This window comes from Camellia sinensis, chromosome 5, assembly GCF_055761805.1.
Source record: "Camellia sinensis isolate YWXY chromosome 5, ASM5576180v1, whole genome shotgun sequence".
Taxonomy (NCBI): Eukaryota; Viridiplantae; Streptophyta; class Magnoliopsida; order Ericales; family Theaceae; genus Camellia; species Camellia sinensis.
Window position 1 is genome coordinate 120,583,075 of NC_138965.1, and position 121,896 is coordinate 120,704,970.

General features: G+C 36.5%; 5 protein-coding genes, 1 long non-coding RNA gene and 2 other non-coding genes across 18 annotated transcripts; 1 reads left to right on the forward strand and 7 right to left on the reverse strand.

Annotated features, from left to right (window-relative positions):
• Positions 1-11,559: 11,559 nt before the first annotated feature.
• Positions 11,560-12,169, reverse strand: LOC145791653 (uncharacterized). Its single transcript, XM_082872043.1, has 2 exons — positions 11,612-12,169; positions 11,560-11,565 (listed from the first exon to the last, which is right to left on the reverse strand). Exons 1-2 carry the CDS (start codon positions 12,167-12,169, stop codon positions 11,560-11,562), a joined length of 564 nt encoding a protein of 187 aa, XP_082728169.1.
• Positions 12,170-14,398: 2,229 nt separating this feature from the next.
• LOC114280594 (small nucleolar RNA snoR114) lies at positions 14,399-14,490 on the reverse strand. The gene has a single exon (XR_003635622.2). It is a non-coding gene; the product is annotated as a small nucleolar RNA snoR114 (small nucleolar RNA).
• A 7-nt stretch (positions 14,491-14,497) lies between these two features.
• Positions 14,498-14,568, reverse strand: TRNAG-GCC (transfer RNA glycine (anticodon GCC)). Its single transcript has one exon. It is a non-coding gene; the product is annotated as a tRNA-Gly (tRNA).
• Positions 14,569-42,857: 28,289 nt separating this feature from the next.
• Positions 42,858-61,112, forward strand: LOC145790197 (uncharacterized). The gene is made up of 3 exons (XR_014328860.1): positions 42,858-43,230; positions 60,365-60,469; positions 60,720-61,112. It is a non-coding gene; the product is annotated as an uncharacterized LOC145790197 (long non-coding RNA).
• On the reverse strand, positions 44,346-48,492 carry LOC114257904 (KH domain-containing protein At4g18375-like). 11 transcript variants are annotated; one of them, XR_014330073.1, is made up of 6 exons: positions 48,302-48,492; positions 47,489-48,086; positions 46,700-46,908; positions 46,126-46,277; positions 44,782-44,841; positions 44,346-44,655 (listed from the first exon to the last, which is right to left on the reverse strand). XR_014330073.1 is itself a non-coding variant. In XM_082869674.1 (5 exons), exons 2-5 carry the CDS (start codon positions 47,705-47,707, stop codon positions 44,640-44,642), a joined length of 372 nt encoding a protein of 123 aa, XP_082725800.1. In that variant the 5' UTR covers positions 47,708-48,119; positions 48,302-48,492; the 3' UTR covers positions 44,346-44,639. The 11 variants fall into 11 exon arrangements, 1 of the variants encoding a protein (XP_082725800.1); XR_014330074.1 differs by lacking the exon at positions 47,489-48,086 and adding an exon at positions 48,087-48,119; XR_014330075.1 differs by lacking the exon at positions 47,489-48,086 and adding an exon at positions 48,087-48,161 and having other exon boundaries at positions 46,828-46,908.
• A 7,912-nt stretch (positions 61,113-69,024) lies between the features above and the next one.
• LOC114274093 (protein FAR-RED IMPAIRED RESPONSE 1-like) lies at positions 69,025-69,501 on the reverse strand. Its single transcript, XM_028215961.2, has one exon. The coding sequence runs from the start codon at positions 69,499-69,501 to the stop codon at positions 69,025-69,027; it is 477 nt and encodes a 158-aa protein (XP_028071762.2).
• Positions 69,502-106,963: 37,462 nt separating this feature from the next.
• Positions 106,964-109,963, reverse strand: LOC145791654 (BON1-associated protein 2-like). Its single transcript, XM_082872044.1, has 2 exons — positions 109,442-109,963; positions 106,964-107,149 (listed from the first exon to the last, which is right to left on the reverse strand). The coding sequence occupies exons 1-2, from the start codon at positions 109,961-109,963 to the stop codon at positions 106,964-106,966; spliced, it is 708 nt and encodes a 235-aa protein (XP_082728170.1).
• Positions 109,964-116,358: 6,395 nt separating this feature from the next.
• Positions 116,359-116,793, reverse strand: LOC145791655 (uncharacterized). The gene has a single exon (XM_082872045.1). It carries the CDS (start codon positions 116,791-116,793, stop codon positions 116,359-116,361), a length of 435 nt encoding a protein of 144 aa, XP_082728171.1.
• Positions 116,794-121,896: the final 5,103 nt, after the last annotated feature.

Sequence of the window (121,896 nt, forward strand, 5' to 3'; positions counted from 1 at the left end):
TTTGGCCAATGGCAAGAAAACAAGGCCGATGGCACCATGCCTTGGCCGATGGGTCGTAGGGATGGCCAACAAGCCACCCTCTTCCCTCAGAAGCAAAAACACAAGTCATTGGTCCACAACCAAGTACAAAACAGACAAGTAGAGAGATCCTAAGGCAAGGCGCGCAGCCGAGACCTTCGGAAACTCAAAACGAACACGAGCATGGATGATCATCGAGTGTTCAGACGATGATGTCCAAGTCTTGAGGATGGTCGAAAATGGGGTGTCTACAGCAGGGCAAGAATCCACTACCTTCAACTTGTCCATTTGCCAAACTTGGGAAGGGATGAAAGAAAATAGAGATTAAAGAATAGAGAGATGTATATTGAGAGAAAAGTGAGAAAAGTGCTTTGAGAGAAAAATAGAGCATCAGTGCCAAGTGATGTGAGAAACACATATTAGAAAGGGTGGGAAACATTACCTGAAGAAGTAGTGGACTTCCCGCGAATCTAGTAGTCTCCCGTCGATAGAAGGCGTCTAAGCCCATCAAAGTTTCAGCTAGTGCCAAGCCAATTCAACTCTTGCCTTCTTTCAGGCCTTGCGCCACTTCAATCAAGCGAATGCTAGATCCGCCAAAACCAGGGGCAAGAAGAAAATAAGCTAGCATGCATAAGCATAGGGCATGTTACCAAAAGCCCCGCCAAAGACGATCGTCGCGGTCACCGGCGTCAGAAAATCGATGGATCAAACTGGGAATGTCTAGTTCTCTGTGGTGGGCTAGAGATCAAGCCTCGTGCATAGTAAGCCCACACATCTGTCCCAAAGCTTGGGCGTGGCCAAAACAAGACTGGGGCATGATCTCTTCATCACGCTAGGATTCCATTAGCGCCTAAAATTCTTCAATTGTCGGGCACATTTCTTGTCCCCCGAAGCTAAAAACGTGCGTAATCGGGTTCCAACATCTCTTCGTTTCATGCATATATGGTGCTCATGATGCAAAAATGACAACACATTTTTCATAAAACGGTGAATTTTCATTCCGATCATGGCTTTTTACAAAGAGAAGTACAAGTTTTAAAGCAAAATAGAACTTCCTAAAGCTATACATGTGCTAATGCTACTAACAAAAAGAAACTAAGAAAAAGTACAAATAAATCAGCGCCAGCTATCTCAAGCTTGAGAGGCCCTCTTTGTCCTCTTCCTAAGTGGAGACTCAGAGCTGTCTCCATCAGCACTGCAGTTTGACTCAGATGCTGAGCCGAAATCGGAATCATTGTTGCTGTCTACCTCAAAGCCTAACTCAGCATCACCTCCACTCTCAGATCTCGAGTCACCATTATCTCCACTCTTGAAGGACTTAGACTGCGGACTCACTGCCTCCTCGAAGCCACTGGTCTTAGCATCGTCATCACTCAACACCGGCTCTAGAGTTCTCCTCCGGCCTTGACCACGACGCTCCTCTTGGCCGCGTGCTAGGGCCCGGCTCTCTCTTCCCTCTACTGCTGGAGGAGGTAATGATAGTGCGAGCACAGCCACCGCTGCTGGTGCTCTCAGTACGGCTGGAACCTAAAAAGATATAGTATTAACATATCAAATGTAAAGTATAGTTGCAAATATAGTATCATGAAAGTGTTGGAATGCAATGAGCTAGATATAGTGCAAATGCAATACAGTGTGTCAGTACAACATATCAGTATGATGTGACAATGGGTAGAATGTATACCGTGGTATGAGTATCAGTGCTTCAGTAAGAATGATGTGTACAACAGTGTGGAAAATACTGAAATGTGGGTAGAGAATAGGGAAAATTATCTGAATGCCATAGAGACTGAGCAATGCCTCTCTCCTTTGCACCATACCCATCAGGGAGGCTATCAGCTCGAGAGCCCTCCTCATGTACTCTGTGGAGGCCTGTAAATGTATTTGGGTGATCAGTATCTGCAATGAACATATCTGAAATGAAATGTGGGATGCAAACATAAAGAATGGTCCATACCTGAGTCGGGCCTCAAACCCCAACAAGTGCATGCCCAGTCACTGCGGGCTTAATCAAGACCTGGTAAGGATCCCCAGTATGCCGCCAGTATGTCAACTCGGTCAGAAGCTCTGGCCAATCGGTGACCTACCTAGCGGAAGGGGCCCCTCTAGTCCTAGCCCTCATCGCCCAAGTCCCACCTGTCGTAGAGGCATCTGCCACTCTGCCTACACGAGCACGAGCACCTGTCAAGGGAGGTATGAGGTGTGTCTGGATAAATGTCAAATAATCTCCCTCCCCAAGAAAATAGTCAACATCTAGGCCTCTGGTGAACTGAATCATCTCCTAGAAAGAGAGACTCTCCATAGCCCTCATAGATGCTAGAGGCGTCATGGGAACCACTAGCTCAAGAAAACCCATGGTCTGGCGCACGAACCGCTCGCCTAGAAACCATGCTCGGCAAGCTGGGCCCTCTAGCAGAAGCCAAAAATGGAAAGCTCCCCAAGCTCCGGCGTACTGGTCTCTAACTCCGGCCGGTATCGTCGCCCAAGGCTGCCAAGCGTCTGCAAATAGAGAATGCATAGATTGTTAGTTACCATCAAATGTCGAGGTATGAATCAGAGCCGAAGTAAAGAAAAAGTAACTGTGACATTGGGTTACCTCATCGGCGGTCACCATATCAAAATATCGGCGAAAGAATGCGAAGGTCCTCGGGTCCTCTATAAGCATCTACCATCATACCGGTGAGAGTATGGCACAACGGAGGGCATCTCTACCTCTGGCTCTGAAGCAATAGTCAAGAAATATGCATATACCCAGAGCTACAAGGAAAAGGCAATAGTGAATATACAATGTATAGAAAGTACAGATATCGAGAATGTAGAATGTAAGAACAGAAGGCAACAGTAAGTACACAATGTATAGATACAAAGAATACATAATGTGTGATGCAGAAAGCACAATGTATAGGTGTAAAGAATGCAGATGCAGTGTACAAAAAGTGCAAAGCAGAAAGCACATAAATGGAAACAGAAAAATATGAAGCAAAGGTGAAAGTTGCACGGCATACCTCCCAGGCTCGCCAATTGCCTCCGACTCTGTCTCTCATCCTACGGGAGGTAGAGCTCATATAGCCGTACAATGTGGCAAGGCCAGTGCCGCCCTAATCATAGAGCCGAACTTGGGGCGCAGTATCACCAAGGCATTCAAAAGATATAATCTTACAATGTTTCACCTATTCGCAAACAAGGTGGTGCCGAGCAGGAACATCAAGAAGCCCCGGGCGTACTGATCAGTCTCCTCTGGTGTCTGCGACTCGCTCCCATGGAACTTCTCCGCAAACCAACTGTATCATACCATGGTTGGTCGGTATAGCAGTGGGCGTGCCCCCAACAGGTAGATCCAGGTGGCCTCCTACTCACCCATGTCCATATCATAAGGGTTTGGGTGACCCCATACTTCTATGCCAGTATGCATGAAGAAGTCATAGGGAGTCATCGTCATCTCCCCAGTAGCAGAGAAGTGGAAGGAGTTTGTGGTATCCCACTACCTCTCTACCAATGCTCCAAGTAAGGACCGACTCACTATATGGCGGGAAAGACCGGAGCAAAACAAACCAAAGCTAGCCTCGTCTATGATGTAACGTACACCAGCGGGGAGCTCTAGATACCAGTCCCTAGCGTTCGTGGCTCCATAGCCTCTGATAGAGCGAGAGTCCTCATGTGATCAAGACAATGATAAACAGGTGATAAAAGGGTAGTCAGATAGAAGACAGTGTGGGAAATACAGTACAGTACAAGAAATGTAGTGAAAGTAAGTAATACGATGCAAGAAATACAGTGAAATCAAGAAATGAAGTGCCGAAATACAGAAAATATGAGGAGTGTAGTGTATACCTCAGCGGCACCGTGAGAAAGGTGGAAGTCCGGCTCTCTAAGCAAGAGGTCCTCAGGAACGCGCCCCGTGAATGCACTAAAATTTATGATGTCCCCGAGCGGCAGTACGTGTGTCTAAGGATGATATGTAATCGGATCAAAGGGTCAAACCCTGAGTGGTAGTGGCTCTAGCTTGGGCTCTAAAATAAACTCTGCCTCAGGAACATGTGAAAATGTAGGAGGGATCTCTAGGGGAGCTCCGTTATAAGGTATATCGTCCGCCATCTGGAAAGAAGATGAGAAAGTGATCGAAAAATGGAGGAAAAATGACAAACTTAGAAAAAGTCAACCCTAAGAGAGAAAAAGTCAAAGCCTGAGAAAAGGCCCGAAAACCAAGAGAAACTCGAGGGGAACAAGCCTCAAGTGGTGAAACTCTAAGAAAAAACACCGAAATCAAATTTCAATCGGTTTAAAACGAAGTAAACAAAGAGGGTTTAGCGAATAAACTTCACGTGGGGCGTTGGAAAACACATAGAAAGCTCGAATCTAGAGAGAAGAAGTACCTAGAGCGAGAGAGAGGGAAGAATTTCGGATGTGGGGTTGTGAGAAAATGAAGAGTTGAGTTGTATATTTAAAGACCCAAGCCGAAATGACCCAAATACCCTAAATTTGCCACGGGTGGCTAGCAGGCCACTTTTGTGGCCGAAAAAAGTTATGGAAGGCCAGCAGGTGGCCGGTGGCCCTCTCTTGTGGCCAGCAAGTGGCCGGCGGTTTCCCTTGGAGTCCTGATGCTATTCTGTGTCCTTGGTTTCCAAGAAATGTAGAGATGATTCACTGTTGGGTTTAGATTGTCTCTGCGGAAGCTCAAAACTATGTTTTCGGTGCACGATGTTCGTCACTTGTCAACATGAACAAGGTGTATCCTTTAAACATATTGTAATTCTTCCGAAAGGTAAATCGGAGGTTGTCACGGAATTCATTTTTGTCAAATACGCTTTTGTTCCTTGTATAGAATGTGCATTTCACGTTGTTGCATAGAATATCTATTTCATGTTATCGCATAGAATATGCATTTCACATATGTTGTTACATAAGATATGCGTTTCATATATGCACTTGCGTACGCATCTTGTATCGGTTATGATTCATAAATATAGAATATGCTTTCATTCTTATTTCATGCATAGAAAATGCTTTTGTTTCCTGCACAGAACATGCCTTCGAGTAACATCATATCTTGGTTGTTTTTCTTGTATAGAACATGTACAATTATTGTATCACAATTGTTAAGCTTCTTTCTTACACATGCACGATATTGTATGTACGTTTCATTCAAAGAAATGCACGATATTGTATGTACGGTTCATTCGAAGAAATGCACGATATTGTATGTATGGTTATTTAGAGGATTTCTGAATAAGTCATTCACGTCTTGGTAAGAGAGCCTTCTCCTTTAACTCGTGCATCTATCGCACTTGTTACCTTTGTGCATCTATCGCACTCCTTTACCTCATACATCTATCGCACTTGTTTCCTTTGTTCATCCATCGCACTCCTTTAACTCGTGCATCTATTGCACTTGTTACCTTTGTGCATCTACCGCACTCCTTTACCTCGTGCATCTATCGCACTTGTTACCTTTGTGCATTTATCCCACTCCTTTAACTCGTGCATCTATCGCACTTGTTACCTTTGTGCATCAATCGCACTCTTTTACCTCATGCGTCTATCGCACTTGTTTCCTTCGTGCATCTACGGCACACCTCTCTCTTTTACCTCGGGATGTACGAAGTACGCGCCCGAGTGGTTGTTTCTCAGGATGCGTGAAACGAGGCCCTGGGTGGGTTTTACCTCGGGATGTACGAAGTACGCGCCCGAGTGGTTATTTCTCAAGATGCATGAAACACGGCCCTGGACGGGTTTTACCTCGGGATGTACAAAGTATGCGCCCGAGTGGTTGTTTCTCAGGATGCGTAAAACGAGGCCCTGGGCGGATTTTACCTTGGGACATACGAAGTACACACCCGAGTGGTTGTTTCTCAGGACAGGTGAAACGCGGCCCTGGCCGGGTTTTACCTCGGGACGTACGAAGTACACGCTTGAGTGGTTGTTTCTCAGGACGCGTGAAATACGGCCCTGGGCGGGTTTTCCTCGGGACGTATGAAGTACATGCCCAAGTGGTTATTTTTCAGGACGCGTGAAACGCAGCCCTGGGCGGGTTTTACATCGGGACGTACGAAGTACGCGCCCAAATGGTTGTTTCTTAGGACGCGTGAAACGGGCCCTGGGCGGTTTTCAGTTCCTCGGGACATGTGAAACACGACCTCAAGCAATTTTCATTCTCAGTTTCTCAGGATGCGTGAAACGCAACCCTGAGCGGTGTTTTCTTTGCTCATCTTTTCTTTTGGCAAGGTTAGAATGTTTTATCTTTTGTATAAAAACATGTGTTGGTTTTAAGCGTGAAGTTGCTCATCCATATGTTGTTATCTTGCTTATTGTATTCATTCTTGCTTACCGCATCTTGTTATTTGCTTATTGCATCATCTCACATGATCATGATTTTTTAACATGGTTGGCTTCACGAAGCGTGTAAGTCCAACCTTTAAACTGCTTTGCATGCATATCATTTGCATCGGCCCAAAACTACGCTGGTTTGATTCCTTGTAAAGGGATACGTAGGAAGCTTGCAGGCGCAACCATTTGTTTTCTGTCTTGTTTGTTTGTCCAAGTCTTTCAGCTTTGACATTCACTCTCGTCATTTTACGACTTTCGAGTTCTTTCAAAGAGGGGCAACTGCAGACACCCCATTTTTTACCATCCTTAAGACTTGGACGTCATCGCTTGTGCACTCGATGATTATGATTGCCTTTGCTCCTTTTTCATGCTCGAGGTTCTCGATGGAATGCCCTACCTTTGAGCCTTTAAACCTTGTCCATTTTGTGCCTTGTTTTGGACAAAAACTTTAGTTCTTCAAATCTCAAGACCCTGGGACCTATAGGCCTCCTCTAGTGGGCTGCCGGCCACCATTGTGCCTTGACTGCCAATGATGTGGCCCACCGGCCATCATTGGTGGCCTGCCAACCACATTAGTGGCCGGCAGGCCATCAGTGTCTTTTTTTCAGATATTTTGTTGACAGCTGTTCCAGCTGTTGGCGCAATGGGCTTTATCTCCCTACACGTGTATAAAGGGATTTAGCTCAGCCAAATGCATTTTTCTCTATATATATGGGGTCTCCTCACCCATTTTTTAGAGTTAGAATTTTTGGAACAAAAATCTCTCTCTCTCTCTCTCTCTCTCTCTCTCTCTCTCTCTCCTGCAAATTTGTGCATACTTGCCTACTTACACTACTCTTTTGCATACATCTCCTTAACCAAAGTTGACCATCTTTGGGATGAGGTTACTTGAAGCCTTCTTGGAGCTCTTAAAGGTGGTTTTGGCTTGAATTAGTGCCCAAAATTGTTCTTTGCTTCAAGAGGTATACTACTTCCCTTTTAAGCTTACTTTGTATATTTGTTTTTCTATCCATTCTTACTATTTTTTGGGCTGTTTTGAGCTATAAAAAACTCTGTTGTTATGGGCTGAAATTGGTGTTTTAGGCCATTTAAGGTTAGGGGGTATCTCACCCTTCTTTATTCCTTGTTTGTAAGGCTTTTCCACCTTTGTTTCCCACCTTCAAACTATCTTTTCTTGGGCTTTTGAGCATTTAATTTCAGAGTATTTTCAGTGGTAAAAATTATATTTTGAAGTCCAAAATTGGAGGGGTTAGCCTCCCCTCTTTGTGTCTTGTTTGCTAGCCTAGTTAGCTCCATATGTTAGCTTTATTTTCTAGCCATTTGCAGCTTAATTCCAGCATATTTTAGGCTCTATTTTGGACTTTTTTAACTTTGTTTTTGGCTGATTGTTGCATTTGAGTCTTGTATTGCATGCCTCTTGTGTAACAGTCCTCACAAGCTTGGTGTTTTAGGCCTTTAGACACCACTTGTTTGAGTTGATTTCCATGTTTTAGTGCTTTTCTCATCTAATTTCAACACTTTAATCTCTGCAATCTCCCTCATTTCTTGAATTTTTTTATTTGCTTTGAGGGTTGTTTCAACCTTAGGATTGTTTAAACTTGAGATTGAAGCTCATGCTTAATGATTTAATCCTCTTTTGGAGTTCATTACCAATGGCATGATACCTCTCTCTTGCCTTAAACCACCCCTTGTTTGACACTTCCTTCTCTTTTAGAGGATTACTCACGAATGGGCTTAATTGTTTAAAGAATGGAATGGTAATCTAAAATGAGTAACTAAAAGTTGCAACTAAAATAGTGCAAAATAAGAAATTGGTTGTGTCTTGTTGTGCTTCAAATCGGACGTTAATTTGAACACAAGGAAAATTAAGACATTTCATACTCAAAGTGATGAAATGTGTAAACTTTCCTAGGTCTTCATTGCCCTTGATCATGCATGATAGGGTGATGGTTTTGGTCTTGTTTGTGCATTTATTAAACTTGTACACCTTGGTTCTTTGGCCATGCTGCAATGAAATTGCTTGATTGATGGTTTTGGAACCAACTGTATCACTTCTTTGAGCATGTTTTGATTATAAGGAAGGATACAAAGTACAAACAACCTGTGAGATTACCCTCTCTTTGCCCTGTTTGCTCTCTGTTGCAGTAAAAAAAAAAATGTGTCATCAGTGGCCAGCCGGCCACTGTTATTGGCCGGCAAGCCATCACTGTTGGATGACAACCCCTCAATGGTGGCCGGCTAGCCACCACTTATGGCCTGTTGGCCACCAATGAATTTTGAACAGTGTGCTTATGAAGCATGGCAGAGTTGATCTGGGAAAGGAAATCAGTGCAAAGGTTGTGCAACAGAGACTTTCCAATGGCAGACAGCGAATGTTTCTTTGGGTGGAAACCGAGCATGCATGTGCCTCTCTCGTTTCTCGAGATTAGTTAATTAGTTTAATTAACATTTAAATCATTTATTTGTAATTAATTAGTTGTAGCTAAGTAGTTTGTTTTGTACTTATTTAATTAGTTTAGATTAATTAAATTAGTTTGTGTTGTAATATTTAATTAGTTTAGCCCGGTTAGATTCTTAATTACTTAGCTTAGATAGTTAGTTAATTTATTTATTCAAGTTTTGTAATAATTAGTTAAGTAGTTTAGCTTAGCTAGTTTATTTGGACTCTCCTTCGTGAGAGCACAATGTTGTAATAACGTGCATGTCTTCTAACCCCACGTCTTTCTCCCTTTTATTTATCTGCTTTTGATGGTTAGATTAGGGGCATCGTGTTTCAATTAGCATACCTTATGCTTGCATCCATTCATCTTGTATTGCATGCACTGAGGCTCGGTTCAGCATTCTAACTGCATTGTTAGTTAAATACTTCTTTGAATTCGTGCTTAGACCGTATGTTATTAAATTGATCCATATGCCATACTAGTAGCCAAGCCTGTTAGTTGCATTTTCACATGTGTTGCATTAGTCATTTAGCATAGTTAGGAACATGCATTTTTCTAACTAGTTTCTTTTCTTGACTTGGAGTACTAGGTGAGTTTTTTGTGCTTTAGCATACTTGCATGAATGTGAATGACTGCCATGACTAGCATGCTTCCCATGAAGCTAAAAGCTTTTTTTTTTTTTTTTTTGTTAAACTGTTTAAGTGCATTTGGATGAAGGCTTGTTGCTTGAATTAGAATGATTCAATGAATGTATGTTTTAAACCCACTTTGTTGAATGGAAAATTCACAAACTTTAAGCCCACTTGAGTGGCAAATTCAAACCCTTTTCGAAAAACAAACATGAGATTGAATTGTTCCAATTCGAACAAACTAGTCTATACCTTGTGTGCATGCATCACGTAGTAATGCTAGCCTAATAAACCAGAACAAGAGCATAATGTAAATAAGATTCATATCATGATTAGTAGAGGCCGATCTTTGATCGGGCGAGCGAGGGTGCTCAATTCATGACCTTCCCCTCCCGTACCCAAGTTTCCGAACTGAGGCAACTTTGGTGATGACGGACACATGGTCTTTGGCACGAGTCATGGGTTTCTTAAACTTTTCCAAAAAAAAAATATTTAGGTGGCGACTCTGTATCTGGCAAAGCAGTCCAATTTTCGCATTTTGATTCAAAATCGATTTTCTAAAAAGATTTGCCAGATTTGGACTCTTTGGTGTTTATCAATTTCACATTGCACTTGTGAGTTTAGATTCAGAACCGCGGGAGTCCGAACTATAGAGCTTATTCTGAGCTTCCGAAAGGAGGCGCGAAAAAGTCAAGCTACAATATCATACCACCCCCTCTGCCTTTTTTTTTTTCTCAAAGTATAAATGATTTTTTGTGTGATAATAATATTATCAGTGGTGTTTCTCCCAATGATGAAGCTACTTTGATTTGGGCTAATAATATTATCTAGGAGAGGTCTAATTCTACCCACAATAAGCTTGGTGATGATTTTATAAGAGACATTGCAGAGGCTTGTGGGTCTAAACTACTTGATACTCTCAAGGTTATCAATTTTGGGAATCAGCACAATTAGGGTCTCATTAACTTTGTCAGGCACTTTATTATTTTAAAAGTATTTTAAAACAAAGTCACACATAGATTTACCTACTGTAGGAGAGGGTTCGAGAAAGGAGTTGGAAAATTCGAAGATCTTCGAAGATCCTTGAAGAACAACTTCGAATTCTCTAGAATATGATGAGAGGCTTAGATTCTTCAATAATCTCAACTTAGGAACACAACAACAAAGGAGATGATAGAGATAAGAGATTGGGTGAAGAAGAAGGCAAAATGGCTAGAGAATAGAATAATGGCAAGGCTCTCCCATTGATCTCCCACTTTCACTCTCAAGGTTGATAATGGAGAAGGGAAATTAGTTCTTTCCCAAGAGTTAAAAATCTCCAAAATCCATCCCTTGTAAAGCTATGGGTGGGTGCTATTTATAGGCACCTCATGATGTAGGATGGAGCCCATGTGCAAGGCACATGGGGGATATTCTCTCTAACCACCTTGTCCGAGGGGGTGACCTCTCCGAGGAGGTGACTTCTCCGAGGAGGTGACCTTTCCGAGGAGGTGACCTCTCCGAGGAGGTGACTTCTCCGAGGATGAGAAAACCCCGAAGAGGAGATCAATCCCTCGGCGAACCCTTCTTCTTAGCCACACCTAACCAATGATCCCCAATCATCCCAAAGGGTCAGGGGTAGTCCCAGAGGACGTCCTGCCGCAAAATATTGCCGAGTCTCATGGACCCCCCGGGGTCGTGCCACCTCGACCCGGGTATAGGCTAGTTTAACCGAAGAGTGAATTTATCTCCACTCACCGTCCTCGGGATCGGGTCCTTTGTTCGAACTCCATTACGCCCATGGTTCTGGTGCGTAGATCCCGGAAAGCTCCGAGCCCGCAAGTGTTCTGGGACTCATTAACGGAGCGACTTCTAGATTGCGTTTGAATCCGTTCGAAGCCAAGTACTTCGGATCTCTAGATTCGTGGATCCGAATCCTTTCGAGTCCGAGTGCCTCGGATCTCTAGGCTTGGTTAATACCTTTTCGAGTCCGGGCCCGAGTAAGTCTCTAGGTTCGTGGATCCGAACCCTTTCGAGGCTTAGAGCGATCCAATCCGTTTGATGGCGATAAATCTGGGCCCACCGATTCTTGGACTTGCGATAAATTCGGGCCCACTAATCTTGGGCTATTGGGCCTAAATAATTTAGTGGGCTCAAATTAGCCCCTCTTACACCTACAATGATCCAATATTTCTTATAGAATATAGCTTGTATGCTAACCTTTCTTGGTGCCTTCAAGGCACCAATATCCTTGACAGCTCTCAAGATTTCAAGGTTAGATATGGGTTTCATGAACTCATCATTCTCTTCTTTAGTAAAAAAGGTTGGTGCAATATTTCTCCAATGATCAAGATTCTGAGTATCAATTCTTCTGAACGGATTAGAGAAGTAATCTAAAATAATAGCCATGATTCCTTCTTTCTCAATAATCCATTTACCATCAATATCCTTAAGAGCATTAATCTTAATGTCCTTTTTCTTGTTGATTGTAGACACATGAAAATACCAGGTGTTTCTATCTCCAAGGGAGATATGCTTAGATCTAGATTTTTGAAACCAAAGCATTTTTTCTTGGAACAGAGTAACATTATATTGCTTAATTATGTCCTTTTCTAAGATCTGTAAATTATGAGAAAAGGTATTGGTCAAAGCTCTTTGGATGCCTTCAATTCTAGCCAGTAAATGTCTTTTTCTTTTAAAAATATTACCAAAGACCTTATTGTTCCACTCTGAGATTCGAAGAGTGCGCTGAAAAGCATCATCATCATTCAAACACATTTTTCCATACACAAAATCCAACAAAAAATCTATTCATCCTTCTAAACACAAACTTTTTCCCCTTCTAAAATAATTAAATAACTAAAAAGTCACTAAAATTACTTATTCCCAAACGGAGCCTAAGTTACACAAGCTTAACATAAATACATTAGTCTGTCTTAATATTTTAATTAACATAATATTTAGTCTTATTTTCATCAATAATTCCTTAATCGTATAAATTAAGAGATGATATTATCATATCTTTAACACTAAAATACATCTTTCACATTGTTTAGCCCTGTATCCACACATCATTTGTATTTATAATAACTCGAAAATTTAAGTTGTCCCTTAAATTTTATGTTAGTATTTTTATACCATAATAATAATAACAATAGTAATGGTAGTAATAATAAAATAAAATAATTAATTTTATAATGGTATGTAATAAAATGTAATTTAATTTACATTAGGAGTTATTGTGTAATTATTTTATTAACTAGGGTCAATGTAAAATTAAGTTAATAGGTGTTGTAGATAAAGCTCGGATAAGCTCAAAAGAAAATATAAAAAAAAAATTAAAAAAAAAAAGATCAAGATAAGCATGCCAAAGGAAGGGCCATGTGGTGATACCACCTGGTTCCTTGGAGGAAAAGGAAATGGTTAGATTAGAAAGAAAAGGGCTGGAAAGGCACCTATATAAGGGTGCCTTGGATAAGAAAGGAGAAACAAAGAAAAGAGTAATTAGTCAATAAAGGAGGATGTTTCGATAAGGGATTAATAGAAAAGTGAGTTATATTATATCTTGAGTCACCATAATATATTTTACGTATATTTTGAGTTATCATAATTTATTTTACGTAATTATGTTGTTTATGTTATAAACCTTATTTTATATAATAAGAAAAATCCATAGATAAAACTGTTTATTAAAATATGTTTTGAGTAATTATTTTATAAGTATCATCACGAAGGTCTCGTGCCTTAGGGGACTTAAATAACTATTGGCCCCTGTTTGGCCACTTTGTGGTCCTTTGTTTGTCATGAATCCATTGACTCTTGTTCTAATTGTCACGCCGATGACCCCTGTTTTATTATGTTCTTTACTGTTGTTATAGTTATTTACATAATTTATGTATTATATGTCAAATGATTTCCTTATTATATATTCTGTTTTTTAATATCAAGTTCTATTTAGCCCCATAATTATTCATGGTGAATTTTATGCCCTTATGCTCTTAGTATAATATTTCTCACTCTGCCATGTGCTTATAGTTGTTTACCAATTTTCAGGAAATAATACAATTCAGAAATAATTTTTGGAGAGCTTTAGACGCGGGACTACGAAATAGACACACATATCACTCTTATAGTATTTATAATTTCTAATTTTCAAATGTAAATATCGGTCTTTTTGGTCAATAAATTTTGGTATAAAAATAGAAGCTCTAATGATTATTTTGGTACCCTCACTTAAATATTTTTCCGCTCGCGTTTAGTAATTTGTTTAAGAATTAGCCAGAGGTAACTTCATTTACTGGTCATCACGATACTTAACCCTTGGGTACGGGAAGCAGGTCGTGACAGTATTAGTTTCAATTGTTTTGATCTTACTAAAAATGGTCATTAGTATAATTATACCAAACTTGTGAGATTTATTGTCTTGTTTGTAAATTGTGGTTAATGTAATTTACACTAAGGAGGTGTTTGGGAAGAAGGTAAGGCTAAAATAGCCTACTAAAAGACAATAAGTTAAAATAGTTAATAAGACAAAATGTTACATCAAATCCATAATCGTTTTACTTTTTCTTTCACAACTATCAAATTAACTAAAAAAAAAATAAACTTTGAAACACAACTATTTTAGTCCGACTAAAATAATTAAAAAGTCAAATAATTAACAAAAGTACCCAACTTCCCAAATAAGGCCTAATAAAAACCATAAGTTAAAAACCAACATACAACTGAACAAGCGGCAAATTCTACTTATTAATGCTTCCCTCTTATATCAATTTAGTCATTGTAGTTTTATTTACATCAATTTTACCCCCTTTTTTTTAATATTTTATCAATTTAGTATAATGAACAAATTTTCTTTAGAAAACTAGTCTAAATTCATGGAACAAAATATTTTGTTCACTCTCATTAAAATAATTTAGGTCCTTTCCGTATGGATTATTCTGTCCTTGATTTATATCAAATTTGCAAATATTTTAGAGAGAGGAAGAGGAAAAAATAAAAAAGAAAGAGCTCAGAAGCGCCTAATTGGTCATCCGAAGGAAACGGTCAAGTGTGGCAGACCCTACCGCCAACAAGAGGCGCAGTCATCCTCACTGCTCTTTTAGATGCACCAGCCGGGAATCGAACCCGGGTCTGTACCGTGGCAGGGTACTATTCTACCACTAGACCACTGGTGCTTCTTTCGTTTTCTTTGCTCTTTTTTGTTATTTATATATATGTACATATTTTGTCTCATTCTTCAATATATACTTTTTTTTTGGGTAAGTTATAAATACACCTCTGACATATACTTAAAATATAGATTATCCCTGTGGTTTGAAAATTATAAATATCCACTTTATAATGATTTTTTATTGAACAGAATTAGTTATAAAATAAATTTTCTAACTGTTTTCCTATACAATAATAAACTTACCTAAATTATTAATTAAAATATATTTCTGACATCATTAAAAATTGTTGATTAATTTGATGATTTATTGATAAAATGCACCATTTATTATGAAATTAGAAACTTTTGAAGGTTTGATATAATTTCTAGAACCACAAAGAACAATTCGTATTTTAAACAAATTTCAAAAAATGTATTAGTAATTTTTTTTTATTTTTTTTTTTTTAGGTGTATATACCATATATGCAAGTTATACCACAAATTGTCAAAACTATAAAAAGCCCGTTTGAGAAATAACTTTTTTAACTAAAATATAAGAAGGAAAAAAAAATCAATCAGTATGTTTGATTTTAGTTTTCTAAATTCAGTTTTCTAAAAATTGAGTTTTTCATTTTTAGTGAATATTTTTAAAATTTTAAGCATTTTTTTTTTTACTTTTTTAGATGCATCTTACTTAGATGTGTCTAAAAAGTAAAAATATTTTAATTAAAATACAAAAAATATACTAAATTTTCGTACTTTGTATTTTTGGTATTTAGTGAATTTTTTAAATATTTTTTTCACAAAAATTATACTTTTTAAGTGTATTTATGTTAGGTGTGTCTAAAAATTTTTAAAAATTGCTTAAAATATTAAAAAAATTCAGTAAAAAAATACGAAAAATAAAAAAAATAGAATTTTCTAAAAAATTATTTTCAAAAAACTAGAAACAAACCTAATGAATATGTTAGAGAATTTTTTTTTAAGTTTTTACGAAAAAAATATATATAAAAAAAAATTAGAGTGAACAGAAAGTCATCTTTACTTTTATTGTATGAGTATTTTTTTTTATTAATATAGCCCATTACCAAACGATTTCTACATCATTCAACCATTTACATTTACATCTTAAGGGTTCGTTCAATTTTTTTGTATTGAGGTTTTTTTATTTTGACTTTTTTAATCTCGTTTGATTTTTATTTTGAGATTTTTTTGACTTTTGTGAGAGAAAAAATATAATAATTATGGATAAAAAGTAATATTTTATCTTATTAATTTATATAACTTATTTTGTCTTCTTGTGATTATTTTAACGCCAAAATATTAGCCAAACCATGGCTATGTTTTAAGTTTGTTTTCTATCTTTAGGTACATCTTTTAAAAAAATAAATAAAATAAAACTAAGTTAACTATGTTTTTATATACATATTAATATATTTAATGAGCATAATATATATTTCATATTATTTATTAGAAGTTGGGTTGGGCTGCAAATAACGTTCTCAAACCTAGCCAATTTAACAAATGGATTTGAAAATCATTTTAGCTCGATTCTATAAGTTTTAGGTCTCATTTGGAAACAAATTTTTTTATTAATTTTTTGATTTTTTTACTACAACATGATGTAAAAAAAAAATATTATGTTTGGAATGACTTTTAAATTTTTTACAAAAAAATGTACAAAAAGTAAAGAAAAAATGAAATCTTTGACTTTTTAATATAGATCGTTTACTTTTTTATTTTTTTTAGTGATTTTTTGACTAAAATTACCATTTACCAAACGAGGCCTTAATTTCAATTCCAACTCATTAAGGTCTATTTTGAAAAGAAAGAAAAATATTTGCTTTTAACTTATTTTTATAAAGTCAAAAACCAGTTTATTTAAGCAAAAAAACATTTGGAAAGTTAAAAATAAGTTAACAAATGAATTATTAAAATACCCTCGTGTGTGTGAAAAAAAAAATTGCATTACGGTGATATGATCAATTTATAATTTTGTAAGTGATGTGACATTATATTAAAATAATTTTTAAAAAAAACAAAACAAAACAAAAAAAAAAGTGCTTATTTTCATCTTCCCAAATAATTTTATAAATATGCCAAAAAACAAAAAAAAAATAAACAAAAAAACTAAATATTTTCATCTTCCCAAAATAGATTAAAGTCAATTGGGATTAGCGGGGTGGACCCCTAGCTAGATTATAATTTGGAAAGTTAGACGTGATGGTAACATGAAATTTTTTATTAGAATAAAAAATAGAAAAGTATTATAGATCTTAAATAATTTATCAAATTTTCTACCAAATCTCCTATATAAGTGTGGAACTCACACAAATCTACATATGTGTAAACCTCACATTCATACCAGAGATTTGGTAAAAAAAATTAACAAATTATTTAAGATTCCTAGTATCGCTCTAAAAATTATTAGAAAGTGTGAAATCAAAAGGGAGTGGTAAGAGCCTCTATTGGAGAGGTGATCTACATAATCCAAGGTTTTGAAATAGACATGTTGCTAACATTTTTCTATTTCAAATTCAAAAAATAGTGAAAAGAATTTTGAAATTTAAAAGGAAAATTTATTAAGACATCTTCTTTTAAGTATTTGTATCCCAATTAATTCATGATATATTTTTGTATTTCAATAAATTCTATTATTTAGACATTTAATCCACCAAATTTTAATTCTAATATTTAAGGTATTTTACGAACAGTTTTACCTTTACAAATATTTTTTGAAAATTTGATGATGTGAAGATTCATATTTGACAGTATGAATATTCACATCACAGAACATTCATACTGCCAATGTGCATATTAATGCTCGTTTCACCATATGATTAGTATGGATATTTTGATAACTATGTCACTCATAAGATTTACAAAAATATAAGAAAATAATTTGAACTAAGTGGAATATAAGTAGACGAAGAGGATTTATGAATAAATGCCCAAATTTAAAATAATATAATTATTATAGATCGTTAATTTTAATTTTTAATGACCTATAATAAATTCATATCTTAAAATGGCTATCTCCATTCTTACCTAAGAAAAATTAACTTTTAAGCTTTAAAAATGTGTGAGCCCAGTATAAAACATGCACATTCAGCAAACAAAACATATCTAAATCCATTCCTTACAGGCCCAAACTAAACCAGGCCCATTGGATTGCCAAGAAGTGAAGCACCGAGTAGCATGCTCGCCGATCAAATGATGTGCCGAGTAAGTGGATCAAGCAGAATCGGTAAACAACTATGCTTAGTACCAGAGTGGGCCTGGACTGTCCTTTCCGGAGTTGTAGTAGGAACTTGAGCTCAGACATTTAAGTGATGATGACAAATAAGTCAAATTATGTAGAAAATATCTACACCATCTACACCAGGGGACCATATAAAGAATGCAAATAGAAGGAAAAATGTATGTACTATCTATCAACTGGACTTTGTCTTTTAAATATTATATCCATCTCATCCCATACACAGTATAACTTAATTGTCAAAGTGCTAATTCCGTCACCCCTAACCGGAGTGTTTTCTGTTTTAAGTATCAAAGTGATAATTAGACAAAAGTCTATTTGAAGCGAAAGAATATTGAAGAGTCACACCTCACAAAAAAAATAATAAAAATAAAAAATAAAACTAAACACCCTTACCTAACAAAAGGGTTTGAACGATTTTAATTTTTAAGGTTACACAAAAGGATGCTGACTCTGAATTGTCAAGTCAAGGGGGCATGCTATTGACCAAGTTTGACAAAAATACCAATATCCTCACCATAATAATTCATTATTTTTGGGGGGATAAATTAAACTCACCCACCTTAAATTTTAAAATATATATATATATATATATATCTTTTAGTAAAATTAATCGAAACTAAAGTAATTGTAGATAAGCACTAAAATCAACTAGGATAAATTAGTAGAAAAAAATAATAACTTTATTTTTTAATTTATATAACTAATAAATTAAAGATAAAAAATAATTTAATTACTATATAAATTAAAATTTTAAGAGTGACGACACTTTTCACAACAAAATTATTTGGTCCTTAAAAAATAATTTTGTCCCTAAATTTTGGTCTCTGAAACCTTAATTTTTTTATAGTGTTTCTTGAACTCTTCATTATTGTTTCTTGAAATCCATAGAAAATTCAGAAAAAATCTCTAGACTGGAATCCCAAGAATTTCTTTAACCTTCCCATGGACAAATGCAAATTACAGTAAAACCAGATGCTTTGTTCCTTGAACTCTTCATTACCGTTTTATGAAATCCAGAGAAAATCTCTAGACTGTAATCCAAAGAATTTCTCTGGGAAGCCCAGAGAAATTTTTTGGATATATGTATATTGGTTGTTGTTGTTACTTATTTGGGTGATTGATTTATGTATTGCATATCGAGATTAAGAAGATAGAGAAATTTTCTTGTTTGAACCTAGATAAATTATTGTGAAAACCAGAGAAAATCTATGGAAATCCAAAAAAAGTCTCTAGACTGGAATCCAGATAATTTCTCTGGATCAACGTTGAGAGACCTTAGACATAATGAAAATATTGGATGTCCTTTATGCTATAAAATCTTAATATCATGGACCCTAAAAAAAATCCCCTAAAATAAAAGTATTTGAATAAAAAAAGATAAGAAGGAAATTTAATATTGTGACGCCCCCCAAAATGTATTAAGAATAATTCATTCATAAGATCAATGAGCATAATGAAGATGATATACTTTCATTCATCAGAGTTTATATTACAAAAGGTGTTACATGCATTGTACATTCATAAACGTTCATTCTGAATCTAAAGCACGTAAAACAAGTTACTGACAACGGAGTAAATGTCCTATGGGCTTGCATCTCTCCAAGATAATACTTGGTTATAACAAAATAATGGGTCCTAAGCTTAATACATATAAAGCCCCTTGGCTTGAATAAACATTTAAACATAAATATAACAAAAATAGAGCCATTAGCTCCTAAGTCCTCCCAAGCTATGTCCTTGGAGGAAGCTTATCACCTGTACGTGAAAATGGTTTCCCAAGTAGAGTGAGTCAAAGCCCATTAGAGATAAACTAACACAATTTATGAAGTTTAACTAAGATATAAGTGTCAAATAAATGTTCAATATTCATAACCAACTTACATACTTCCCATGACCATTCAGTATTGATACTCATATCTCAATCCAATTCCATCTATTCATTTCAAGTAAATTTATTTCCTTTCAAGTCAATCCATGAGTCAAGTTCTTTATTATCTAAACAATCCAAATGAGACTACAACTCATTGATTCACAATTCAATACAACAATTATTCAGACACTTCAATTTTTACCATTTTACGGAATTCTCATCCGAGGGAATCGACACCCATTCATACACATGCACCTCAGTTTTGCCATTTTATGGAATTTTCATCCAAAGGAATCGACACCCATTTATACGCAAGGTTTCAATTTTGCCATTTTACGGAATTCTCATATGAGGGAATCGGCACCCATTTATACACAAGGTTTCAGGACTTTCACCCTGGACACTCCGGCTAACTTAATTATAAATGGAGTCCATCCCCTATCTCCTTCTAAACAATGATACATATACAATGTATTTAAAAGTATTATCATATACAATGACCATCCACAATACATATTCAATGATTTAATCATACCGTCATATTCAATGACATAATTTAAATGATTAGTTTCAATTCACATAATCCTCATGCATTTTCTACAACAATCATAGTTATCCTCCACCGATGGCCCAATACTGATATTTCTAAACAGATAACCAATATTGATAACAAATAATTTATCAAATTCCCATAGGTGACTGATTTATCAAATCCAACTACACCATTTATTCACACATCCTCACAATCTCACATTTCCCAAATCAATTTCATTATTTATATAAAATAATTATTCAACACAAATTAGAGCAATTTTCCCTCCTTTCTCAAATATCAACCCCAAGGCCAAATCCAGCATTTTAACCCAAGGTAGCCTTATATTCAAAACCCATTTTTTCATTCATAGAACCCAACATAGAAATCCCTCTTTCAAATTAGATCCAAACCCTAACTTTACCCAAATCACTCCCAAATCTCATCATTTATACATAACAACGAATGGCTAGGTTAAAAACCATAACAAAGTGTAGAATATCCCTACCTCAAGTGTAGAAGCCCAAAGGAGAAGAAGAATAACTTCAAAAATGCCCCAAATTTGGTTTGAGTCGGATCAAAGGGATGCCCTTGAGATGCTCCAACTCTTTAACAAAGGGACTAGGGTAGAGAGATGTTAAGAACAAAGGGTATTTGTAGAGAGAGAGTGTTGTTTTAGAGAGAGAGAGTGTTCCGGATTAGGGTTTTTAGTAGATAGGAAATCAAAAGGTGATATAAAAATTCCTCCGCTGCGAACTGATATACGCAACCTTCGCTCGAGCAAAGGAGTTGTCGCTCGAGCGACCAGACACAACAAGTGACCTCGCTCGAGTGCAAGAAGCTTCGCTCGAGCGCGGAATGCAAAGCTTCAGAAGTTTTACAAACATACATGCTCGCTCGAGTGCAAGAAGTCACGCTCGAGCGAAGAACTTCACCTTTGCAGAAATTCTGTGTCTGGGAAAGAAACCTGAAGACTCAATTCTCGCTCAAGCGAAGAAGCAAATTTCACAAGGCTCACTCGAGTGCAAGAAGCCTCGCTCGAACGCAAGAAGCCCCGCTCGAGTGAATAAACCAAAATCTAGGTAACAACAATCTAGACCAACCAACAACCAACCTGTTCCAAACACGCCCAACATATTTCAAAACCCAAATTCAAAGAGTTAAAGGAGGGAAAACAAGACATGGATATAATATTAAACCACGAAACCCGAGTTTGGAATATAACAAAAAGTCTGTCAAAACCGAAATCGCTAAAAATATGGTATTTTCATTTAATCTGAAAATAATTTTAGATGAATAATAAATTATCACCTATAACTTTCTTTTTTTAAATAAAAAAAGTTTAACGAACTATCACTTTTAATAATTTAAAAAAAATTAACGTTTCTTTCTAATTTATTTTAGCAAAAGTAAATTTTTAACAATTCGAGCCAAAAATATCTTTATTCTTTATTTTAATAAGTAATAAAGAAGTTATGTTTTGTTCTTTTGTTAAAAAAAAACAATTATATTAAAAAATATTATTGTTCAAGTTCTTATAATTTAGAAGGATATAATTTTTTTTATAAAATTTAATACAATAAAAAGAAAAAAATTAATAGCGATTAATAATTTGAACCCATGTATTTAAAACAAATTATATTTAAACCAATAATATTATGACATATGTGAATATTGATCTCATTCTAATTGTAATTATATAATTTGATGAATAATTTAAATTTAAAATTTTATTTTATAATTTAATAAATGATGCAAAATTTAAGGAATGAATATTAATCTCATTCCAATTATAGTAACATAATTTAAGTAAGAATCCAAATTTGACATTTTATTTTAAGAATATAAAATTAATTCATAAACCAATTGTTACACACAATTAAACAAAATAATAAAAAAAATAAGAAAAAAAGAATTACAACTTTCAACCTTAATTCATGGAATAAATTATTATTTAAAACTTATATATTATGGAATAAATTATTATAATTTTAAATTTAAATTAATGGAATGCTTTCCATATTTAGTGCCCCTCAAATTTGAATTGTGAAATAGATAGTATACTTTGTATTTTTTATTTTATATATTTGATATACTTTCCATTTGGAAGTCATAAATCAAGAGATTTTATTTTTTTATTTTTTTGCATGAATGAGAGCTATAGAGGATTTTTTTTAATCATTTAAAATCGTAAAATTAGAAATTTTAGTTTGAGATACTGAAATTCCCACCAGACTTGTAGTTAGGTATTTTGTATTAGATATTTTTTTAATATACAAATTATGTTTTTTAGATTTTTTGTAAAAATAATTTAATAATCATATCACTAATCATAGTGTATGAGAGAAGTTGAAAATGGCGTAGCAGTAGATATGAGAGAAGTAAAAAAAGCTTATGGGTAGGGAGAAACCAATAAATGCTGAGTTTTTTTTTTTAATCAAAAAATTAAAAAATTAAGATTATGATATTGGAGCTCCCATAAGGCTTATGGGTTAGAAACTCTCTTTTCCTTGTATAATATACTAGCATATCACCCGTGTTATGCACGGATTGTGTTTACAATTATCTATATATGTGAATTGTGATTTTTAATTTTTTTTTTTTCTAAAATGTTTTCTTTTTTTCTTTTTTTATATTATATTAAAGTTTAATATTTTGATAATAATCATATGTGTTGGATTTTTCAAAGAATTAAATGTCTTTTTTTTTATTATATTATATTAAAGTTTAATATTTTGATAATAATCATATGTGTTAGACTTTTCAAGAATTTTTTTTTATGCTTGTTCTTAATGTATTAAAATATTATTATGAGGGATAATAATCATATGTGTTGAGACTTTTCAATGAATTTATATGTGTTGGATTTCAAAGAATTTTTTTTATGCTTGTTCTTAATGCATTAAAGTGTTATTATGAGGGTAAGACTTGGGAGTGGGAGAAGTTAATAAATGCTAAGATTTTTATTTTTTTTAAATCAAAAAATCAGAAAATTTAGATTGGGAGATTGGAGCTTCCACAAGGCTTAGGGTTAAAAACCCCCCTTTTACTTAATATATAGTACTAGCCTATCACCCGTGTTATGCACGGGATAATTATAGATATTTATATTTGTTTTAGATTTTTTTTCATATATAAATTATGTTTTTTAAGATTTTTTATAAAAATAATTTAACAATCTTATCACTAACCATAGTGTATGGGAGAAGTTGAAAAAGGTACTGCAGTAATTATGCACATGTTGTATCTATAATTATTTGTATGAGAGGATTTTAAATGCTGATCAGTAAATTTTGACCAAATCAATAAATGCAACCATGTGCAAAGACATGTGGATTGGAAAAAATTAATAAATGTTGATCAGGGGATTTTGACCAAATCAATAAATGCTTAGTTTTTTTTTTTTTGAATAAAAAATTTAGAAAATTCAGATTAGGAGATTGGAGCTTCCATGCACGGATTGTGTTTACAATTATCTATATATGTGAATTATCTATCACCCGTGCTATGCACGGAATAATTATAAATATTTATATTTATTTTAGATTTTTTTTTAAATGTGAATTATGTTTCCTAAGATTTTTTATAAAAATAATTTAACAATCTTATCACTAACCATAGTGTATGGGAGAAGTTGAAAAGGGTACTGCAGTAACTATGTACGGATAGCATCTATAATTATTTGTTTGAGGGGATTTTAAATACTGATCAGGAGATTTTGACCAAATCAATAAATGCAGGCATGTGGAAAGATATGTGGATTAAAAAAAGTTAATAAATGTTGATTAGGGGAGTTTGACCAAATCAATAAATGCTGAGATTTTTTTAAAAAAAAATTAAAAATTTAGAAAATTCAGATTGGGATATTGGAGCTCCCACAGGCCTTGGAGGTTAAAAACCTCATTTTGCTTAATATATAGTATAGATAGATTGTGATTTTTAAATGTTTTTTTTTTATTATTATTTTAAATGTCTTCTTTTTTTTATATTATATTAAAGTTTAATATTTTGATAATAATCATATGTGTTGGACTTTTCAAGAATTTTTTTTTTATGCTTGTTCTTAATACATTAAAGTGTTATTATGGGGGATAATAATTATATGTGTTGGGACTTTTCAAGGAATTCATGTGTTGGATTTCAAAGAATTTTTTTTATGCTTGTTCTTAATGCATTAAAGTGTTATTATGAGGATAATACTTTGGAGTTGAGAGAAGTTAATAAATGCTATGATTTTTTTTTTAAAATAAAAAAATTGAGAAATTTAGATTGGGGGATTGGAGCTCCCACAAGGCTTGGGGTTGAAAACTCCCTTTTGCTTAATATATAGTATAGATTAGCATATCACCCGTGCTATGCACGAGATAAAATAATATATTATTTAATAAAAATATGATAATTATATTTATTTATTTTATATTTTGTAAAATAAAAGTTAAATGAAAGTTGGTCAATCGAAATTTTCTTAATTGTTTAAAATTAAGAAAATAAAAAAAAAATTAGTATGAGATATTAATCATAATGCTTCTCACTAAAAACTCATTTTGCTTATATAAATGGGAGTATAAGATTCACTTTATTTAAGGGAAACAATTCACTTTTTCCTTCTTTTTCCGATGTGGGATTATAAAATAAAATTTAAATGAAAGCTAACCAATAGAGATTTTCTTAATTGTTTAAAAGTTAACAATTGTTTGGGTGGGAAGTTTATTTCGAATCAAGCAATCTTAGCCGTTTAATCTTTAATTAGGTCAATCTTTAATTTATTTCGAATCAAACAAATTTAACCAATATATTTTGATAAAACCGATAAAATCGCAGTTAAACCAGCAGTTAAACCTGCACAATATTATAATATTAAATGAGAGTACAAGATTCATTGAGTATAAGTGAAACAATTCACTTTTTCTTTTTTTATATGACAGAGGATGCCAATTATTTTAAAGTTAAATATTATGAGAGTTTCAAAATCTCATACAAAATTATTTTTAAAATCAAAACGCCAATGTGGAATTGTAAAATAAAAGTTAAATGGAAGCTAACCAATGGAGACTTTCTTAATTATTTAAAATTAAAAAAATGGGTATTGGTTATAACGCTTCTCACTAAAAATCTTCTTTTACTTCTATAAATAGAAGTATAAGATTCACTTTAACTAAGTGAAATAATTCACTTTTTTCTTCTTTTCCCGATATGAGATTATAAAATAAAAGTTAAATAGAAGCTAACCAATGGAGATTTTCCTAATTGTTTAAAATTAAGAAATTTTAATAATTTATATAAATTGGAGCATAAGATCGGCTTTATATAAATGAAACAATTCATTTTTTTTTTCTTTTTTTTCCAATTTGTGATTGTAAAATAAAAGGTAAATGGAAATTAGCCAATGAAGATTTCTTAATTGTTTAAAATTAAGAAAATTTAATAATTTTAGAATGGGGGTATTGAGCTTCTAGAAGGCTTTTTTCCTTAAAACTCTCTTTATAAGATTCATTTTATATAAGTGAAACAATTTACTTTTTCTTTCTTTTCTCGATGTGAGATTGTTATTATTTTAAAGTTAAATATTATGAGAGTTTTAAAATCTCATACAAAATTATTTTTAAAATCAAAATTAGGTGGAATTGTAAAATAAAACTTAAATGGAAGCTAGCTAATGGAGATTTTCTTAATTTTTTAAAATTAAGAAAAAAAAAAACGAGTATGAGATATTGATTATACGGCTTCTTATTAAAAATCTCCTTTTGCTTATATAAATGAGAGCATAAGATTTACTTTATGTAAGTGAGACAATTCACTTTTTTTTTTCTTTTTTTCCGATGTGAGATTGTAAAATTAAAGGTAAATGGAAGTTAGCCAACTATAGTGATCCCAGTTTCGATCATTCTTTCATGTTTTGCCACTTCGACTGGGCCAGTGAGAAAAGATCATGATCCTACATGCTGAATACAACAACAAACTACGATGCAATGGATGGAGTGAATAAGGCGCACGGCCAAACCACATTTTTCCTAGAAAAGGCATAGACACAAAACAGACCACGTCTAACACAGAAAAGGTGCCGACACCCTCAGACCACAATTCTCTTAGTGGAATAGGCATGTACATATAATCACAGAACCATGCTTCGACGAAGGAAATGGTATGGGTACATGCCAGACTAAACTTAACATGGAAAGAATGCATGATGATAAATGGATAAGGCAGTTGATGTATGTGATAGATGCAATTCAATAGACGGAATAGACGATGTAGTAGCTAGGAAGTGAAGGTTGTACCTCACAGGGGCAATTGGCGATGACTCACCTTGGCAATGTCTCACCTCATGTTGACGGGGATCTTCCCCTCCTTCTCTATTGAACCACATGTACTACTTTTCTCCCTAGCTATGGTCGCAGCCTTCCCTATTCTCCAACAGGGTGACATACTAGGTTGGTTCAGTATCTAGAATTGAGGCGCATATACATGCTATCTCAATCTATGGGGCTGCCATACAGATTTCAAGCCGAGGATACACCCCTTGGTATTTAAACTAGACTTTAATCTCGAAAATCCCGAACTTTTGCGTTCTAGGCATGAGCCATTCGAAGTCTAGTTTCCACCGTCTCAGTTGATCTCTTAGGAACTCACCGTAAACACAGGCAGATGGCTATACCAGACCACCGGAAGTCGTTCGGGCACGACAAACACCAAAGGAATTGCACTCTTAGAGGATTTAAGGTCTCCTAGACCGAGGGGTGCACAAAACAGTGCGAAGACAAAGGGTGCGCAAGCCAGCGTGAGCAATGCAATGCACTAACAAGTACAGGTAAGATGCGCAAGAAAGTGCGAACAATGCAATGCACTAACAAGTGCAGGTAAGGTGTGCAAGAAAGCGCGAACAATGCAATGCACTAACAAGTGCAGGTAAGATACGCAAGAAAGCGCAAACAATGCATTGCACTAACAAGTGCAAGTAAGGTGCGCCAGATGGCGCGATGCAATGCACTAACAAGTGCTACAAGCATTTTCTATGCAGGATGAGAGAGAGCATGTAATGAAATGCACAAGATAACGCGATGCGCAAGAAAGCGCAATGCGCAAGAAAGCGCGAGTATAAACTGCACAAAACAGTGCGATGCGCAAGAGAGCGCGAGTGTAAGCTGCACAAAACAGTGCGATGTGCAAGAGAGCGCGAGTGTAAGCTGCACAAAAGAGTGCGATGCACAAGAGAGCGCGAGTGTAAACTGCACAAAACAGTGCGATGCGCAAAAGAGTGCGAGTGTAAACTGCACAAAACGGTGCGATGCGCAAGAGAGCGCGAGTGTAAACTGCACAAAACAGTGCGGTACGCAAGAGAGCGCGAATGATAAACTGCACAAAACAGTGCGATGCGCAAGAGAGCGCGCACAAAACAGTGCGATGCGCAAGAGAGCGCGAGTGTAAACTGCACAAAACAGTGCGATGCGCAAGAGAGCGCGAGTGTAAACTGCACAAAACAGTGCAATGTGCAAGAAAGCGTGAGTGAGATACAAAGTGTAAGTGCACAAGACAGTGCAAGTGAGATACAATACACAAGGCAGTGCGAGGAAGGTGCACAAAAAAAGTGCGATAAAATGCATTTTCTATGCAAGTAAGGTGCATTTTCTATACAACATGGAAAGAATATTCTATGCAATATTGAAAGCATATTCTATGCATGAGATAGGCATATTCTATGCAACATTGAAAGCATATTCTATGCAAGAATCATAAACGATGCGCGGCACGCATGCAACAGAAGTGTATATGAAATTGCACATTCTATGCAATAGAGGGGCATCAAACATGTACTCTGGTGCCTCCGATTTATCTCTTGGAGGGCTTTGCAACACATTTAGCTCGAAAAGGGTACACCCTGTTTATATTGGCAAGAGATAACATTTGCATGTGAAAACCGCAGGTGCTGCTTGGACTGCCATTCTGACTTGAAGCAGGCTTAACCTTGGGGTTGAGATACACTCATACTCCAGAGAAATGGCGAGGCCTAAGAAGGTGCACCTGGAATGCAGTCTTAGAATTTGCTCAAGTTGAAACACACTAAGATGCTCCAAATTTTCCCTTTTTCTTTTGCTTTGCAGTCCGAAACCTATATAGCTACAGATAGGTCCTTGTTCTACTGTTCTCACATAACCTGGGTTGAACCTTGCAGTTCATGAAAGAAAGAATCTTGTTTTGCATAAATGTAGAGAATGGCACAGCACTCTGAGCACAAAACGATTTGAAAATTGAAATTGAGAAATGAGTTTTTAACCGGGTATTGAGTCTACGACTGACCACAGCAAAAACGACTCAACAACAGAAAACAAAGGTAAAACAACCTAAACACATCTATTAACACTCGAAACAACTCAAAACAAGAATCGAGACAAACCAAAAAAAAACACACACACAACACTCAGATATGTACCACCAGTGGGAGACCTCTCAGGTCACGAGGAGCCCGTTTCTTTGGGTATTGTTTCCCACCCTTTCTTATTTGTGATTCTCACATCATTCTGGCATTCAATCTCTTGTTTTATAAAAAAGCACTTTTCTCACTTTTTCTCTCAGTGCACATCTCTCTATTCTTCAATCTCTGTTTTTTTTTTATCCGTTCCCTGGATGGTTGATGGATAAACAGGAAGTTGCGGGCTCTTGCCCTTAGCATTTCGCTAGATTCTTCTTCTTCTGCTCACAACAATGAACTTTCCCACAGAGGGGTTGCGCCACAACTGGGTGTGTAGCAAATCTGCAGCTGACATCGGTTGATGACTCCCTTGGCCAGTTCGGATGTGATCAAATCTGTCCAGATGAGGGAGTGGAATATCTTGATCCATTCTAGTTCGTGCTTCGCACTTAGCTTGATACCTCGCTTCTTGGAGGATATGAAAGAGCTTTCAACCCTCTGTTGTTAGCTTCAGCTATGCCCTTCTTGGCGAATACGGTGCCCTTTCTGGCAAATATGTTGACAATGGGGAAAAGGCAGAACACCTGACTCAACTGTGTCCCTTGTTCATCTTTTTGACCATTTTTTGTTTTGGTTTTCTACTAAAATAATTTTGACCAACATGAGAGTTAGATTAACACACTTGTTCAACTTTCTGATTCAAAATCATGCAAGTCAAGCTATGAGCACTGAAAACTCACCTTTTTTGGGTCCAAGAAATGGTCCAGATTTGGAAAAATGGAATAATTTTTCACGAAAATTAGTCAACTTCATTAAAAATTCCCAAAACTTGTTTTTACAAACGGCCACTGCTCGACCAACGTAGAATTTGCTCTTGAGATGCACAACCTCAGATCCAAAACAATGGAAAATTGCCCCTTGTCTAAATGGCACTGCATGACAACGGAAAGTTGCCCCTTTGTTTGAATAGCACTACAGTACACTGTAATCAGTCCTCAAAGTGACGATCACAACCGAACTCTCGGATGAACAGAAGATAAAGATGATCAGAACCATTACATGGACACAACCGATTTGGAAGTGTTTATGGCTGAACCTCAGAATGAAGTTGCCTACGTATCCCAAAGATGGGAATCAAGCCTGACGTAGTTCCAGGTTAAGGTACACTCGGGTATTAACCTCTCCTTTTACGCTCTAACTTTTGCCAAGGCCGCCCTTCCGGGTTTTCAACCTTGCAAGCTCTGTTTTTTCTTTTCTTTTCATTCTTTTCTTTTCTTTTCTTATTTTCATTTCGTTTTTCATTTTTTTTTCATTCTTTGCATTTTCTTTCTTTTTTTGTTCTTTTTGTTCTTTTTCTCTTGCTCTAACTTTTGCCTAGGTCGCCCTTCTGGGTTTTCGGCCCAGCGAGCCTCTCAAGGGTAAAAGTGTAGCTTTGTCCATGCTGATTGCTCGGTTTGAGATCTCGAAGCCATCTGAATCCAGGAGAATGGCTGTTGTTCGATGATGATGTAAAAGTCCATCCAATGGGGGCTGAATTTGCCCCTAGTGTTGTGGATAGGAACTCGGTTGTCCTTCAGTAATACTTTCTGCTTTCCTCTCTTCTGGGATTTGGCATTCTTTCCAGTCTTCATCGATTTGCAGAATATTCCATTCTTGAATCTTTGAGCACATCTGACATTTTTGCCCCTCTAGTTCAAGAGCTACTTCTGATGGAGCTTTGCAAGCTTCTTTTGATCATATATGATCTTCTTGCCCCTAGTTCATGGGCTGCTTCAAATCTGGCCATACAGGCCTCACATTGTGGTTGACCGTTGAACATTTTGAATCCAAGTTCAAGGTTTGAAAGCAACGGGTCGAGTCTCGAGACTGAGAGCGATCCTATGCTGCACAATCTCAAGAGCGATTCCACACTGGTCTTCGCAGGACCACGCAAAACATTTTTTGAAATCTTTTAAGAAAGCGACTAGTCGCTCGCACTGAAGACAATGTAGAACCAATCTAGATCAAGCCAGGATCCTTCCCAGTACTCATATTAACAAACATGATTTCATTCATTAAGGGCTTAGCATGCCTCTCTTTCTCTCAATTGATTAAATTTTTGCAAATCCCGTGGAATTCCTTCCTCTTTGTTTTCAACACATTATTCAAAAAGTTTTGAAAAGCTTAGGTCAATGCAATGACTTCAAGGCACAAAAAAGACACAGTTTTTAGTCAAATACTGCCATCTTATTCAGAACTTCTGGCACAACTGGCTCCAAGGCAAAAACAGACACAAAAGGGTGAAAATCACTGCTGTTTCATTCAGATCCTCTGGTGCAACTGGCCCCATGGCCGAAATAGACTCAAAAGAAAGAGTGTAAAAGACACACAAAACGAGAAAGTGATATCCAAGTTAACACACCCGAAATCACCTGACTCTAACACAACAGGACTGACTCGATACAACAAGACAGACGCAACTGACTCAGTACAAAAGGACTGACTCAATACAAAACAACAAGACTGACCCAATACCCAAGTCAGAAAGTAAAATAAACAGCATTCGCAAAATGCTCAAAACAGTGCGTGCCATACGCCACAACTGGAGTAATCTGAGCGCCATCAGCAGGCGGTTCATCCCCCCGATCACATCACATTATCCCCTAAGTTCATCGATTCCGTGTCGATAGACTTTGCAGGACTTGGTGTGGCGATGACCTCTTTATCAATCAGATCTTGTATTTCGTGGCGAAGACGAAAACACATGTCAGTACTATGGCCGACTTGTTGATAGAAGGCACAGTACTTGGCCGGATCATGGGAGAGAGGAAGTTTATTTGGTAATGGCCGCGGCTCCTGGGGCTTCAGATGCCCTTGTCCTGTAAGGATTTGGAAAGCTTTGGACAAAGGCATATAAAGGGCATGGAAGACCCTCTGGCCTCGGGGTGGGTATTTCGAGGTTTGTGGATTTTTACTAGATGCACTAGCAAAGGGGTCGGCAAATGCTGACTTAGCTTGCTGATCTCTTCTAAGTGCAGGATTAGAGCTGAAAGGAACGTTTCTGGTACAACGACCCTTCTCTTGACTTGCCCCTTGATTCAAACTGCCCCCAACTTGAGTGGGGAAAGTGCCGTCTACAATTTTTCCAACAACTGCCAGCACTTGTTGTTTGTTCAGTCCTTCGGCTTTCAAAGCCTCAACAGCCCACTGAAGGGGTTCATGGGGGTCAATGCCTGCCCCCATCTTGTTCTTATCCCTGGCCTCCACTTTGCCAAGGGATTGGGTCGCTATATCAGAGCGGAGCCTTGTTGTTGTCGACATACCATCAACCAGATCTGAGATGGCTTCAGGTTGACCATTTTCAGTTGCAGCTTGCCCCAAGATTGAAGAGCCTCTTAGCGTGAAATTTCTAGCATGTGACGTGGTCGATGACAGAGCCAATATCCCAAAGGCCAGATCTGCCGCAGTTCTCTAAAGATCTTCGATCATTCTCATCAGCTCAGAAGTAGTGGTTTCACAGGTTTGAGATGATTGCGGTTCGAGTGCATTCATCATGCATAAGTCTATGCTGACTAGAATGAGCACCTCCGGCTTGGGTAAATGGGCTGGGGTGATGTATACGCTGGGGTCAAAGGTAGGTGGTAGTGTATGGATGAGGTTGAGGTAGGCAGAAGATATTTGGTCATTGGGGTCTGGAGGTGGAGCTATCGTCCGGTTGTCGATAAGATTCTGGACCTCATGACAAAGGCGGTAGCAACGATCAGTGCCATGACCGCGCTGTTGATGGTACACATAGTACTTGGAGGAGTTATGCCTGGTAGGGAATGGGTCAGGCAGAGGTTGAGGATCAAGAGGTTTGAGATGCCCTCTTTCCATCAGAACTTTTAGTGCGTTGGTTAGGCTCATATAGAGAGGAGTGAAAGTTCCACCCTGAGCTTGGGTCAGGCCGGCTGTTTGTAGGCTTGATTTGGCAAAAGCGTCGGCTGTGGCGACTGTATTGATTTCAGTGGGTTCGGGAGCAATGCTACCAGCATTGGCACTCCCTGCAAAAACCCTCCTTATTGGTTCACTTGTTCTGGGAATAATCCCTGTGTTGAACGCATTCTCGATCTGAACCCCCAGTTCATGCAAACTTTTGAAAGTGAATAGTGGAGCGACTATCAACTTTTGCAACATGTCATGCTCGAGGTTTCGCACCACTATCCGCACCTGATCCCTCTCAGAAGGGCGATCTGTCATTTGTGCTGCCTTTGCTCTCCACCTTGCAACAAATTCCACAAACGGCTTTGTAGGATTCTGGTGGGTTGCTTCAAGCTCTTGGGTAGTTATTTCAACTTGGGTATTGTAAGAATACTGATCGACAAAGGCCTCAGCCAATTTTTTCCAGTTCTGTTTCACTGTATTCTCCAACTTGGCATACCAAGCGGCTGCTATGCCTGACAGGGTTCTTCCGTACAGAGAGAGTTTCTGCGGCTTGGTCAGGCCCATTGGTTTCAAGACATCCAAGAAAAGCCGGGTATGTACCATAGGATCTCCAGACCCGTCGAAACGGTCAAGGTATGGCATTTTGAATCTGTTTGGGAGCCGTACGACAACCTCGATGTACCAATCCTCAATGTCGGGAATGGAGTTAAGGCCACGTGCCCTTTTGAATTGCTTCTTAAGGTTCGCAATTTTCACTGCAGTCAGATTGAATTCATTAACATCAAAGGGATGAAGCCTCTCAGTAGGCTGCACCAGGGGTGTGGAAACTAGAGCTTGAGCCAACCTTTCTCGGGGATCTGGATCCTGCAAATCTTCAGCAAGCGGAAGTGGGTCAAAGTTCGGTTGGGGTCCTGAAGCTGGATGTGTTGTAGATGCCCCAGATGGGCGTTGCATTTCGGCATTGGTCTCATCCTGCGTAGCAGTTCCCTGATTTAATGCGGCTATCATGGCCACAAATTCTTCCGAACCCTGTGTCATCACGGGTCTGCTGAGTTAGAACAAAGATGATGTGGTTGGTGACTGTCGGATCAGTTGAACCGGTGAGCCCTGACTGGCCTTTCTTTGCCTTGCCTCAGCGAAGGAAACACTGGTTGCTCTGAACTAAATCTCTGACCTGACAAAGTCTATCAATACAAGTCCAATGCACCCGGGGGATACTGGAGCCTTCTGAAGCTATAGTTCCAAGACTACCTAGCAAAAGAGAAAACAGACAGCACCTCGGCCTGATTTCACCAAAGCAGATATGAGCATAGCTTGAATGACTGCACTCTTTGTTGAATTCTGCTCCAAAATTAGATACCAAACTCACAACTAATACGCATATTCCTGTACAGTTTCACTGTGAAGCACATACCAGTTAATGAGAGTTAAAACACCCCTATGATAGGGTAGGGTTTCCCTGTCCTATTTTGTCAGGAGCTAGGGTTTCGCTACGCACGCAGCAGCTTCAAACAACCTGTAATCGGGTAAGCAACCTGTCCTAGTTTGGAATGGTCACTATGGATTCCGATATGCACTAGGTCGAATAGTCAAAAAGGGCGCCTCGGTAAAAATCGAGGTTTGTGTTCCCATCGTAGCAGAGCCCGCAACCAGACAGCCTTATGGTACGCTTCTCAAAGCATGCCTTCGACAAACCGTTCAGGAATAGCATACGGCAAACAGGATGTCCTAGGCGCACCGATGCAAATGCAATGCAAAGAAATACATAAATGTAGATAAAACAACATATCATGAGTTCGAGTCAAGTTCTCTAAATCCCCAGCGGTGTCGCCAGAAACTATAGACGGCCCGAACGTCCCGGCTCCGCGCGCGAAGGCGCGAAATCCGTTTTGTTCATTAGCTACTACAGTTCGGACTTAATGTCGCGGTTCTGAATCTAATCCCGCAAAGTGCAATGCAAGACTGATAAATCACCAAAGAGTCCAAATCCGGCAAATCGTTTTGAAAATTTGATTTTGAATAAAGAAGTGCCAAACATGGACTGCTTTGCCAGATACAGAGTCGCCACCTAAATGTTTTATTTTGGGAAATTTAAGAAACTCTGACTCGTGCCTAAGGCCATGTGCCAGTCATTACCAAAGTTACCTCGGCTCGGTAACTTGGGTACGAAAGGTGAAGGTCATGCAATGAGCACCCCCGCTCGCCCGATCAAAGATCGACTTTTACTAACATGATATTTTGTTTTTGAAAACACATGTGTTCTTGTTCTGGTTATTAGTTTAGAATTACTATGTGATGCGCACAGCATACAAGTACAAACTAAATCACTCAAGTTGGAACAAAACATCTCATGTTTGTTGATTTGAAAATGGTTTGAAAATGCTACTCGCAAGTAGGCTAAGTCGTGGATTTGCCACCCTCAAGTGGGCTTAGAAAACAATGGTTTTGCCACTTCGCAAAGTGGGCTTAAAACTCGCATTTCGATGAATTGTCCCAATTCAAGCAATCCAGCCTTCATCCACAGGCATTCATGCAATTAAACACATAAGCAGTTAGCCTCATGGCAAGCGTGCTATCATGGCAACACCCGCACTCATGCAAGGATGCTAAAGCATAAACACTTACAGTGTACTCCGAGCCAAAACAAAAGCTAGTTAGTAATCAATGCAAGATCCTAGCTATGTTAACAATGCCTAATGCAACACATGCAAAATGCAACTAAAATAGGCTCGACTATTGTATGATGTCATGTGAATGCAATTAGATAGCATGTATTCAAATTGGAATTGAAATACAATGCAGTTTGTATGATGCGCCGAGCCCGATGCATGCAAGACAGTTGAATGAATGCAAACATGCAAGTATAAGGATGGAATTGAAATATGACCTAGAACTAACCATCGTAAGCGGTTAAGTAAAAGGGAGAAAGACGTGGGGTTGGAAGACATTCACACACTCACGCACACTTATTACAAAATTCGCCCTCTCGACGGAGGGTCGGAATGAATAATACAAGCTAGCTACGCTAAGCTATTCTAACTAATCTAATAATCTAATTAGACTAATTATTACATAATCAAATTGAATAACTAGCTAACACTAAACTAATTATTACAACACGTTAACTAATTAAACAAATTAGCTAGTTTAATTATTACACAACCGAATTGAAACGAATAGCTATACTTAGCTAGTTAAATATTACACAACAAATCAAATGACTAATCATTCAAACTAATCAACAGCAGTGAAATGGCCTCGCGGGCAAGGAAGAGATGCATGCTCGGTCTGCTTCGCTCAGAAATCCGTTGCCATGCCTCATGTTGCCTCTGTTTGCACTATTTTAGACTTTTAAAAATTGTACAAATCTCCAAAACACTTCTGATCTACCTCATGGACATGCTGAGAGGTCATCGGCCAAGAAGTATGGCCATCGGCCAAGGGATAAAGGTCATCGACCAAATATGAGGCTATCAGCCAAATATTTGTAGCCGATCGGCACACTAGATAGCCGATCGGCCATCTCTTCCTGCAAACTTCTCCTTTTGCTGCAGCAGAGCACAAACAGAGGCATGGCAATGTATTTGCAAGAAAATGTGTGCAACTACACCCCTTATCATGTTTGAAGCTCAAAGGAGTGTAGTGCTCGACTCTTGAACCATCAATCACGCATTTCGATGCATGATGGCCAAAGAGGCCGAGTTGCACAAATCAACATGGATGAAATGCACAAAAACACATAAATGCCTTAACCTCTATCATGCATGATCAAGAGGGTAGGCGACCGAGAATTGAGGCACGTTTCATCACTTTAAGTATGAAACGTCCCTCGTTCCTCGTGTTTGGCTTTACACCCAAACCAAACACAATGCAATGCATGCACAACTTAACAAAGCTAATGACATGCAAACAATGCAATGCAACCTAAACATGTAAACAACATGGCATACAACAAGTATGTAACAATGTTATGTAATGCAACTAGCATGCAACAACATGCAATGTGGACTTAAACTAAAATGGACAGACCTCAAACATGCCCAAATCACTGGCCAAAATGTTGAAATGATGGCATGAAATGCAAGACAATGCATGCACATGCCCTAGCCCACCAACTAAGCACAAAAGCATAACTCTGAAAAGTGCTCAAGGAGTGACAAATGTAAGAGTGTAGCAACACTATAAGCACTGAAATAAGGTATGAAATGATGCCAATTCATTCAATCAATACAAGCATGGCATGCTAGGGTCCTTAAAGCATAAATCTACCAAAGAGGACTACAATGGAGGCATGCAATACATGGTACAAAGGCATGAACCAATCATGGACAGAGTTCAAATAGGTCTAAACAAATACCAAAATATGCTAAGATTGAGGCACAAATGCCTAGGCATGCATGCATACACACTAAGCCACAAACAAGGTAACAAATGCACAACCCTTAGAGGCACTCAAAGGGTGAATGAAGTGGGAACATGGAAATGCTACATGCTCTGAAATGTCATGTGGAATGATGCCAAATCATGTACATGATACAAATGAAGCATGCTATGGTGCCCAAAGCTTAAGGCTAGCAAGGCACTTGCACTATAACTATGCAAAACATGAAGCATATGGCAAGGGCAACCCAAAACAGTCTTAAAACATATTAAAATGAGTCTAAAACATGTATGGAAGGAAGCCAAAATATGCTAGCATGAAGGGCATAAGGCATGATGGATGCAAGGCAAATAAGGTGGATTACACTACACCTATCAAGACCAAGCATGAGATGGCTTTGCCAACAAAAATCAGAGTTATATCATGGCAAAATAACCCCAAATACACATTGAAATGATAGCTTGCAAGCTTAGGCATGAAGACGTATGCAAAGGCTCATGTTCAAGGCATAAAGGACCAACCCTTCCAACGCATTGAAAAAGTGAAAGATGTGAGTGCATGGCAATGAAACATGCTCTGAAATCACATAAAAAATGATGCCAAATCATTCAAATAGGTCAAGCAATGCATGCTAGTGGACTTCATGCACAAAGATAACAAGCTAGGATGAACAATAGCTATACAAATCATGGCATGCATGGCCAAAACAACAAAAACGGAGCTTAAGAATGCTAAAACATGATCAAAAGCTTCTTAGAGTTAAGCAAAAATCATGCTAGAATGACATGTTAAAGCATGATACACATTAGGCTAATTCATGAAATTGCACTACAAGTGCATGGAGCATGCAAGGGCCAACCAAACCAAACCTTAATAGAGGTATGACATGGAAAAACATCACCAAAAACATGCTGAAATAGAATCAAATTATGCTAGAAAGGCATGCTACTTCATGAAGCATACAAGACTAGTTTGTGAGAAATACACTACAAGTGTATAAACCATGCAAGGAGTGAGTCAACCAATCAAAATCAAAGTCATAACATGTCAAAATAACACCAAAAACATGCTTGAACTAAGCTAATTCAAACCACAAAAGCATGCTACTTTGTAAGGCTAACAAGGCTAGCAAAGAGGATTTACACTACAAGTGCAATAAGCATGCAAGAGGTGACCAAGACAGCCAAAAACAGAGTTATGGTAGGTCTGATAAGTCACAAAAATGAACCTAAACAAAGCCATAAAGAAGTAAAAACATATGCTCATTTGGTTGGCCATCAACACTAGCAAGCAAGACAAGAGGAGAGGGGACCACCCTCTCCTATTTGGGCCCTCAAAACCACATTTCTACCACTGAAAATCCACTGGATTTCAGTGGTTAAAAGGCCAAACAAAGATGGTTTGAAAGGTGGTGAAAGAAGGCTCAAAAGGCTTTACAAGCCAAGGAGCAGAAGGGAGGGAACACCCCCTAGCCAAACAAGGCTTAAACCACCACTGTGGGCCCTAAAAAATCAGAGTTTTTTATAGTTCAAAACCAGCCTCAAAATAGTCCAAAACAATGGGAAAATGAAGGTAAAGCAAATGTGCAAAAAAAAACTTGAAAGGAAGAAGTGTTTACCCTTGAAGCACCTTGAAGCACAGCAGCAAAACCAGCCAAAATCTGAGCCAAAACCAGCCTTTTGGAGCTCAAGCAAAGTCCCAAGCTACCTCAGCCCAAAGATGATCAACTTTGGTTAAGGGTCTTGTTGCAAAGTGTAGGAAATTCTCACTTCTAAGCCTTTAACAAGAGGAAAATGAGAGAATTCTAGGGAGGGAGAGAGTTTTGCTCACAAATCTTCTAGAGAGAGAGGATTCTAGAGTGAGAAGCTCTCAAAATTTTCTAAGCCTTCAAAAATGTTCTAACCCCTTGAATATGAGATATAAGGCTTCATTATATAGCAAAATATCAAGCTTGGGTCGAAATTTCTGATTTGAGACAAGCGGCACAAGTTGGAAACAGCTGAAGGACAAAATATCTTCAAAAAAAATGAGTTTGGGTCACTCTTGAACGATCGGCCATCTTTTGTTCCGATCTGCTACTTGTGATGGCCAATCTGCTACTTTTTTGGCCGATCGGTACATTTGTAGCAAATAGGAAATTATGCTCTGTAGGTCCAACTTTAAACGGGCATAACTCCTTTATAGGAACTCCTTTTCAGGTCATTCTTATGTCCAAATTGAATGCCCGGAAGTAAGCTTTCCAATGGTGGCAGCCTTGCATCAAAATTCCAACTGTGAAAAAAGTTATACCTCTTTTAGTGAAGACTGGTCAGTTTCAGCTCAACCAGAATGATGCCCAACTTCAACCAATCATATCTCCCCCATCCGGACTCGGCTTTAGGAGATTCTTGAGTGAAAAATGAAGCCTTGGAAGTCTTATTTCCAACGGTTGGGGCCTCATATCTTAAATCCAAGTGCATAGACAGATAGGCCTGATTTAGTGAAGACCGCTCGACTCTCTCTTAGCGATTCATACCCACCTTCTTCTTCAACTTGGTTTCTTCCCTCTACTCTTCTTTTCTTCAACTCTAAACCCCCGAACAAGGTGTTTTGAAAGATTTTTCAAAGATTTCGTCTCTCTTTCATTCATTTCCACTTTGTCCTTCCTCAGTTTACCGAAAAGCGCAACATTTAACGAAATGTGAGCCTCGGAGCATCGCAGAAACCTTTATTTCAAAAATATTTTGAAAGAGAGGGTTTTAAGGTCTAAAAACCATCCAAAATAGCTTTGGTCCAAAATGGGATGTGAGGTTAGGATTTGACTCTCCTCTTGCCGAAAAAATCGAACCTTTGCCATGCACATCTTTCATCACCAAGGAAACCATCAGTATTGCCCAAGTCTTAAGGTCGGTCAAAAATGGGGTGTCTACAGTAACGCCCCTCAAAACAAAAATGAAAAACGCATTCAAAGTTGCTTGACCACTCGGTCGGCCTGGAGTACGGGAGAGGGCCGCACGTGCGGGGAATGAGGCCGCATGTGTGGAAAATAGGGCAGGGGGCTGAAGCACACTACTAAAAAGGCAGGTGCAGTTGGAAGTGCGGAAAGATAGGTAGATCCGGAATTTTTCCTTTTCTTCTCTCTTTGGGCTAATTGAATGTCACTTTTTGCATATCTGTCTCTCTCTAAAAACATTTCCTTTCCATTCTCTCTACATTTCCTACCAAAAACCTCACAAGATCTTTGATTTCTCCAAATCCATTGGGATTTAGATCCAAGTCCTTCATCAAAGTTGGTTATCTAGGCGAGGGCTACGTTGTGTGCGGTGGAGATCGAGTTTAAGCACCGTTAATTTTGGGGTTTCAACTCGTTTCTTCTTCAAACTTGAGGTAGAGATTTTCTACACTCTAATATGGTTTTTAACTTAGTTATTTGCTATTGTGTATAGATGATAAGATTTGGTTGTGATTTGGACAAATCTAGGATTTGGGTGTGAAATAAAAAGAGGGGTTTTGATGAATATGAGGTAAACGAGTATGAGGCTTGAATATAAGATCATGTTGTGCCAAAATAGTTGATTTTGGTGTTTGGGTTGATATTTGGTGAAAGGGGGATTCTGCCCTAATTTTGATTAAATTATTATTTTGCATAAATAATTGGGATTAACATTAAAAATGTGAAATTGGAAGGTTGTGATTATAAATAGTAATATTGAATATGTATTATCTCACTTATGGAAGTTTTGAATAAACTATTTATTTTGATATTGAACATCTCTTTAGAAATAGTTGCATTGGGCTATCGGTGGAGGATAGCTATGATTGTTGTAGAAATTACATGAAGATTAGGCGATTTAATGCTAATCCATTATTGGTGTCATTGAATATGAACATGTTATAGATACATTGTATATGTATGTTTATTGGGAGGAGAAAGGGGGATGTACTCCATATGTGATTATGTTTATAAATACATTGCATATGTATATTTGTTTGGGAGGAGAAAGGGGATGGACTCCATTTAAAGCAAGTCGGTCGGAGTGTCCTAGGTGAAAGACCTGAAATTTTTTATATAAATGGGTATCGATTCCTTCGGATGAAATATTCATAAAATGATAGGTTTGAAGTGTTTATGTGAGGTTTGTATAATTGGAAAATCATTGAGTTATAGTCTCATTTTGATTGTTGAAAGATAATGAATTTAACTCATAAATTGAATAGCATATATGAACTGGAAATGAATTGAAGGAAAACGGCTGGTCTTAGTGGCCTATGGATATGCAAGGCTTATGGATGTTTCAGGATCGGTATTGTTTATGTACGTGGTATTTATACATTTGCTAAACTTTATAAATTGTGTTAGGTTATTTCTACTGGGCTGTTGGCTCACCCTATATGGGAATACCATTTTCAGGTGCAGGTGAGATGCTTCCTCCAAGGCAATAGCGTGGATGGAGTTTTGGGAAGCAAGAGCTTCTTAATTATGTCTTGCTGTGTGTATGTTTTATTATTTGTAAAGCCAAGGACTTAAGGTGTAACGAGCAAGACTCAATTTGTGTAACCAAGTAATGACTTGGAAAGATGTAAGTCTACATGGCATTTAATTGTTTGTTAAACACTGAACTCTGATAAATGCAAGTATTGTATTTCTGTTATATTCTTCCGTATGGTGGATAGGCTTATTGCATTATTTTGGGGCCGTGACACCAACTGAAATTTTCTTAATTGTTTAAAATTTAAAAAATTCAATAATTTTAGAATAAGGGTTTGGAGCTCCTATAAGGTTTTTCCTTAAAAATCTCATTTTCCTTATATAATATATAGATAGATAGTGAAACAAAGTTTATTTTTTCTTCTTCTCCGGATGTGAAATTATAAAATAAATTATAAACTAATTAGAGTTTTATTTTTATACGGTCAACTGGAAGTTAGCCAATGGAAATTTGTTTAATTGTTTAAATTTAATAAAATCAGTATGAGAAATTGTAATTAAATCGGCGAATCGATCAAACCTAAAATGGTTCAGCCTAATCGGTTAGGTCAAGTGACCAACCAACTTATATAAAAATTAATTAATTAAAACTTTTAAATGCTATTTTAATTTAAAATTTAAACTATTTTTAATTGAAGTATAGACAATACTACACTATTAAAATTCACTTTATATAAATAAAGCAATTCACTTTTTTTTTTTCCTTTTTCCAATGTGGGATTATAAAATAAAAGTTAACAATTATTTAAACGGAAAGTATATTTCTAATCAACCAATCTCAGTCTTTCAATCTTTAATCAGATCAACCTTTAATTTTTTTCGAATCAAACAAATCTAATCGATATATTTTGATAAAATCGTTAAAATTGCGGTTAAACCAACAAATCAAAAATGATGTAGGCTAATCAACCAGGTCATAAATAAATTAATTAAAAATGTTAAAATTTAAATTATATTGAATTTAAATATGTATAACACTTTAAAATATATTTAATTAAAACATGCACAATACTATAATATTAAATGAGATGAGAGTATAAGATTCACTTTATATGAGTAAAATAACTCATTTTTTTCCTTCTTTTTTCGATGTGGGATTGTCAAATAATATGAGTAAAACAACTCATTTTTTTCATTCTTTTTCCAATGTGGGATTATCAAATCAAAGTTAGTCAATGGAGATTTTTTTAAATTTTTTTTTGTTCGGTGAGATTTTCTTAATTATTTAAAATTAAGAAAATCAAAAAAAATTAATATGAGATGTTGAAACTAGCATAAGGTTCTTCACTAAAAATATTATTTTTCTTTTATAATAGATAGATAGATAGATAGATAGATTAATCAAAATAATTTAAATAAAATTTAAAAAATTAATTATTTAAAAACTGAAGAGGTGTGTTATAGTTTAATTTTCGATTATCAACTACTAACTTTAAAAAAAATTAAAATAAATAAATAAATAAATTCACCAAACAGAGCCTTCGCCGGTCGTTGGGAGGTGTGTTAGCCTCACTTGCCAGTTTAGGGAGCAGAGTGAAGCTTTCGAACAGAGAGAAGGTTTTTGAAGTACACAAATGGCCTGTGCTTCTTCTGCAATGAGTACAGTTGTCTTCAACCTCCCTCGAACTCGGCGGTCCTCTCCGATTCAGACCACCCGAGTCTGGCCTTCCAGTTCAGATGCTCTGCTGGGCAGACCGGGTTCTTCACCAAACTTGGTCGGTTGATCAAAGAGAAGGCCAAGAGCGACGTCGATAAACTCTTCTCCGGATTCTCCAAGACCCGAGACAACCTCGTCGTCATCGACGAGCTCCTCCTCTACTGGAATCTCTCCGACACCGACCGCGTCCTCGACGAATTAGAAGAGGTCCCTCTCTCTCTCTCTCTCCTCACTCTCTCTCATAGGTTAATTTCACTTTTATCCAATTTTTTCTATCAATTTCATCTATTTACATTAGTCTTTTGAGTTTCTAATTGTCTTTTTATTTTTTATTTTTTTAATTTCATCCATAAGATATCAATTTAATCTATTTTAGTGTTTAGAATTTTTAATTTCAGCTCAATGTATAATTTAGTCCAATTCGAAAAGGTTATCCAAATTAGTAGCATTAAGCCCAAGCAAAGATATAATAGAAATTTAAGCTTGTTCTAGAGTAAATTTGTTTCTTAACTAGGTAATGTCTTTTATTCTATTAATTATATTTTATTTCTGTAATACTTTCGACCATTAAATTGATTTGAATTAAATAATTTAACTCAGGAACTAAATAGACATTAATTTATGCACTCAATTTCTAGTTTTGGGACTAAGTAGACAATTTGACAATAATTCAGAGGCTGAAAATGAAATTAACCCTTTTTTGGCTTCATATCATCACTACAAAAAGAATTGTTTTTTGCGACGGCAAAACGCCGTCGCAAATACCCCAAACGCCGTCTCAAAAGGTTTTTGCGACGGCAAGTGGGGGTCGCAACAAAAGGGATTACAAAAGGGTTTTAGCGACGGCAAGTGCCGTCGCCTTTGTTTTTGCAACGGGAAAATGCCTTTTTTGCGACGGCAAATTTCTGTCGTCAATAATGGATGAAAATCTGAGTTTTTTGCGACGGCACAGTATTGTCGTCGCTAAAAGGGTTTTTTGCGACGGCAAAATTACCGTTGCTAAAAGTGTATTTGAGGCAGCAATCTGAGCCGTCGCTAATGACTATTGTCGACGGCAATGATACCGTCGCTAAAGGCCTTATTTTTCAATTCAATTCCATACCTTTTGCGACAGTATAGGTACCGTCGCAAAAAGCCTGGTTCAATTTTCTTTTTGAGACGGGGTGTTCTGCCGTCTCAAAAAAAATGAAAAAAAAAAAAAAAACCTGTATTAAAATTATTAAAAATATGAAAATAACCTGTATTAAATGAAAAATAACTAAAAAAAAATCGATAATTACATAATAATATAAATACATACATAAACAAAAGTTGACACATGATGAAAATTCATAATGTTGTTCCATTCATAACAATACATAAATAAAAATTCATAACAATAAAAATTATACCACTACATAATGTCGCATAATACATACATAATGTTGTTCACAAATTTAAATAACATAAATCAAAATCAAATTTGCAACATGAACTGCTTCAATTTGAACTACAATCTCTCTCTCTCTCCCCAAGTAAAACATCCACCAGAAACAGAATAACAAGAAAATTCAGGAGGCAAGAAACTATTCTCCATAACTTTTAGGTGAGCTCAAAAAACTCCCGGCAGCATAAACTCATTTCTTCATACACCTACATGAGTCATTATTTTATATAGATAAATAATAACAAATAAAAAAAAGTCCAATCAGGAAAGTAAAATAATAGCGTTTAATGGAGGACAAATTTTATGATTCTTCGATAGTAGAATATGCATACAAGTTTCTTGCGAATGCTTCGAAAAGCCTTGCAAAATTGTTCTGCCTTTGCTGCACCCACCTGTAACATGTGCACCAAAAGTTAGTTGTTATGCCCATTTTGTGTTAATATTTTCTTTTGCTATTTTCTGACAAGACCTCAATTAAGAGCATGCCCAACCTCGGGTTTTATTATTGTATTTGGACACCTGGCTAATGCCAGCCCAATATCAAATAACCTCACATCCACTATAAGTAAACTTTGGGGAATATGAGCTTGCCACATGAATGAATCCCCAAAAATCCCTTCTGTCAGATCTCTATCCCTTGTTAGCTTAATAAGATAAAACTTTTACAAACCTCATATTAATAATAGCAGAAGCTAAAATGGCAACTAACTTAGGGCTAGGCCATGAGCAGGCCCAAGCATGATCTGAACTTAGGTTTGGGATTAATGTGAAACAAAGTGTAGCACAATTTGCAAGACGATATGTCATTGTGCCATTTAATGCTTGTACTTTTTCCAAGACATGTTCCGCTAAATCAAAGACCAAAATGCACTATCACTTCTCAACCCATGCCCTTTTCGGTTGTCTTCTTATTCATGTTACACCTTAGTTCTACCACATTCCCACCATCAAATTTATTGGTCTTGAATGCAGATGAGCAAATCATCCCAAATCAAGCATTCTTTCATTATGTTAAAAACCCGCCCACTCAAAATGGTTTCATTTCTACTTTTATAGTTGTCTCAACAGTCCTCCATCTCAAATTCCCCTCCTTAAACAGGATCAATTTGTGAAAATGTTTTCTGACTACCTAACATGATATCAAATAGAATAACCTGGCATGTAGATAAATTAAATAAAAAAAAGACCCAACTAAAAGGGTGTTTCGTATAGATGCTATATCTATATGGGCAGTATCTATTCACTCTCATTACGAATAATCAATCCATACATCGAAAACAATCATTATAATTTAGCTATGTTGGTTGATTGTCTTATTTGATATTCATTATGAATATTAAATATGCTATTACGATTTTTTGAGTAAACATCTCTCCAAAGAGATGAAAAATATGAAATGGAAACTCTAACCAGAAAATTGAAGCAATAATAGTATCATCGAAAAATTATATGCTAGTTCTCCTGAGATAGGAATGCAAATTTCATATAGAATGCTTATGTTCCACACTAAAAGTATAATGAAATGTGGTTGTCAAGGAGAGTTAACTTCAAAGCAAAAAAAAAAAGATTGCTATTTATAATTTCCATGCACACAGTGATCACACATTAAAATTAATTACTGTGCTGTGAGTATATTTATTATGTTCATAAAGTATGACCACCACAAGCATTCTTACCTTCTTTTCTGCAGCCATCTTTAATTTCGCCCAAAATGAGAGTTATTGAAGAGTCTTTCAATATAGTAAAAAACTCATGGCCATAATAATACTAACCCTCCATACATCTTTGACGAGTATGAAGACAAAGATCCATAGCCATTGTCTCCTATCTATCAAAAGAGGAACAACCACTCAAATAAGAACCACAAGAACAGGGGTGGAGTTAAAAAATCAATTAAGTGGACAAAACAGTGAAAAAATTAAATAATAAAATACTGACATAAACACCAATGCAGGAAAAAGAGCAGACAATAAATTTATTTAGCACATAAATTTCAGTAGATACCAAACAGTTTTTCAAATTAAAAAATTCAACTTTTAAAGTTTTCAGTAGTTAATTTTCAGTTTTAGGAAACAATGCCTAAGTAACAAAATTAAAACAATATAGAAAAATAAGCAAGCACATTGCCATAAATGTACCAAAGAAAACTTGTAACTGGAAAAAAAAAATGAATAACAAGATCTAAAAATATCAAATGACCATAACACCAAGGAAATAACAAAGAAATTAAATGCCACAACATTGACATACTGATAAAGATCCATATCCATAAAGGCTGCCTGAAGAAAGCATGCGTAAGCCATCTCATTTATGATTGAACCACTTTTTCCAATTATACAACCAATAACTTTAGATGGAACAAGAAGCCGGATAGTTACAGTGTCATCATCTTCGTCATTTATCTTCCCTTGCAACAATAAAACCGCTTCAACTGCTATGGATTTCATGTCATCCATGGACTGCCAAAAAAAGTGGTGCAAAAATATCAAGACACATGGAATGAAGAATACCCTCAACAGCAGGTTTCCCAACCCAACAACTCAGAACATGATCCAACATTAAATAAATGGATACAGATAAATGATGGTATTTAGATGCCATTACATACAGTCATCAAAATAAAAATAAATGGGGCACAATAAATGAAGTAAAAAACAATTCTTCAAAAAATTAATGTTGTTTTGCATCAAACACTCTAGAGTTGCAAGAAACACAAGTCATGCCTCAGCAAGTTAAAGAAGTCATGACACAACCATCAAGTGTTAAATATTTATAAACACATGTTTTATTGTAAAGGTATTTTACAAACCCATGATAGCACGTAGAGATGATCCAAATGTACATATATATATATATATGTGTGTGTGTGTGTGTGTGTGTGTGTAGTAACTTGATCTGGGTCACAATTCCCCAATCAAAGTTAAAAACAGCGAGGAAATCAAGAGGCGGAGCAGTTTCTCCCTGTCCTCCTGCTACCTTTTGAGCACTTGACAAAGAACTCAGAATATAAATAAAAAGGAAGCAGAAAGAAAGCTACACCTCTGTCGAGGTGATGGAGATGATACATTCATCACGATCAGCCTTATCATCAAACTCAATACGAGCACCACTGGCCTGTCTCACACTTTTGATTGAACCCCCTCCCTTGCCAATAACGCGGCCAATCATGTCAGAGGGGCACAACACTCTCACAATTAACTCCTCCGAAATTGCAAACAATGCTCTCTTCCTTTGTAGTTTGTATTGACATTTATTCATTGGTAATGGCAAAATTTACATCACAGTAAACAATAACCCATACAAAAATAAAATAAAAAAATCCAGGCTACCAAAAAACCAAAAGAAAAAAAACAAAACAACACAAAAAAATTGGTTACAACACATTAAATAAAACAAGAATTCTTGAGAGAGACAGAAAGAAAACTGTGAGAAGACAACAGTTTCAGACAAACAAGGCTACAACACATTAAACAATTTAAAAAAAATAAAAAAAAAAATCTAGCAAATAGTTTATCGGATACAAATCCAAAGAGCGAAGAGTCTTTCAATAAACAAAAAATACAAATTATAAGAACTTATTATAAACCTAATTCGCGAACGCTGATATACTGTTGGAAAACCTAGGAAACGATCGTACCTGCAGATGAGAGAATCCAATTGAACAAAAACCCTAGGCGAAGGGAACATAAAGATGCAAAACCAGAGAGTGAGACTGATGAGATGAGAGAGTGAGGGAGACAGATCAGATCAGAGAGATATCTGATATATATATATATATATAAAACAAAAAAAAAAAACAACGATCGGGGGGTGAGAGAGAGAGAGAGACAGAGATTGAGAGAGAGAGTTTACCTGTGAGTAGATCGACGGTGCGATGATCGGTGCGATGAGATGAACAACGAGAGAGTCAGAGAGATCGGTGCAGATATGAAGAACAACGAAACGAGAGAGTGAGAGAGAGAGATATTTGGTAGAAATTAGGAATTTTGGTTCTAAGAGATTGGGGATTTTGGGGGGCGCGGGAATGGAGAAAAATGGGGGAACCGAGCGGGCGGGATTGGGAAAAATAATAATAATAATAATAATTTTCATCATAAATGAATATTTAAATAATAAAAAAAATAAATAATAATTTTCATTTTCATCATAAATGAATATTTAATGAATGAAAAATTATTATTATTATTTTTTATTTGGTAGAAGTAAGGATAATATTTTAATGAAAAATATTTTCTATTAAGAGTGATGAGTGAGAGAGAGAGACGGAGAGAGAGAGAGAGAGAGAGAAACAAACAGACGAAGAGAGAAAGAGATAGAGAGAGAGACAGAAAAAGAGAGAGAAACAAGAGATGAGCGAGAGATAAAAATTATTATTATTTGTTTCATATTTATTTTAATGAATAAAAATTATTATTATTTTTTTATTTGGTAGAAGTAGGGATAATATTTTCCATTAAAATAAAGTTAATTTTTTGTGGTCAATGTGGCATTTGCAGTAGTAGTAGTGGTAATAATGGAATGGCATTTGCAGTAGTGGTAAATGTGGTAGAGAAGATGGGTTGTAAGAGAGAGATGAGTGAAAGACAGATAGAGAAGAGAGATAGAAAGAGAGACAGACAGACAGACAGAGACAAAGTGATGAGCGAGAGAGAGACAAAGACTGACAGACAGAGAAGAGTGATGAGTGAGAGAGAGAAGAAAGGTAATATTTTGTGGTAGAGAAGAGGAACCGACAGTAGTGGTGAAGGTGGTGGATAAGAGATGATGGTGATGGTGGTGGTAGTGGTGGTGGTGATGGCGAAGGAGATTAGTGGTGAAGTTGTGGTAGTAGTAGAGTAGATGGAGTAGCAGGGGTGAAAGAGAGATAATGGTAGTAGTAGTAGTGGCAATAGTGGTAGTGGTGGTAGTGGAGTGGTGGCGATGGTAGTAGTAATGGTAGTCATAGAGGTGAAATGGCGACAGTGGTAGTAGTGGTGGTAGCGAAATGGCATTTACAGTAGTGGTGAAGGTGGTAGAGGAGATGAGTGGTGAGAGAGAGAGATGAGTGAGAGGCACACAGAGAGAGAATAGATGAGAGAAGAGATAGATGAATGAGAGACACACACAGAGAGAGAGAGAGAGAGAGAGAGAGACAAATAGACAGTCAGAGAGAGAAAAGTGATGAATGAGAGAGAGAAAAAGATGAAAAAATGGGTGAAAAGATATAGACAGAGAGAGACAAAGAGAGAAAAAAAAGAGCGAAAAGAGATAAACGAGAGAGAGACAGAAAGAGATGAGCGAGAAAACGAGAGAGAAAAAAAGAAGAGAGAGAGAAGAGAGACAGAGAGATAAGATAGATGAAAGAGATAGAGAGAAGAGAGATGGACGAGAGACACAGAGAAAAAGAGAGAGACAGACAGACAGACAGACAGAGAAAAGTGATGAGTGAGAGAGAGAAAGAGAAGAGAGACAGAGACACAGAGAGAAAGAGAGAGACGGACATACAGAGAAGAGTGATGAGTGAGAGAGAGACAGAAAAGAGAGACAGAGACACATAGAGAAAGGGAGAGACGGACAGACAGAGAAGAGTGATGAGTAAGAGAGGGAAAGAGAAGAGAGACAGAGACAGAGAGATAGGAAGATGAAAAAATAGGTGAAAAGAGAAATGCTCAAAAGAGTAAGACGACGTCGTTTATAGTGGATCGATAAATCGAGAAGGAGCTCGAGAAATAGAGAAGATTGGAGTAAGAGAGTGAGCAAGGCGAACATAGTGAGGGAGAAATAGACAAATAGACAAGCAGAGAGAGAGAGAGAAGAGTGATGAGTGAGAGAGACAGGGAGAGAGAGATAGACAGAAAAAGAGATAGAGAGAGAAAGAAAGAGAGAGAGATAGAGATAGAGGGAAAGATAGAAAAGAGAGAGAGAAACAAGAGATAAGCGAGAGATAGACAAAAAGAGAGAGAAATAGAGCGAAAAGAGATGAGCAAGAGAGAGACACAGAAAAAGAGAGAGACAGAGAGAGAAGAGAAATGGGTGAGAGAGATAGAGAGAGATAGAAAGATAAAAGAGAGAAAGAAAAGAAATGAGAGAGATAGAGAGAAGAGAGATGAGCGAGAGAGACAGAGAGAGAAAACATATGAGAGAGATAGAGAGAAGAGAGATAGGCGAGAGACACAGAGAGAAAATGAGAAAGAGAAACAGATAGACAGAGAAAGAAGAGTGATGAGTGAAAGAGAAAAAGAGAAGAGAGAGAGATAGAGACAGAGAGACATGAAGATGAAAAATGAATGAAAAGAGAAATATTATATCAAAAGAGTAAGAAGACATTGTTTTTTTAAATTTTTTTTGCGACAGAAAAAAGTACTAGAATTTATTCAAACCATTTTGTGACTGTATATATATGAAGCTGTCTCAAAACCACAATCACTATGCTAGGTTAGAGTTTTCGAAAAACTCTTTTGAGAAAATTATACTTTCTTGTTTGCCGTGTTATATTGTTTTTACTGAATTTTTTTAATATTTTAAGTATACCAAAAGGCGGAAGCAGCAAACAGAATGAAGCAAATGGATTACGAAATCAAATATGATCAAAATTGAACAATAACAGAATTGGAACATACAGCACTAATTAAAGAAAATCATTTAATAAAGCTTTGTAATTTAAAATACAGAAAATAACTTACAATTACAATTGTAGCAACTGCAAGGATCTTAACTAGTTAACAAACGGGAGGATGTAATTGTCAAAAATTGAAGACTGCGTGAGTGATTACAACTGATTACAATATATAGAAAAACAAATTAACGATGCAGCTTGTGATTGATGGAGGCAGCTGGCAGCGCATGGAGCAAAGCAGATGCTGTCGGTTGCTTTCGGGTGATTGATTGAACAGTTGAGTAGCTTTAACAAAAGTTGATTGAGTGAATAGTGACGATGAACAGTAAAAGTGAACAGTAACTTTTACTATTCATCACTTTCGGTGAACATGTGAATAAAGGAATTAGAATAAATACAAATTGGCAGCTTTTCTCAAAAAAGTATTGATTGAAGCTAATTTGTATTTATAAGGAATCCCACGTTGATTAAATAAACGGATCCTGAGCATCTTGAAACTCGGGACAAGAATATTGATTGGTTGATCCTTCAGAAGAGTGTGAATGTTCTGAACCTTCTTCTGAACTATCTGAAGTTGATTGGGCTTCAGCTTGATCCACAAGTTTGCGGGCTAGCTGGAGCAGTTCATCTCTGGATGACTTGGGCTTGATTTTAGACTTTTCCTTAGGCTGAGCTGGAGGTGAAATGGGCTTTGACTGGGCCTTGGATTTGGATTTTGACTTGGGCTTTGATTGAGTCTTGGGCTGAGCCGGCAATGCAGGACCTTTGGACTTAGCCTTGGACTTTGATTTATCAGTTGTGGGCTGAATTTTGGATTTGGATGAAATGGGCTTGGAACCACTAGATGAGGGGCTTCCAAGATTGATTGGAGGAAGACTGGGCTGACTTCCTTGACTAACTACAGCAGTTGGGTTCTGCTGGGCTTTAACAAGTGCAGGAGTAGGAGCACATTGATCAGATGGGAATTCTTCTTGAACAATTTCAAATATGCGGGGCAAATTGAACTTAGCCCACCATTTGACTGAATGCTGACGAATGACTATTTTATCATCAAGTCCATAATGCCATTTGAATATCCAAAGGATTTTATATTTGGATATAAAAATTAACAATAAGGGAAATTGTCTTTGGTGAGTGGTGAATGGGTAAACAGAGGCAAAATAATGAATTAGGTCATTAAGACCGTCAGGGAGGATATCTGTAATGGCGCCATAATGAGTCCACCATCGCAGAAACCAGAATGGTAAATCAGACTTGAATTTTTGATCAAAAGAAATGAACCAAGAATGACTGAAGGTTTCATTTTGGTACAAGAAGATCTTGAACCAAGCATCAATGTAATCATGATAATTATACTGAATAGAGTGACCAGGCAAATCTCGAAACTGATAAGGAGGACCCCATTCAGCTAAAGAAATAATGTTATGAATGTAGATTGAATGATACAGGATCTTATAGGAATAAGTTAGATCCTGAATTGGTTTAATCAGAATTGATTGATGGTGAATCAAAATATCTTTGTAATAGGAGAGTGTTTTCTCTGGATGTGAAAGGATGAAATGGCATCCAGAGCCAAAATAGGATTGAGCAATTTCATTAATGGTTTGACTCTTAGGGTGACTGAGTTCTTTGTAAAACAGGTTAGTGATATGTGATTTGGTGTAATCAGATCGAGACGACCTGACCGGGTTAGCAGGGAGTGGAGTAACTGATACTGATTGGCTAGAAGCAAAGGGATTAGTGGCTAAAGCAGATGAGTAATTAGGTCGATAAATGTTACCAAGAACTTGGTAACGGTTAACCATTTCAAAAGAATGAGATGGAGTAATTGACTCCAAAGGAGGAGGAACAAGAAGTTGATTAGGTTTACTGGAAGATGGGACCAAAGCCTTGGAAGGAGGCCTTGGGCGAGACATCTGTGGAATCAAGAAACAATGATTAGCAACTAGAAAGAATATCTAAATAATTCTGGTAATAGTGTAAACAGTTAAGGTAATCAGCAAGTAAATTGTGACGAGCTTGAATCTGGTGGTAATTGATGTATTGGGCTCTTTTAGTAGTTTTTCTGGCTGATTGGAGACGGTGAATGCAGTAGGATACTTGCTTAATTAGAGTTTGGTAATAGGTAATTTGGGTTTTAAGGTATGGAATATGTGGAGTAGCACTCATCCCTTACCCCCCTGTAAAAATTCCCGAGTAAGAAAATTAGGATGGGAATTTTGACAACCAGGGATATAAGTAATACCAAAATCAAAAATACTTAAAATAGATTGCTAGCGGGCAAAAATTTGTTTACTAGCAAGATTTTGAACATCTTTTTCTAAAACATATTTAGCAGATTTGCAATCAACACGAAGTAAAATTTTTTGATTTAAAATATCATATTGAAATTTTTGAATACATAAAACAGTAGATAAAATTTCTTTTTTAATAGTATTATAATTTAATTTTGCTTTATTCCAGATACCAGAATGATAACAAACAATTTGTTCAGATGATTGAGGAGTGACTTTCTGCAGAAGAATGCCACCATAAACAATATCAGAAGCATCAGTTTGAATAATTTTGAATGAATTCTCACTAGGAATACCAAGACAAAGAAGAGACTTAACATATTGTTTGATTTGTTGAACAATAGAAGTGTGAACAGAAGACCAAGGAGGAGGATTATCCTTTAACCTATCAAACAGAGGTTGACAGACTTTCCTAAGGTCTTTATAGAATTCAGCAATGTAATTGAGGGAACCTAAAAACCTTTGTAATTGGGTTTTATCAAGAATTGCATCAGGAAACTTAGACGCAAACTCGATGGAGCGACTAATGGGGAGAATAGTATTATGGTGAATATCATATACTAAAAATCTGACTTTTGTTTGAAATAGTTTAATTTTAGGAGCAGAAATGACTAAACCATGACTTTTAATAGTATAAAAGAATGCAGTTAAATGTTTCTAATGTTCACTAAGTAATTTGGAAAAAATTAATATGTCATCAATGTAAACAATTGAAAAATGACTAAATTGGTTGAATATGTCATTCATGATATGTTGAAATTCACTAGGAGCATTTTTTAATCCAAATGGCATGACATTCCATTCATATTAACCAAAAGGTGTATTAAAAGCAGTTTTGTATCTATCTTTTGGGTGGATTTGAATTTGCCAAAAACCACTTTTTAAATCAAATTTACTAAAAATAACAGCTTGACTAAGTCTTTTAATCAAATCTTTTTTATTAAGAATAGGATAGCGAATCCATTCTAAAACAGCATTTAATGGTTTATAATTAATCACTAGGCGAGGGACACCTCGTTCTAATTCAGCATTTTTATTAACATAAAAAGCAGGACAAGACCATGGGGATTTACTAGGACTAATGATTCGATTTTTTAATAATTCATTTATTTCTTTTTTACACATTTCAAGTAAATCATGATTCATCTGAATAGGTCTAGATTTAGTAGGCATTTGTCGTTCATTAAAATCCTTGATATATGGTAACGTAACTACATGCTTTTTCCTATGCCAAAATGCAGTAGGTAAAGTTGAACAAACAGTTGATTCTAATTTTAATTTAAAATTATTAATTTGAGAACTAAGAACTGGATCAGTCAATTGTTGATCAATTCTCTTGTAATTAATTTCTTCTTTAAGGAAATTTAAATGTCTAGTTAGACGATTAATAGTATGAGAAATAGAACAATCTTTTAATTGATTTAATTCTAGCATTTCAGGTGGGGATAAAAATTTAAATGTGACAGGTTGACCTAAAACATGAGTGGTTATGCCGTTACTAGATGTAGTAAACGGATATAGTAAATAAATAAATGGTGTACCTAAAATAATTTTATCAGTCATATTTTTAACCAAAACAAACGAAGTGTTAAAATATACATTATCTTGACAGACATGAACTTTCGGTAATTTATATTTAATATACATTTGACTACCATTAGCAGAAGTCAATTTCTCATGACATTTTTCATAATATTTAGTAGGGAGCAATCCTTCTTGTATGCAATTTAAATCAGCACCAGTGTCAATTAAAGCAATTAATTCTAATTGAAAATCTTCAACAACGATTTTAATTTTTGAATACCATTTTTTAATATAAATTTTATTGATTAGATTTAATCGTTTGTCTTTAAGGGCATTAGATTGATGAGATTGATTATCAAATAAGAGTTTATTGGGATTAGTGTGATCATAATCATGTTCGGAATTATTTTCTGATTCATGAGGAGAGGTATTTGGATTAGGTTGGAAATTATCGAAACTTTGATTAAGTTTTAGAGTAATAATTTCATCTTCTAATTTTTTATCTTTATTTTGTAGCTCTCGAATAGTTTGTTTAATTTGGTTAATTTCAGATTGTAAATCTTGAAGTGTAATTTCTTTATTTTTATTCTTAAATCTTTCTAAAGTTTTGGATAAGCTAATAATAGGTTTATCAAACTTAGGTTTATTGTCTGAATGAATTAATAAAGATTTTAATTTATCCACATATTTTTGTTTTAAACTAGGATCATCTAATTTGCTAATTAATTCAATCAGAGCAAATTCTTCTTGATTTGATTTTGTAAGGACAGTAATTTGTTTAACTGGTTTACAACAAACATCATTGCATCCTAATGTTATATTATTATTATCAGAATCAGTACTGGGTGAATGATTATCAGAAGAAGTTTAAGGAGTATCAGAAGAGGAATTACTAACAGATTGATTTAATTGAAAGATTTCAAATATTTGATTCTTAGAGTCATCATTTATTTATAATTGATTAATCTTATTTTTTAATTTTTGTTTTTCTTTACATTTATTAGAATAATGACATTTTTTACCACAGTTATAACATGTAATATCTTTATTAGATTTAGATTTTGGATGTGATTTTTTGTAATATTTCTTTTTGGGTTTAGTATAAAATTTATCATTGGATTTGGAAGGTGAATAATTTTTTTTTGTATTTATTAGAATATTTGGATTTATATTTATGTTGTGATTTCCTACGAGAGGGTGCTACAGGAGGTAAACCATATTGTTCACAGAAATTTCCTAATTCATATTTAGCTTTGTGTTTATCTTTAGTGGCTTTTTGACTAAGTTTAAGATCAATACACATTTTTAAACCTTCTTTTTGAATAGTGCTAATTATATCACCATAGGTTAAATTATCATATTCAATAATACCAGTAGGTTGACTAAGGACATCTCTAATTTTGTGAGCAAATAAACTAGGTAATCCATTAATAAATTTTTCTTTCCAAAATGACTTAGTACAGTCTTCTCTTAACATAACTCTAGAGGTAAACACATCTTTATACCATCTAAAATCACTTAAGGTTGGGCAGGTGAGGTTACTAAGTGGATCATGTATGCGAGAATAGATATTTGTTGGGGTACCAATAAAATGTTGAACAATTGTATAAATTAAGGCATTAATACCATCAGGGTGGCAACATCCAATAGTTTCGTCAAAGATAGGTAGACCATTATCATCAGTTTGATTAGCATAAATTATGGATTCTCTTTGTTCTTCAGTTAAATATTTTTCCCACCAAGATTTGAGCATACCAGTAAAACCAGAAGTAATTAATGTAACAATTTCAGGTTGAGTATATTGGGGATAATTGGAGAGATAACTGTTGGAGACCATAGATAAATGATTTAATTTTTGGAGGATTTGATCTTCACTAAGACCATCAATATTCCATTTGTATAATCGTTTAGCAGAAACAGAAAATTGATTATTAAAATTAGTTTCTTCAAATTGAAGATCAACAGGAGTAGGTCGAGAATACCAATTTTTTGTAGTTTGAGGATTAACTTTGGGATAATGAATTTTATTTAGAGTAGAAGATTGGAATTGTTGAGTTAATTGATTTAGTTCATTATCAGTGGTTTCAGTTTCAGATTGGGTAGACACAGTTTCAATAGTAGGTTGCTGATTTAGAACAGTAAGACCTTTATCTTTAGAGGGTGAAGTATTATCAGAGGTAGATAATTTAGTAAATAATTTTTCAATAGCTTTGACAGTAGATTGATCATTTGTAACTAAACTGGTTCGTTTGGAACGATTACTGGGTAGATTAAGTAAGGGTGGATCTAAAGATTGTTTAGTAGATGTGTTTTGAACAGATTCTAAATTGGTTTCTATCTTGTCTAATTGTTTACCAATTGTGTTTAAGTATTGATTAGTATAATTATTTTGTTCAATAACCTTTTTAATCTCATTATCATTACCAGGTAGTTTGAAAGGAGAAGCAGGGATTTCAGACCCTTGCGGATTAAGAATTATTTTCTCTAAAGGTGGATGACTAGAACTAACAGAAGTAGTGTCAGAAGTTTTCCATTTATGTTTGGTGATTGTATTAATCTTGTTGTAATATTTGTCAACATATTCTAATAGGGGTAATTCAAAACCATATTCGATCATGAAATCATACCATTGTCTAGTGATTTTGGACATTTGAGTAGAATTATATTTAGCATAGTAAGCATGTCGTTGGGATTTATTTTTAGAGGATTTAAACTCAATCAGTAATTTATCTAGATCAGGTTTGAATTCTTTTTTGATTGTCATTAATTGAGGATTAACTGGTGGTATAAATTCTTCGAAATCAGTTTGAGTTGGAGAATGATTAGAAGCAATTTCTTCTTCGTCTTTGGGTAAATGTGTATGTGTAGAATAAACAGGTTTACTAATTTGAGAGGAAGTAGTATTATCAATACCTTTTAATTTATTTATAGAAGGTTGACCAAGATGGATTTGACTATTTTTTCGAAATAAAGGAGTATTAAATATTTCATCTTCAGTTTCAATTTCAGTTGGAACACTAGATGTACTATGTCGAGAGGATTGACTTCGATTAAATTTAATTCGAACAGAACCATCATTGAATTGATGAATATCTTGGATATCTTGAATTGAGGATTGTTGTTGATTATGTTTGTAATTTTCATTAACAGTAATCCATTGATCAGGTAGATCTACATTTTTCCATTCAATCATTTGAGGGACATTAATATGGGATTCTCCATCGTTACTACTACTTTGGATTAATAGAGTTTTATCTTTGGGACTCTTATGTAAAGCATGAACATTTAAATTAGTTTGCATACATTTGTAATGAACACGATAAATTAATGCAATATTATGAACTTTATCTTTCATGATAGTAAATGAACCATGTAACTGAATATTTAATGTTAATGCATCTAAAATATGTGGATCACGTAAACTAAGTGTAAAATCAGGAAAACAATTAAAATGTACTGGACCTTTATGCAGACCAGTTTCCATCATACCCATTAAACTATCATTGTAATCAAGAAAGCGAGCATCTCGTAAACATAATAAAACAGAGGTATTTTTACCTACTATGGTTAATGGATTAACACCAACTTGAATTAGACCAATATGCATGAAATTGTAACCATTATTTAAATGTCTTTTAATTAATTTTGCATCAAATAATTGACAGGTTTCTCGAGGCTTTTCTAAAGCATAAACTTGTTCAATTGTTTTAACATGCAGAGTAATTTTAAAAACATTCTATATGAAAGTAGTTTTATAGATTTCTTTAATTGGCAATTTAGGTATATTCCATCCTGCATCAATTTTATCATTTTGTATTTCAACATCTTCTTCATTTATTACTAATCCTTGATTCGGTATTGAGGGCAAAGTTGTTGACCTAGAACTGACTGATGAGTTACTTCTAAATAATCGATTCATTGTTTTGTTTAATTAATCAGTTTTACAGATACCTTACCCTATTCTAGTCATGTTATCACAGACCAAAATGGTTTTAGTACAGACCCTATTCGGAAGACCCCAGTGTCCTACACTGCCTAACGCTAAGGACTTACTCTGGACAGGGAACGAAAGTAAGTGACTTAAACCAGGTGGATAAACACAGACCGATCTCTTGGGTGATTAAGATGAACTGAAAACTCGATTAATCAAATAAACAACAGAATTGATTAATTGGAAGAAACAAAACAGTTAGAAACAGGATACAACATAACTAGGCTCTGATACCAAAAATTATTTATGTTAGGTGCACCTAAAAATTAAAAAAAAATTATAAATTTTTTTTTAAAAAATTCACTAAATACCAAAAATACAATAATTCAATACATTTTTTTTGTATTTTTATGTATTTATTAATTTTTAAAAATATTTTTTCATAATTTTTTTTTTAGATGCATCTAAGTAAGGTGCATCTAAAAAAAATATTTAAAATTTAGAAATATACACTAAAAATTAAAAAAAGAAACACGAAAGTCACTTTTTGAGACGGCAAAAAATGCCGTCTCAAAAAAGCAGAGTATTTGCGACGGCACCATTTGTCGTCTAAAAAAAGCAGAGCATTTGCGACGGCACAATTTTCCGTCTAAAAAAAGCAGAGTATTTGCGACGGCAGAAAATACCGTCGCAAATGCTCTCATTTTTTGAGACGGCAAATTGTGCCGTCGCAAATGCTATGCTTTTTTGAAACGGCAAATGGTGCCGTCGCAAATACTTTGATTTTTTGAGACGGCATTTTCTGCCGTCGCAAAAAGTGACTTTTTGAGACGGCAAGTGTGCCATCGCAAATAGTTTCGTGCCATATACCCACTTTTCTTGTAGTGCATAATGGATCCGAGCGGTCTTTTTACGTGTTGGCTGTCGGCTACCTAACTCATAACCCTCCTCCTTTTCCTGGGCTTGGGACTGGCGGAGTTGTTAAGCAACCCCGACAAAGTTAAGAATTAACCCTTATATGATTTAAATTATTTTAGTTGTAAAATTAGCTTTTTGCTCATTAGGTTAGGCTTACTGATTGGGACGGGGATCGAAATCAGAAACTAAATAGATGAAATTGATAGTTTAGTGATGAAATAGAAAAAATGACAATAGTTTAGTGGATAAAAATGAAATTAACCCTGTATATATATATATATATATATTCATGAATGGATGCTTGTATATGTGAATATTTTGATATATATTGTCAGCAATTTAGCAGCTACATGAAAGTATTTGTTGTATAAACAAGTGGAGTTTGAAATTGAAGTTCATGTTAGTTCTTAATGTGTGTGAATTTTGAAGAAAATGTGGAAAATAGTATATAATTATGATTTGAAAATTATAGGGTCTTTTTTTTATTTTAGGATATTTGGAGAACTAATATGGAAGTATTTATTTATTGTATAAACTAGTGGAATTTGAAATTGAAGTTCATGTTAGTTGTTTGAATTTTTATGAAGTCGTGGAAAATTTTATAACTACGATTTGGAGGTTATCGTTTTATTACTATTATTTATTTATTTTAGGCTTTGCTGGTTGCTGATTTTGGGCCAAAGATTACTATTAAGATTGTGGAGAGCTTGCAGGATGATATATATGCTGGGAAGCTCAAATCGGGAAGCGAGATAAAGGTAATCATTCTGAATTTTAAATTTACACAAACCTGCCCTGCATTTGGTTGCTTAGAAACTTAAGGAAATAAAAGAAAGGAAAAGTAATTTTCCTTGCCTATTTTACTTAATGTGGGTTTGTTGGAGTGATTTTTCTTATTGGGTTCTAAATGTTGGTTGTAGATTTAAATGTCATTGTAAAATTTTATAACCAACCAAACAAACTAGCATTGGCTAATTTGATTTTTAATGTCAATTCTGATTGTTGGAGGATGCCCTGAAGAAGTGTGTGTCGGATTTGGCAACTAAGAAAGGGAATAAAGCAGAGCTTCAACTTGGATTCAGGTTTGGTAACTAAGAGAGTTGTGGCTTGGGCCATTTTGGATTTGGTTGATGACCTGCTCAGAATCTGTCTCAATCTCCACATCCATTTTGCCTTTTTGAAAGAGGATGGTAAGGCCTTTGTAGATGGTCCATAGTTCAGCTTCCAAGTTTGAGCAATGTCCTAGCTTGCCATAATATCCCCATATCCAGGTTCCAGCGTTATCCCACAGTAAACCTCTATGATTAGCTTGTCCTAGGCCACCTTTAGAGCATCCATTTGTATTAAATTTTAGTTTACTTGCAGATGGGATACATCAATTAATTAATCTAGGTTGGGGTGGAGAGGGGATTAGAAAGCCTGGTCAGTCTCTTGAACATAATTCTTTATGTTCTTGAGACTGATTTGAATGGGGTTAGCCAAGTTTTCAAAAAGAATTTTGTTGCGATCCTTCCAAATCTGCCAAAGCGTTACAACGAAAATGAGGTACCATTTGTTACCAAAAAATAGCTTTTTATTTGTCATGTTAGAAGTAACCCATTCAAACAAAGGTTGTCCACATCCTTGCTCCCACCAATTATGATTCTTAATTTCAGTCCATACTTCTTTGGATTTGGGGCAGTCCTTGAGGAGATGGCTAATATTCTCACTAAATAGCCCATATCTAGGACACAGATTAGAAGTTGCCATGTTCCTCATAAGCCGCAAATGGTTTGTAAGCAATCTTTCTCTCAGAATAAGCCAGAGGAAACATCTTAGTTTTGGGGGAATTTTGATATTCCAGATCCATTTCCAATCTTTGTCATCTCTTTTCTGATTGGTAATGATTTTATAGGCAAATGCAGTTGAGAAGTTGCCATTAGAGGACCTAATCTAGGAAGAAGCATCAGTATAGGTCACATATCTAGGCCTATAAATCTTGAGGATATCTTGGAGGTCTTGTTGGTAGATAAGATTAGCAAGGATATCAGTGTCTCAGTTCCCCTCATCATCAAGTACAAAGCTAACCTTATTTGAGTCATTAACCTGCAGGGTGTTATAAGTTTGGGCTAGAGGCTGCTTCCCACACCACCATCATTCCAAAATGAAATAGATTCATCATTACTAACTCTCCACTTAACACATTTCCTAAGAGTGTTTCTGTTTTTACAGATACTTTTCTAGATGTACGAGGATTTCTTTTTCTGGGTCCAGTTTAAAAAGGAATTATTTTTTAAATATTTGGATTGAAGCACTTTGCAACATATTTGTTACTATCACTCAGGATGTTCGACCCAAGCTTGCTGAGGAGGGCTAAGTTTTGGTCCCTGGCCTTTCTAATGCCAAGATCTCCATCTTCTTTACTCTTGCACACATTATCCCAGTTGAGTAGATGGACTTTTTTGCTATTTTCAGTATCTCCGCATAGGAAAATTCTGCTGATTTTGTCAGTCTCATCACAAACTTTCCTAAGGAGCTCCATGGTTTGCATGTTGTAGCTGGGAATGGCAGAAGTGACTAACTGGATGAGTGTAAGGAGAGATTTCTAGTTTTCCACCCTGAGAGTCTGGCTTTTAATTTCTCAATAGTCTCATTGAATAAGTTTTTGTTGACTTTTTTGTAAGGAAGAGGGGATCCCAAATATTTTTTAAGGACCTGGCTTTGTTGCAAGGGAGGTTGGGGGAAACAAAAAGTTTAGATTTCAGATAATTGACGTTCTGCCCAGATACTTCACAGGATTCATTAAGAACTTCCATGATGGACTTACAATTGGTATGATCAGTTCTGGCAAACAGGATAGGTTATCAGCAAAAAAAAGATGGGATAGAGAAGGGCTATTTTTTGAAGCTTTTATACCTTCCAGGAGTCCTCACTAACTTTAGAGTTTATCATATTAGACAATCTTTCCATACAAACTACAAAGATATAAGGTAAGAGAGGGTTTCCTTGTCTAAGGCCTCTTTCATTACAGATTCCCTCAATGATTTCACCATTCTAGAGGATGGCAGATTGATTATTGGTGACACAACTCATAATCAGATCTGTCCAATTGCCATTGAGTTTGAATTCATTTAAGGTATCTTTAATAAAGTCCCAGGATAGTCTATCATAGGCCTTTTCCAGGTCAACCTCAAATATCATACCACCCCCTCTGCTTTTTTTGTTTATCAAAGTATGAATGATTTCTTGTGTGATAATGATATTATTAGTGGTGTTTCTCCCAATGATGAAACTACTTTGATTTGGGCTAATAATATTATCCAGGAGAGGTCTGATTCTACCAACAATAAGCTTGGTGATGATCTTATAGGAGACATTGTAGAGGCTTATGGGTCTAAACTACTTGATACTCTCAAGGTTATCAATTTTGGGAATCAACACAATTAGGGTCTCATTAACCTTGTCAAGCACTTTATTATTTTGAAAGCATTTTAAAACAACGTCACACATAGATTTACCCACAGTGATCCAATATTTCTGATAGAATATAGCTTGCATGCCAACCTTTCTTGGTGCGTTGAAGGCACCAATATCCTTGACAGCTCGCAAGATTTCAAGGTTAGATATGGGTTTCATGAACTCATCATTCTCTTCTTTAGTAAAACAGGTTTGTGCAATATTTCTCCAATGATCAAGAATCTGAGTATCAGTTCTTTTGAAGAGATTAGAGAGGTAATCTAAAATAATAGCCTTGATTCCTTCTTTCTCGTTAATCTTAATTTTCCTTTTCTTGTTGATTGTAGACAAATAAAAATACCAGGTGTTTCTATCTCTAAGGGAGATATGCTTAGATCTAGATTTTTGAAACCAAAGCATTTACTCTTGGAATAGAGTAACATTATATTGCTTAGATCTAGATTTTTGAAACCAAAGCATTTCCTCTTGGAACAGAGTAACATTATATTGCTTAATGAGGTCCTTTTCTAAGATCTGTAAATTATGAGAGAAGTTATTGGTCAAAGCTCTTTGGATGCCTTCAATCCTAGCCAATAAATGTCTTTTCCTTTTAAAAATATTACAAAAGACCTCCTTGTTCCACTCTGAGACTCAGAGAGTGTACTCAAAAGCGTCATCATCATTCAAACACATATTTCAATACACAAAATCCAACAAAAAATCTATTCATCATTCCAAAGACAAACTTTTTTCACTTCCTAAAATAATTAAATAACTAAAAAGCCACTAAAATTACTTATTCCCAAGCAGACTCTGAGTCTCACAAGCTTAACATAAATACATTAGTCTCTCTTAATATTTTAATTAGCATAATATTTAGTCTTATTTTCATCAATAATTCCTTAATCGTATAAATCAAGTGACGATATTATCACATCTTTTACACTAAAATATATCTCACATTGCTTAGCCCTGTATCCACACATCATTTGTTTTAGTTTTAATTGTTTTGATCTTTCTAAAAATGGTCATTAGTATAATTATGCTAAATTTGTGAAATTTATTATATTTGTTTGTTTATTAGGCTAAAATAGTCTACTAAAAGACAAAATAGATTAAAATAGTTAATAAGATAAAATATCGCATCCAATTTATAATCATTTTACATTTTCTTTCACAACCATCAAATCAACTACAACAACAACAACAAAAAAAAAAAACCAACTTTGGGATTGAATGTTCTCAACCGGGAAAGAGAACCAAAAAATCAGAAGTAAACCCTCTAAAGCCATCTATGTCCACAAAAGTTGATTGCAAAGAAAGAGTACGAGCGACCTTATGAAAGGATAGGAGATTTATGTTAACCATAGTTAATCTTGACCATAATCATGACTTGATTCCCACCGACTAACATCATTTTGCAATGAATAAGAAAATTCTTACTCCTGTGAAGCGAAGCTTAGAAATTAATGATCAAGCAGGGATTGAGGTGTCTAGGAATTATAACTCAATGATTGTTGAAACTGGGGGTTATAAGTCATTAACATTTGATGAGCGAAATGCAAGGAATTACATTGACAGAGCTAGAAGATTGATGCTTGGAGAAGGAGATGTTGATGCACTTCAAAAATATTTTTTGAGGATGCACGCACAAAATTCGAGTTTCTATTATATGATTGATGTTGATACTGACTTTCGAATTAGAAACTTGTTTTGGGTAGATGCAATGAGTCGGGCGGCATATGAAGAATTTGGAGATGTTTCATTTGACACAACTTATCTCACTAACAAATATGATATGTCATTTGCTCCATTTATAGGAGTTAACCACCATGGACAGTCGATTTTGCTTGGTTGTTGGTTGTTATCTAGTGAAGACATGGATACATTTATTTGGTTATTCAAATCATGGTTAAATTGTATGTCAGATCATCCTCTAAAAACTATAATAACTGATCAATGCAAAACTATGCAAAATGCTATAGAAATTCTTTCCAAATACTCGACATCAATGGTGTTTATGGCATATAATGAAGAAAATTCCGAAGAAATTAAAAAGCTATTCCCAATATGAATCAATGAAGTTGGCTTTGCAAAATGCAGTGTAGGACAATTTCACAAAAGATGAATTTGAGATGAGATGGAAAAGGATGATTGCAGAATTTAATCTTTATGAGAATCAATGGTTGGGGGTATTATATGATGAGCGACATCAATGGGTTCCTGTCTATGTGAAAGACATTTTTTGGTCTGGCATGTTAACTACATAACGAAGTGAGAGCATGAATGTCTTTTTTGATGAATATGTCAACCCGAAGACTACATTAAAGCAATTTGTTGAATAATATGAAAATGCCTTGAGAAGTAAGGTAGAGAAAGAGAAGAAAATTGACTTCAACTCAACAAAAAGTGTTTGATTGCCTAACTGTGTATGGTTTTGAGAAGCAATTTCAGGATACCTACACCAATGCAAAATTCGAAGAAGTGCAAGCAAAGATGAAAGGACTACGTTATTGTCAGCCGTGTCTGTGAAAGAAGAGGGTTCAATTTGCACATACTTTGTGAAGGAAGTCGTCGTAGTTTTTGGGAAAATGAAGCATGTGGACTTTATTGTGTATTATAATTCGACTGAAGTTGATGTTCAATGTATGTGTCGGTTGTTTAAATTTAGGGGTATCATGTATGCTCACTCACCCGTTGTGCTCATTGCAAGATGCATAAATGAGGTTCCAAATAAATTCATTTTACCACGATGGAGAAAAGATTTGGATAGAAGGTACACATGCAGCAAAACCACATACACTGGCTTTGGGGATGATTTCAATGCAAAGGTTTATGATAAGATGAACAAAAAATTGATTGGCATTATACAAGTAGCTAGGAACTCTGAAGGCAAAATCAAAATTATCGGTCGTGGGTTGGATGAAATCAATGCAAGAGTGATGAAAGATGATGAGGGTGGTAGGAGTAATGTACTAGCTTCTACTAGTAATGTGCCACCTATTACTAGTAATGTACCATCTTTCCTGATTGGGAGCATTAATAGAAAAACAATCAGTAATACGATGTTGTTTAGTCCTTTGGTTGCTCGCTGAAAAGGTCGTCCAATTACTAAACAAAAGGTCACCAAAGTAGATCAAATAGTGAATCGGTTGAAAGCAAGCAAAACAAAACATAACAAATTGAAGGTAAATTTCATGGTATTCTCTATTTATTTTTCAATATTGTATCATTTCTCTTTATTGAACTTATCATTTATCTCTACTCATTCATCTTGGTTAATATAAGGTACTAAGGTGCTTGGAGTTGAAGCTCAATCTCAACCTCAACCTAGTGCATGTAGAGAGCTTTATCCTTGTATGGTTGGCATGCAAAATAGTGTGTATGTGCCGGTACGTATACATAATATGAATTTACATCGATCAGTTTATTTTATTTGTCAACAATGCATAGTAAACTGGTTTTTTTCATGTCATTGTAATTGAATATGGAGAAATGGTAAATGCGATTGGAGGCATACCAGGAAATATGAACATTATGAGAAGACAAAGTTTGATGACTGTTCCAACCCATATTTATGGGTTCGACACATCTCTTATCCCATCGGAATGTATTGGAGGCACATCGGGAGTTATTGACATGGTGTGAACTCAACAATCCATGAGTGCTATGAATCAAATTTATGGAGCCCTACTGTCTTCTTTTGTTGACTTTAATGTACAAATGGACCAAAATGAGTCTCATTTTTGTTAGCTGAAAACTTGTAATTTTAACTTGGAGTTTATTTTGTGGTGAGAGTAATTTAATGCAACTTTTTTTGTTACTTGATGGAGCATAATTTATGAGATTTATAGAAATTTGATGTTGCTTTGTTGTTATATTTGCTGTCTTGAAAAATATGTCTCCTAAAACTGTGTTGAAAAACCTGTGTGAAAAAATCTGTGTTGAAAAACCTATCTTCAAAAACCTATGTCCAAAAATCTTGCTTCAAAAACTGTATTCAAAAACTTGTGTGAAAACACAGATTTTTTAACAGAAATTTTGAGCATAGTTTTTTGTACACAGATTTTTCCACACAGGTTTTTGTACACAGTTTTTGAAGTAAGATTTTTGGACACAGGTTTTTGAAGACAAGTTTTTCAACACAGATTTTTTAACAGATATTTTGAACATAGCTTTTTCAACACAGGTTTTTCCACACAGGTTTTTGAACACAGTTTTAGAAGACAGATTTTTCAAGACAGCAAATATAACAACAAAGCAACATAAAATTTCTATAAATCTCATAAATTATGCTCCATCAAGTAATAAAGAAAGATGCATTAAATTACTCCTATTACAAAATAAACTCCAAGTTAAAATTACAAGTTTTCAACTAACGAAAATGAGACTCATTTCAGTCCATTTGTACATTGAAGTCAACAAAAGAAGACGGTAGGGCTCCATAAATTTGATTCGTTGCACTCATGGATTGTTGAGTTCGCACCATGCCAATAACTCCCGGTGTGCCTCCAATACATTCCGATGGGGTAAGAGATGTGTCGACTCCATAAATCTGGGCTGGAGCAGTCATCAAACTTTGTCTTCTCATAATGTCCATACTTCCGGGTGTGCCTCCAATCGCATTTACCATTTCTCCCTATTCAATTACAATGACATGAAAAAAACAGTTTACTATGCATTATTGACAAATAAAATAAACTGATTGATGTAAATTCATATTATGTACACGTATTGGCACATACATACTGTTTTGCATTCCAACCATACAAGGATAATGCTTTCTACGTGCACTAGTTTGAGCTTCAACTCCAAGCACCTTAGTATCCTATATTAACCAAGATGAATGAGTAGAGATAAATGATAAGTTCAATAGAGAGAAATGATACAATATTGAAAAAAATAAAGAGAATATTATGAAATTTACCTTTAATTTGTTTTGTTTTGCTTGTTTTCAACCGATTCACTATTTGATCTACTTTGGCGACCTTTCATTTAGTAACTGGATGACCTTTTTGGTGAGCAACCAAAGGACTAAGCAACTTCGTATTACTGATTGTTTTTCTATTAATGCTCCCAATCGAGGAAGATGGTACATTACTAGTAATAGGTGGCACATTACTACTAGAAGCTGGTACATTACTCCCACCACCCTCATCATCTTTCATCACTCTTGCCTTGATTTCATCCAACCCACAGTCAATAATTTTGATTTTGCCTTCAAAGTTCCCAGCTACTTGTACAATGCCAATCAATTTTTTGTTCATCTTATCATAAACCTTTGTATTGAAATCATCCCCAAAGCCAGTGTATGTGGTTTTGATGCATGTGTGCCTTCTATCCAAATCTTTTCTCCATCGTGGTAGAATGAATTTATTTAGAACCTTATTTATGCATCTTGCACAACGAGTGAGTGAGCACACATGATACCCCCTAAATTTAAACAACCAACACATACATTGAACATCAACTTCAGTCGAATTATAATACACAATAAAGTCCACATGCTTCATCTTCCCAAAAATTGCGATGACTTCCTTCACAAAGTATGTGCAAATTGAACCCTCCTCTTTCACAGACACGGCGGATAATAAAGTAGTCTCTTCATCTCTACTTGCACTTCTTTAAATTTTGCATTAGTGTAGGCATCCTGAAATTGCTTCTCAAAACCATACACAGTTAGGCAATCAAACATGGATTAATATTGGGAATAGCCTTTCAATTTCTCCAGAATTTTTTTCACTATATGCCATAAACACTATCGATGTCGAGTATTTGGGAAGACAATTTCTATAGCATTTTGCATAGTTTTGCATTGATCAGTTATTATAGCTTTTGGAGGATGATCTGACATACAATTTAACCATGATTTGAATAATCAAACAAATGTATCAGTGTCTTCACTAGATAACAACCCACAGCCAAACAAAATCGACTGTCCATGGTGGTTAACTCCTACAAACGGAGCAAATGGCATATCATATTTGTTAGTGAGATAAGTTGTGTCAAATGAAACAACATCTCCAAATTCTTCATAAGCCATCCGACTTATTACATCTGCCCAAAACAAGTTTCTAATGCGAAAGTCAGTATCAACATCAATCATATAATAGAAACTCGAATTTTGTGCTTGCATCCTCAAAAAATATTTTTGAAGTGCATTGGCATCTCCTTCTCCAAGCCTCAATCTTCTAGCTGTGTCAATGCAATTCCTCATAACTCGCTCATCAAATGTTAATGACTCATAACTCCCAGCTTCAACAACTATTGAGTTATAATTCCTAGACACCCCAATCCCTACTTGATCATTAATTTCTAATCTTTGCTTCACATGAGTAAGAATTTTCTTATTCATTGCAAAATGACGTGAGTCGGTGGGAATCAAATCATGATTATGGTCATGGTTAACAATTGGAGGTATTCCAATTGTGATTTTTTCACGTTAAATTATTGTGTCGATTTGTCTTTAATTGTTTGGTTGAGATTATTATTTATTGTGTAAAAATTGAAACATAATCTCAAATCAATATCTCAGAAATTTTTAGATTTTTCACAATAATTATTTTCCTTAAGGGTTTGAGTTCTCTAAAGTTATTATCTCAAACATGTTGTTAACTATATGTTGGAATATATTTGTTTAAAAAAATAAATGACAAATATAATTTTAAGAATAATTATTCATTTTGTGTAATATAAATTTGATTTAAATATATGGTTATTGATATTCAATCTCCCATCCTTTTGTAAGGTCGCTCGTACCATTGCTTTGCAATCAATTTTTGTGGACAGAGATGGCTTTAGAGGGTTTACTCCTGATTTTTGGTTCTCTTTCCCGATCGAGAACATTCAATACCAAAATATCTTAATTCTCCATTATCGCCACAAACTTGTGTTTTATAAACTATGGAAAATCCAACATGTTTAGCATTTTTGGCATGAAATGTATACACTTCTTGCTTTGAGCTAAAACACATACCCCTCTTAGACTCCTCAACTTCTTCACTCTCATTTAATAAAATATTCTCACCACTATTCGAATCAATCTTCATTTCTGCTCATTCAAAATTACAATTCAATATTCATCAACAATGCAAGTCTAAAAAACAAAATGACTTGTGCTTTTGAAAAACAATTTTTTTGGTATTAAAAAACAGTTCTGGAGTACCCTTTCAATATTTTTTTTTTCCTTCTAAAAATCAATTCATGACGCAAGCTCTGGTATTTCAATTTGATTACAATTTCCAAACAAAAAAAAAAAAAACAAGATTGAAAAACAGAATAAGTTTCCAAACAAATTGCAAAACAGAATAATAGATTAACTTTAAAAAAAACAGATTGAGCTCTGGAGTACTCAAAATCTGTGTTCAAAATCTGTTTCAACTTTGTTTGTTCCAAATAATAACTTTTGGTATTAAAAATCTGTTTGACTTTTGGTATTAAAAATATGTTTGAACACAGATTTCCTATTGTGTATATATGCATGTATATATATGTATAAGAATATTGAAACAGAGAGGACATAACATAAAGAGACAAACTGACCTAGAGGAGCATGGAAGTCCAAGTTGGAGGAAAATGCTAAACGGCGGAGGAGGGAGAAGACGTCGGACGGTAGGGGTGGGCGCGGGTCAATTGCGGCCACAGAACTTCCAATCCGCTATCTGTCCGCCAGATTGGCGGATTAGAGAAAATCAATCTGCATCCGTCCGCCAATCCGGCAGATGTGGATTGAGCAGATTAGCGGATGGATGCGAATCGATTTGGCGGTTTAAAATTTTATAAATTTTCAACATAATTCAACTTGTGTACTTTCTCAAAAAAAAAAAAAGAAAAAAAAAAGAAGAAAGTATTACAATCAATGACTTAAAAAAATATTACAATCACTGCATGCCTCATCCAAAGTAAGAAACTTTGAAACTTTAGAATATCGCAATCACTGCATGCCTCATCCATATACTACAATCACAGCATGCCTCATCCATATAAAGTATTTTTTTTTTCAATTCAAAAAAGATATTCAAGTTGAAAACTTTTTTTCAACAGAATATTTAAACTCTTTATTAATTGAAAACACAAACAGAATATTTAAACAAACTGAAAACACAAAGTCTTATAAATTACTAGAGGTGCTCGCGGTTCGGCGGTTCGGTTGCGACCAAAGGAATCTCAAATCCGCCATCTGTCCGCCAGATTGGCGGATTGGAGAAAATCAATCCGCAACCGTCCGCTTGTTATCATGCATCCGTTCAAAATGCGGCGGATCGGTTCGGTTCGGGTCGGTTCGGTCGGTTTTGGCAGATCAATATATCCATTGCTCACCCCTAGTGGACAGTGGAAGAGAGTGACGCCGGACGACAGTTCTATAGATTCGGAGCGAGAGAGGGAAGACGAAGGAGAAGGAGACAGTGAATGCCAGACGGTGGAGGATGGACAAGACGCTAGACGGTGGAAGAAATGGACGACGGAGGAGAGGGACGGCAAGAATAGATCTTGAAAATGGAACATTAATCTGTGTTTTACATTAGAGCGAAAGAAGTAAATTTTTTTTATTTTTTTATTTTTTTTTACACAGTGCGTGAAACACACGCACCATATATGCAAATATTCTTCATCTTGCCTTACTGGCTGCCAGCTCCTTAGCGGCGCTTTTAGAGCTTCCGATTTAGTGCTCTAAATCGAAACTGTTATATATGTGTAGATATATTGTGTCATTTTAAAATACATACTTTTTTTGGGTAAGTTATAAATACACCCCTAAGATATATTTAAAATACGAATTGTTCTTGTATTTTGAAAAATTATAAATATTCCCTTTATAATGATTTTTTTATTTAATAGAATTAGCGAAAAAATAAAATTTCTAACTGTTTTCCTATACAATAATAAAATTACCTGAATTATTAATTGAAATATATTTCTGACATCATTAAAAACTGTTAATTGATTTGATAATTTATTGATAAAATGCACCATTTGTTATGAAATTAAAAATTTTAGAAGGTGTGATGTAATTTCTAGAACTACGGAGGACAATTCGTATTTTAAGCAAATCGCAGAAAATGTATTTGTTAATTTTATTTTTTTTATTTTTATTTTTTTGAGGTGCATACCATATATGCAAGTTATACCACAAATTGTCAAATTTAAAAAGCTCGTTTGAGAAATGGCTTTTTTAACTTAAAATATGAGATGGGAAAAAAATCAATATGTTCGAGCAGAATTTTGACTTTTTACAAAAAATATATATATATATATATATACACCCCCCAAAAAAAAATAGAGTGAATAGAAAGTCATCTTTGAATTTTATTGTATGAGTATTTTTTTTTAATATTTTTTTATTAAAATAGTCCATTACCAAACGAGTTCTACATCATTTAACCATTTACATTTACATCATAAGTATAAGCATGTTTTCTGTCTTTAGGTACATCTTTTTAAAAAAATAAATAAAATAAAACTAAGTTAATTATATTTTTATATAAATATTAATATATATAATGAGCATAATATATATTTCATATTATTTATTAGAAGTTGGGTGGGGTTGCAAATAACGTTCTCAAATCTAGCCAACTTAACAAATGGATTTAAAAATCATTTTAGCTCGATCCTATAAGTTTTAATATCAATTTCAACTCATTAAGGTCTATTTTGGAAAGAAAGAAAAATATTTAGTAAATTACAAATACATCCTCTAAAGTTTGTTTAAAATATGAATTGCCCCATGTGGTTTGAAAAATTATAAATACCTCTCTGTCAGAATTTTTTATTTAACAGAATTAATTGAAAAAATAAAATTTCTAACTGTTTTCCTATACATAATAAAATTATCTAAATTATTAATTGAAATAAAATTTTAACATCATTAAAAACTGTTAATTAACTTGATGATTTATGAATAAAAAGACTTATTTGTTATGAAATTAGAAACTTTTAGAGACATATTGTAATTTCTAAAACTATAAGAGTAATTCGTAATTTAAATAAATTTTAAGATATGTCTTTGTAATTTACTCAAAAGTATTTGCTTTTAACTTATTTTTAAAAGTCAAAAACCAGTTTATTTAAGTAAAAAGCATTTTGAAAGTTAAAAATAAGTCAACAAATGAATTATTAAAATACCCTCGTATGTGTGGAAAAAGAAAAAATTATATGATGGTAATATGATCAATTTATAATTTTGCAAGTAATGTGACATTATATTAAAATAATTTTTAAAAAAACAAAAAAGTGCTTATTTTCATCTTCCCAAATAATTTTATAAATATGCCAAAAAACAAAAACGAAAAATAAAAACAAAAACAAAAAAAACTAAATATTTTCAACTTCCCAAAATTGAATTAAGTCAATTGGGATTAGCGAGGTGGACCCCCAGTTAGGTTTATAATTTGGAAAGTTGGACATGATGGTAACATTGAAATTTTATATTAGAATAAAAACTAGAAAAATACTACATTCTAAATTTTTTAACAAACCTCTTACATAGATATGAGACCCATATCCATGTGAGAAATTTGGTAAAAAAAAAAATAATAATAAATTATTTAAAATCTCTAATATCACTCTAAAAAAAATATTAAAAAGTGTGTGAAATCAAAAAGGAATGGTAATAGCCTGCATTGGAGAGGTGATTTACATAATCCAAGGTTCTGAAATAGACATGCCGCTAACACTTTTCTACTTCAAATTCAAAAAATAGTGAAAAAAAATTTGAAATTTAAAAGGAAAATTTATTAAGACATCCCTTTTTAAATATTTGTATCCCAATTAATTCATAACATATTCTTGTATTTCAATAAATTCTATTATTTGGACAATTAATCTACCAAATCTTAATTCTAATATTTAAAGTATTTTATGAACAGTCCTACCTTTATAAATATTTTTAAACTCTTAGTAATTTGATGATGTGAATATTCATATTTGAGTATGAATGTTCACATCACAGAACATTCACACTGTCAATGTGCATATTAATGTTCGCTTCACCCTATTATTATTAAGGGATATTTTGATAATTATGTCACTCATAAGATTTACTGAAACATAAAAAAATAATTTAAATTAAGTGAAATATAAGTAGACGAAGAAGATTTATGAATAAATGCCCGAGTTTAAAATAATATAATTATTATAGACCATTAATTTTAATTTTTAATGACCTGTAATAATTTCATATCTTAAAATGACTATCTCCATTCTTACCTAAGAAAAATTGACTTTTAAGCTTTAAAAATGTGTGAGCTCAGTATAAAATTTGCACATTCGGCAAACAAAACATATCCGAATCCAAAACATATCCGAATCCATTTCTTACAGGCCTAAACTAAATCAGGTCCATTGGATTGTTAAAAAGTGAAGCGCTGAGTAGCGTGCTCGCACATCAAATGATGTGTCGAGTAGGGTTGGGCATAGGGTCATCCGACCCGCCCAAACCGCCCTACCCGATCCGAACCGCCCATGTATGAACGGTTTCACAAATACATTAGGATAGGGTGCGGTTTGGATTTTATCTAATTTTCGGGTTGCGAACGGGTTGCGGGTTTGACCCACAACCGCCCGCATAAAACCTTTTTTTTTTTTTTTTTAATCTAACTGTTCAAAAAAACCCCTTTTTTCCCCTTCAAATCTGATCATTCAAAAAAAAAAAAACCTAATCAAACTCACTCACTCTATCTCCTCTCGGTCTGTCTCTCACTCTCACTCTCACTCTCACTCTCGCGATTTTCATCTGCACTGCATGCACCCACTGATCGAGTCTCTCTCTCGTCGCAAAATCGACCAATCGACCGATCGACCTCATCACATACCTCACAAGTAAAGCCCCTCTCTGAATCTCAGTCTCTGTCTATGTCTCTCTTCCTGATCTTTGGTTTTTTTCCAACATATCAAATCTCTGTGTCTCTGATCTGTCTCCATCACTCTCTCATCTCACAGCCTCTTACTCTCTAATTTTGCATTTGCACCGATCGGCTCTCTCTCATCGCAAAATCGACCGATCAACCAACTCTCTCATCGCACCGACCGACCTCACATCACAGGTAAGCCCCTCTCTCTCTCTCTCTCTCTCTCTCTCTCTCTCTCTCTCTCTCTCTCTCTCTCTCTCACCCCGATCTTTGATTTATTTTGCAACATATCAGATCTGTTAATTTTTTTTTTTTTTTTTGTAGCAACAGATCTGTCTGTGTTTGTTTGGAATGTATGTTTTTTTTTTTTATTTAATTTTTGATTTAATGTATGTGTTAATTTTTGGAATTAAATCTATTGAATTAAATGGAGTATCAGTTCATAAATCTATCTGTGTCTATATAATTTTTGAAATTAAATCAGTTTTTTTTTTTTTTTTTGAATCTGTATTGAAATTGGATCTGTATTGAATTGCACCATAATGGGTTAAACTTGGCTTAAATTTAAGCCTTTAAATGAAGTCCAGGATTTAGTTACAGCTGCTTAGATTTTATTATTATTATTATTATTATTATTATTATGTTTTGTTCTTTTCTATAACCTCCCTACACCTTTGTATCATCATCTGAGCACACGTAGTTCACCAACACCTAAACAATGGTAGTGCACAACTTGTTAAGTTTTTATATGGAGGACACGAATTATAAGAAATATTCAGTCCAGTTTGGTGTCTTGAATTGACTTACTCATATTTTTTTGAAAACATGAGAAGCCAACAGGGGGATATTGTAGGAATTTATTGATAAGAAAGTAAAATTTAAAGATCACAAGAGTTGCAGCCTAGGACTCTTGCCTTGTCTAGCTCTTTGAATAAGAAAACCATTAACCCTAAAACAGTAAAGACTTGAAAACTTTGCTGTCATTATAATGTCTCAGTTGACAGAAGAAATCATTAAACAGTTTACTGCTGGCAATTCGCCTAGAATGGATAATAGCATATTATGATCCTTTCATGAGGAAACATGAACTCCCATGTCCAATTCATTTTGGCTGTGGATAGAGAACTTGAAGTGGTTCTTTTATGGTTATGATAACAACCATATACCTGTTTTGATTTTCTTCAAGATATAATACTAAGATCTCTGTGATTTATCCCATATGGTAAGAGAAGGGTTACTGATTTTTTGAGAAGTCCACTTATTAACTTGGAACAAAAACTGGATAGTGCTTATTGCTTTCAACTTGTCACATGGTTATGTAAAAGCCATAGTTTTATCTTAACATGAGACTCATGAAAACATCCTATTGTAATTTTGAGTTGTTGGGCCAAAACTGTTCAAAATCAAGTTATGTTTCTCACCCATGTGCTTAGTTTAACATGTAGAGTTCCTTCTTTCTTTTTCCTTTTTTTTTTTTCTTTTTTTTTTTTTTTTTTTTTTGAGGTCTGTGACATTAGTTTGCTAGCTATAGTTTTGAAATTATCAGAAATTAGTAAATGAAGTAGATGAAAACTCTTGCTGTTCAATAGTGGGTCATTTTTATATTTAAAAAGAAGAGTTGTGAAGAAAAATATTTGCATTGTGAAGGCCATGATATTTATGTTAATTTGTTGAAGCTAGTTAAATGTGGCTCCTCCTTGTATATTATCCACTTACTAGTGGCTGGTTTTACAAGTGATTACCAAGGTGGGTAATGAATATGATATATACTTTTTTATACACTTTTTTTCTCAAAAGAATTATGAAGATTGAATATTAAAGTTTATATTTTTTTGTTCAGGATTCATGAAAGTTGGATTGGATGATTCATGATGAAGTTTGATATCTTAGAAATATTTTTATTTTATTTCATGGGCTTGAATTGAATGAAGTTTGGCAACAATTTTTTTTTTTAATTGCATTTTGGTTTTGGATGAATGTAAGTTAATGAATTTTTATTTTTAATTTAATTTTTATTTTTATTTTTTGCATTTTGGATGAATGTAAGTTAATGAATAATTACTTCTTTTTTTTTGGTATTTGGGTTAGGAATGATGAATGTAGGCTTTTTTTAATTTGGGTTAGGAATGATGAATGTAGAATGAATGCAAGTTAATGATGAAGGTAGATTTTGAATGATCGACAATGCTACGTAGCTCAAATTTTGTGGCTCAAATGGCCAAAACGACGTCGTTTTGAGTACAGAACAACATAAAAATGGCCAAAACGACGTCGTTTTGGCCATTTGAGCCACTTTTGAGCCACAAAATTTGAGCTACGAGACATTTTCCTTGAACGACTTATTTAGGTTATGAATTTATTTTGTTGTGTTTTTTATTTTATAAGTTTTTTTATAAGTTTTAATTCATTAATTATTAATATTAGAGTATTTTAGAAAATGCGAGGAAAAATGTCTAAAACAAATATTGATAAAAAATGAGAAAAAAAAAGGTTTAACAAAAAAATTTTAAAAAAAAATTCAATCCGCAAACCACCCACAACCACCCGTGTAACTGCGAATCCTATTTGCACAAATCACAAATCGCATTACGAGTGGCTACGGGTTAATTTTTTCTTAAACTGCATACATACGAACGGATCCAAACCGAACCACGGACACCCTCGAGGAAATAGATCAAACAAAATCGATAAGCAAACTATGCGTGGGCCTGGACTGTCCTTTCCGGAGGTGTGTTATCAAGCAGAATTATCAAGCAGACTCTGAATTATCAAGTCAAGGGGGCATGCTACTGACCAAGTTTGACAAAAATATCAACATCCTCACCAAAATAATTCATTATTTTTTGGGGGATAAATTAAACTCACCTGTCTTACATTTAAAAAATATATATATACGCATCTTTTAGTAAAATTAATTGAAACTAAGACTTTGTTTGACAAATGGTGATTTTAATTAAAAAATTAAAAAATTATTAAAAAAATTAAAAAGTTAATAATTATATCAAAAAATCAAAAAATTTCTTTTCTCTCTTTTTTAGGGCAAATTACATATACACCCCTCCAGGTTTGACAAAATTACAGATACCCCCCTGAGGTTTGAGAAATTACGAATTTCCCCCTGAATGCTATATTTGCATAAGAAATTAGGGGGTAATTTGTTATGAAATATAAACCTCAGGGGGTAAATTGTTATGAAAATACAAACCTCAGGGGGCGGGATGTAATTTCCGAAACCTCAGGGGGGTATCTGTAATTTAACCAAACCTGGAGGGGTGTATATGTAATTTGCCCAATTTTTACACATCTTTTCGTAAAAAATAAAAATTCATCCCAAACATACTAATTTTTTTACATTATATTTTAACTAAAAAGTCAAAAAGTTATTAAAAAAGTATGTTCTCAAACGAGGCCTAAATTATAGATAAGCACTAAAATCAACAAGGATAAATCAATAGAGAAAAGATAATAATTTTATTTTTTTAATTTATATAACTGACAAATTAAAGATAAAAAATAATTTAATTACTATATAAATTAAAATTTTAAGAGAGACGAACATAATTATATTAAAAATGTGAGATTAATTTTTTTTTTATTTTAAAATTTAGAGGGAGTGAGTATAATTTGTTTATTATTATTATTAGTTTATTATTTTTTTTCCATCTTAACAACCAAAGCACATGACTCACAATTCTATCATGAAGGAGGTCACTTTTGACATCAAGAATGCGCTTCACGCACAAAACACTTCTTTGCCATTGTCAAGGGCACTATGACGTCATGATTTAATTTTTGCATATATGATAGGGTTGTTCAGAAATTCGTTCAAATCGGTAATTCGAACCAAATCAGATTGAATCGTACGGTTTGGTTCAGTTCTGTTAAGAATTGGTTCGGTTTCGGATTAAGAAGTATGAGAATCATAAAAACGGTTCGATTAATAGATTTTATGAAAAAATCGCGGTTCGAACCGAACCGAATCTAACCGAACCGAACCGAATTTTAAAAGTTATATATATATATATATAACATCAAGTTTTATTTTTATTAATTGATTTTTTATAATTTTAATGATATTAGGATGGTATAGATATGTAATATTAAGTAATGCCTTAATATTATTAGTTTTTATCATAAGTTAAATGTAATTAGTTTGAGTAATTATTTTGCTAATATTAATAATTTATTCTTGTAAATAGAAATTTTTGGAACCGTAAACCAAACCGAAACCGAACCGTTTTTTCAGTTTGGTTCTGGTCCAGTTTTACAAGTGTAACAGTCTGGTCTGGTTCTCAAAATCACAGAACCGTTAGGATCGGTTCGGTTCTTGAATTTTCTCAGAACCGAACCAATTTGGACTGTGTACACCCCTAATATATGATACGATCAACTTTTTTTTATAGCCATCATCGTCAAACCACCATATTTCCCTCCAGTTACTCGACCGCTTCCCTGAAGGAAGAAGCTATATATAAAGCAGTAATGATTTAGACTCTCACAAAATATCACTTTCACGATCCTCACTTACTTGTGATTAGTACAAGTAAGAAAGAGAAAAAAAAATAAAAATACAAACACATCATTAGTCCACATCACTATAGGGGTGGTGGGGGTTTCCCCAGAAGGGGGTCCCAAACATTTTTCTATATAAAAATAAAAATAAAATAAAACAAAATATTTATTATTTATTGATATGTTAAAATTATCATTTGAAGGGGCTAAATATGAAATGGGTCGGACTCAAGCCTTAGGCCGGTCCAATCCCCTAAGCCCAAATCCAAATGGGCCAGATGAGCATGTGGGCAACCCAACTAAGCCCAATTCCATTACTAACAGTCCACCAAAGTCCTCAAAGCACTTAGGCCCAACTCGCAGTGGAAAGGTCAGTCCAGCTGCGATATTGGGCTAGGGCCGAGCTGCAGGACCCATGCTATGGGCCGAACTGGTGAGTTGAACCCATCAGAAGAACCAAAGTGGGCCGAATCCGCACACAAATATCTGAATGGGCTAGCCCAAACTAACAGCAGCCTCGCAAAGGGCTGAGTTGAGGCATTACGGCGCCGAGCTGAGGGAACCTCTCAAAGAAACGTGGAAGCTATGAGTATATGCATGTGCAAGTTGCCACCTTAGTTGGTCCCCTACACCTAAAATCACGGAAGCAGTTAAACCAGAAGAATGTGATTTGTTATCAGCATGACTACAATGAGTATGAGCACCCTTTGACAACTACCAGATGGTCCCCCACCGTGGGCCATGCTAAAAGGAAACTTGGCAGCACCAGAGCTCCATGAAACCATCTTGGGAAGCAAGCAAGGAGTTCTATATAAACTACCCTAACTTCACATTGAAGGTAACTGAACCAATCCAAGTTGAACCCCACTTACTAAAAAATAAACTCTCTACATTTCTTCTCCGATCACTGATTCCCACACCGAAGGGGTTATCCAGCCAACCCCGGTCGGGCAGCTCTTACGGTGCGTCTTGTTGCAAGAACTTCAATCATTGCATAGTCTAACTGAGTGCGGAGCCCCGATCCACTTTCATCTGGTGCGGTATCCGATACGCACAATTGGTGCGGTGAACGTGGATCACATTGTCTCTGAGCTCTGCACTTGATTTCGGCGATGGGGATTGAGGACATCCCACCTTCGACACATACTCCATAGACGAAGAAGACAAAGGAAAAAGGCTTGGCACTCCCAACAGTCCCAGAAGAACAAACTGGACACAATAATCGGACCCCCGAATCCGTCGAGCATCGACTACCCTTCGCTGGAGGTTCTTCTCATCACTTTCTTCTGGAAAAAGATTACAGAGATCGAATCATAGACTCCATGGGAATGGAGATACAGGAATTGAAAGCGCAACTTAAAAGGGTGCTGGGTGATCCAACAGAAAAGAAGACTGAAGCAGAGCCCTCTCGCTTACGACGGAGGAGCTTATCCAGAGAACCACCAGTGAAGAAGTTTCCCAGAAATGAGTATGGGCAACAAAGCTAGCCAATCCCGGTACAGAGTGAAGCGGCGAGCAGCCACACTCGTGGGTCACGCCAGAGAAGAGCTAAGAGGCAGAAGATGGTTAGCCAACAGACTGAATACCCTCCTCGAGACCTTCGAACTTGGCTGATTGGCAACAAGCAGAATGAACAACGTCGGGATCATCTAGACTGTACCATTCACCAGAGAGAACACCGAGCGCTGGATAGGCTTGTCTTCTCTCCATTCTCCCTAGAAATTGAGGCCATGAGACCCCCCAAGAAATTCACCCTGCCAAAGTTCACATCGTACGATGGGAAGTCAGACCTACTAACACATATTAGCCATTAAAGACAGATGATGTCTCTATAGAGCCGAGATGAGGCACTGATGTGCAACGTCTTCCCGTCCAGCTTGGGAGAAACCAGACTTCGCTGGTTCGATCGACTCCCCACAGGATCAATTTATGACTGGAAGCAGCTCTCCAAAGAATTCTTAGCCAGGTTTTTTTCCAACACGAAGATCCCAAAAGAGCCAGATACACTGTTCGGTCTCCGAAAGGAGTAGGAAGAAATGCTGCGCAGTTATGCTAGGAGGTATTGGGAAGAGTACAATGACTTAGAAGAAAACGTTTGCAGTGAGCAGATGGCGGTTATGTCCTTCAAACATGGTCTGCGCCCGGAAAGTAAGTTGAGACAGTCACTTACCAAGCGCCCGCCCACAGCACTGAAAGATTTACGTGCTAGGATTGAGCAGTACGCTCGCCTCGAGGATGACTAGGTCCCCATCGAGGAAGCATCCACAGAACAAACAAATCGGCACAAGAAGAGAACGGACCGAGGGGAACACCAGGGACTCACAGTAAATAAGGTAGATAAGTCCAAATCTCACAAAGTAGTCGTGACCGTATTCAAGGAACCCATCTATTGTATCTTGGAAAAGATCAAGAGGGAGCCCTTCTTTGTTTGGCCGCCGAAAATGTTGGGAGATCCGACTCAGCGTAATCAGAAGCTCAGATGCATCTATCACCAAGACAGGGGGCATATGACTCAGAACTGCAGAGCGCTGAAGCAACACTTGGAAGACCTAGTAGCAGCTGGACACCTCTAAGATTACATTGATCAAGATAAAGCAGTGACCGAACTGGGAACCCACTACCAGAACTGAACATTGAGCACCCACGTCGACTGATAATAAATGTGATCCATGGAACAGCAGCCCAAGAACGTGAAGAGGCACTGAAAGAATAGATTGCTAAGGCTGTGCAAATTCAGCAGGTCATGTCAGTGGAGCCCGCGTCGAAAAAGGCACGCACAGCACCCAAATCCCCCTTGTGCACTGTTTTATTTACTAGAAAAGATTTAGAAGGCATACATCACCCACATACTGATGCACTGATTATAACTGTGGGAATTGGGAAATGGTTTGACGTAAAACGAGTCCTGGTAGATCAAGGCAGTGCAATAGACATATTGTATTATGACTTGTTTAGAAAAGCTTGGTCTCTCAAAACAGCACCTCACCCCAGCGGTAGCTTCATTAGTCAGCTTCAAGTCACAGCCAGAATGACCACTTGGCATAATAGTGTTGCCAGTTGTGGCAGGAACAAAGACAATCCAGATAGAGTTTCCAGTTATTAATACACCTTCCCCTTACAACGCCATACTTGGCTGTCCATGGATTCACCAAATGGAAGCGGTCCCTTCAACCTACCACTAGGTCATCCATTTCCCAACGGAACACAGAGTAGAGCAGATCTCAGGGGATCAAGTTATGTCCAAACATTGCTTCACAGCGGCATTGAAGGCCAAGCAACTTTGTAATCGGGTACAGACAGTAGAAGTGGCCGAACAGCCAGTCTTGGAAGATGTAGGGGGAGCCTAGAGGAAAAGATGGTAGAAGATTTGGAGAAAGTCCTGGTAAAGGAGGATGATCCAGAAAAGTACTTCCTTATCGGTACCTCGCTAGGCACTGATGAGAAACTTAAACTACTTGAACTGCTGAGGAAAAATATGGAGGTATTCGCATGGTTAGCATATGATACTCCAGGGCTGAATCCAGAATTTGCTTGCCACAAACTCAACATCAACCCTTCCGCTCGGCTTGTGGTACAAAAAAGTCGGAGGTCCTTAGTTGAGCACACTGAAGCAATAATTGCCAAAGTTGAAAAACTCCTGGCATCGGGAACGATTAGAAAAGTTCAATACCCACAATGGTTGTCCAACACAATTGTAGTAAAAAAGAAGAATGGAAAATAGAGGGTTTGTATTGACTTCACCTGCCTAAACAAAGCTTGTCCCAAAGACAGTTTTCCTCTGTCTCGCATCGATCAACTGGAAGACTCAACAGTAGGGCATGAGCGCATGAGTTTTCTAGACACTTATAGCGGTTACCACCAGATACCACTGTTCGGCCCGGATCAGGAGAAGACATCATTTATCACCCCAAGGGGCACTTATTGTTACAAAGTAATGCCGTTCGGTCTCAAGAACGCCGGAGCGACCTACCAACGAATGATCACTCGAATGTTCAAGGACCAACTCGGAAAGATCATGGAAGCATATATAGATGATATGTTAGTAAAAAGCAAGCTCTCTACAAACCATCTTGCGGACTTAAGAGAAGTCTTTGGTATCCTGAAGAACCATCAGCTTCGCCTTAATGCCTCGAAATGTGCTTTTGGGGTAGGAACAGGGAAGTTCTTGGGATATATGGTCACTCACAGAGGAATCGAAGCAAATTCGGATCAGATCAAGGCAATACAAGAGCTTGAAGTACCAACGAAGGCTAAAGAGCTGCAGAAACTGGCCGGGATGGCCGCCGCCCTGAATCGGTTCATCAACAAGTCTTCAGACCGGATGAAGCCTTTTTTCCAGCTGTTGAGAAAAAAGGCAGCGTTCGAATGGAGTCCCGAGTGTACCGAAGCATTGAAAAGTCTCAAAAGATACCTCAGTACACCACATCTTCTGTCTACTCCAGAACCAGGAAAGGAGCTGTACCTATATCTAGCAGTCTCAAATCATGCCGTAAACACAGCATTAATGCGAGAGTTAACAAGGCACAGAGGCCAGTATACTATGTTAGCAAGACTTTACTAGATGCCGAGACACGATATCTACCCTTGGAAAGTTAGTTTACGCGCTGTTTATCGCCTCAAGAAAATTGCAACATTATTTCCAGGGGCAGACCATCAATGTCCTCACTGAATTCCCCTTCAGATCTGTATTCAGCCGAGTTGATTTCTCTGGCCGAACAGCAAAATGGGTGGTAGAACTTGGTGAGTTTGACATTTGGTACCAGCCCAAGACAGCAATCAAGGCCCAGGACTTGGCAGATTTCATCGCCGAATTTGCTCCCACCCAGAGTGCAGAGCCAGGGAGTCCCAGTTCGGTACAGGTGCCATGCACCACCGAACAGGGAAAGCACTGCGTTTTGGAAGCATGGAAACTCTTTATTGGAAACATCTGGCAACTTTATGTCGACGGATCATCCAATAACCAAGGCTCGGGGCAGGAGTAGTACTTATCTCACCAGAGGGATTTATCTGGGAGCAGGCTCTCAGGCTCAGTTGGAAGGCTTCTAACAATGAGTCGGAATACGAAACATTGTTTGCTGGCTTACGCAGTGCCAATCACTTCAATGCAGAACAACTTCTTGTTTTCAGCGACTTACAACTGGTGGTAAACCAGCTCTCTGGGGTCTATGAAACACGAGACAAAAGAATGGCTATGTACGTAGGCAAGGCCAAAGATGTGACAACCCTCACCTCTGATTAGTGCTAAACTGTGATTGAGCATGATAAGTAATCGATTAAGTTGAAATTCTGAACTGATTGTATGAAAATGTTGCCTAATTACATTTCTATCTATTCATGTCTTGATTTTGGACTGAGAATTGGGAGCTTTATCGGCGACCAAATCAGAAATTGATTAGTGTTATATGCTAATTAGAATTTATATGATTTTATGGTAGGTTTAATTAAAAGTTGATTTGGAATGATTAAATTATATTAAATAAAGTTAAATTACATTAGTTTGCATTTATTACACTTTTGCCACTTAGTGGCCTAATTCTAGACCAACACTCCTTACACCTTACACATGTTGATGCACCATTTTTATTCATCTTCTTGACCCCAAAAACAATGAGAGAGAGGGAGATAAGAGAAGTTTGGTTTCAACAAGAAATTAGCTTGGAAAATTAGAAGACTTGAAGAGAGATTGCAAAATTAGGCTCTTACATTTGGGATTCTAGACCTAAGGTAGGGAACTCATCCTCTCAATTACGAATTTAAGTTGTATCTTGCATGGTTCACTGAAATATTGGAGATTAGAGTTAAGTTTTAGCCCAAAGTGTTGAATTATGAGGCATTGTGTACATGCATGTCCATATCATAGTGTTTTGAAGTCATTTTCATGAAATTCCCACATGCATGTTCTTATTTTAGTTTTGGTCCATGAATTGATTATGTTCTTGAGCACAATCTTGCATTTTATCTTGTTTAGAGCATTGGAGTTCATAGGAGCTCATGCATGTTATGTTCTTACTTAGTTCTTGAAAGTTTCTTTGAATTGTGTTCAATTGTCTCACCTTTGGGCTTGATTTTACAAATTGATCTTCAAAACATATTGTAGTATGAGTTTCCAAGTATTTTCCAGAAAATTGCCCCAAAAGGTTGAGTTTTGATGTGTTGAATGCTTGGTTTGAGTTTTGGAGGCAAATCTGGAAATTCCAGATTTTGGCTTCCACGCTCGAGCGAAGGATTCCATGCTCGAGCAACCATCTTTTGTTCAGAGCTCCACTCGAGTGACGAAATGCTGGCTCGAGCGTAGATTGCAAGTTCTCAGGTTTTTGTGCACGCAGACGCACGCTCAAGCGACGAGACCTACGCTCGAGCGAAGAGCTATGTCTCACGCTTGAGCGGGGATTTTCAACATCCAGTACTTTTGCATTTTTACAGACCGCTCGAGCGAAGGAGTTCACGCTCGAGCGACCCCTCTGTTCTGGTAAGCTCGCTCGAGCGTAGAAAGCCATGCTCGAGCGAGACCCCTGTTTTCAGCAAATTTTGAAAAGTGTTTTAAAGTACATCTTTGCATCCTCATTCCACCCTAGGCATTCCTAGGCCATGTTTAAGGCATCTTAATGAGGATAATGTTATAGAACCACACCAAGTCAAGTTTAGGGGCTAAGCTATTAATCCTAAGTGTGTAACTTAGTGTGTGTTCATTCTGTAACTGTGTAGGGTTGGCATCCGAGGACGCTCATTAACTTGTCTATAGCCCAGTGCTCTGTGAGTAACAATGTCGTAAAGATACGTTCAATTATAATTGTTTCTGAACGATTGATTATAATGCTTTCCGAAATGGCATCATTTACTGAATGAATGTTTGTCATATTTGTAAACTGTACTCGTGGCATCCATAGCAACTTACTGTTACTGTCACTGCTACTGTTACAGAGATCTCTATCGGTTCCAATGTTGGGACCACTACTGTTTACTGCTTGATGGCCATCAATTGACTGTTCAGTCTGTCAAGACCTACTGTACTGTTTTGCTATTGGATGTACTACTTATGACTATTATGGTTTCTAAATAATTGTTATGGCATGAAATATGAGCCACTGATTGAGTAACTGTTTTACTGATACAAGTGACTGTTTTAATTACTGAAAGGACATTAATTCTTAACCCCTTTACGCATATGTTGTTCACTGGGCTTTAGCTCACTCTTTATATTTATATGTAGGTGTCCAGGCACCGGACCGAAGCTAAGAGCGTCAAGTTAAGCTCCCATTTTGTCAAGCCAACCTTTGTGCCTCACCTCGAGGTTCCAACTGCATTCAAGCTAAGGCTGTTTCGGGTGTTCAGGATCACCGTTCTGTCTCCGTCTCGTATTGACTGAATAAGACTTGTACTGTACAGTTTTGTTGAAGGGACTTGGTCCCTAACCAGGATATTATGTATATATGTTTTAGTTATGAATGTGGCTTGTGCATAAAAGTCTTTTTGCATTAAGGTTTTCACAGCTCATTGGACATCTTTTATTTATTGTTTTGACTTCCGCCAGCCCCTCTACTCTGTACTATTGTCATTACTGTTAAGCAGGCCTTTGGTAATCACGAATGGTATCAAAGCAATATCAAAGCACAAGTTATACCGCACACACGTGTCCAAATGAGCTATAGGATGTCCTAGAAAAGTAATTACGGCATTACATGAGCATGAGAAAGTGTGTGTGGCCATGATATGAATATATGTGCTAATGTGCTAATGTGTTTAAGTCAGCAACTCCCTATGTTTATTATTACCGTATTGCATATAGTGAAATGGACAATGCAAGGAATACCGATGAATCTGAATCATGTGAAGCAAGAATGGCAAGGTTGGAGAGAATGGTGAAACTATTGACTGAAAATCTAAGGCAACAACAGAACCAACAATCCCCACCTCCTCCAGTACAGCCAGAACCAAATGTTAACGATGATGTAATTGCTTTGACACAGAAGTTCAGCAAAATGAAACCACCATCATTCCAAGGAGGCCTTGAACCACTAAAGGCCGAAGCATGGGTTCTAAAAACTGAAAAATTATTTGAAGTGTTTCCGTGTTCTGAAGCACACAAGGTATTACTGGCTACCTTCACCTTACAAGAAAAGGCCAGATGGTGGTGGATGCTTGTCCGTGACACCAACAATGCTATGACTTGGGCTCAGTTTAAAGAAGCCTTCTTTGAAAAATACTTTCCTCAGTGTGTCATAGACCGCAAAGTGACTGAGTTTGAACAGTTGAAACAAGGTACCATGTCAGTAGCAGAGTATGAATCGAAATTCACTGCACTCGCCAGATATGCACCACACATGGTGGACACTGATTATAAAAAGGCCAAGAAGTTTAAAGGCCAGCTCAATGTAGAAATACTTGATCGAATCAATGTTCTGAAGTTACTTAAGTATGTGGATGTTCTTGACCGAGCAATAATAGCTGAGTCGAACGTCGAAGCTTTAAAACAGACTGAAACACCAGCGACTGAGTGGCGCAGTAAGAGACGGGGTTTTAAGTTTAAGAAAGGCCAGAACAGTTCATCAAACAAGAAGCAAAATACAGGGTCAATGAACAGTTCTAATCAGGGAAGCGGTTCCATACCACCCTGCTCCGAATGTGGAAAAAGGCATAAGGGGGTTTGCTATAAATTTTCTGGTGCTTGTTACAGGTGTGGCAAGGTGGGCCACATGGTCAAAGATTGTCCTTCCACTTCTCAAGGCAATAGTAAAGCTGCAGCTAGTGCTGCAGCATCAACTGTTACACTGAAACCCAATCCCAAAGCTACTGGAAAGGAGCCTTTGAGGCAAGGCCGAGTGTTTGCACTTGTACCGGGAGACATGCAGAACACCGAGATAGTTGTGTCAGGTATACTCTCAATTTGTGCTCAAAATGCATATATTCTTATTGATTCAAGGTCTACACATTCTTTTGTCTCGCATGCTTTTTCACAAAAATTAAATAGACCACTAGAACCCATGACCTATTTGTTAGCTATATCTTCACCCACTGGGGGATCCATGACTTGTGCTTATGTGTATCCTGCATGTGAGATTGTTGTTGGGGATGTACATTTGTATATTGATTTACTGCCTTTGAACATTGATCATTTCGATGTAATTTTGGGAATGGACTGGTTAACAAAATATCATGCTACCATAGACTGTGTAATGAAACAAGTTATTTTTCGTCCACCTGGCTTGCCTGAATTTGTGTTTAACGGAGTTGGTGTAGTACCTCCCCCATATCTGATTTCGTCCATGAAAGCATTCAAATTAATCAAAAATGGGGTGTAAAGGGTATTTATGTTGCATATTGACTGCACCTACTGATACTAAAACTAATGTGGACAGTATTCCTATAGTCAGAGAATTCCCAGATGTTTTTTCAGATGATTTGCCAGGGGATTTGATTGATAGGGACATTGAGTTCACTATTGAAGTATTACTGGGTACACAGCTAGTTTCCAAAGCTCCGTACAAAATGGCACCTACCGAACTGAAAGAATTGAAAATTCAGCTACAAGAGTTGTTGGATAAAAAGTTCATCAGGCCCAGTACTTCACCATGGGGCGCGCCAGTTTTATTTGTGAAGAAGAAAGACGGCTCACTGAGACTATACATTGACTACCGTGAACTGAACAAGGTAACAGTGAAAGAAAAATATCCATTGCCTCGTATTGATGACTTATTTGACCAGTTATAGGGTGCTCAGGTTTTCTTCAAAATTGACCTTAGACCCGGATATCACCAGTTGAAGGTCAAGACAGGGGACATTGAAAAGACTATCTTTCGAACGAGGTACGGACATTATGAATTTCTTGTTATGCCTTTCGGAGTTACTAACGCACCTGCTGCATTTATGGACCTTATGAACAAAATTTTCAAACCATTCCTCGACGAATTTGTGGTGGTATTTATAGATGACATTTTGATTTATTCCAAGAGTAAGGAAGAACATGAATGTCATTTGAACATTGCCTTAGAGACCTTAAGAGAACAGAAACTGTATGCAAAACTGACAAAGTGTGAATTTTGGCTTGATAATATGATGTTTTTGGGGCATGTAATTAGTAAGGATGGCATCTCAGTTGACCCACAGAAGATTGAAGTAGTGGTGAATTGGCCAAGACCGACTAATGTTACTGAAGTTCGAAGCTTCTTAGGTTTAGCCGGGTACTACAGAAGATTTGTGAAAGATTTCTCCAAAATCGCTCTACCGTTGACTCAGTTGACTCAAAAGGGAATATCATTTGACTAGACCGACCAAAGAGAATCAGCTTTCCAAGAGTTAAAGACTTGACTTGTGACTGCACCGATTCTTACCCTACCCTCAGGTACGGATGGATTTACTATTTTCAGTGATACTTCTTTTAAGGGTTTGGGATGTGTTTTAATGCAGAATGGTAAAGTTATTGCGTATGCTTCCCAACAACTGAGACCACATGAAAAGAACTACCCCACTCATGACTTAGAACTTGCTGCAGTGGTATTTGCACTGAAAATTTGGTGCCACTACCTATATGGGGCAACATGTGAAGTGTATACCGATCACAAGAGTTTAAAATACTTCTTCACACAGAAAGAGTTGAACATGAGGCAGCAGAGATGGTTAGAACTAATAAAAGACTATGACTTGCAAATTTTGTATCATCTGGGGAAAGCTAACACCGTTGCCGATGCACTGAGTCGAAAATCAATAGAGAATTTGACCTGTTTACTCACCGGACAGAGAGGACTGCTATGGGATATTGAGAAATTTGAGGTTAAGTTTGTTTTACGAGAACAAGGTGGAACATTGGCTGCTATTTCTGCTCAACCAGCACTTATTGACGAGATTAAAGAGAAACAACACCAAGATGACTATCTGAAAAAGATCACTGATGAACGGGAATCTAAACCGAGGCCGAACTTCAAATTTGAAAATAATGTGTTGAAATTTCAGGGAAGGTTGTGTGTACCGAATGATTCTGAACTGAAAAGACGGATTTTGCAAGAAGGCCACAATTCAAAGCTTTCCATCCATCCAGGAAATACAAAAATGTACCAAGACTTGAAACTTAATTTTTGGTGGCCGGAAATGAAGAAAGAGATTGCTGACTTTGTATCGAAATGTCTACATTGCCAACAAGTCAAAGCCGAACATCAACGACCCGCAGACTTACTTCAGCCCTTACCGATACCGGAGTGGAAATGGGAACATATTACTATGGACTTCATTGTCAGATTGCCTCGCTCCAGTAAAGGTATGGATTCAATTTGGGTTATTGTTGACCGATTGACTAAATCTGCTCACTTCTTACCCGTCAAAACAATTTATAATGCGGACAAATTGGCTACAATTTATATTGATGAGATTGTTAGATTACATGGAGTGCCTGTGTCCATTGTTGCTGATAGAGACTCAAAGTTTACATCGAGATTTTGGCAAAGTCTTCAGACAGCATTGGGTACCGAATTGAGGTTGAGTATTGCATACCATCCTCAGACAGATGGCCAATCAGAAAGAACCATCCAGACTCTGGAAGACTTACTGCGTATGTGTGTTCTTGATTTCCAAGGAAATTGGAAAAGCCATTTCCCTTTAGTTGAATTCGCCTACAACAACAGTTTTCACTCGAGCATTGGTATGGTGCCTTTCGAGGCTTTATATGGTAGAAAATGCCGATCTCCTATCTGTTGGGCGGAAGTTGGAGATGGGCCTTTGCTTAGGCCCGAGATTATACATAAGACCACAGAAAAAGTGAAACTGATTCAACAGAGATTGCAAACTGCACAAAGCCGACAGAAAAGTTATGCGGATGTCCAAAGGCGAGACAAGGAATATGAAATGGGTGATCATGTTTTTGTTAAAGTGACACCAATGAAAGGGCAGACTCGTTTTGGGGTTGAGGGAAAGTTAGCACCGAGATATGTTGGGCCGTATGAAATCATTGAAAAGATTAATCCAGTGGCGTATCGAGTAGTGCTTCCTCCTGAAATGGAGCATATACATAATGTCTTCCACATCTCAACATTGAGGGATTACCTTCGGGATCCCTTCCATGTTATTGAGCCTACCCGTGTAGTGCTAAGTGATGACTACACTTATGAAGAACGACCTATTCAGATTGTAAATCGACGAATTAAGAAGTTGAGAAATAAAGAAATACCGTTAGTGAAAGTGGATTGGCAAAACCATGGTGGCGTTTATGCCACTTGGGAAAGGGAAGACGATATAATGAAGAGATATCCTGAATTGTTCCCCCTGAATCCAGTGTTCTTCCAAGATGAAGGTAATTCGAGTTTGGAGGACCAAACTCTTTTTAAAGAGGGAAGACTGTGACAACCCTCACCTCTGATTAGTGCTAAACTGTGATTGAGCATGATAAGTAATCGATTAAGCTGAAATTCTGAACTGATTGCATGAGAATGTTGCCTAATTGCATTTTTATCTGTTCATGTTTTGATTTCAGACTGCGAATTGGGAGCCTTGTCGGCGACCAAATCAGAAATTGATTAGTGTTATATGCTAATTAGAATTTATATGATTTTATGGTAGGTTTAATTAAAAGTTGATTTTGAATGATTAAATTAAAATAAATAAAGTTAAATTACATTAGTTTGCATTTATTACACTTTTGCCACTTAGTGGCCTAATTCTAGACCAACACTCCTTACACCTTACACATGTTGATGCACCACTTTTATTCATCTTCTTGACCCCAAAAACCGTGAGAGGGAGGGAGATAGGAGAAGTTTGGTTTCAACAAGAAATTAGCTTGGAAAATTAGAAGACTTGAAGAGAGATTGCAAAATTAGATTCCTACATTTGGGATTCCAGACCTAAGGTAGGGAACTTATCCTCTCAATTATGAATTTAAGTTGTATCTTGCATGGTTCATGGAAATATTGGAGATTAGAGTTAAGTTTTAGCCCAAAGTGTTGAATTATGAGGCATTGTGTACATACATGTCCATATCATAGTGTTTTGAAGTCATTTTCATGAAATTCCCACATGCATGTTCCTATTTTAGTTTTGGTCCATGAATTGATCATGTTCTTGAGCTCAATCTTGCATTTTATCTTTGTTTAGAGCATTAGAGTTCATAGGAGCTCATGTATGTTATGTTCTTACTTAGTTCTTGAAAGTTTCTTTGAATTGCGTTCAATTGTCTCACCTTTGGGCTTGATTTTACAAATTGATCTTCAAAACATATTGTAGTATGAGTTTCCAAGTGTTTTCCAGAAAATTGGCCCAAAAGGTTGAGTTTTGATGTGTTGGATGCTTGGTTTGAGTTTTGGAGGCAAATCTGGAAATTCTAGATTTTGGCTTCCACGCTCGAGCGAAGGATTCCCCGCTCGAGCGACCATCTTTTGTTCAGAGCTCCGCTCAAGCGACAGAATGCTGGCTCGAGTGTAGATTGCAAGCTCTCAGGTTTTTATGCACGCAGACGCACGCTCGAGCGACGAGACCTACGCTCGAGCGAAGAGTTGTGTCTCACGCTCGAGCGGGGATTTTCAACATCCAGTACTTTTGCAATTTTTACAGACCGCTCGAGCGAAGGAGTTCACGCTCGAGCGACCCCTCTGTTCTGGTAAGCTCGCTCGAGCGTAGAAAGCCATGCTCGAGCGAGACCCCTGTTTTCAGCAAATTTTGAAAAGTGTTTTAAAGTACATCTTTGCATCCTCATTCCACCATAGGCATTCCTAGGCCATGTTTAAGGCATCTTAATGAGGATAATGTTATAGAACCACACCAAGTCAAGTTTAGGGGCTAAGCTATTAATCCTAAGTGTGTAACTTAGTGTGTGTTCATTCTGTAACTATGTAGGGTTGGCATCCGAGGACGCTCATTAGCTTGTCTATAGCCCAGTGCTCTGTGAGTAACAACGTCGTAAAGATACGTTCAATTATAACTGTTTCTGAACGATTGATTATACTGCTTTCCGAAATGGCATCATTTACTGAATGAATGTTTGTCCTATTTGTAAACTGTACTCGTGGCATCCATAGCAACTTACTGTTACTGTCACTGCTACTGTTACAGAGATCTCTATCGGTTCCAATGTTGGGACCACTACTGCTTACTGCTTGATAGCCATCAACTGACTGTTCGGTCTGTCAAGACCTACTGTACTGTTTTGCTATTGGATGTACAACTTATGACTATTATGGTTTCTAAATAACTGTTATGGCATGAAATATGAGCCACTGATTGAGTAACTGTTTTACTGATACAAGTGACTATTTTAATTACTGAAAGGACATTCATTCTTAACCCCTTTACGCATATGTTGTTCACTGGGCTTTAGCTCACTCTTTATATTTATATGTAGGTGTCCAGGCACCGGACCGAAGCTAGGGGCGTCAAGTTAAGCTCCCGTTTTGTCAAGCCAACCTTTGTGCGTCACCTCGAGCTTCCAACTGCATTCAAGCTAAGGCTGTTTCGGGTGTTCAGGATCACCCTTCTGTCTCCGTCTTGTATTGACTGAATAAGACTTGTACTGTACAGTTTTGTTAAAGGGACTTGGTCCCTAACTAGGATGTTATGTATATATGTTTTAGTTATGAATGTGACTTGTGCATAAAAGTCTTCTTGCATTCAGGTTTTCACAGCTCATTGGACATCTTTTATTTACTATTTTGGCTTCTGCCAGCCCCTCTACTCTGTACTATTGTCATTACTGTTAAGCAGGCCTTTGGTAATCACAGATTACTGGCCGGTTACGATAGTAAATCCATAGGGGCGGGTTTGGGTTATGAAAAAAGATCTACTCAAAAAATTTTGATCCATACGAGTAGAACGAATTAATCGGGACAAAAACAGCCATGTTGATGCTCTAGCTTACCTCGGCTCATCGGTAGATACCAAAGATGCTCGAAAAGTTTGGGTTGAGTCCATGCCAGAACCAAGCATCGCATCTCCAGTCCTCTGCGGCAACCTAGAGCCAAGCTGGATGGATCCGATACTCGCTTTTCTAAAATGTGGCACTCTCCCCGAGGATAAAAAGGAAGCTAACAAAGCTAGACATAAGTCAGCTCGTTTTTGGATCTCACCATCTGGGAAGTTGTTACAGACGCTCCTATCTCGGTCTTTATCTCCTATGTGTGCATCCAAGTCTGGTCGAGAATATTCTCTACGAAATTCACGATGGGACTTGTGGATGCCACGTTGGTGGAAGGTCACTGGCGCACCGAGCCCTCACTCACGGGTACTGGTGGCCACGGATGCAACAAGATGCACATCAGTACATTCAGAAGTGAGACAAATGTCAGAGGTTTGCTCCACTAATTCATCAGCCAACCAAAGCTCTTACTCCACTCACCAACCCACGGCCCTTTGCCCAATGGGGTCTGGATATTATCGGACCGTTGGCCCGAGGCACTGGGAACATACGATTTTTCATCGCTGCAACTGACTATTTCACTAAGTGGGTTAAAGTCGAAGCACTAGCAAGTATCAAAGAAGCAAACACAAAGTGGTTCGTCATGAGGAATGTAATGGTACATTTTGGCATCTCGCGGGTATTGATTGCGGATAATGGAACACAGTTCGATGGAAAGATCTTCAAAAAGTTTTGTGCCGACCTTAGAATCGAGTATCGGAACTCTTCTCCAGGGTACCCACAAAGTAATGGGCAGGCAGAAGCGTCAAACAAAACCATCGTCAACGGAGTAAAGAAACGGCTTGAGCATGCGAAAGGAAAGTGGGTTGAAGAGTTACCCCACGTGCTATGGGCGTACCGAACCACAGCACGGCGTTCAACGGGGGAAACACCTTACTCCCTAACTTACGGAATGGAGGCCATCATCCCACTCGAAGTAGGTCTCCCAACCCTCCGATCTGAATTGTTTGAAAGTACCAGTAATGAGGAAGCTATTGCACAAGCATTGGATATGGCAGAAGGCCGTAGAGAAACCGCACTGATCAGACTTGTAGCATATCAGCAGAACATCAAAAGTTTCAACCAAAAAGTTTTCCCAAGGAAATTCACACCTGGAGAACTGGTTTTGAGGAAAGTTATGGATCACAAAAGGGTGCTTGGCGAAGGAAAACTTGGGCCTAATTAGGAAGGTCCGTACAAAGTCACAATTGTTGCTGGTAACGAAGCTTACTACCTAGAGGATCTCAAAGGCAGAGCCATACCTCGGCCCTGGAATGTAGCAAATCTCAAGAAATACTATCAATAGATTTATCCCCCAACTTCTCTTTCAAGATGTAAAGACATTTATCTTTTGGCCAATACAAATGCCTCCCCGCTTCTCTCAAGACTGTCAAATTCTTGTAACTAGCTTTGGTACATACCAAATGAAAATAGCTTTGATGTTTATCAAATGGAATTAGCTTTGGTACATACCAAATGGAAATAGCTTTGATGTTTATCAAACGGAATTAGCTTTGGTACATACCAAATGGAAATAACTTTGATGTTTATCAAATGGAATTAGCTTTGATGTGTATCAAACGAACTCAGCTTTAGTCTTAACCCAAACGGACTTAGTTTCAGAACGACTAAACGGAATTAAAATTTAGTTAGCACTCAAACATGCCAAGTGGAACTGCTTGGTGGAATTATGTTTGGCAACTAAATTGGACTTTAGCCAAGTGGAATTGCTTGGTGGAAACCGCACTAACACATCTTAAGTAAACATCTCTGAATCTACAAAATCTCTTAAGTATCGTCTAGTCAACACTTCAGTACTGCCGCATACAAACAGAGTTGGAACAGACTAAGCTAAACTCTATCAAGAACAAACTTCCAGCACTAGTCTTACTTAACTCCAGCTGGGGGCAAACAATTGTTTTCTTTCAAACCAAACTGGACCTGAGTAAGACACCTCTTCATATCTTCATCCCATTCAAATACACTTATGATTTCAAAGTTGCAACAGACTTAAACAGCTCTGCCTAGAGAGCACAGTCTTCAGCACAGATCTTAACTAGCTCCAGGTAGAGGCAAACAATTGTTTTTTAGAACCAACCTGGACCTAAGTAAAACCCTCTTCCTTTCATTACAAAACCAAGTACAGCCATGCAACATATTCGTTAACCAGATGAGCATCTGTTCGGCCCTGAGGTCCCAACAGAGCTCGGCCGAGGGCAAACAGTACAGATCTAGACAAGCATCTATTTGAAACAGTACAGAACCAGACCGAGCATCTGTTCGGCCCTGATGTCCCAACAGTGCTCGGCCGAGGTCAGACAGTACAGAATACATTCAGATGTGAAAGCCAAAAAGCATCAGATTGCAAAATTAAAAGGAAAATTCTATCATTCAACAAAGGCACAGATGGCCTCATAGCCAGCAACAAAGAAAAGGAAAAAATAAGAGAAAAACTGTCTTTGCAAGTATAAAGCGAGAACTCGTCAAGGAAACCGAGCCACAGTACATCAGAAACATGAAAACAAAAGAGAGTCCAAAAAGCAAAAAAACTTCAAATCTTTCCAAAGAAAACTTCAGCTTTCATCAACAGAGGGAACCTCAGGAGCAGTGTCCACGATCTTGTCCAGGCCGTCTTGGGGAGGAAAAGTAAATGCAGCTCCAACTTCTTGAGAAGTAGAAGCTACTTTAACTACATCTCCGCGGCTTCAGTCTCCAAGGTTCCACCCCTTTCAACATTCACCGTTTCAACGGCAACATCACTCTCTAGAGTCTTGTTTGCAGAATCAGTTTTTGGGGAAACCTCAGCCGGAAGAACTGCAGAGGCAGAGACCGAGACAACCTTCGAACGCAAGAACTTTGAGGGAACTGGGACATCCTGATATAGGGGAGAGCCTTCAAGGACCAAAGCAGCGGCTAGAGCACTCGACCAACCCTTCAGAAAGAGCTTGTCTCGCAGCACTAGCACCTCCTCTTTATAGGCAGCCCCAGCCTCATCCCAACCTTGTTGCTAATATTTGGCCTCCAACGCAAAATGCTCAGCAGCCATCACCGTGATAACGGCCTACAGCTCTGCCACTTTTCCTTCAAGCTGGGCCTGCGCGCCAATGGTAACCTCTTTTACTTTTCAACCGAAGTAGCAACCTTGTTCAGACGGAACGCCTCCCTTTCGGCAGTTCTGCGTCCTTTCTTCTCGGCCTCCAGGCTCACTATCAGTCTCTCAGCATTCATAGCGGCCTCCACTACGGCCTTTTCCAGTTCCTTCGCTCGAGTGATGGACAGATGCATCCTCTGAATACAGTACAACGGATTACAAAGTATTAAAAGAAAAGGAAGCAGCAACATAACACCAAAAACAAGCAAAACAAGAAAGCACTTACACAGTCATCATCTACAGGGTCCCCTTCAGAACAGGAATATCGCGGGGCCTGTTATGATGAGCCATGTCCACCAGCATTAACAGAGTCTTAGTCAAATTAAAAGCAAAATCTTTGGAAGTAACAACAAAATCAGAAGTAGAAATGGGCCTGCCTTGATACAACATTGGCGGCTCCCACTTCTCAAATGCCTCGTCTTCAGTAGGATCATCAGAAACTTTCCCAACTGCTGCCTTGCCAGTCTCCTTCCTTATCTTCTTCGCTCTCGCAACAACTGAAGCGGAGGGCTTGGCAGTAGTAGCATGAGTTCCAGAAGCCCCCACCTCCAATTTCACATCCATGAGGCTCTTCGCCTTGGCCTTCACTAAAGGAGTCTCTAGAGCATCAGAGAAACCAAAGGCCTCAGCCTTCAAATCCACTAGCACTCTTCTCTTCGACAAAGACCCACCCCCTGCGAAACTGGGGGCAGGAGATGGCGTCCTCTCAGACGGTGCACCCTAGCTCCGGCGGTGATTTGTAACCAAATGGGTGAGGGATGTATCAGTCTCAGTGTCAGAATCTAGAAGGCATACAGCAAGCCTCGCCTTCTTCGGAATGGTGGAGCGGTAAGTCGATTGGTAATCCAACAGTTTGAGCGCGGATCTCTTCTTGTACCTCAGAGCAGCTTTGATGGCCTCAGCGTTTTCCCAATTCGGCCTGCGCTGGAAACGAGAAGCCTCTGCGAAAAAGAAGTGACACATTAAAGCAACATCCAAAACAAGGCAAGAAATACAAAAGACACTAGAAGGAAGGACCTAAACCTGGGTAGCCATCCTTTTGAGGCATCCGTTCGAACTGGAATTCGGTCCCAGCAGGGAACTCCCAGTTGCCACCAACTTGCAGAAAATCATCGTTATGTTTGTCCAAATCGGGCAAACCAGTCAGCAGATGACAATCGGCCAAACGAACACGCAGGTAGTACGTGCTGTGGTCCTTGTTGTGCGAAAGAGTGTAGCAGCCTAAAATGTCCCAGATATCAAGATTCAAACCTAACCGCCTGTTAAGAGCGGATACACCACAAATGACACGGAACAGGTTCACGGACACTTGCATCGGGGTAAGTTGAACTTGGTGCAGAAATCGGCGCGTCAAAGGGTCGAGGGGAAACCGAACCCCTCCCTCAACGATAGTCACAATCGGAAAGGCGACAGTACTCCTAATGCCCATACGCTTGGCATCAACTTTTGCCAGCGAAAGGGTCACATCATCGGGGATATTGTAGTCAAGGAGAAACATGGCCATGGCCTCGGGAGTATCAACTAATGAGCGGAATTTCCCCATTAAACAAACCTAATAGGACAGAGGTAGAACTCAGACAATAAGATGTGGAACACAACGGTGCAAGGGCCAAATGAGACGATCAAAACAGAAAAAGATAGAGAAGAAGAATCACAGGAGAACTTACAGAGATCAGAGCAGCGGTGGCGAGCAGGCGGTGCCGAAGCAAGAACGGCAGCAGAACGTCTGGACAGAGCACCAAAGAAACTGGCTCAGAGGAACGGAAAGGGTTTTTTGAAACTCTCTAGAAAAATGAAAAGTAGATAAAGGGTTTTGGATTGACAGCCCAAAGCATTTATTGCAACAGCCAGCGTGAAGGTACATGAAGCACGACCGTCGGTATGGAATCAGCACACTATCTCTGCACACCTATCCCAAGCCGCCACATGTCACCATGAAAGGACACATGCAGGGGTTGTGTGTCAGGATTGAACCGTCACCAAGGCCGAACTGGGAAAGAACCGAAGCGACGCGACGCTTGGAGTACAAAATTGTAGCTCCTCCCAAGGGGAACCTTAGCGCGAGCTAGGGGCAAATGAAGGGGCTAAATATGAAATGGGTCGGACCCAAGCCTTGGGCCAGTCTAATCCCCCAAGCCCAAATCCAAATGGGCCAGATGAGCATGTGGGCAACCCAACTAAGCCCAATTTCATTACTAACAGTCTACCAAAGTCCTCAAAGCACTTGGGCCCAACTCGCAGTGGAAAGGCCAGTCCAGCTGCAATACTGGGCTAGGGCCGAGCTGCAGGACCCATGCTATGGGCCGAACTGGTTAGTTGAACCCATCAGTAGAACCAAAGTGGGCCGAATCCGCACACAAATATCTGAATGGGCTAGTCCAAACCAACAACAGCCTCGCAAAGGGCCGAGCTGAGGCACTACGGCGCCGAGCTGACGGAACCTCTCAAAGAAACGTGGAAGCTATGAGTATATGCATGTGCAAGTTGCCACCTCAGCTAGTCCCCTACACCTAGAATCACGGAAGCAGTTAAACCAGAAGAATGCGGTTTGTTATCAGCATGACTACAATGAGTATGAGCACCCTTTGACAACTACCAGATGGTCCCCCACCTTGGACCATGCTAAAAGGAAACTTGGCAGCACCAAAGCTCCATGAAACCATCTTGGGAAGCAAGCAAGGAGTTCTATATAAACTACCCTAACTTCACATTGAAGGTAACTGAACCAATCCAAGCTGAATCCCACTTACTAAAAACTAAACTCTACACTTCTTCTCCGATCACTGATTCCCACACCAGAGGGGTTATCCGGCCAACCCTGGCCGGGCAGCTCTTACGGTGCGTCTTGCTGCAGGAACTTCAATCCTTGGATAGTCCAACCAAGTGCGAAGCCCCGATCCACTTTCATCTAGTGCGGTATCCGGTACGCACATCATTTAATAACAAATTATTATGCAAGTATAACTAATTTTACTAATATATATCTATGCTAATTACAAATTTATATTTGAATGAATAGTGATTAGTAATATCACATATTAATGATGTTAATTTTTTGCTCGGTTGCCTAGGGAAATTTATTTTGAAGTTATTTATTCCCTCAACAATGCTATGTTTACTTTATTTTCTTATCATGATTTGTTTATTATCTTATATACTGCGGTTGTTTAGTACAATTTATAGAGTTATTTATAGTTATTTTTTTTTAAATAAAAATTTGTGTTAAGTATTTGATGAAGCCTTTGTTTATAATTAATGAGACAAAAATAATTTAATAAACTAATTATTTGGAGATGTTAGTAACTTCTAATTTTTTTATTCTAAATTTTAACGTACTAGAAATTATATCAAATTGGTTTACTGTGCCAATCTTCTATTTATAGTCAATTAGAAAAGGGGAAAGACTATATGGTACATTGATAATGTTTGAGAGCTCGAAAAATGTCCCCCCTAATCCCCCTAATGCCCAAAACGACGTCGTTTTGGGCATTATTTTTTTTTTTTCTTCTTCTTTTTCTTCACGCAGCTCTGAGACAAAGGGAGAGGGAGAGGGAGAGGGAGAGGGAGAGGGAGAGAAGAGCTTGTCGCAGGGAAGAGCTTCTCGCCGTCGCAGGGAAGAGCTCGTCGCCCGCCGTCGCAGCTCGTCGCCCGCCGTCGCAGCCACTGCCTCTGCCTCTGCCTCTGCCTCCTTCTCCGCCCCCGCCTCCGCTTCCACACCCCGATTTATTTGGCCCCCTCCAGTCCTTCGGCTTCCTCCTCCTCCTCCTTCCTTCTCTTCTTCTTCTTCCCCCTCCTCCTCCTCCTTCCTTCTCTTTCTTCTGTTTTCTGCAAATTCGGGGGATTCGGGGCGTAGCTCTTTCGAGCTACCAAGCATGACCCATGGTACATACCCATATGTATCTTATAACTAAAAAAAATGATATAATATGATATATCCCTTTTAAGGGGCATTCTTAGTATTATAAATATTTCATACCCAATCAATTGATTTTTCACCAAATCTGATCACTTTTAATGAGAAATAAAATAAGTTTAGTACGAGATTATCTCTCTCATCATTTCTCACTTTTTTTCACTCAACCTATATATCAAACATAAAAGAATAATTTTTTTTTTCTCATTTCTTACAAAATCACCCCATTTAAACAGAGTGTAATTACAACCAAGTGAATCGATGACTTTCTATCTGCCAAATCACTTGGAACTTGGAAGTAAAACCCTTAACTATAATAGAATTGTATTTGGAGAGTGTCCTGAAAAAAACTTATTAACAAATTTAAAATAGTTACACATTTTTAATAAATATGTATCATAAAAATATATAATTATTTTAAATTTTTATTAATCGATATTCTTAATATTCTTCTTAATATTCTTAACACTACCATTAATAAGACCACGTATCATACACAAACATATGTAGCATAATCAAATATCTCTTTTGGTAAGAAGTTAAAAGCTAATTTTTTGACTTTTAATCTCTTTTAAGTCACATTATTTCTCTATTTTTTTATACGATTTTTCAAAAAAGTCAAAAAAGTCAAAAAAAAAAAAAAAAAAAAACTAAAAATCTAGCTTTTAACCTAAATTTTGCTTGTATTTATGACAAACCATCATTCTCTCTCCTGACAAAGTTTTGCTATGCTCCAAATATTCTTTGAATTTTTATCCTGTATTTTCCAAATTTATGCAATTCGTTGTGTTAGAGCATCTCTATCGGTACATCCTTTTTTTCATTAAATTTGAGTAAAAATTTAAGTAAAAACTCTATTTGACATCAAATATTCTAATGGAGGATTTTGAGCTTTCATCAAAACATCGGTGGATGACCCGGAAGCTATTTGGCCGGTCGATCAGCCAATGTTTTTTTTTTTCACAAATTTTTGCCTAAAGGTGGTCATTCAGGAGACATTTGGCAAAAATCCAACGCCTATAGACAGTGATTTGATGAAAGCTTCCAGGCGTTCTCAATTTGATGAAAGATTTTTGATATCCTCGATTTGATACTCATTTGATGAAACTGTTAGTGCAGGAAAAATGTTATTTTTTTCATTAAATTTAAATTGGGTAAATTACACTGACACCCCCTAAGGTTTATATTTATTACAGTTCCCCCCTCACATTTAGAAAATTACACTGACCCCCCTTGTTAGTATAATTATTTGATGGTGTTAACTTTTAAGTTAAAATGACATATTTAACCTTAACCTTTATATATATTTTAAAAGGTAAATTACATTGACACCTCCCTGAGGTTTCAATTTAATACGAATCCCCTCCTAACATTTAAAAAAAAATTAACTTAATAAAAATAAATGTAAAGAAATATATTTAATTTGTAAAAAATTATTTCTAACCATTTGAAAGATAAAAGCTATATAAAAATGATAATTATTTTTTATTTTTTATTTCTTAACCAAATTAACTTTTAATTTTAAAAAAATCTAAAAATCAAACCATACATAACCTAAGAATCTTTTGATAAGTTATTTCTTACGTTGGTAACTTATTTAATTATTTGTTAATTTTACGACATTTTTACCATCTGAGACCTGTTTGGTAATAATTTCATTTTCAGTTTGCAATTTGTATTTACAAATTTTTTTAAAAATGTCATAAAAATTTGTTTGATAATTTTTTTGGTTTATAATGGTTGTTTCAGTTTGTAAATTTGAGGAAAAAACGTAAATTCAAAAAATGAGTTTACATTGGTTTTTAAACAGAAATTTAAAATTTGACTAACAAATTTTTTTTTTCAATTAATCTTTTTTTTCAAATAATTTTTTTTCCAGTTAATTTTTTTTTTCAAGTAATACTAACCGATGGAGAAATTGGTAATGATACTTTAAACCTTGGGGAGGGGATTGTAATTTTTAAAATATGATGGGTTTCATTGTAATTTACCTAGTGAGGGCAAAATTGATACTTAAAAAAATTAAATTGCTGACATCAGCAAAATCTGTTAGTTGACTGAGTCAACTAACTGAGGGAGCAATCTGTAATGAAACTTTAAACTTCAAGGAAGATGATGTAATTTCTAAAAAGTGAGAGGAGAACTTTAGTAAACATAAACCTCAGAGGGTATCAATGTAATTTACCCATTTAAATTTGATAACAAAATTGATGAACCATTGGATATGGTCCTAGAAGAATAAAAACAATTAAACTCCCATATATTTCTTAAAAATAACAAAAATTGGGACATATGTTAAAAACCTAATAATTATAAATGGGCAAACTATCAATATGTCATAATAGTTGAACTTAATTCCCAAAAGTCCTATTGAAAGTAAGCTCTAATAAAATTGTTGCTTAAAATAATCTTTATGACAATTTTTTGCATATGTTGCTAAAAATTGACAATTGGTGACTTTTTTTTGTCACGATTTTTATAAATTATCTCTAAAACTTACAATTACTGACGTTTTTCTGTGACGAATTTTTTAAACTGTCGCTAAAAGTTAAAAATTAGTGAATTTTTTTGTGACAATTTTCTTAAACTGTCGCTAAAACTTATAATTAGTGACATTTTTGTGACAGTTTTCAAACTATCGTTGAAAATTAACAATTACTAACATTTTTTAATAGTGTTTGATAAAAACGTCATTAATTATTATAAGAGTTATTAGTTAATAAGTTCATCTATTAGAACGTATACCTAAGCCTCTTTTAGATCTCGCACATGCACTTACCTTTTGTAAGCCGATTTTAAGAGTGAGTATTGTCCAAAGATTCGGTATTATTTAATGACTAAAATTCATGCATTTGTTCGCAGGATGATAATTTTTTAATTTTGTTAATCGATAACAGAGATAAGAAAGTAATTATAACTATGAAAAATATTTATATAATCAAATAAATCATTAATTTATAATAAGTAAAAAATCAATAAAAAACTAACAACTAATTATTAAATCCGCCCAAGCTCAACAACTACATGTAGTTGTAACCCTCATAATGGGAGAAAAATAAAGCACAAATCACTACAAAAAATATCAACCTCATTTCTATAGAAGTTGAATTGGAAACGTTTCATGAAAGAGAAAAATAAAGCAAAAATCACTAGAAAAAAAAAATATCAACCTCATTTCTATACGTTTCATGAAATTCATTCTTTTTCACAAGCATCACGTCACCTATTACCTCTCTTATACTACAACTTCTCACATGCAATTCTATGTTCTTATTTTGTTTTAGGTTCTGTTCTTTTGTCAAAAATGTTATATAGAAAAGTATTTCTTAGAAAAAAGGAAAAAAGAGAGAAAAAGATTATAAAAATGATTTTACTTTTCTTTCAACTGTTCAATTTATATATAAAACCAATTTAAACTGTCTGTGGGGACATATTTTTGGATAGTCCACGTGGCCGAGGTTGTTAGCCGAGGTGCTACGTGGGCGGACCATGATGCCGAGATATGGTGCGATAATACCGGAATCTGAGATATTTGGATAGAGGACTAGAGGACTAGATTGGGAGAGGACTTCAGTTTGGATAAAGATAAAACTCTTAGAGAGTTTATCCCAATCCTACTGAGAGTCCAAAATTAGCAGTAATCCGGAGTCCATTGAGGACTTTAGTTTGGATAAAGATAAGACTCTTAGAGAGTTTATCCTAATCCTACTGAGAGTCCAAGATTAGCAATAATCCGGAGTCCATTAAAGCAAGGCTTCTATTGGGACTAGGTTTGTGTTGGCTATAAAAAGGAGGTACCCTCATGGGTCTAAGATATACTTTTTATGCTCTGTCTAGTGAGTTAAGCACTATTGGTTATCTTTTAGAGATATTTTATTGACTTGATCGTCGGAGTGCCCCCAGGTGGACGAACCACCGCGGGATTCTTATATTTCTGTGACAGGTTATTTGGGCTTAATCTATTCTCCCAGTGCTCTCCAGCTGAGTTCCCCTTTTTGGTTGTGTGGTCGGAAATTAACACTCACAATTTAATAGAGTTAAACTACATTGGTGATGTTTCTAAGCAAAACATGACGAATAGCTTAGACTTATTATATGATAAAGTTAAATTATACTTGCATATAATAGAGTTGAACTAAGTTGGCGATATTTCTAAGCGAAACATGACGAATAACTTAGACTTATTATATGGCAGAGTTGAATTATATTTGTATATAATAGAGTTGAACTAAGTTGGCGATATTTCTAAGCGAAACATGACGAATAACTTAGACTCATTATATGGCAGCGTTGAATTACACTTGCATATAATAGAGTTGAACTAAGTTGGCGATATTTCTAAGTGAAACATGACGAATAACTTAGACTTATTATATGGCAGAGTTGAATTATACTTGCATATAATAGAGTTGAACTAAGTTGGATTAACATGGACCTGTCATATTGGCAGAATCAGACACATATTGGAACTAAGTGCATATCATTCAGATTAACAAAGAGACCAAGGTTGGTAACTTCGGCCAGTCTTTGTTTGAATCTGACCTCGGCGACAAGGTCAAAGCCACATGCTTAATGAGAACCTAAGTGGAACTTAAGTTCACATTAAGAGGCAGAGGGCTGAAGAATGATTCTTGGGAGTTAGAATTTACAAGCTAAGATTGGTTTAACACTTGTTGAAATTTTAAGAAAAATTTACAAGTTGAAGTTAAGCCGATGTTATGTCAAAAGAAGATTGGTTTAACACTTGTTGAAATTTTAAGAAAAATTTACAAGTTAAAGTTAAGCCGAGGTTATGTTCAAGGAAGTTGGTTTAACACTTGTTGAAATTTTAAGAAAAGTTTACAAGTTGAAGTTAACCCAAGGTTATGTTGAAATAATAGAAGATAGAGGTCCTGATAAGTAAAAAGTTAAGTGGCAAGTTGTAAATAACACTTGTGAAAATATTATGATAAATATTTTCAAGTGTTAGGTCAAAGCCGAGATAAAACTGCTAGTGGGTATAGCCGAAGTATTCCACACCGAGAAGATTACACAGTTAAGGTGTACATTGAAGACATGCAAAATATTCTAAGTATGAAAACATGCAAAGCATAGAAGAAAAGTGGTAAGCATGCATGATTAAAGCAATATTCAACACTTAGAAGAAAATAGAAGGCTTGCATTGAAAAGGGACAGCTTGTTCAAGTACATAAACAGGCACATCGGTCTGACAAAACAAATACTGTTCAAAACAAAGAAGAAAATTACAAAGAAAAAGGTACAATGGAAAGAAAAATTCCTAAGTACTAGGATCTTGTGCATTGATCTCAGACTATTCAACCTCGGCTGTTGGCATTGTTTCGGTCTCGGCAGATAGCTGGGCAGACTTCTCGGCCGTGATTTCGGCATCAATTTCTAGAAGAGTCTGGTCCAGGCTTTTTGCAACGGCAGTGATCTCGGTTTCAGAAGTGTCGCCCTTCTTTGGTGAGGTGCTCTTGGAGACCTCATCCTCGTCCTCCTCAATCAAGTCCAGGACTTGATCATTTAGAGTAGAGGACTTGGCCCTAACAACAAAGTAGGGGACTTGGCCCCAGCAGCAGTTGCAGATTCTTTTTCGGCAACCTCAGCCTCTGCATCTTCCTTGTCTTCGGCCTCCTCGTCGTCGGCCTCTTCTACTTCCTTGGCCTCATCTTCAAATTGATTGGGAAATGAAGGGAAAGGGACATTGAGCTAACCCATATCACAGAAGGGAGTGTCCTCAGGAACAAACATCTTTTTAAGGGCTGTCATCCAGTTAAGATACTAGCCTTTGTTGCAGGCCATGTTGACTTGTTTTTTCAGCCTTAACAATGGCCACGGCTTTGGCAGCAGTAACTTGGTCCACTTGCTTCATGTGCTTCTCTTTCAAGATATTGAGTTGTTGGAGGCATGAGCATGTTGGATTGACTATAAGGAGATGGAGTGAATTGCACAGTTATGACATTAGGGATGTCAACAAGAAGGTCTTCTACGACAAGAGTTCAGTGAGACATGTCGTCGTTGGTTACGACGATGGTTACTCACAGATAAGGCGATTGAAAAATTTTCAAGGTCTAAGGCTAGAAGCTTAAGACCTCAGTGTTTCTTGTTCTTGGTTCTAGCTACAAGATTGTCGCTATGGCGGTCTTTGCACTGCCATTGAAATGGTGGGTTGATACATGGAGCAGTTGATGAAGTGCTTGGTTGCTAGTCTGGTTCAGCTAATAGAGTTTGAACCTGGGGCACGAATGGATCATTCATGGCAATGAATGCTTCAAGAACAACGATGATGGTTTGCAGAGGCAAAAAGAGAGAGCCTGGGGACACAGATAAAGGCAAAATAAAAAAGATGGCAAAAGGTTAGATTTCGAGTCCTTAGGCGACGTGCTTGTGCTGATGTTAGACGGTTAGGGGCAAAACTAATGCGACACGATGGAGACGTGATTAGTACGCTCCAATCTGATGATGATCTTGATTGAGAAGTGCGATCTCAGTTGAGATGATCTCGGTAAAGGTGATGATCTTGGTTGAGATGACGATCTCGGTTGACATGATGATTTCAGTTGAGATGTTGATCTCAGTTGAGATGTTGAATTTGGATAGGAGCAAAACTTGTTTATTCTTGGTTTCTTATGAGATGATACTAGGATCTTGATGTTCTTGAACTAGCAAGTCATGATCTCTGCTAGTAGTGTGATCTTTGTTGAGATGTTGGACCTGGATGAGATAGAACATGATGGTTCTTGATTCTTGATTCTTGACGAGTGAACATATGAGTCCTTATTTCTTGGCGTCGACAAGTCACGATCTCGGTCGGAGGAGTACATGTATAGGTTCAATCATCTCAGTTTGCCGAGGTAATAGAACCTAGGAGGCAGTTGTGGGAACATATTTTTGGGTAGTCCACGTGGCCGAGGTTATTAGGTGAGGTGCCACGTGGGCGGACTATGATGCCGAGATATGGTGCGATAATACCGGAATCTGAGATATTTGGATAGAGGACTAGATTCCTAAATGACATCAAACTATTTATTTGGATAGAGGACTTCAGTTTGGATAAAGATAAGACTCTTAGAGAGTTTATCCCAATCCTACTGGGAGTCCAAGATTAGCAATAATCCAGAGTCCGTTGAAGCAAGACTTCTATTGGGACTAGGTTTGTATTGGTTATAAAAAGGAGGTACCCTCATGGGTCTAAGATATACTTTTTATGCTCTGTCTAATGAGTTAAGCATTATTAGTTATCTTTTAGAGATATTTTATTTACTTGATCGTCGGAGTGTCCCTGGGTGGACGAACCACCGTGGGATTCTCATATTTCTGTATTCTGCCAGTACTCTCCAGCTGAGTTCCCCCTTTTAGTTGGTTGTGTGGTTAGAAATCAACACTCAGACTATCTAACGATACTTAAGGGTTGGTTTGGGATGTTCTAAAAAAGTACACTTTTTGACTTATTGGCTTATATGAGTTGGGTTTGGGTTAGGTTTGAAGTGATGTGTTAGAGAGGTGATGTGATTTAAATAAGATGATATGACTTAAATAGGATAGTGACTTTTTGACTTTTTATATTATTTAGGTCATGTCAAACTTGGCCTTAATTGTGTGCTTTTTACATGACAAAATGTTTTCTTCTAGAAAATAATTATAACATAACATATATATTTCTGTTCCTGCAACAATTGAACACAGCAAAAAAAAAAACGATTTTTATTCTATTTTCCTTTTCTGTCAATTGAAAACAAAATTACTATGGAGGTTTAAAATGACATTTCCACCATTCAACAAATTACTTTGATTTTAATCAAAATAATTAAAAATAAAAGATGTATTCACTTAACAACAAACCTTTTATTATTAAATTTTTCTGAATCAATTTCAATACACTTTCAATCATTGAATCACTCACATATATACACATTACTCTCCAATCCAATCAACAATTCACCCTTTTACTTCAAAACCATGCAAATCTATTTGCGCCAATCAGTAATACCTAGACCAAACCGGAACGCCGGAGACAATCCCACCAGAAACCTTCCCGGCGGCCGGAACCCCCATCCACGGCCGCGACTGCGAGCACGAAGTGGAAGCAGAGGAGGCGGCCGCAACTCTTCCAGAACCTTCTGGAACCTTCACTCTCACCGAAAGATTAACAATCCCGTTTCTCTCACCTCCACTATCCCTCAACCTATAACTCAACAAATGCAAGTAGTTCTCGGGAAAGTAACCTCCGGCGAAGTCCGACGCCGGAATTCTCACCGCTCCGACGATCTTGTCGCCGAAATTAGAGCGGCATTGTACATCCACATTCAAGAACCGAGCGTGAACCGGCATGTCGACGAGGAGCGTTTGGTTCCAGGTAGGGTAGCTACCGCCATCGATATCGAGATTCGTCGATTGAGAGATCGGAGACGAGTCGGTTCGGACCACGACAAAGGCATTCTTCTTCACCGGCCGACTCCGATCGACTCGCAGGTTTTCTCCTGAAATGATCGTCACTTCTAGAGATCGTGATGTTGTTGCCATAATAAAATTGAACTGAATTGAACTCTGTAAATGTATGTGGATTTGGAGGATTGAATTGATTTGATCGGAGAAGATGTTTATGGTGTGTTATATGTAGGGTAGGGTTTTTGGCTTTTGAGGAAGATGGAGAAAAAGGAGAGAGAAAATGGCGAGAAAGGAGAGAGAAAGTGGCACGTTGGTTCAGAAAATTTGGCATGTTTTAGCGTGGCTTGTTAAAACGTGACAGCCCAATGAGATTGTTGATGTTGATATAAGCACCAATGAGATTGTTGATGTTGATATAAGCAAAGAGATTTTCATTGGACTGTGACAGAATTTGGTTAGTTGGAAAGCTGTGAGTTTAGAGTGAATTCAATTTTGGCGCTTTGGAGGAAGAAGTTCAAGCCGTCACAATTCCACGAAACCAAACTGTCCTAGTTTGGAGAGGGGTTATTTTAGATAAAAAGTTAAAAAATTAACTAAAATTAGTTACATTATCTTTTTATTTTTTTACATATTTTTTTATAAAAAGTTTAAAAATTACTAAAATAGTATGTTCCCAAACGAGGCCTAAGGCCAAGTTTAGCTTACATAAAATAATTTGTTTTTTTATCTTTTTATTTTTTTATCATATTATTTTTTTATTTTTTTACATATTTTTTTATAAAAAGACAAAAAATAAATTTGTTTAGGTCATTTCAAACCATTCCTAAATCTACCGAGCGTGTTCCGGGTATTAATTTACATCGTGGAGAATGTTTGGAAAATTAAAAAAAAGGAAATGGAAAATGAAAAATGAAAAATTGAAAAATAATATTTTATCAAATTTTCATAGACACACAAAGCAATAAAAATTTACTAAGAGTTGGTTTGGGAAGTGGGTTAGTTTTTTGATTTTTTGACTTTTTTAGCTATTTTAGCCTGGATTAAAAAGTTTGATTTGGGAAGAATTTTTTGGTTTTTTTGACTTTTTTTGTGAGAAAAGAATGTAATGATTATAGGTTGGATGTGATATTTATTTTTTGTAGCTAAAATAACATATTTTATCTTTTGTTGCTAAAATAGCGAAAAAAAAACCCCTAACCTAACTTGCCAAACGAAGGCTAACAAATAAATAAATAAAATTAAGAAATAAAAAATACTCCAGCTATGGAACTTTACTTGAAATTCTGAACTGTTCAAATTTCATTTGTTTGAAATATGTTTAAATTCATTCAAATTTATAATCAAGTTATTATGTGAGATAAAATTTGATCACATAATTAAATCTTACCCAAAAAAAAGAAAACCTTTCTTCTTAGTTACTCCCCCGTAGGGCCCCGTTTGTTTTCAGAGGTAAAATGAAGGGGATTCGTAGTGCGGGGATTAATAGTGAGGAGATTGTTAGTGAGGAAATTGATAATGAGAGGATTAAGTAAAATTGTATTTGTTTTGATAATAGTTATTAGTGTAGGAATTTTTAAATTATTTTTATATAAAATAATAAAAAATATATAAAAATATAAAAAATTAAACATTAATATTTAAAAAAAAATTCCAATATAAAAAAAATAAAAAAAAATTTCTAATCCCCTCCACTATTTTTCTAATACCATCTCCACATCCTCCATCTCAATCCCCCTTCCAACCTTCGTCAATATCACCTCCTCCATCCTAATCCCCTCCTCAACTCCATAAACAAATACAACACTAAATAACACCACATCTATCCTAATTCTCTCCCATCTATTTAACCCCAAAACAAATGGGCCTAGAAGTCTTCTTGCTTGTAAAACTCTAGTTGCTTAAGAGATATACTTCATCCAAAGGTTCTACTTTTTAGTTGAGTTGAGATAAACAATATAAAAAATTATTTGGGATGATCTAAAATATATTTTTTTTGACTTTTTATAAAAAATAAAAAATAAAAATAGAAAGATAGTGTGAAAAAAAAAGAAGATAAAAAGATGCCAAAAAAACCCTCTCCAAATAATTGCACTTCAGTCGTGCCTGACCTATTTCAATATATCAGCTAATATATTGACGCCTAGCATCTCAATTTCGGATCTTGACCTTACTCAAAATAATACTAATAATAATAATAATAATAAATAAATAAAAATCAGTGGAGTTATCAAACTCACCACCTCCACCTCATCTCTCATTCATTGCAAAAGAAGTTTAATAAAGTAAACATGATGATCAAGTTAATTTACTAATTCGCACTAGATTCAACTTTATATAGTTAAATCTGTTTATTAGATGAACAAGTTTGTATTGAGTTAAATTGTTTTAATACAAAACTTGTTTTGATTTGTCCAAACTTGCCTATTTGATTATTAGATGTGGATCCTACTTTAGTTTTCAATATTACATAAAAATTTAATTTTTTGTTAGTTTGTAAAATATGCATATATATTTCTCATAATATACATATTGCAAATTTGTGCATTGTATTGTTTTATTAATTATATATTATTATCCACTTTCTAGAAATACTAATACACAATTCACGTTGAACCCCACTTATACATGGGGAATTATTTGTGACATTAGTTGGATTACATGTAAACATATCTCCACATAAGGTGGAACTGACCATTGGTAATGGGATCTGCAACCAATCAGTCCCATGGTATGTTTCATTTAGGAAGTTGTAAGGAAAGAAAAAAAAAAAAAAAAAGGTGCTATGTGCTTTAAAAAAAAATTAAAATTTATGATGTAGATTTAATTATTAATTTAATTTAAAGTGGTTTAGTGGACAATTAATACATTTTAAATTATGAACAATCTCATTAACACATTTTAGGAATTTATAAAAATTAAAAAAAAGAAAAGTGTCATATAGTTGAAAAAATTAAATTTAAATTTATGATGCAGATTTAAGTTAATGTGATTTATTTAGTTGATAGTCAAAATAAGGGGTTGTTTGGGATAACCTAAGTAAGTGTACTTTTTGTCTTTTTACGAAAAGATGTGCAAAAAAGTAAAAAAAATAATGTGATAAAAAAAAATAAAAAGATAAAAAAATTGATTATTTTGTATATGCCAAACTTGACCTAAATCTCGTTAATACATTTCAAATTTTGAATAATTTTTTGATATGAAGTTTGTGAGTGAAAGGTTCTCCTTTTACTCCACCCTCCTAGTTGTACTATTTGAGGTAAAACAACTCAAGTTTAATAGCTTAACGTGTAAATTCTTAAAATTGAAAATTTTAAAATAAAGTGGAAATTTTCGTTAAACAATGTTAGCACTATTAACAATTTGGAACAAAATAAAATAATTTTAATAGTTTGAGGTAACACAACTATTATCTCATCTTTTGAGTTGTTGGATATCTATAAACTGCATCTAACAAGTTGATAATAGTTTCAAAATTTAGTTCATGTTTGGTAATTTATTAAAATAGTTTAAAAAGTTAACTCATTCTTTATATTTTTTTATACGTCTTTTTATAAAATAAAATAAAATAAAAAACTAAAAAAATCAGTTAATAGTATATTAAAACTTGTGTTAAATTTAACAAAAAGATATAATATTATTGAAATTTGGTAACTTAAATAGGAGTTTGATTAGAATACCTAACTGCTATAAAGTTAGGTGCACCCAATTTTTAATATAGCTAACAAATAGAAATCTTATTAGAGTAGGTCTAAAGTAAAATCTCGTTTGGGGAGTGACTATTTTAATTAAAAAGTCAAAAAGTTAATTAAAATTTGTCACATCACTTCTCTGTATTTCTACATATCTTTTCATAAAAAGTTAAAAAGTTACTAAAATAACTTGTTCCCAAACCAAGTCTAAGAACAATGCGATAGTTAGAAAAAGTAAAATTTTCAAGAAACCACACATTAAGTTTTGCTAAACATATTTCTATGATTTTTTTTTTCTTTTAACACAAAAAATTCTTAAAAATTCGTAGAACATCCCCTTCAAAACTTACAACTTGAAAGAATTTCTGTATTATTGATTAATTTGTATTGATTGGTGTGTGTATTGTGTATATTACAAGGAGTTATATAGGAGAGGATTTGAGAGTAGGTGAAGGTGGTAGTGGAGGTGGTAGGTGGAGTGGGTGGTAGTGGAGGTGGTAGGTGGAGTGGGTGGTGTGGTAATTTACACAATTTACATTTTACATTAACAGCCCCCCTCAAACTCAAGGAGGATAGGAACTAACCAACTTGAGTTTGAAGAGAGTAATAAAACAGAAAAATAAACTGATAAATAAAATAAAACAGGATAGGAGACACGGTATGGTCGTGTCAGACCGTTGTAGAAGACACGGTATGGTCGTGTCGGACCATTGTAGCAGACAGTTTACGGGGTCATGTCGGACCGTTGTAGCAGGACAGTTTATGGGGTCATGTCGGACCGTTGTAGAAGACAGTTTACGGGGTCATGTCGGACCGTTGTAGAAGCTGACCGGAATCAAATGTCGGGACAGTTTACGGGGTCATGTCGGACCGTTGTAGAAGACAGTTTACGGGGTCATGTCGGACCGTTGTAGAAGACAGTTTACGGGGTCATGTCGGACCGTTGTAGCAGGACAGTTTACGGGGTCATGTCGGACCGTTGTAGCAGACAGTTTACGGGGTCATGTCGGACCGTTGTAGCAGACACTGTGTGGTCGTGTCAGACCGTTGTAGATGACAGTTTATGGGGTCATGTCGGACCGTTGTAGCAGACACTGTGTGGTCGTGTCAGACCGTTGTAGAAGACAGTTTATGGGGTCATGTCGGACCGATGTAGAAGCTTGTGGTGGTGCACCAAGGGGGCGACTTAGGGAGTGCGCCATGAGCGACTTATACATGATACTGTGTATAACCCCCCCTCAAACTCAAATAGGTGTAAAGATATAAACCTATTTGAGGTTGAAACAAAGGGATTGATAAAGCTGACCGGTGTAGAAGACACTGTATGAGTGTGTAGATAGGCTGCCCAAAAAATATACATGTAGATATATATCGAGCCCTCAAAAGTCGTGCCCTCAAAAGGTGTGCCATGAAAAGGCGTGCCCGAGCCATGAAAAGGCGTGCCATGAAAAGGCGTGCCAGGTTGTCGGTGTCAAGAGGCGCGCGATGCGCGTGGCTGTCTGGGTTATTTAATCAAGACGAAGGCTGAGGCTGTGGCAGAAGACAAACAACTTGCGAAGAAAAACTTCTGAAAAACGCTTCGTTGTGCTGAGAGAGATAGTCTGTAACACTCTGTTGCGAGAGATGGCTTCGTCGTCCCGTGGTCTGCTGACTCTCTTTCCCGACCTCAACGAGTCAACAAGAGAGATAACGGGTGCGGTGTCCCGTGAACCTCAACCAAACACCACTGGGTTTGCTCCGTTGAACTTTCCGATGCAGTCGGTGGAGCAAAAAATGGCAGTGCAAACGGATGTGGAGGCGAATCAGTATACTTTGAAGGCATGTGTGGAGTCCATGACGGCGGTCACAAACTTGTCGCACCGGCTGCAGAGTAGGACAAATGAGGTGCAGCAATTAAACTCCCAGCTGGCTCTGCTCCAACGCATGTATAAGGATGCGCGAGCAGAGATAAGCGTGCTAAGGGCAGAAAACAAGGAGCTGAAGCGGAAGGCCACCGTGATGTTCCGATTTGGAGGGCCGCCATATGCTGCAGTGGAGGAGCAAGGAGTAGTGATCATGCCCAGTGGAGTGGAAAATACGGAGGCAACACCGGCAAGGGACACCCAAGAGAAAAGCAAGAAGAAGAGACCTGCAGCAGAGTAGAGAAGAAAGAAAAAAAAAAAAGCCCGCTGTGGGTGTGGTTGTTTTGTTTTGTTTTTGTTTTTGTTTTTGTTTTTTTTTTTTTTTTTTTTGTTTTTTTTTTTTTTTTTTGTGTAAAATGATGAGCGGGGCGAGCCCCGACATGAATAAAATGAGTTTGGTGTGCAATTCTTCTTCTTCTGCTCTTTTTTTTTTTTTTTTTTTTTTTTTTTAGTTGTTTGTTTTGTTTTTACTCATATCCATGTGCTGCGCAGAGAAGGCTATGTAGCGTACTGACATAAACAGAGAGGAAGGGGGAAGAAAATAAAGTATAAAAGAAAATAAAAAAGAAGAGAAGTGTGTGAAGGGTAAAGTAATAAAAAATAAAAAAGAAATGAGAGAGTCAAATGTAGTGGGGCGGGTCCGACCACTAATGGAAAAGGAAGATGATGGGTTTGCTTGGTGTGTCGTGGGCTTGTCAAAAGATGGAGTAAAGTAAATATAAAAAAAAAAGAAAAGAAATAGGAAAGTAGATGGTGGTTGGAAAGTAGAAATAGGAGAGAGAGAGAGTGGGTATGCAATTTTCAATTCTGCCAAAAGGAAGAGAAAAGTAAAAATAGGAGAGAGAGAGAGAGTGGGTATTCAATTTTCAAATCTGCCAAAAGGAAGAGGGAGACAGAGAGAATTTATCCTCCTCCATGCCGAGCTTGTTAATCATATATTCTATGATGTTCTTGGTGCATTCTGTCTCATCTTGTCGTCCAAAACTATTAGATAAAAAATTAGCAGAATGAGTGGAAGGCGAGCTTGAATCAGAAGCAACTTCGTCTTCAACTTCCCCTGATTCCCTTCCCGAATCGGCTCCCACTCCACCGACGAGTCGAGCCGGCCAGCCGGTGAGCTCTGAACGACCTTGTGACCGGTCATGGCGAGGAGGAATGGCTGGTTCGAGGCGGTGAGGTACTTTCCGAAGCAGGATTTGAGGCGGAGGAAGTTGGCTCTGCCGCTGTCGTCGTCGACGAATTCGACGGTCCAGCGGGCGTTCTTGGCGGAGCCGTTGCGGTCTTGAGTGACAAAGTCTTCGTCGTCGTCGGCGAGGAGGTACTTGTCGTGGTGGCTGCGGAGGCGCACCGCCTTGGCGTTGCGGAAGAGATCCATGCTGGTCTGAAAGGAAAGCCAAAAATAATGGGGAATTAGGTGTGGATTTTTTTTTTTTTTTTTTTGGAGGTTTTTACAGAGGGAGTTGGGAAGTTCGAATTAGTTGAGCTCCGGCGGGCGGGAGTAGGGCGTGGGCTGCGACGGCGACGGCGATGGCGGAGCCAGTGATGGGAGGGTGGGGTGGATCGTTGCTGATCTCTGTGATGCGACTAGGGCCATTCGATGTAAGTTTCGAGCTAGAAGAGCCATGGAGGTTGGTAATGGAGTTGATGGAGGTTTCAATAAGCATGGTTGGGGTCCGGCGGGCGGTGAAGGCAAGGTTGCCGCCCGCCGGAAGGTGAAGATCACCAAGAGCTAACCTATAGCTCTGATACCATGAAAGAATTTCTGTATTATTGATTAATTTGTATTGATTGGTGTGTGTATTGTGTATATTACAAGGAGTTATATAGGAGAGGATTTGAGAGTAGGTGAAGGTGGTAGTGGAGGTGGTAGGTGGAGTGGGTGGTAGTGGAGGTGGTAGGTGGAGTGGGTGGTGTGGTAATTTACACAATTTACATTTTACATTAACACAACTAATGATGTGAACTCTTATAATTGTCGATTTATTTAGAAATTAACTGATTAAAATTCAATCCTCAACACCTGAGTATAGATAAATTTAAACATAATATTTTAAGAATGCATAAATTTCCTACAAATCATCCTGGCGGCGTGCCGGCATGGAGTCTCTGAAATTGAGCCTATGGCAGCTTTTGAACGAGTGTGGTCCACAGCATATTATGACCATGTCAACAACCTTCAAGTCCAGTTTTTGGATAATTTTTGCAACCTTTCTCCAGCTCACTATGGAATTTATTTTATTGTTTGAGATATGGAATTTATTTTATTGTTTGGGATGAATTATATAAGTTTATTTTTTAATTTTTTAAATAAAAAAATAAAAGAAAAAAATAATTATTTAGAATAATTTTTGATTTTTTAAAAAATATGTATGTATAAAATGTGCATGTCAGTACGGCTTTGTTGAAAAGTGTACTCGTTTTTTTCAGCCATCGTCACTTGGATGTTTTGAAAAGTTTATTTATTTATTATTATTATTATTATTTTTTGTATTTTTTTATTGTTTGGCACCAGTAGTACATGTCTCCCGCGTTGTAAAAAAAATTATTTTTTTATTTCTTTATCTTTTGTTCCTGTCATGTGTGAATCTACGCCTATGTCTAATAAACTTATTTTTTCATCTCGAAAAATAGGTGAGGGAAAATGATTTTTCGGAGAAAAATCATTTCTCGAATTTCTTGTTTTTTTTTATGGAAAAAGAGAGAAGAGAGGAGAGAGGGAAATAGAGAGGGGAGAGAAGAAGAGAGGAGAAGAGAAAGAGGAGGAAAAGAGGGAATGAAGGGGGAATGGAGAGAGAGAGAGGCTCCTCCGCCTCTGTCGATAGCCCAGCCAATCGTCGCAGCTTGTCGCAGATCGCCCCCGCCTCCGCCGCGCCTCCGCCTCCGTCGCTAATCGCCGCGTCTTCGCCCTAGCCCGATTTTATTTTTTTTGTTTTGTTTTGTTTTGTTTTTTTTTTTTTTTTTTCTGAATCTGAAATGGTTGATGATGTTGATGATGAAGATGAATGGTTGATGGCCTCTCCAATTCTTCTTCTTCCTTCTTCTTCATTCTCTTCTTCTTCCTTATTCTTTTCTGATTTTCTTTTTCTGAAAAAAATAAAAATAAATCAAAACGACATTGTTTTGATTTCGAGGAGATTCGGGGGCCTCTCTTTCGAGCTACCAATCATTTCTGGTAGTTGAGAGCACTAAAAGTGGTACTCTAATAGCACAACGAATAACGTGACAATATGCCTTGTTTCTTTTTTGACATTCCCAATGTATTAGTGTTATTAGTGGTCTCTTTTTTAATAGTATAAATCATTATTGTTCTCACCCCTTGACTTTTATAAACAGTGTTAATTTTTGTACTTTTTAACTTTTTAATTTTTTTAGAATATCCTAAACAAGCATTACATGTTGGACACATAATCAACCACATATATTAAAAAAAAAAAAAAGTACAAAAAAAAAAGCGCAAAAAATTGGTTAAATGATATCATTCTACTGGGATTTCCTTAAAAACAATACAAGTGGGAAGATCAAAAATAAGGTGCTCATACTAAAAGTTAAAATTTGAATTTTGTATGAGGAGAAGTCCAAGTGCTGAATTAGCGTGTTCATAAGGATAAGTTCAAATTAAATGATCAAAATACTCTTTATATATAGATATGATATACACTGCCAAAAAATAAAATCGGTCATCTCCTCTCCTCTCCTCTCTTTCTTCTCTCTCTCTCTCTCTCTCTGCCTTCTCCTTGGTTGCCTCCTAGGGATAGCAACGGGCCGGGACAGGGTGGGGTTGGGGATCACACTTCCTGTTCCCGATCCCCGATAGTGAAAATTCCCCCATCCTTGGCTCAGATCCCTGATTGGAACCATATTACTGACCCCCAATAGGGGTCGGGTTTCCCCGACCTCGAACATTCCCCGGCCAAAAAATAAATAAAAAACAAAACAAAACAGCAGCTAGGAGTAAGCAGCGAATATACCGATCCGTCAAAACCAACCGAACTGAATCGATCCACCGCATTTTGGACGAATGCGTGATAACGAGCGAACAGTTGCGGATTGATTTTTTTCAATCCGCTTAATTTTTGATGGATGGCGGATTTGAGGTTCATTTGGTCGTAACCGAACCGCCAAACCGTGAGCACCCCCTAGTATTTGTACGACTTTGTATTTTCAATTTGTTTAGATATTCTGTTTGTGTTTTCAATTGAAAAAGAGTTTAAATATTCTATTGAATATATTCTGTTGAAAAAGAGTTTTCAACTTGAATGTATTTTTTGAATTGAAAAAAATAAATGTCTTATTTATCTACTTTTTTTGGTTTTTAAATCTAACTCTAAAAAAAATAAAATAAATAAATAAAAAGGTGATATATGTTGGTTGATTTTTATTTTCAAAAACAGATATAGATGTAACAACATAGAGGCATACAATCTCTACTATGTTTTGATAGTTTGAATTGTTTTTATATTTTAAGAACCACATATTGTAATATTTTATGTGGATAATGCATAATATGTGGATGAGGCATGCAGTGATTGTAATATTCTAAAGTTTCAAATTTTCTTTCTTTGGATAAGGCATACACTGATTGTAATACTTTTTTTAAGTCATTGACTGTAATACTTTTTTTTTTTTTAAAGGAAGTGCACAAGTTGAATTATGTTGAAAATTTATAAAATTTTAAACCGCCAAACCAATTCGCATCCATCTGCTCAATCCACATTCGCCGGTTTGGAGGACGGATGCGGATTGATTTTCTCTAATTCACCAATCTAGCGGACGGATGGCGGATTGGAGATTCTGTGGCCACAACCGACCTGTGCCCACCTTTAACAGTAGCAACAAAAAATTTGAAAAACAGCTCGAAATCAAAAAACTAGAGAGAAATCAAAATAAACCTAGATCAAATCAAAGAACGTGTACAGATCGAAATGTGTAAGGCTAGAAATTGAAGCACTCACCAGAAATTGTAGAAATTTGTACCCAAAAAGAGAGAATCAATCAACTTGCATGCAAAGACATATCTCTAACATTCTCCATAAGAGAACAAAACCTAGAAACCATGCTGCAAGAACCAGTGCTCTCAATCTTTCTGACACCAAATTTACATATATATATATATATATATATACAGATACATGCCTAAATTTTATTTCATAGTTTTCTAGAAGAAGAATGTATACATACTTAGGAAGAGTGTATATATATACATGTATGAAGAAAAATAATCTTAAAAAATTGAAATTAGAAAAAGAAAAACAGAGAATTGACCGAGAAAGGGAAGGAAAATTCAGATAGATACATACGTACACACATATTCTAAGAGAAGAGAAGAGAAGTGAGTGAATAGAAAAACCCTAAACATATATATATATATATATATATACGGGGATGATTCGGGGCGGGGGTGGGGCGGGGCGGGGGGAACCTATTACCGTTTCTGGCTCAAAAACTATCGGGGATTCATTTTTCAACACCAACCCCGGCCCTATGGGGGGTAATTTTTGGTGAAAACCCGACTTATCAGGGTGGGGCAGTCTGAGTCCTTGTCGAGTCGGGTTCAAATTGCCATTCATATCGCCTCCTCCTTCGTCACCTCCTTTGATACCATTGTGACCGCCGCGTCACCTCCCCTGACACGACCGTCGAGCTCTGCTGCGACTCCATTGTCGATCTCTACAATTTTATCCACCTCTACCTCTCAATTTCTTTATCTCTTCATCTCGCCGCCATAACGCCGCAATCGATCACCACCATGTATGGCACAATCGTGTCGCCACCTCACTGGACTCCCCAGTCCCCCATAGGCTAGATTGATAACGAACAAGACTTCTGCCGTCACCACAGTGGAGCTACGGATCTAGATATATTCATCAACATCATTGTTATATATAGATATTGATATACATGTTTGTTTGATGTTTCTCTATCTCTCTATCTAGATTTGAGTTTTGTAGTAATTGTTGTTGTTATTGTTGATGTTGATGATGATGAAACTTTGCAATAGAGTTTTTTTTTTTTTCCTGATGATAAAACTTTGCAATAGATAAGTTTTTTTTTCTTTTTTCTTTTTAATTTCCTTCTACTTTCTTTTTCTTTCTATGGATAGAGTGAGAAAAAATCAGATAAAACAAATATAATTTAATTTCCTTCAACTTTCTTCTTATGGAGAGAGTGAAAAAGATTAGATCTATTTCAACAGATTAGATATGTTGAAATAGATAAAAAAAAAATGTTATTTTAACAAATAAAAATTGTTATTTTACACCTATCTGTTAAAATTACTATTTTAACAAATAAAAAAAAGTTTGTAAAAATAACATTTGAATAGAAAAAATTTAACAGATAGGTAAAAACTTAGGAGATCAGGTGGTAAATTTCAATAGATAATAATTTTTAAACAGATAAGTGGAAAAAATTTGAATAGATAGAAAAAAAATTTGAACAGATAGATATAAATTTAAACATATAGAAAAAAATTTGAACA

Excerpts from the sequence above, each read along its gene's own strand:
- LOC114274093 (XM_028215961.2), bottom strand. The coding sequence starts at position 69,501 with ATGAATAAGAAAATTCTTACTCATGTGAAGCAAAGATTAGAAATTAAT.
- LOC114257904 (XM_082869674.1), bottom strand. The coding sequence starts at position 47,707 with ATGAATAAATGTCAATACAAACTACAAAGGAAGAGAGCATTGTTTGCA. Across the intron at positions 46,909-47,488 it reads TCTCCATCACCTCGACAGAG|TCCATGGATGACATGAAATC; the intron begins GTGTAGCTTTCT and ends TTTTTTTGGCAG. Across the intron at positions 46,278-46,827 it reads ATGACGAAGATGATGACACT|ATAGGAGACAATGGCTATGG; the intron begins GTAACTATCCGG and ends CTCTTTTGATAG.
- LOC145791654 (XM_082872044.1), bottom strand. The coding sequence starts at position 109,963 with ATGGCAACAACATCACGATCTCTAGAAGTGACGATCATTTCAGGAGAA. Across the intron at positions 107,150-109,441 it reads GGATTGTCTCCGGCGTTCCG|CTCAATGTCCCTTTCCCTTC; the intron begins GTTTGGTCTAGG and ends GATATGGGTTAG.
- LOC145791655 (XM_082872045.1), bottom strand. The coding sequence starts at position 116,793 with ATGGATCTCTTCCGCAACGCCAAGGCGGTGCGCCTCCGCAGCCACCAC.
- LOC145791653 (XM_082872043.1), bottom strand. The coding sequence starts at position 12,169 with ATGTGTTTGAATGATGATGATGCTTTTCAGCGCACTCTTCGAATCTCA.